General features: G+C 38.9%; 1 protein-coding gene across 3 annotated transcripts; it reads left to right on the forward strand.

Annotated features, from left to right (window-relative positions):
• Positions 1-15,992: 15,992 nt before the first annotated feature.
• Positions 15,993-115,339, forward strand: PLOD2 (procollagen-lysine,2-oxoglutarate 5-dioxygenase 2). 3 transcript variants are annotated; one of them, XM_008266286.4, is made up of 20 exons: positions 15,993-16,357; positions 58,721-58,812; positions 61,353-61,489; positions 74,238-74,401; positions 78,781-78,893; positions 82,041-82,104; positions 84,150-84,247; positions 89,983-90,084; positions 93,408-93,533; positions 95,406-95,527; positions 96,992-97,096; positions 101,808-101,933; positions 104,859-105,000; positions 106,695-106,757; positions 107,688-107,801; positions 111,029-111,094; positions 112,036-112,140; positions 113,360-113,506; positions 113,606-113,731; positions 113,898-115,339. In XM_008266286.4, the coding sequence occupies exons 1-20, from the start codon at positions 16,237-16,239 to the stop codon at positions 114,051-114,053; spliced, it is 2,289 nt and encodes a 762-aa protein (XP_008264508.1). In that variant the 5' UTR covers positions 15,993-16,236; the 3' UTR covers positions 114,054-115,339. The 3 variants fall into 3 exon arrangements, with proteins under 3 accessions (XP_008264508.1, XP_008264509.1, XP_051674632.1); XM_051818672.2 differs by lacking the exon at positions 15,993-16,357 and adding an exon at positions 54,619-54,731; XM_008266287.4 differs by lacking the exon at positions 106,695-106,757 and having other exon boundaries at positions 16,067-16,357.
• Positions 115,340-144,179: the final 28,840 nt, after the last annotated feature.

Below are 144,179 nucleotides of genomic sequence, written 5' to 3' on the forward strand. Positions count from 1 at the left end.
ACCCCTCACAAGACCAGCGAATGAACAATGCTACCATGCAGAGTCCTATGGTTCTCATTGTGTGGAGAATGGGAAGGCAAACTTACATATCATTAACAGCCCTTGAACTATAATAGCCCTTAATATTAACTGGAATTTATAGAATATGGAAGTTCCATATTATTGTTTTATGATGAGTTATTGAAAAGAGTGAAACATTTTGTAATTAAGCCTTGAAATTTTACTTATACAAATCTTAAATTTAAATATTATTAAAAAGCACTCCTAACAAGGCTATCATTTCACCTATAATCTTTCTGTTTAAATTTTAAATGTGTGTAAATTCTTATTAGTTGTACTGAAGCCACAAAATTTTCTGTTTCTAATGAGGTAAGGGGAGTTTTACATAATGAATGCTCTGCATGGCTTTATTGTCTATAAATCTTCTTGGTATTAAGTCCACAAATTAGTATAAACATAAATAGAAAAATATTTTTGTTGTAAAACCCATTTTAGTAAGGCAGTTCTTACAAAATTAAATAAATAGAAAATGCTTTCCAATTCAACAATTAAGGAATCAGTGCCTCCATGTGAAGTTCACATTAAAAACAAACGCAATGTTATATTTTCTAAGTTGGATGCATCAATATATTATTCTTAATAAGTTTTTAAACATTACAAATAAAAATTGATCCACAATATTTATACCAATACTTAATCCTCGACAATTATGATAATGGAAGCCTGAAGAAAGTTATATAATTATATTTATGCAATTAAATAGCTGTTTCTGAATGTATTTAGACAACATGCACTAAACTTCTGCCCAGCATGGAGTGTGAAAGTTATTTCCATTCCCTGTTGTAACTTCCTTTCTGTGATGGTTGATTATAAGAACTATAAGAAGAAAAAAAGCCAATTCTCAAAAATATTACCTACTATAATGAAAGCAAACACTTTTTTTTTTAAAAGATTTTATTTATTTATTTGAGAGGTAGAGTTATAGACAGAGATAGGGAGAACAGATCTTCCATCTGCTGGTTCACTCCCAAATGTCTGGGTCAGAGCTGGGCCCGTCTGAAGCCTGGAGCCAGGAGTTTCTTCCAAGTTTCCAATGCAGGTACAAGGGCCCAAATGCTTGGATCATCTTCTACTGCTTTCCCAGGTCATTGCAGAAAGATGGATTGGAAAAGGAGAAGCAGGGACTAGAACCAGCGCCCATATGGGATGCTGCAAGTGGAGGATCAACCTACTACACCACTGCATCAGCCCCCTGTTTTATTTTAATACTACTGACTTTTTTTTTTTAAGATTTATTTTTTTATTTGAAAGTTAGAGCTACACAGAGAGAGAGGAGAGGGAGAGAGAGAGAGAGAGAGAGAGAGAGATTGGTCTTTCATCTGCTGGTTCACTCCCCAGATGGCAGCAACAGCCGGAGCTGTGCCCATCCAAACCCAGGAGCCAGGAGATTCTTCCAGGTCTCCCACATGGGTGCAGGGGCCTAAGGACTTGGGCCATCTTCTACTGCTTTCCCAGGCCATAGCAGTGAGCTGGACAGGAAGTGGAGCAGCTGGGTTTCAAACTGGCACCCGTATGGGATGCCAGCACTTCAGGCCATGCATTAACCCACTGCACCATAGCGCCGGCCCCAGTACTGACTTTTATGGAAGGAAATAAAAGATTTGTGTTATCCTTGGACCATATCCAAAAGGTAGTATCTCCTCCAATTTCTTACCTACCTAGCAATTGGAATGATAAATTTCAATAGCAAATCTGATTATGCCTCTCTTCTAATAGGAACTCTTCAATGACTTTCAGTTGACATTGATACAAAGGCCACGTCTCCTTCACCAGTCGCACAGTCTCCACCCGTGTCTTGTAGTCCCATCTCTCACACACACACCTTTGCCCTCTGTGGTCAGCAACTGGTATGTGTTCCTTTCTTAAGACTGCCCCATCCCTGGAGGACCCTCTCCCTAATTCTTCCTTCATCATGTAAATCTTGCCTTTCAAGTCTTTGTTTAAGTATTTTCTTATCAAAGCCTTCCCTGACTAGATAGATAGCTGTCCATGCCTGCCTACCTCTAAGGACTTTGTGCTTCTTACTCTATCGCATTTATCATGTTTGAAATTCACCTTTGTCCTCTCTGATAGATTGGAGGTTCCAGGAAGACTGAAACTGCTTTTGCTTAGTGTAATGCACTCTATGCCAGTACTAAGGATACACTCAGTACAGACGGCTTTGCAAATACAGTCACACAAAAACACTTGGCATTTAATAAGGCATCAAGATGGTTTAATAAAATATACTTTCTTCCTGGCCCTGCTGATGTAAAACCACTTTAGCACATTTTATTTCTTCAAAAAGCACCATGAATAAAGCAGGGTAATTTAGTTGGAACACAAATCAGTCCTTATTAACAGATAAAACAAACATGGACTATCTAGTAGACTTCTCAGAAAAGCATTTTCTCCAGATTACCTCACTCTCATTGATCATTTTAAATTCTATTGCAATGTTTTTAAAAATATAAAAATGATTATCACCTTAAAAATTATTTTAAATACTTCTTATTCCTGCAAACTTCATGTGATATACTTTACTCACTTTAAAAGATTTCTAATTCCCTCAGTGCAATCACGTCTATTATCACATATAATGTGATTGTTAGAAGCACACCAAGAATGGCTTATCTACACAATAAGAAGATAAGCAAGTGTTTCAGCATGTTCCAGCTACCCCAAATCACTTTTTATTTAGTCCATCAAAACACACAATCTATTGTCCTTAAAATTTTAAACTGAATATCCTGGAGAAGTGACAAACACCTTGTGATAAGCAGTGGATAGAAAATGAATGCTTTGGGTGCTGGTGCTGTGGTGCAGCAGGTTAACCCCCTGGCTTGAAGTGCCGGCATCCCTTATGGGTGCTAGTTGGAGACCTGGCTGCTCTACTTCTGATCCAGGTTTCTGTTATGGCCTGGGAAAGCATATGAAGATGGCCCAAGTCCTTGGGTCCCTACGCCTGCATGGGAGATCTGGAAGAAGCTCCTGGCTCCTGGCTTCGGATTGGCACAGCTCTGGCCATTGCAGCCATCTGGGGAGTGAACCATCAGAGAGAAGACCTCTCTCTCTCTCTCTGCCTCTCCTCTCTCTGTGTAACTCTGACTTTCAAGTAAATAAATAAATCTTTTAAAAAAAAGAAAATGAATGCTTTCACAGGAAATTGACATGATATCATGTTCTTAGTGATGCTTAGTCAGGATTGATTTTACACAGTACTCATATGCAGTTTCTTAGAAAAGAAAATGTCTTATAAACCAGTTATAATTTTGTGAGATATCCTGTAAAGTAAATTACAAAGAGCATATCCTCTTGTTTTCCTATTGATTTCTATTATAAATGAAGGATTTGCTCCCATAGAAAACATTTTGATTCTCATTATATATTATTATTTTTAATTTGATGGTACCTCAAATTTATTTTTGAGTAATAAATTTTAAGTGCCAGTTTCTGATTAACTTGGGTAATATTTACAGTAAGTCACAATATAATACTGTGGAGGGTCATTATAATTCAGTTACAGTGAAATTGTAGAATTTCTCAGGGAAAAAATTATGACAGAACTGAACATGTCTCACAGGACTGGAAAGGTGTGCTGTCTGGTAGTCACTCTTCCCGTCTGATACCACATGGAGGCAGGCAATATTTTGTTAACTTATGTAACACCAGTTTCCTAGCCTATGAAGCAGAAGAAAGTTGAGAAGTAGAAATTTATATGCAATGATACAAAAGAGAAGAACAACTGAAAATGCATAATACAATTATAACAATTTTTAAATTGAGGATTGGGAATTTAAAATTATTTAAGGAAAGTTAAAACCCTGTTTTATTAATCCCAGTATAGTAAGTAAAGTAAGTATATACGAATCACTGAAACTCTTGTTAGGGGAAAAAGAAAAAAAAAGTGAATTGAGTCTTTATATGTGCCAGCAGAAGGAAAAAAAGTAAATGAACTCATTCATTCATCAGGTGGTTATTACATGCCTGCAATTCTCAGGGCACCCTGCCAAGACGTTGGGGGAATACAAACATGAATTAGGCACAGCCCTGCCTGAACCAGGAATCCATGCCTTATGTGAGGAACTAAGCACACTCTGAGATATCAAGTGCCACGTAGGGATGTGAATGAAATGCCAGGCAGGGCTGAGAGGGAGGGAGCTTGCAGCAGCCAGGATTAGGGAAGCCCAGTGGTGACAAATTTATTAATTGCTTCCTTTTTGTTACAGAATATTGATACCACCAGACAGGTTCTTTAGTGATCAGTTCGTCGTGATGCTACGATTTTAAAAGAACCTCTGTTTATTGTGTTGACCACTCAGATCCTTTGTACAGTTTCAGAAAGATGAAATTTGAATGCTTGCAGATGATAATTCTGAAGAGAAGTAAAGAAATTCTTGCTAGGGATGATATTTGGAGCTACCAAATACCTGGGAATGTGAGACAAAATGACACGGCCAAAAGCAAAAGCATTGGTTTGAACTTTGTACAGGGAAATGTAGGCCTCAGATTCCTAGTCCCACTGGGATTGGCAAGAAACCTTCTATTCCTCTGAATCCAGCTCCCAATTCCAGGGAGATTTATTCTCCGCAGAATATGGAACAGAAGAGTGTAAACACAGGGGCCCACAAGAGATGAGTATAATATAAAGCAACTCATAGAAAATATGACAGGGAGGTGGATCTCTACACACGGTACAGTAACACACACACATTAATGTGTTGCATCCTATGTCACTGGAAAGCTAGCGACACTGGTGAAACAGGGAAGGTAGTGAGAAAGAGAAAGAATAGATTATAAATTCAATATTGGCTGACACTTTGCGATAATGGAACAATCAATCCAAAATTTTGGAAAGAAATGACATCCAGCCTAAACCAACATTTAAGACATGGGAGTGGACTGAAGGGCTTTTAGGCATGTAAGTTTCAAAATACTTAACTCTCATGCACTTTTTCTCAGTTTTCTGGAGGGTGTGCTCCATCCAACCCATGAAATTAACCAGGAGACAGGGGATCTAGTACAGGAGATAGGGTTAGGGACTCCATGGACTGTGGTGGAGAGATTCCATGCGAATAGAAAGCAACTCAACCAGCCTAGATAGGAGAAGAATAGATGTTTGTTAAAGTAGAGGCATCTACTGCTTGATGTGATTGACCACATTAGTTGAAGTTTTATAGCATATCACAGAAAGTAGTTTTGGCATATAGAAAACTAAGGAACTGAATAAGGAATCTAGTGATGATTCATTGAATACTAACGAAGGAAAAATATTTTTTTAAAGCAGAAACCATACAAGAAAGGACATTAGGGGCTGATGCTGTGGTACAGTGGGTTAAGCCACCATTTGTGATGCTAAGCGCCCTGATCAGAATGCGGATTTGAGTTCTGGCTGCTCTACTTCAGATCCAGCTTACTGCTGATGTACCTAGGAAGGCAAAGGATGATGGTCCCTGAAACACACATGGGAGACCTGGATGGAGTTCTTGGCTCCTGGCTTCAATGTGACCCAAATCTGGCTGTTGTGGTCATTTAAAATGCCAACTTGTGGATGGAGAATCTGTGTGTGTGTGTGTGTGTGTCTGTGTGTGTGTTTCTCCCTCTCTCTGCCCTTCAAAAACATTTTTAAAGAAAGAACATTAAATCAGTACAAATTACTTAGCTGAATAATGAATATTCCTTGAACAGCCATAATCTTATGAGCCCTAGTTATTAATGCAACTGAAATCATGACACACATTGGGGGAATTGGAGACAGTGTGTGTGTGTGTGTGTGTGTGTGGGTGGGTGGGTGAGTTGGAGATGGTAAGAATACTGAATCCTCAACTTTCTTGGTTAAGTAATTGAAAAATATATAATGTACTATATTACACATTCTTTGTAATGGTCCTATATTTTGCTTATCTTCCGAAACTCTTTCCCATGTGATTCAGAGAATGGCGACCCCATCCTCAGTCCAGGGATAGATCTTGATGCACTAAGCATGAGTGCCAATTGCTGTTACCTGGTATGATTGGTTTAGTAATCACCATTAGCCCTAATTTAGCCCAGTGCAGTGACAAGTTTCTGGACAAAATGGAAATAAAGGCATTCTATTTTTTTTTTCTGGATAACTTCTTGTCAACATAATGCCCAGAACTAATGTAGACATGTTGCAGTTCAAGAATCACAGGAGAGGCCTGCGCAGTGGCTCGCTTGGTTAATCCTCTGCCTGTGGCGCTGGCATCCCATATGGGCGCCGGGTTCTAGTCCTGGTTGCTCTTCTTCCAGTCCAGCTCTCTGCTGTGGCCCAGGAAGGCAGTGGAGGATGGCCCAGGTGCTCGGGCTTCTGCACCCATGTGGGAGACCAGGAGGAAGCGCCTGGCTCCTGGCTTCGGAACAGCGCAGCGCGCCAGCCTTAGTGACCATTTGGGGGTGAACCAGCGGAAGGAAGACCTTTCTCTCTGTCTCTCTCTTTCTCACTGTCTAACTCTGCCTGTCAAAAAAAAAAAAAAAAAAAAAAAAAGAATCACAGGAGAATAGAGTGAAGAGCATCAGAGAGAAACACACAACTATCGCAGTATACCTGGGAACTTTCCTATCTCTGGACACTTTGTATGTGCAATAATAAATTTCATTTAATCTCAACCAGATAAAGACACTAAAAAATGAGCGTGGGGGTACTCACAGCATCAGGAAACCAGGTTGGCCTGAGTCATAGATCTGAAGTATGCATAATGTTACATTGTCATTGCTGAATTAACTTCAGGACATCCTTTTAAAAATGGAAATCAACTTTGTGACAGAGAAAGAAATTAAAGCATATGAAAGTTGGGTGAGGGGCCAGTGCTGTGGCATAGCCAGTAAAGCTACCGCCTGCAGTGCCAGCATCCCATATGTGTGCTGATTCCAGTCCCGGCTGCTCCACTTCTGATCAAGTTATCTGCTATGGCCTGGGAAAGCAGCAGAGGATGGTCCAAGTTCTTGGGCCCCTGTACCTGGTGGGAGACCTGAAAGAAGCTCCTGGCTCCTGGCTTCAGATTGGCACAGCTCTGGCCATTGCAGCCATCTGCGGAGTGAATCAGTGGATGGAAGACCTCTATCTCTTTGCCTCTGCCTTTGCCTCTCTGTAACTCTGCCTTTTAAATAAATAAAAAATATTTTTTAAAAACAAAGTTGGATGATATGCCCTAATGATCAACAGTAAAGATTACAAAAAACTCCAGTAACTATTTTTGTTATTTTATTCTTGCAAGAAAATATTAATTGTTTATTACTAATTGGTTGCTGCTTTTTTTAGGTAGCTAATATATCAAAATTGATTATTTCCTTGGTTTGTAGCACACTTTTTTTTTTTTTTTTTTTGACAGGCAGAGTAGACAGTGAGAGAGAGATAGAGAGAAAGGTCTTCCTTTGCCATTGGTTCACCCTCCAATGGCCGACCCAGCCAGCGTGCTGCGGCCAGCGCACTGCGCTGATCTGATGGCAGGAGCCAGGTACTTACCCTGGTCTCCCATGGGGTGCAGGGCCCAAGTACTTAGGCCATCCTCCACTGCACTCCTTGGCCACAACAGAGGGCTGGCCTGGAAGAGAGGCAACCGGGACAGAATCCGGCGCCCTGACTGGGACTAGAACCCGGTGTGCAGGCGCCGCAGCTTACTAGGGTAATCCTCCACCTTGCGGCGCCGGCTTGTAGCACACTTTCTAAAAATGTCTGATACTGAGAATTGGCATGAAGAAAAAAATTACAGAAAAGCACATAAATTACATAATTTTTGTCATTTGATTAACAATATCAAATACACTTTACAATTAGAACTACCACATGATAACAAAATATTAGAAATATAATTTGAATTATTATTGTATTTAAAACACAGAACCTTTATTTTTTCTTTAATACATTTTAATTTAGATATAGTGTAGACTAAAGAAACTTGTAACATGATTTAATCTATTATTTAGCACACGATTTACTGATTCATATAGGTATTCCAAAAGAAAGAAATGTATATGGTGCCTTTGGGTAAAACTGAGGGTATAACCAAATGTACACTTACTTTAAGAAAACCACAAAACAAATGAAGAGTAAAAGAGATTCCCCATATAAATAGTGTATTTTGGCCTATTTTGATGTATGGATACTAGTAGTAACCTGTATTTGTTTTGTGCTAGGCAATATGTTATAATCATTGAGAAACCAAATATTTCAAATGTAGCATCAAAGTAATTAATTTGATGATATTGCTTATTTTCAAAGCTTTAAAATTTTTCAAGAAAAACATTCTTGTTTAAAAAACTGTTCTTTAAATGATCATTTGCCTGTTACAGTCTGTGCCTAAAACTTTTCTGCTTGTTTGGTAAATAATGGTAATTCTTTGTACATCAAGAGTGTTTTTACTTCGGGATAAATTAGTATTATTGTGATTTTTAAGAATCACAATAACAGCTGGGAAAAAAAAAGAGTTCCCACACACATTAAAAGAGTAACACTACATCAACAATTAAGAAAAATACCATGATTGAAGTAAAAGGTAGATTAGAGGGTAGTCACCAAATGACTGCGTTTTGATACCAGAGTGGTATGATGATCATGCAGAGCACTTTACAAAATATGGTGCCTACAAGAAGTCCACTGAACACTTCAGATACAGTCAGCAAATGCACTCTGTGATTGTTAACTGTAATCTTCAAAAAGTATGAAGGGGCTCTGTGCATAGTGATATGTGCCTATAATGTAGAAAATTATACCTGATGTAAACCATCCCTTTTGGAGACATGTAATGGGAAATACTACAAAGAAGACATTAAAGAAGGCATTAAAACTGGGAATGGCATGGTTTGTAATGGTCAATGTCAAGCTTTTTCTCTATTTGAACACCTTTAGAAGTAAATTCTCATTTCAATCTTATTGCAAAAATATTTCTTCCATTGTTTGCCACAGAACGCACATTCTAGATTTTATCTCTGTCTCTCTCTCTCACTGTCTACATCTCTACCTGTCAAATAAATAAATTAAAAAAAAAAGAATAGTGTTTGCATTTTTATGGCATGCTTCTGGTTAACAGTCATTCTCCTAAGACCAAAGCTTCTTAATTTTACATTATGTAATCTTTCCTTTTTATACTTATTCCACTAGAGTTTCTTGAATCTGTTTTTATTACAGATTTTGTGTATTTTCTCAGGTAGGCTGTGCTTCATTTCAAGTTAGCATTCATTGAGAGCTAACCAAGTGGCACTATAATTACAATTTTCAACTGAAAAGTATTCTAGTTGAATCAGATACTTGGAATCAATATATTTTAAGTTCACAACTGCCATGGCCAGCTCTGCCAGCATCAGGATGATCAGAACCAGAAATTATGAGTCCTGTGGCAGCGTCTGCATAAGACATCCAACAGTAGGTGGGAAGGTAGTGCAGGCAGGAGAGAGCTCAGTCTCAGTTCAATGCAGCTATCAGACAGGATCCATGACAGGGACTAAAATGCTTGAGCCAAGGTGCATAAGGAAGCACTTAGTCTAAAGGCAATAAAGTAACAAAACAATAGAAATTGGGTGTAGCATATAATAAGACCTGACTGAGGAAGGTCCAGTTCCATGCTGGGTCCAGGAATTATTGATCATAAACTCTTGATATTTTCAACACTTATGGAATGACTTGGTTGGAGATTCTAGGAGTAGACAAGGAGCCAATCAAATTTTAATGGGAGTTTAAAACTTGTTTATTCTAGATCTTTTTGAAAAAAGATTCTAAGAGTTACAAATATTAAATGTGATAGAGAAGTGAGTACTTACTTAGGATAAGAAAAGAAACCTAACAATCACTGGATTCCTGGAGCTCAGGCCCTTTTCCCCCCCTGAAATTTCCATAGGCAGTCTCTGGGAAATTTTTTCTTAGTGATTGTTCCTGATTACAAATTGGCTTTCTTCCCAACTTCTGCTATTGTACAATGCCCAGCCACTCCTAACACTCACAGGGACCCTTAAACGTGAGGATCACTAACACTTTGGCTTCATTAGCTTCAGGGAAAATGTGCCTCTGGGAAGACTGATTCCAGAGCAAGGAGTTAAATGGTCTGGAGATGCAGGAGAGTGAGGGACTATACGAGCAGAGAGCCTCAAAAGAATCACAGAAACTGCCGTAGAACGAGAAAATGTGACAGTCTGTTGTGGTTAATCACCATAAATGCCATTCTGGTGCTACCTTTGTCAACAGATATATCATAGCACAGGACTTTGGTAAAACATGCTTGGAAGTCTGAATGCAGACACCACAGACGTCTGTTGCTGGCCCTGCAAGCTGGTGACTCATGGCCTAGACAGCTCTGGCCCCATCTTTTCGACCACTCACAAAACATCTGTTAAGATCATCTTCAGACTATGTGTGTGCTCCCTGGCTCTCTATGCTGTTCTGGCTTTCTCTTCTGACTTTGAACTTGGCTGAGTTTTGGTTTACATCTGACATCATTTTGCTAGGTACAAGGGCTTCACAGCTCATATCTTCCTAGGGAAGATTCCATAGAAGCATGCAAAGATGACTAAAACATACAGCAGGGTTTAAGAAATGGTATGTTGCCTCAAAGTGTTGAATGAGAACCAGGATTTATAACTAAAGTTTTCTTATCCTTTCCTGTAGAAGGATAAGAAGTCAGGGAGTTAAAAAACAAATTCAAAACTGCAGAAGGTAGCATGCTCCTTCCTCACACAGTAAATAACTGGTTTTGTTGTTGAAGAATGCTATTTTGCATACTGTGTGTTAAGCTGGTTATTTTTTTCTTACAGCTTCTTGTTCGAGAGGATATACAACTGCAAAAGTCACCTGGTAGGCCATACCCTTCCAATTATAGTTTAAAGAATTTAAACAGGACCTCAGCCCATAGAGTGTACTTCAAGCCTCTCTTATATAAATGACAGCTTCCCAATTGTGGCAGCCTGATCACCCTGAAATTAGCAAGATCCTGCTGACAGCTGCAGGAGAGGCCAGAGTTAGATTGAAGGGGGACAGCAAGGAAGGTCTACTTCCAGTGCTGTCCATGCCTCATCTTAATGCACTGTGGTTTCTGCTGCTTTCTAATGTTTCTACCTTAAACTTGTGTCCCCATCCTAAAATCCATGGTCTTCTCTCTGCTTTCCTCCTATTTCCCAGGTCTCTCTTTTGTACATTTATTTCCCATTTGTCTGGCTCTACCAGTCTCCTTTGTCAAACTCCATTTTCTTTCCCTCCCAGGGTTCCATCTTCACCGAGTTTCAGCTCTTCACTGGTTGTCTTCCTTTTCATCAGTTTCATTTAACTTCCCCCTACTGCTGCTTTCTCCTAATCATTACATGTGTTCCCAAAGCTTTACTTCTCATTCACTCAACAAATATTCATTGAATAAATATTCTCTGACTCCTTTATTTTTCCTCCTACACCCACATTCAAGCCATCACATTTTGTTGGCTGTGCAATTACAACATATCTTGACACAACTGACTCTTGTTAATTGCTACCAATCTGATGGAAGCCATAATCATCTGTCTTCTGGATCACTGTGTCAGCCCCCATATTTATCTCCAGGTCTTGCATTTCATTTTCCCCACAACCCTCCTATCTAACCTAGCAGCTAGACTGTGATCCTTTTAATACCCTACTTCAGATCATGCCCCTGCTCTGATTACAACCGTCCACAGGGCTTTTTAGTTCATGCAGAGCAGAATAAAGGACCAGGCTGTTAGCAGGCTCTATACTTGCCACCCCATCTTCTTACCTGCTTGTCTCTGTCCTGCTTGTGACTGCTCAGGCTTCATCTCCTGCTATTCTTATTCATAATCACTGAACGTTCAGGGCCTCTTTTTTTTTTTTTTTTTTTTAAGATTTATTTTATTCTAAACTGAAGGCAGAGCCACAGAGATAAAGAGATCTTCCATCTGTTGCTTCACTTTCTAATGGTTGCAAAAGCCAGGGTAGACCAGAATGAAATGAGGAGACAGGCACTCTGCCCAGGTCTCCCATGTGGGTAACAGGGGCCCAAATGTTTGGGTAATCTTCAACTGCTTTCCCAGGGGCATTAGCAGGAAGCTGGATCAGAAGTAGAATAGACTCGAACAGGAACTCTGGTATGTGATGCCAAGGGTCCCAAGTGGCAGCTTAATTCCCTGCACCACAACAATACCCTACATTTCCTTTGCACAATACTCCAGATATATTCTGGCCTCAGGATCTTTGCACTTACTGTCTCTTCTGTTTAGAACACAGTTTCCCCACAGCGCAGCTCATTTGTTCTTTTATCACTTTCAGGTTTTTGCCTAAGTGTTATCTTTCCAGTGATCCCTTCAAGAATCCACTAAAGGTTTATCATACCACTTTCTTCCTGGGCTGTCCTAGATACCTTTCCAGATTTACTTTTTCTATACCACTTATTCCTCATATGTTTGTCATCTCATCCAGTACCTGAGAGTAAAATTCCATAAAAATTGAGGATTTTGCTTTGTTTCCATTTATATATTTGCTTTTACCAATGTCTAGAATAGTTCCCAAGATATACAGCCACAAAGTCCATGTTTTTCAATGAGCAAATGAGAGAAACATACTAGGATGCACCAGTTACTTAGAATACAAAATGAGGCCGGCGCCGCGGCTCACTAGGCTAATCCTCCGCCTAGCGGCGCCGGCACACCGGGTTCTAGTCCCGGTCGGGGCGCCGGATTCTGTCCCGGTTGCCCCTCTTCCAGGCCAGCCCTCTGCTGTGGCCCGGGAGTGCAGTGGAGGATGGCCCAGGTGCTTGGGCCCTGCACCCCATGGGAGACCAGGAAAAGCACCTGGTTCCTGGCTCCTGCCACCGGATCGGCGCGGTGCGCCGGCCGCAGCGCGCCGGCCGCGGCGGCCATTGGAGGGTGAACCAACGGCAAAGGAAGACCTTTCTCTCTGTCTCTCTCTCTCACTGTCCACTCTGCCTGTCAAAAAAAAAAAAAAAAAAAAAAAAAAAAAGAATACAAAATGAGAAAGAACTGTATCCTGCCATCCATAAGCAAACTGCATAATGAGAACTGTCACAAAGGGGAGAGATTTGCGTAAGGAGTAAGAGCATGACATAGACACACAATCTGGCTCAAAGTAGGTCAAGATACTCAGGTTAGACCTCCTGTAGGAAGTAGCATCCAAGCTACTTAGAAGGACAGGATTGTCAGCTCATTTCAGACCGAGGGGTAACATGAACACAGGACTGGCCGCATGGCAAATGGTGCTGGTGCACCTGTCCTTTCTGTTTCTGAGCATGCCTGGCTTCTCATGGTCAAGACCTGAGTCATCATTGAAGGGGTGCTATGCCTTTGAGCATAGCAGATGGGGGAATGCCTTGGAATGGAGTGGCCCTCAGCCCTTAAATCAATAAATGTTCTCTGACTCCTTTATTTACAAATCCCAAGTTTTCTTGCACCTTGCCAGGATATTTCTGAGGGCTGTATTGTGCATCAGATTTGTGATGCATCACCCATTGTAGTGGATTTACATATGCACCTGTTGTTGGCTGTATTCCCTTTTCTGTGTTGCTTCCACTCATCTACCTTGTTTCCTTGAAAATCCCCACAAACAGCTGGTCATGGAGTCTTGCCTCATTGTTGGCTTCTGGAGGAACTCAAGTGAAGACAATGACTTCTAGTCACATTCTAGAGAATAAATATGATAAAGAATTTGGTATGTTTTGGGAGATAATAAAGCAAACCACATTTGTTGGTATAGGATTGGGAGAGTTTAGTTTCATCACAGAGGATTTTGCATTCTAGTTCAGGGAATTTGGATTGTTATTTATGAGGTCTTTGAGTTTTGGGATGAAGCAATTAAAAGGCATGAGTATGATGAATCTAGCTGTGGTAGATATTAGTACTGTCCTGTCAGCATCGAAAGTCTACAGGGAACATGGCCAGGAGGCTAACAATTACCATAGTGCCATTAGAGTACATTCAGCATTGCCCAAGTTAGTGAAAGGACAGCGAGAAGAGGAAGTAGTAGCTGGAGACACAATGTGAAAGGAAAAAATGACAAGATTTGGAATCTCGGTGAGGTGGTAGGTGTGTGGGCAGCGGCGGGGGAATAAATGTCTGCAGTCATGAGTTAGGGACCTGCAGTATCACTAACAAAGATGAGGAAGTTCTGAATGGGATAAGCAGTCGATGAGTTAGACATGCTGAGTTTATGCCAGTGGAACATCCAAGTAGAAATGTTCAGCAGATGGCTGGAAATACAAGGTGGCAGGAAGGACTTGGTTTCAGAACTGGAGAACTTTAGTCTGCAGCACAAGTGTCTATTTTGAAAATTCCAGATGCAGTTTATATAAGCCTCACCATCCTGACCTTGTGACTCTAAGCAGAGGATGAAGGCTATCAAAGCAACCAGCAATTACTGGTGGATTTTGCAATCTGAGCACCTACCCTTTCAGTGTGCACAAGGGGCAAGAGGGTGCATGGGGAGACACAAATCTGGGTTTTAGCCATGCAAATTCTGGAAAGTACTGGAGAACCCGAGAAACAAGAAGTCCAGTTCAAAGAGTCTGGCAGAATGAGGTTGGGAATTCTGAGATTTGGCCAAAGGTCCAGCCATTCCTAGCAGAGTCCTCAGACTCCGAGCATCCATGCTGTTTGCTTTTTGCCCAGCTGTATGGAGCTGAGCTAGTCACCCATTCAAGGATGTTATATAAGAATCCATCCTTTCACTTATTCTTCTTTAGACTAACGAATCTTATTTCATTCTTTACACAGGTCATACTTTCCGGTTCTTTAATTATTTGTTATTCTTCTTTGAACTTTCTCCAGTTTTCCTTCTCAAAAAACTGGAACCAAACTTTCAAAACACAACAGTTTTGGACTCAGAAAATAACTCCTTTCCTAAAATGTCACACCCTAGACAAATATTTGTTGTTTTCCTGTTACTACCTGCTAGTGCTCTTCCAATCTTGATTCAGCATGATAATTTCAGACAAAATGCGATCATAATGGAATCTATCTTTTTCAATAATTTTCTTGTTTAAATTCAAAGACTCAGACTTAACAGGGCTTTTGGCTCATCGAATTTTCCCTCCTCCCATTTGAGGCAAAAGATTCCAGAATACTCCCAGGCTGATTATCTTTCTCCCATAAAGTAGTTCAAGTCATGGCATGCATGAGGCAAAACTGTTAAACTTTTGCCTTAATTTCTGTTTTGTTTGTTCTGCCCCTGCTCGCTTCAACACTTTAAACGCTGGGCTAGCTAAAATGTGAGAAGTAACACAGAAAGGAATTTGCTTAGACCTTAAGTCAAAACTGGAAGGAGAGAGGGAGCCGCCAAGGAGCCCCGGAGATGGCCCAGACTACATCCCTGGGAGTACTTTTCCATGTGGACTGCAGGGAGATCTTGTAAGGCACAGGCCCAGGTTACAGACGCTGGGCTCGGCTTCTGCAGGGTTTACACGCCTCATTACTGGAAAGAGTCTCGGGCTCTCCTGGCACTAGCGGCGGGGGAAGAAATGTTCATTGGACAATAAAAACTTCGAGCTTACAGAGTGGGATAAAAACATGGCCTTGCTTTTACAGGGCGATAAAACCCTCTCCCCCCTCCCCGCCACTGAAATAAGAGGGCGCGACACAGTTCCATGGCCCGGAGCGGCGTGGCCGCACCCAGCCAGGGGGTTGTTGCGGATCTGCAGGCACTCTGGGTTGGAGGCGCCTGGGACGCCACGTCCAGAGAGGAGCAAGTTCTCACCCTCCTAGGCTGCTGTGGGAGCTGCGGAGAGAACTCAGACTCGCGGCGACTCCTCCTCCCACTCCCAGGCCCACTCCCAAACCCAAGTACAGCCTGCTCTGTTCCACCCAGGGGCGCTGCGTGAGCCTCCACACGTAGCCGCAGACAGCTCCTTAAATAGGATCGGAGGTGCGCAAACAACCCCAGACTTGGGGCCCAGGGCGGCGAGCGCGGGCGACCGCACGGGAGCACGCAGCGGCGGGTCAGCCCGCGGCCAATAGCCAGGGCGCGGCCCGCCCCGTCGCCTCCCCTTTCGGGGAGCCTATAAGTCACCCCCCGGCGCCCGGGCGCCCGCCGCTCCGCGCCTCCGCCTGCAGCTGCGGGTTCGGCTCGCACCTCGCCTGTCCGCTCCCGCCCTGCAGGCGCCTGCCCCGGGCGGATCAGGGGGTTCCTGCGCTCTCGCGAGAAGTGCTCCGCCGCTGGCGGTGGGGATCCCGAAGCCGGCGCCGGCCCTCAAGGGGGCGAAGATGGGGTGTGACTCGCGGAAGCCCCTGCTGCTGCTGCCGCTGCTGCCGCTGGCGCTCGTCCTCCAGCCGTGGAGTGCCCGCGGGAGGGCGAGCGCGGAGGAGCCCTCTAGCATCTCCCCAGGTGAGCAGCCCTGCGGCCGGGGCGGCGCGATTCATTCATCCGCTGGCCCTTGGCGGGGCGCTGCCCGCAGAGCCGGAGGGGACCGGTCTGCTCCCAGGACTGCGGGGGCCTCCCCCGGCGCTGCGCTCGCTCGGACTCGGCTACGAGCGGGCGTGCCCGCCTTCCTGGGCCCCGGAGCCCGTCTTTTAAACAGCGCGCCCGAATCTCCCTTGCAGAGCAGGTTGGGGTTTCCTTTTGGTCTTGCAGGTTCCTGGGCTCTCTCGGTTCCTCTCCTTTTCGGGAATTGGCACGGTTTATCCGCACCAGTGCTCGCTCTGTGACCTAAACACGGGGCTCAGTGTTTGCTGATTGATGGTGACACATTCCTCCCTCCCAGCGCCCCAGGAAGCAGCCTTAACACCGACCTCAGGCCAAGAACAACCCTCGGAGACCTGGCTTGTTTTCACGAAGGCTCCCGGCTACCCAGTCCGTCCGGGCGGCACTTTACGCCCCCGGGGGTCTCGTCCACTGCTCCCCGCCCTGAGCCACCCTTTTCCTGAGCCTGGCTCTCAGAAGCCGGAACTGCACACATGGTTTAGTCAAGTTCGTGTAAAACAAACTTCTTACATTTAGCCAGATTAAAGGGAGTCTCACCACATGTTTTCCAAACATACTTTGTTGCCAGTTGTTGCACACGAGAAATCCCTGGAGTTCTGTGCTTTTGTGTTTTGTGCGTAATTCTGAAATTGGATCTTGCATTTAAATCACCACTGATGTAGCTCTCTCTCCCTGTCTCCCTTCCTCCCTCCCTCCCCTCTCCCTCTCCCTTTCTCCTCCCTCCCTCTCTCCCCCCTCCCTGCATTTTCCCCTCCTTTCTCCCTCCTTCCTCCTCTCTGTTCTCTGTCTGCTCCTCTCTCTTTTTTCAGTGGTGCCTTTTCTTTCGTTAGAATCATTTTGGCATTTTTTAAATTCTATAAATTAACAGAATGCTTCTCTTCTTGAACTTTAGTTAAGCAGAATGTTACTTAAGAACAGAAGGTTCTATCGGAAAATTACATTCAGAAGATGATAGAATCCAGGTAGTCCATGTCATACTGGTTTTGGACTTAAGTGTTTGAGAAAACTTGAACGGGACAAGCTGCCCATCTTTTGCACGTTTCTGCCAAACAGTGCTTGCTTTGTTTGAGACTCCTCCACACACAGATGGGTTTCTGTCAGTTACACGATGCTTTTCTTTCTTTCAGGTACATTTGACGGTTTAAAAATGGATTTCTGAGCCCGTATGATTCTCTAAATTTGAGTTAAAGTTTTTTATCCTTTAAAAATATTTCCTGTAGCATATCATCTAGAAAATAGACAAGTAAATGCCTTCAGCAAACTTGGAAATGTAGACCTTTTAAAAAGTGTTTCTCCAGAAAGTGTTTTTGTTGAAATACCCAAGGAAACTTTTACTGGAAATAAAGTAACTAAGGGCTTCGTTATTTTTAGAAGTGTCTCTTTAACCTGTGTGTGTTTTATTCTTGATTCCCAACTCCCCTTACTTTTTATAGAAGTCATCGCTTGCAGATGCCTTGAAGTTTATAGTCAAAATTAGCTTCCTTTCCCTCTCTGACTTTTACATTTCTTGGAGCTGGTCAGTAAACTTTTAATGAATTGTAAATCAGAAAAAGGGACTTTCAGATATGAATGCTTTCTTCAGAAACAGAGCACATTAAACCCACTTTTGAAATCTGAGGACACTTTTGGTAGGTGGGCGTGGGGAATTCCCAAATGTGGGCCTGTATTAGTTTGTGATAGGTGTAGGTGTAGGTGGATGTTCTTATAGCTTGTGTGATAAGCTACCTGATGTAAAAGGCACGCTGAGTGACAGCATGGCCAGAATCAGGGACTGTGATCCGTGTCAGCCCCTACATGTGAGGATACTTCAGCAATCTCATGGGAAAATGGAATTAAATTATAGCGTACATTTCCACGAACTTTTTGAGAACATGTGTTACAATGGAAAATTTTTATTTGAAGTTGTTTTATTTATATAAATAGGATGTTCTTTTGGACTCTAAGTTGTCTAATATAATAGGAGTTTTTTTTTTTTTTTTGAGTTTGCTTATCATTTCTATCCTCTGTATTTATCAGCCTGTTCCTGCCAGCTACAAAGAAATGGGTTAGATTAGAAGTTCTCTGCACTATTGACATTTTATTTCTTTGCTGTTGGGGGCTGTTCTGTGCATGGGGGTGGTGGTGGTGGTGTTTAGCAGTACCACTGACCTCCAGATGGGAGAATGAGAAAGTCTGGCAATGGAAAGTGGCCAAATGTGCCCGTGGGGTGAAATGGCCCATTGTTGAGAATCACTGGATTAGTCAAATCTATGTACATATTTGAAACAGTGTGGTATTATATAAGGGTACTTCAAAGTTTTGGGAAAATACAAATAAAAGTTAAGTTTGATTTGGTGCTAAAGTTTTTGAAATATGTGCATGGTTTTTCCATATTGCACATTTTCTGTGACCTTTTTGAAGATCTCAAAATAGTGATTTTGGAATAACAACTCTTGAAAGCAAATATTTATAGTGATTTTCCATTTTACCCTGTAATAGGGAATGTGCTGTTTGAATCATATTCATGGAATTTGGGAGTATAGTTTCTCTTAGCTTGGATGCTATGTGTTGACCAGAGCTGAGCCCACTGCTTTTTGTTATATTGACTGAGAGTTCTGCTATCATGCTATGTTGATTTCTTTCTGGTTGCTACTTTATTCTTAGCATGCAAATAAACTACCAGAATTTTAGTTAAAAAAACAAATTTCTCCTAGAATCACACATAGTAATTGAAAATTATATCTTTATGGGAGCTTTTACAGACAGAACCCTGCTAATCGGTGTCATTAAATCATATTCATACCCTGATTTATCTTTCTTTGTAGATGAGAGTAGAAGGGGTGGCTGTGTGTATTCCTGCCAATTTGTAACCAAGGCTTCAGACCTGGATCAACATGATATGTATGTTCTGAGATACCTTGACTATTTTGTGATCTAAACTGAGCAGAAACCCAGTTTTGGGCAAAAATGAAGGCAATGGTTTCAGATGTTTCTGTCAAGACTAGTATTTTTCAACCATGTTCATTTATAAACTCTTTAATTTACTGTGGTGCATTCAAGGAGGAAAGGAAAGGTTTGTCCTCGTCTCCTGGTGCAAACCAGCAATTTACAGGGTGGAGAAGGAAAGAGCAAGACCCTAGAAAAACCACTGCAAGAGAGTAAGAGAGGCTTATTCTCTGGATTTTCTGTGTCTTGGGTCCAGCCACACTGGACTATGTATTGATCTTCAACAGAGTACACGTGAAAATGGACATCAAAACAACTCTAGACACTATGGGGACAAAGAATGAAAATTGATTTGAGCGTCCCTTCTTTCTATAATGTGGGACAAAACATTTAAGCATCAGATTCTGATTATATCAAAGAGTATGAGGATGAGACCTCTCAAACTGTGCTGGGAGCGCTATGTCTTTGGAGAACAATGTAGTAGTAATGCCTAGTGGAAGTCTATTCATTGTGTAAGGCCAGGTCCTAAGAGTGTCTTCCCTTTATTGTCTTTTATTTGGCTTTCTAACTTCTTAATGCAGTTGCTTTATGCAAATTATACTTGCTTTGTTTAATAAATTATAAATCATTTGAAGTGAAGGGCTAAGCTTTATTTTTATGTTCTTTTTTTTTTGTTTGTGCATTTAAGATTTATTTGAAAGGCAGAATGACGGAAGAGATGGAGAGATAAAGAGATCCTCCATCCCCTGGTTTTCTCCCTAAATGGCCACAGCAGGCTGAAGCCAGCAGCCAGAGTGGTCTCCATCCTGGTCTTCCACAAGGGTGGCAGGAGCCCCAGGACTTGGTCCATGCCCTGCTGCCCTCCTAGACCCATGAGAAGGAAGCTGGATCAGAAGCACAGTAGCTGGCTTGAACCAGCACTCTGATAATGGGATGCCGGTGTCCCAAGCAGCGGCTTAACCTTCTATTCCACGATGCGAGTCCATAACACCGTTATTTTCCACAAAGAGATTCTGAGCTTATGTTGAATTTCTGTCCTACTCTAAATGTTACGAAAATTGGTGTGCAATTAGATTACCAGTTGTTCTTTTTTTCCAGGGCTTTGGATAAATTCCTTGAGCTTCCTTTCTTTAGTTAGGGAAGCGTACACAGCTGTGACTTGGTGCCTTATTAATGAAATGTCAGTAAATCTTTGCGAACTTTACTTGACAGCTGTTCTCCACAGGTGATATTTCCCCCTCTACTGACTTGGCTGGCATAAAGTGACCCCTTCACTATTACTTTCAGGTGATTGTGTGCCATGATCGTTTTCCTGTAGGCGGTAAAATGGAGATTTTAAAAGTTACGTAACTTGCACAGAATCACAGAGCTGGAAAGCAATAGTTGGAGGGATGTGTACCTTGTCTTCAACTATTCTCTATATTTTTCCTGACCTCATTATTGTACTGTTGGATTTTGAGACCTGTGTGAAAGAAACAGAGACTGAGCTTCAATGACTTAGAGAAGCAAGGTATTGCCTTGCTAAAACAGAAAGAACATAGTTGTAGGCTTATGTAAATGAAAGGGAATGGGATAGTCAGAGTGAAGGAAAGCTGGGCCCAAGGCTAAGGTTACAGGCTATGACCCTCTGACAAACAAAGCAGGCCAAAGCTAACTACCTGTTTTTGTATGATCTGTGAGCTAACAAAGTTTTCTACATTTTTCAGTGGTTGAAATTTAATGTGTGTGTTTTGATATTCATGAATATTCTGTGAAATTAAAAGGTTTATTGGCTCACAGCTGCAATCATTCATTTATGTATTACTGTGGCTACTTCGATGCTACAAGGCAGAACTGAGTAGTTCCTATGTCCTGTAAAGCCTAAGATGTTACTCTCTGGCCTGGTACAGAAAAAGTGTTGCTCCTTGCCTTAGGAGTTCATGTTCCGACTTAAGCTGTGGCTGATACAAATCTGCTGGAAAGAGCCAGATTTTGGACAGTAGCAGCTGGCTCTGGGCATTTCAGAGGCCTGTTTCTCATTTTAGATTTTGTCAATGACTCCTATGCTATTCTGAAGTCAAACTTAGAGTTTCTCTGTTACCTCTTTTTGCACACAGCATTTGAAGCTAACTAGGCATGTTCCTTGGTATAATAGTCTTCTCAGCATCAGAAGTGATTGGAACTCTCTGAAAGGAGCTGCCTGTTTCCTCTTCAGAGCTTATGTAGCAAAGGCACTAATTAAGTTTATGAAAATAGAATTTAAAAACAGTTCATTTTAGTGCAAATAAATTTTGAAATCTATGCATAATTTTTCATAATAATCATTTTCCTTTAATCTTTGAAGACCCCTTGTATTACAGAAATTTGAATATGAATTTGTGACTTAGTTCTTGGGAGAAATAATTATTCCCTTTATCAGTTCATATTTTTATTCATCTTTAATGTTTTAAATTATTCTAAACTGAAAAACTGGTGGCTTTTAAGCAACACATTTTTTAAAAATATATTATTTTATTTGTGAAAAAGGAGGGAAAGAGGGAGAGAGAGAGAGTGTGTGTGTGAGAAAGAAAGTGAGCAAGTTCTCCCATCCACTAGCTAGGACTGAGCTGGGCCTGGACTAGGCTGAAGCAGGGAGTTGGAAACTCAATCCAGTTCTCCATGTGGGTGGCAGGAACACAATTACTTGAGCCATCATTAAGGCCTCCAAATTCTACATTAGCACTGAGATGTAGTCAGAATCTGAAACCTGGGCAGTCTAGTGTGTGCTGTTGTCCTAAATTCCTCTTTATTGCTAGGCTGAATGTATTTTTTTTTTCATTATATTTTAGTAGTTTGCATTTGCTTTGAAATGCTTGTCTCACTAAACTAAACTTAACAAAGCTGTTTGTCAAAGCTATTCAAATTGTAGTTAGCCAAGAAATAGTTATTAAAAGTAGAACTAAAGATGGTTTTTTAATTTTTTTCGTACTGTGTTTGCTACGGTAAGGCCTGTATCTGTTGCAGTCTGTATTTGATAATGAACCTTTAGCAGATGATGTTGCAGTCCAGAACAGATTTCTACCCTCACTGTGTCATGAGGATGCCTCTTCTAAAAATATTCTTTATTATTTCAAAGAATAGTACCTTCAAGTAAGCTTTAATGTTTTTCACTTGGGGTAAATAAAAAAAGTTGAAGAGCAAAGGTGTATTATTTTTATACAGAGAAGAAAGAATTTGATGACTTTTTTTTGTTAAAAGAGGGAATTCTACTTTGTTAATTTTCATTTAATTTTTTTAAAAAGTCTCTTATGATTGATTCAGATATTTGATTCCTTTAGTAGCATTTTGTGGCAGTTTGGGGAAGACAGTTCTTGTTTTTGTATTCCTACTGATGTGTGGATATATTGCCTCTTCTTGAATTTAGTGATTGAGAAGATGCTTAGTTTCTCATTGTGGAAATACACTTCACATTTACCACATTTACCACGTTTTTAGTTTAAAATTTAGTTTGTAGAGGTTTAGAGTTCAACCTTTGTCCAGCCAGGGAGAAGTGTTTGTTACAGCTGGGCAGTCTTGTCTTTGTCATTTGAAGCACAATCCACACTGAAATCTTTGTTCCTTTAGTGCTCTGTTTGATCGTTCCTGTTCTCACTGGAGAATGTCTGCACCTAAGCAAGTTTCTGAGTAACAGGGACACTCCCCCACCTTGTCAACACAGGCGGACTGGACTGGGTCCTCTACTTCCGCGGGTCCTCTCCCTCTGGGCTGAGCACTTCTATTTCTGAAGAACTGTGTCTATAATCAAAATCTTCACTAGAAATGAAAAAAAAAATTAAAATTATAATAGAGTTGAAAGAATAGTATTATTACTCTGTTTAATAACACTTGTATACAAATAAGAGTTTCGGTGAATGTGCAGCTAAAATGAAGGGCTAAAAGATGTGAGATGGACGGGAAAAATGAACGAGAATTACAATTAAATCTTATTTGTTGTATTGACTGTTTATTGATTTTGGTGTTTCTTTCACTGTTTTGAATTCACAAGTCATCTAAATGTTTTATTATGTTAACTTATCACCTTTTCATTTTATTTAGGGTTATAGTCTCAATTTTTTTAAAAACGAAATGAAAAATTCTAGCTACTGCTAACTCGTTTTTGAGTTTGCAGAGGGTAGTAGAGATAGCACTTTTTTTCTCTGATATAAATGCTGTGATTATGTGGTCCACAATGTGCTGTGGACAAATATTCTTTTAATCTTTATTTTTATTTCATTTTATTCAAAAAAGAGACAGACACACAGAGGGAGAGACAGAGAGAGAGACACACACAGAGAGATCTTCTATCTCTTGGTTCACTCCCTAAATGTTTACAACAGCCAGAATTGAGCAAGGCTGAAGCCAGGAGCCAGGAACTCAATTCAGATTGCCCACATGGATGGCAGGAATCCAAGTACTTGGGCTATTATCTACTGCCCCCCACCCCCAGTACATATTAGCAGGCAGCTAGATTGAAAGTGAGGAGCTGGGACTTGAATCCAGTACTCTGAAGTGGGATGCAGGCATCTCAAGCAGAGTTAACCACCGCACTGAACACCGACTTGCACATTCAGTTTTATTGTCCTCATTGGTACTGTTGGTTAGCTCCAGACACTCAAGTGCACAGAGTGGATATTTAATATGCATCTTGCTGCACAGCTTGGCCCTCCGACATGCACAGTAGCAAGTAGAAGGGGTATGGAGATCCTGCCAGTCTTGGCTTCCTGATACAGGGCATTGTTCTGACCTGGAAGAGGAAAAGTCCTAAAGCTGTATTGCGTTCCAGCCCGAGTGGACAGTGTCCCATTGACAAAACTCAGTCATTGGTGAGTATGCTTCGACTGGTTTGAAGCCACAACTTTTATGGGGCCTTAGAGTGCTAATTACTTGTTGGTGCTACACACACTGTTAATAAGGGAGCCAGTTACTTTTGGAAACTTGAAGAACATTTTTAAAATTTTTTCCTTTTTGGTTTTGCAGCATATTAAACATCAACAGCTATTTTGATTGAAAAAACTGCATAAATAGAATTTAAATCATTTCTTTAAAAGGAAGAGAGAGAGGGAAGGAGGAGGGTAGAGAAAGGAAGGAAGGAAGGAAAGAATGAAGGAGGGAAGGAAAGAATGAATGGACTGGCTACCAGCTCCTCAGGCAAACTTAAAACCACCACCCCAGTTCCATCACCCGGGGTGTTTTACAGAGTGGTTATGCAGATTTCTTTGATGGGATTTTCCAGTCCTGTCTAAGGCAGCACTGGGCCCCTTGTCTTCACAGGTCCCCTTCTCTGCTCTAACCCTGCTGGGTTTTCTCTGGCCTCCAGCTGGCAGCACCACTGTGACCAGAATGCGCTGTTCCTCCAGCCTCTCCGAATTCCTGTTGGCCACATCTAGCGGAGGACAGTTCTCCTTTTCTTCTTGGTTTGGTTTAGACAAGGCTGGGATTTTTTAAGCAGTGACTTTACTAGGTAACCAAGGACAAAACAAAACACAACTCCCAACTGGAAAATCACCAAAGCAAATAAATGAACAGACATACAAAGTAGACTCAGAGTTCTTACTCTATTTTGACTTGAGTATAGTTAGATTCCCAAACACCTGGTGCTTCCTTGGAGGTTTATAATTCTGTGTCCTTGCTTAGCTTTTCCTTTCATTTTTGTTTTGTCCAGAAACATTTTTATTTACTATAGTAATTTACATGGTTATATAATTGTACATATTATATGTGTAATACAGCATACAGATTTACATATTACATATAAAATTCAATATTTGCATGCAGTGTGAAATGACCAAATTAGGATAATTAGCATTTCTGCCTTCTTAAACATTGATCATTTCTTTGTGCTTGGAAACCTCAAACTCCCCTCTTGTACTTTATAAAACATATACTAATTGTTGTTAGCTATAGTCACTGTAATGTGCTATAGGACACTAGAACTTACTTCTTCCATCTAACTGTATTTTGGGCTTCTTGTCTTTCATTCTTCTTTCTCTCATTTCCTCTACCTTTCCTTACTTCTAATGACCACTATTCTGTTTTCTGCTCTTATGGAATTGACTCTTTTAGCTTCTACAAATGAACAAGAACATGTGGTACTGATTTCTATGCCTAGCTGTATCAGTAAGCATAATATCCTCCATTTCCATCCTGTTGCCACATTCTTTTTTATGAACGAATAATATTCCATTGTTGTCTACATATTTTTATCCATTCATTCATTAATAGATACTTCGGTTGATTCCATGTCTTGGCTGTTGTGAATAGTATTGCAGTGGACATGGGGATGCAGATATCTCTTTGACATACTGATTTCTTTTCCTTTGGATACATACCCAAAAGTGGAATAATTGAATCATATAATTGTTCTATTTTTATTTTTTGAAGAACCTCTGTACTGTTTTCCACAACAGTGGTCCTAATTTACATGCCCTCCAAAATGTGCACACGTTTCCCTTTCGCTGAATCCTTGCCAGCATGGCTTTTTTTTTTTTTTTTCCATCTTTTTAATGAAAACCATCCTAACTTGGGTTAGATGGTATCTCAGCACAGTTTTGATTTCCATTTCTCTGAAGATTAATGATATTGGGCATTTTTTCAAACTTGTTTTTGCCCATGTTCTTTCTCCACTCTTCACTTCTTCCTACCACTTTCTTTTATGCAATTACTACTTCCCAGTGGTTGGAGTCCTTGAAGTCCATGAGTAATTGATAGCTGGTAAGATGGCATAGGTATGTGTAGTTTTAAAAACATTTTAATTGATTTATTTGAAAGGTAGAAAGGTAGGGAGAAACAGAGCAACAGAGATCTTCTGTCTGCTGGTTCAGTCCCCAAATGCCTGCAACTGCTGGTGCTAGGTCAGGCCAAAGCCGGGAGCCCAGTGCTCAGTTCAGGTCTCCTATACAGGTAGCAAGACCTCAAGTACTTGAACCATCACTTGTTACATCCAAAAGTGGATATTAGCAGGCAGCTGGATCAGAAGTGGAATCAGGAGGCCAGCTCTGTGGCACAGTGGATTAAAGCCCTGGCCTGCTGGCCTGAAGTCCCGGCATCCCATATGGGTACCAGTTTGAGTCCCGGCTGCTCCACTTCCATTCCAGCACCCAGCTGATGAACCTGGAAGAGCAGCAGAAGATGGCCCAAGTACTTGGGCCTCTGCACCCACATGGGAGACCCAGAGGAAGCTCCTGGCTCCTGACTTTGGATCCCCTTAGCTCCTGCCATTGCGGCCATTTGGGAGTGAACCAGTGGATGGAAGACCTCTCTCTCTACCTCTCTCTGTAACTCTGTCTTTCAAATAAATAAAATAAAATAAATCTTAAAAAAAAAAGTGGAGCCAGAATTTGCTCCCAGGCACTTCAATATGGGATTCAGGATCTTAACCAAGCCTGCTCCTATTTGTGGTTTCTTGGAAACATATTACCTTGACCCTTAGCTGTAGGTGAAAATTCTTATGTTTCTGTTCATATTCTGTTCATAACTTTTTTTGTATTGCCTTCATTCTTTTCAGTTTTTTTTTTTAAATATTTGTTTGTTTATTTGAAAGTCAGTGACACAGAGAGGGGGAAAGAAAGAGAGATTTTCTATCCACTGGTTCACTCCCCAAATGGCCTCAATGATCAGGGCTGGGAAGGCCAAAGCCAGGAGCCAGGAGCTTCTTTCAGATCTCCCGCATGTGTTTCAGGGGTCCAAGTACTTGGGCCACCTTCCACTGTTTTTCCCAGGCCTTAGCAGGGTGCTGAATTAGAAGTGGAATAGCTGGGACTTAAACCAGTGCCACATGGAATGCTGCCTTTGCAGGTGGCAGCGTCACCCCCTGTGCCAAAATCCTGGATCTCATTCTTGGTTTTGAGTAGTAATTTGCATTTGATTTTATTAATCCATGTAATTTAATACATCTACATTTAATTAACTAACCTTCAAATTTTTTTTTTGTAATACACTTTCTCTGGTGGTATTAACCAGAATATAACTTCATAGACGTAAATGTATGCCAAGAATAATTCTCATTGTGTAATATTCTGCAATGTGACAGTGTTTCAATATATCATGTATTTATTGAGTGACTAGTCTTTGCTCTGTTGCCTTGTGTGGAGGAAAAATAGAAACAGAGAACAAGATGAATAACCCAGAAACATATTCCGCAGTGAAGTTCTCAGATCCTAACGGGGTAAATGATACATAGGTAAAAGTGAAGAAATCAAAGTGCTAATGGTGAAGCAATTGGACTACAGGGAAACGCACAGACGTCTGGCACCAGGAAGTCTGCATCTGAGGCCCAATTAATCTACCCAACAACCCTGAGCCAATTAGTGAGCCTTTTTAGACTTTTAAGATCTTTATAGCTCTGTTATTTGATACTTTTTGGGTTCTAAGTATCATGGGTAAGTGGGCAAGATAGTGCTGGAGGAATCAGAATAAATGACCTCAAAGAAACTTAGCATTTGTATGTTAGGCTGAAGGAAGCATAAATACCAGATAATTTGTAATTTGATTTCTAATGTCACTTCTAGTTCTTGTATCAGGAACTGACCTTGACCAGAACTTGATACTGCTTTTTGCCTAATTCGCTTTTGATTTGGAAGTAAGAAAGTAAGGCCAAGAATAATTAGAATTAAATTTCCATTTAAAAATATTCCATTTTTTGAATATGAAAGGAGTAAACAAATCTGATGTTTATATGAAACTATTTTCTGTCTTCTGAGGAATAATATTCTCTTCAGAACATTTTAAATAATGTAAGCAGTTTTAAAAATAAATTTATGTTCCTCTGCTTGCTACTTTTTTTTTTTAAAGTTTATTTGACAGGCAGAGCAACAGAGAGAGGGAGAGAGATATAGATAGAAAGACAGACGGACAGGTAGATAAATGTCTTCCATTTTCTACTTTACTCTCCAATGCCTGCAATAGCCAGGGCCCAGCCAGGCCAAAACTAGGAGGCTGGATCTTAGTCTGGGTCTGCCATGTGAGTGGCAGTGTCCCAAGCACTTTGGGTCATCACCCTCTGCTTCCCAAGCCCGTTAGCAGGTAGCTACTTTGGAAGTTGAGGCAAGACTTCATCACAGACACTGGAGTGTGGGATTTTATGTCCCAAGGAGACACAGTGCTTGCCCCTTTGTTTCCTTCTTGACTCCTGGAGTCATATAGATTAACAGAAATATTTCTGATAACTCTGGAAGTTTTTTTTTAAACTTTTAAGATACATTCTTACTTAAAAGTTACTATCTTATAAATTATTAATAAAATAATTATCAAATAATCTGGATTTACCTAAATTAAATATCTTTAAAATGATTTATTTTATTTATTTGAAATTCAGAGTTATAGGAGAGAGAGTGGGGAGTCGAGAGAGAGAGAGAGAGAGAGAGAGAGAGACAGAGCTTCCATCTGCTGGTTCACTTCCCAAATGGCTGCAACAATTGGGACTGGGCCAGGCTGAAGCTGGGAACCAGAAACTCCATCCAGGTTTCCCACAGGAGTGCAGGGGCCCAAGCACTTGGACCATCTTCCGCTGCATTCCCAGGTGTGTCAGCAGGGAGCTGGATGTGAAATGGAGCAGCTGGAAAATGAACCAGCGCCCATGTGGGATGCAGGTGTTACAGGTAGCAGTTTAACCTGTTGTGCCACAACACCGGTCCCATCCATAATCTAAATACTGTAATTATACTCAACAATGATTCTTTAATGTCATCTAATACCTATCTAAATTCACTTTTACCTTCTTTTCTCAAGGATGCCTTTTTGTGATTGGTTGATTTGATGCAGATCATGAATTTCTCTTAAATACTCCACTGAGCTGCCCTGGTCTAGGTGTTAGGACTCTGGCAGCCTGATAGACAAATCCAGCCTTATGTTGTGTTTCAAAAATCTCAACCTCAGTGCTATGCTTTTACGATAAGGAAATTTGGCATGAAAATCAATGTTTCCTTGGATGAACCAAAAAAAAAAAAAAAAAAAAAGAAAGGAAAGTCTGGCAGTCCTTAATTTGCTTCCCACATGGCAGCAACAGCTGGCTGACTGGTGTTGCTTGTGCATTCCTGGTCACCATAGCTCCCACCTTGCCTCTTCACTGGTGAACGTTTGCAACCCAGGCCATGGCATGTACCAAATGAGATAATTAGTTCTTGAGTTATTTCTCTTGTTTCATCTTTCTTGAGTGGTAGATGCTACTGGCATCCTGAGTAGAGGTCAGGGATGCTGCTCAAACACCCTCCAGTGCACAGCATGCCCCCTACAAGGACGAGTGATCTGGCCTGGCCCCAGGGCAAATTTGCTGAGATTGGGAGCCAGCTCCTGTCTGAATAGACATTTCTAATTTTACTTCCCTCCTTCCAGTGCCTCCCCCATTTCCAAGTGTGTCTATAATTATTTTCATGTTTAATATTCACATCAAATATATGTGTATATATATATATATATATTTATTTATTTATCCTAAGCTACATATAAGGCAGTTATCCTCCCTTTTTGGTAATAGTTCCAAGTCTTTGACTGTCAAAATCCTACTTACCATTTTCAAGGCCCCCTTTAAGCCCACTTATGAGACCATTCTTTTTTTTTAAAGATTTATTTTATTTATTTCAAAGATAAAGTTACAGAGAGAGAGAGAGAGAGAGAGGTCTTCCACCCTCTGGTTCACTCCCCAAATGTCTGCAACAGCTGGAGCTTGGCAGATCTGAAGCCAGGAGCCAGGAGCTCCCACATGGATGCCGGGGCCCAAGAACTTGGGCCATCCTCCGCTGCTTTCCCAGAGGCATTAACAGGGAGCTGGATCTGAAGTGGAGCTGCCAGGACTCAAACTGGTACCCATATGGGATGCTGGTGCTGCAGGCAGTGACTTAACCTGCTGCGCCGGAGCACTGGCCTTGTGAAACCATTTTTGATGCTACGTGATCATATAGTATTTTTCAAGAGCCATTTTATTAGAACTTGAAATTTTCTTTAAGATCTATTTTACCGTTTTTCTTCATTGCACTCCCTGCTTCTCCAACCCAAGACAGAAAGATTCAAGCTTTCTCCTCATCTCTTGTTCTCCCCTCCCTGCTGAACCCCTGCAGCGTCTTGTGGTCATATGTAATCTGTGATTTCCTGAGGGATGTAGTCGGATCTTTCAGTCTTTTCTGTGAATTAGCTTCCTGCTTTTGGCTGGATTTTTAGCCTGGAAGAGGGCAGAGCCAGCATCTCTTACTGTCGGTTAAGAAGCCTGTGAAGTGCTGTGCTTTAGGGAAGCTTCTGGAAGCTTCACTCAGGTCACCCAAGTCACATAATGAGAGGTATGGACACCTGTACGGGTCAGGGTTCCATTTAGGAAAAAGAATCCACGTTAGATAGGTTGAGCAGAAGGGGATTTAATAAAAGTGATCACAAGCTCACACAGGTATTGAGAAGGCTGGAAGAGTGGGCTTTCGGCTGGGCCTCTGGCAGGGACTTAACACAACAGCTGGGAGGGCGGTCCAAACAAGGAGGGTACAGTGTCTGGCCCTGGTGTGGGGAAGCAGATCAGGAGACACCGTTAGAACCACTGAACTCACTAAGAGGTATAATCCAAGGATCAAGAGGCTTCGCCCACTGACTCCTTACACCCATGGGCTGTTGACTGGACTCTAGAGCTCAGAATTCAACAGCTGCCTCTCATATGTGTTTATCTATGTTTCCCTCTCTTGCACCCTGTCTCTTCCCCTTCCCTTTTCCTCAACACTCACAAAAGGAGACACTGACCCTGAATATGCTTATCAATAGAAATGACCATAAATGGGTATGGGTGGCAGTGGGTAGGGTCCTCTATCTTTCGCATCTCACAGGAGTACCTCTGAAAGGAGGAGCACAGATGAGGCTCCAAAGGAGCTGGAGAAAAACAACTTTATGACTTTTTCAGTAATTGTTCTTCTTGAAGCTTGACAAATCATTCAGTGATTTTAGAATTTTATGGATAAGTCTTTTTGACAATTAGGGGCCTAGGTATGGGCTCACTATTACACAGAATGCATCTTCTACTTAGTAACGTGGGCCCAAATTATAAGGTTCTAAGATTATTGAATGTTTTGTCAAGTTTTGAGAAGAAGCGTTGTTGAAGAAAGTAATGGGAAAAATCAAGTGAAACTGTAGAACAGAGGAGAACTATAGGAATTTCTGTCTCCTCACTCCATTTTTAGGCTCACAGGTCATAACTTATGTGGGTGACAGTGTGTGCAGATTATCCCTAATTACAATTTTATGGTGTTTTGACTTTCCACTATTCATTTTATTATTATCTAATGCTTTCATCTAATACAGTATCCTGTTAGCTTTCAGTAAATTCTCAGCTGGCTGAAGTCGCTTTTCTGAGATGAAGCAACTGGAGCTTTCTCTAGGCTTCTGGAATTTGAAAAAGTCAAAAGATAACAGGAGAAACCAGGCTCATGCATGAAGGAAGGATTTCATATGACTCAGCCTCTTAAACATTCATGAAAGCAGAAGTACAAAGGAATAAGTGGTGAAATATCATAACTGTACTTTGTGATAATAAATTAATTTCTAGTGATTTTTTAATTGAAAATTTGCTTTTGATGCAACTGATTTTTACATGTGTGGTTTCTTTGTTCAAGCAACTATCAATAAGCTTGCAGCTGAAACTCCTGCTGAACAATTCTATAGAGGAGTGTCTTGCATTAGAATTATAGTGTTTGTCGTCCTCACAGTGTTTGGGGTTGGCACTTGCAATGATTATTTTATTTTACGTGGACTTTCTGGCTTTCTGCAGTTCACTACACATGGCATGTATTTATTTTAAAGTTTCGTTTGTTTTACTTTTATTTGTGAACAGTTCCAGGTGATAAGCAGACATATATACCTCAGTGTTAAAATGAACAAAGAGAACTAGTTTGGGAAGGATACATTAGATGAATAAATTCATATATGGATTTAATATGCTGCCCTGGACATTTTAGGTGTGTGTGTGTGTGTTTACAGTAGACATCTGAAAAATGTTTACTTTCATATTGATGAAGATGAAAATAGATGTTTGATGAATCTGGATTTATTTTGATAGCATGTGCCTGGTACAGCAACATGTGTCCTGTGTACAGTCAGTTTCACCCATTCTAATGTTTTCACATGTAAATCATTCTGAAAGCTCTAGTAATAAATGACAGATCTCTTGTAAGAAATGTTGAAGTGAAAGTAGGAGTTAGTAAGAACTAGGATATATCAGATTTAATAAAGATAGTGTAACTTCATTTAAAAATTAAAATTTTTGATTATAATGAAACCAGTGCTTATAAGTAAATAAGTACTGTTAAGAATAAATTAAATTTGTCTATGATCCCACTCTCAACAGTAAACCATGTAAAACTTGGTGATATTCTTCCTTTTTCTGTTTTTATACTTTCATATATCTTCAATATAAAATAGGGACATAAATACTATTAACAGTCATAAAGAGGCAACTTTGTATTCTTCCTTATTTACAAAGCACTATGTTGTGATCATTTGCCCCGGTATTGAATACTCCTCATGTAATTTTAAAGTAGTATCTTGAGATCTGCTGAGGGATTATACTGTAATTTGTAAGTCATTACTTGACTGCTGGATATTACTTTACACTAATGGAAATAGTGTAAGGATATTATTGAAACTAGACTTTGATTTCTGTTTTTACTTATTTTAATAGGATATATTGAAGAAACAAAATAGTTAATTCAAAAATATGAACTCTTTAATATCTCTTCTTAATTATTATTGTGTTGTTTCCAGAAGGTGGTATGGGTGTTCCTTCTACCAGCAGTGTACAAGATGATCTGTTGTATGAAATTACTTTTTAATTGTCTCTTTTCTAGTTTTCAGGGAGAATGATATCTTCTTTTTAATCCTCCTCTATATTTCTTAAATCCACAGTGTTTTATTTCTTTACTTGCTAAAATAAAAGCTCTTCTTACCCTCCTCTCATTTCACCTCTGCTATTTCCTCTGCAAGTTGCATGTTTGTATCAATGGATTGTACATTCTAGTGGAGTGAGAAAGAATGAGGCAGATATTTTGGGTGGCCACAAATCCTAGGAAGAAAAATAAAATGAGATTGGAGCAGGAGTGATGAGATTGGGGAATGCCATTTTCAGTATAGTGGTTCCCCCTTATCTGTGGTTTCTTTTTCCAAGTTTTCAGTCACTGGCCCTGAACCACAGTCCAAAGTTGTTAAATGGAAAATTCCAGCAGTAAATATTCATAAGTTTAAAGCTCTGCGCCCTTAGTAGCATGATGAACTCTCACAGCGTCCAGCTGGGACACGAATCACCCCTTTGTCCAGCATATCTGCACTCTATATGTTAGTCATTCTCTTGGATTTTGGATCAACTCTAATGTTGTGCTTGCATTCAAGTCACCCTTTTTTTACTTAGTAATGGTCCTAAAATGAATGAGTAGTGATGCTGGAAATTCTGATATGTAAAAGAGAAGGTATAAAATGCCTCCTTTACATGAAAAGGTGAAAGTTCTCAGTAGGGAAAGAAAAAAATTCTATACTGAGTTTCCTAAAATTTACAGTAAGAATGAGTCATCTATCCATGAAATTGTGCAAGACAAAAGAAATTTGTGCCAGCTTTGCTGTTGATTGTAAATTGCAAAAGTTGTGGCCACAGTGTGTGAGATGTGCTTATTTGCTCATCCCCCTGCATCTCATCACACAGGCCTTGTCTCATGTCATCACAAGTCTGATATGATACAGTAAGACATTTGAAGAGAGACCGTGTTCATTTAAAACACTTATTGTTTAAATTATTATTTTAGTTTTATTTAAAACACATAATTGTTTTGTTTTATGATTGTTAAATTAAACTATCATATATATATATATATATATATATGCAAAAATCTTACCAAGGTTAGATACTATCTAGGGTTCCGGGCTTCCACCAGGGGTCTTGGAATGTATCCTGGTGGATAAGGGAGCGGGAGGAAGGGATGATCCAACTTTCACATCTGGTCATATAAATATATTTTTAAGATATATTTTTAATTTATTTGAAAGACAGAGCTACAGAGATAGGTAGGGACAGAGAGAGAGAGAGAGAGAGAGAGAGAGAGCGGTCTTCCATCTGCTGGTTCACTACCCAAATGGCTGCAATGGTTGGAGCTGAGCTGATCTGAAGCCAGGAGCAAGGGGCTTCTTCCATGTCTCCCACATGGGTGCAAGGGCCCGAGGACTTGAGTCATTCTCTACTGCTTTCCCAGGTGCATTAGCAGGGAGTTGGATTGGAAGTGGAGCAGCCAGGACTTGAACCAGTGCCTAAATGAGATGCTGGCACTGCAGGCTGGGGTTTCAACCCAATGCGTTCAGCACCAGCCCCTTTATTTTTATTTTTTTTTAAGATTTATTTTCATAGACTTAAAAAAGATAGAGAGGTAGGGACACAGAGTATTTGGTTATTTTTCAATAGGACTTGAAGGAGAGGTTGCTTCTGGGAGAGAAGGGTTATAGGCAACAGAAACCACACTTACAAAGACTCTGAGCCACTGAGGTGCTTGGTGTATCTGCAGTGCAACCAGAAGTTCAGTGTGCCTGGAATGAGGTCACGGAGTAGACAGGGGCTGGAGAGATCTGACTGGCATTCAGGACCAGGTTACTTAGAGACTGTGGTAATGAGTGTGGATTTTGTTGAAGACGAGGGAAACCATTGGAAAAGTTTAAGGAGAAAAGAGACAAGATCTGTTTTGCTTCTGAGTTAGAATAAGTTACTTTCTCTCTACATATGGTTGGTGAACATAGTTCAGGCTGGATTTGAGCCTCATCCTGCTCCCTAATGGGTGGGCCTGTGCAGTATAATTGCCCAACTATACATTGTGTCCCCGAGTTGGCATGGGTGTAGCCATCCCAGTCTTGCAGCACTGTGAAGAACAGATCGGAGACGGCAGGGGTGAATGCAAGGAGGTCCTGTAGGACAGGATTTCAGTAGTCCAGGCAAGAAAGGGTGGCTTTGATTTTAAAGGTTAATTTATTTCTTTGAAAGGCAGAGTTACAGAGAGGGAGAGAGCTTCCATTTGGTGGTTCATTCCCCTGAAGAGCTGTAACAACTGGGGCTGTGCCTCCTGAAGCCAGGAGCCGGGAGCTCCATCTGGATCTCCCATGTGGATGGCAGGGGCCCAAACAGTTGGGCCATCTCCCTCTGCTTTCCCAGCGCAATAGCTAGGTGCTAATGTGGAGCAGCCAGGAATCAAACTGGCGCTCATATGAGTTGCTGGTATTGCAGGCAGCAGGTTAGTTCTATGCCACAAAACCAGACTCCGGTACCCAGGTTTAAGCCACACAAAAAAATGGTCAGGAGAGGCTAGATCCTGCAATTCTAATAAAATTTCCAGACAGATTGGATGAGGAATGTGGGAGGAACATAGGTGTTACGAAGGACTCTGAGATTTGTTCATGCCATTTTGCATGTTATGAGTTCACACCGGTTAGGTGTATACTACACTCGCCGTTCTGTAGATTCTCGCTCATTGCAATTGATCACAACTTCTTTGAGGGACTTTGGTGAATATTTTACATACTTCGTTAATCAGCGTTATTACATTTACAGTCTGTTTTGTGTCTCTGATGTGATCCAAGTGAAAAACAGGCCCCTGAAGCAGAAATTTTGCAAAGGAGGTTGCAGCATGAAATCCCAGGAAGAAGGCCAGAACAGCTGCTGTGATTCATTGAGCTGTGAATTTGGGAGAGCGCACTCTGCAAAGCATTAGTTAGTGCACTGAAAAATTACAGAGCAGCTTGACGCAGATTTTAAAGTTTACCAGAAATTGACATAAAATCAAGGCAAGGAAGATGGGGACAAATGGAGGAAAGTGTCTGGCTGCAGGCCTGTGAGGTCAGTGCTGCTGGAGAGGCCCTGAGTCAGCTGCGGTTGGTACCTGGGCATCAAGTATATTTGATCTGACAGGAGGTTGGAATGTGCTGATGATGTCCCTTCTTAAATAATCTGATGCAGTATATTAATTTAAAAGCTTTATTTTATCTTTTGTCGATGTTTATTATGCTTAAGTTGTGTTTAAAGTAAAGCACTGTGAGATTTATGTGGAAAACACTCCTTTCTCACCCCACTTTCCATTTAGTTCAGTGGGAACACTCAGCCTGCAGTCCAGGAGGTTTGAGTGTCGCGGTATTTTACTGACCTCTTTCACATAAAATCGCAGCTACGCTGTGGTTGGAAAAGGGTCCCTGATGCTTTTGATAAGTGCCCTCCTGAGTTTTCAGAAGCGGATGAAGGAACAAAAGCTAGAAAAGAGTCTTAGAATGAATAGTCTAAGAGATGACAAAAAGGGAGAGAAACAGATCCGTGCAGCTGAGAATATGGCACTCTATTTTATTTTGCTTACTTAAACAAGGAAATTTGTTGGATTACATAATTTTCTGTTTACTAAACAAAGCACATTGATTTAGGCAATATTTTTCATTTTTTATTTATTTATGTTTTAATTTTTTGACAGGCAGAGTGGACAGTGAGAGAGAGACAGAGAGAAAGGTCTTCCTTTGCCGTTGGTTCACCCTCCAATGGCTGCCGCGGCTGGCGCACTGCGGCCAGCGCACCGCGCTGATCCGATGGCAGGAGCCAGGTGCTTATCCTGGTCTCCCATGGGGTGCAGGGCCCAAGCACTTAGGCCATCCCTCACTGCACTCCTGGGCCACAGCAGAGAGCTGGCCTGGAAGAGGGGCAACCGGGACAGAATCCGGTGCCCCGACCGGGACTAGAACCTGGTGTGCCGGCGCCGCAAGGCGGAGGATTAGCCTAGTGAGCCGCGGCGCTGGCCAGCAATATTTTTCTTGGTGACAAAAATCTGCATAGAAAAAAAAATTAGTGACTTTTAAAAGAACCTTAATAGTGATTTCATTTTTCTTTTTTTTAGAGATCGTTTCTTCATCATCTTTGTGAAAATAAGGGATGGTGTTAAATTATAACTTGGAGTTTTCTTCTCTGACTTGACTATCTGGTCAGTCATATTATTTCCAGTCCTGTATCCTCTAGGGATAGAAATGGGAAACTCCAGAATGTATGGCAAAGTCGGGGTGGGGGGAGTCCTGAGACATCTGTGTTTCTGGCTTATTGTAACTCTCATCCTCCTACACACATTGCTTCATTTGGTGAGCTCATATCTTTCCCTAAGCCTTAGTTTTACTGTAAATTTTTCAGAATTCTTTCTGAACCTTCCCAGTTGAAAACAGCTTCCTCTTGAAATCCCTCATCTCATTCTTGTTTTCAAATTTGTTTTTAGCAGTTTCCACTTCTACTTGTTTGTGGAGTTATTTGCTTGCCGTGTGCCAGTCCCAGTATGCTGTAAGGTCTGTGAAAGTAGGGACTGACCATTTCAAAAGTGTTTGCTGAGTGCCTCCTGTGTGTGTGGGATGTACTAGAAGTTTTATCCCGTATCACAAGGCCTGGTTCATGTCCTGGCTGCTTCACCCTGCCAATCCTGATTCCTGCTAATGTGTGTGTGGGAGGCAGCAGTTGATGGCTTAAGTACTTGGATTCCTGTCCCCAGAAGTTCCTGGATCCTTACTTTACAGCCTGGCCTAATCCTGGTTCTAAAGCCACCATTGTGAGTGTGGGCATTTGGAGTGAAGCAACATACAAGGTTTATCTTGCTCCTCACCCTGCTGGTCAAGTACATACATACATATACAAACTTCATATTCTCCTAAAATCTAATGCTTGCTTTGTTTACCATTACATGTAGCGTAGTCCTGAATCACAGTGAACATCAGTATTTATTCAAAGAATGAAGATGAAAGATGTTTGGGCATTATTTCTACAGCTTAAAGATGGAGCAGAATCAGAAGTTAAATCTGGGCCGGCGCCCTGGCGTAGTGGGTAGAGCTACTGCCTGCAGTGCTGGCATCCCATAAGGGCACTGGTTCAAGTTTGACTGCTCCACTTCTGATCTAGCTCCTTGCTATGGCCTGAGAAAGCAGCAGAAGATGGCCCAAGTGCTTGGGCCCCTGCACTTGCATGGGAGACCCCAAAGAAGCTCCTGGCTCCTGGCTCCTGGCTTCAGGTGGGCCTAGCTTCAGCCGCTGTGGCTATTTGGGAAGTGAACCAGGGATGGAAGACTTCTCTCTCTGCCTGTGCCTCTGCATCTCTGTAACTCTGGCTTTCAAATAAGTATGTAAATCTTAAAAAGAAAGAGAAATTAAATCTGTACATGAAGAACACAAACTTCTCCCTGAGGGGGGGGGCACTCTTCTAGCACAGGCTGACACTTCCAAGCCTCCCTGCTCCCGGGGCATCCCTAGTATGTGAGTTTCTGTGTGATCACAGTGGTCTTCCTTTCTGAAAAGAAAAATAAGTTTATCTCAGAGATTCTGAATTGATGAGCGATGAGTCCTGGGCTTCAACAGTGAAAACAATTTCTGTGTTTGTGTTACACATTCAGGGTTCAGAATTGCAGACTAGAGGAAGAAGAGTGTGCAGTTTATGTGTAGAGTCTTCTCTTCTTAAATGCTACTTGTTTTATTTTGGCCAAGGAATTTATAGGTACAGCGTAAGTATAGAAGTGTTTTGGTTTCCCCAGAAGTTTTGAATTTTTTCCATGCCATTCTAATTATTATCAATGTAGCATCATTTTTCACCAGATACCATGGACGGCTGAGATATTTTTCACTGCTTCTGCCTGGAAGTGTTTTAAGTTAGCTTGACTTTGATTTTTCAGCAAGAACTGGAACTTCTCTAATGTTAGAAACATTTTATAAGTTGAATTTGGGAAGTGTATGAAATATTGCTGAACATTTGTGGAAAACAGTGATCAATTTTAGTTTAATTTCCTACTTTCTTAACCATAGTCAATCTACACATCCAGCTGTTTTGTATTTTACTTGTGATTAAAAATGGGAAAGGCAAGAATTAACTTTATTTAATAACACTGTATGAATAAGTGAGTTTACCTCTCAATACATATTATATTACAGAAACTGTAAGGGAGCAGGGAATGAAGAAACATGCAGTGTTGTTGATGGAAGCAGGTGGGCTGACACTCAACATTGAAATAGAATCAAAGCCGGTGCCGCGGCTCACTAGGCTAATCCTCCACCCGCAGCGCTGGTACCCCGGGTTCTAGTCCCGGTCGGGGTGCCAGATTCTGTTCCAGTTGCTCTTCTTCCATTCCAGCTCTCTGCTGTGGCCCAGGAGTGCAGTGGAGGATGGCCCAGGTTCTTGGGCCCTGCACCCGCATGGGAGACCAGGAGAAGCACCTGGCTCTTGGCTTTGGAAGGGCGCAGTGCGCTGGCTGCAAGGCGCCGGCCATAGCGGCCTTTTGGGGGGTGAACCAACAGAAAAGGGAAGACCTTTCTCTGTCTCTCTATCTCACTGTCTAACTCTGCCTGTCAAAAAAAATAGAATCAAGAAATTAAAAATCTGAGGCAGCATGTGAAAAACATTCTGTTTGGGGCTACTTTTAGAGATAAACAGTTCTGTGTAATTGGATGCATTCCAGGGTATTTCTGTATCACTGGAAAGTGCAGGAAGCAGTGATCATGAGTCCTCAAGAAGAGGTTATATTGGTGCCTTGACTTTAATTACAGTGCTTTACAGAATGATTTCTATTAAATAGCGTTTAGAGATAGATCAAAGGCACTGTAGCTTACCTGAAATATTGTATGACTAAAAATGCAGAATTTGAGAGTTTGAGAAACCTTTTCTATTCTCATTTTAAGTCATGTTGGATATTTGTGAAGTAAACACATATAGTATAGTTTAATTTAGAATCTTTGAGCTTTAAGTTTTTAATGACATACTAGTTTATGAAGTTATTGTGAGTTTCCTTCTACTTTGAGAGATTCTGAAATTAGTAGTGTGAGAAGAGGGTTGGGAGAGGTCATTGATGCTGAGAAAATCCTAAATATTTACTCCTGCTTCTAGGTCATGGTGAAATCAGACTCCGCTGGGGAGCAGTTACATAATGAGTCATGTCCTGACCGCTTTCAGCAGTGGGACTGTCTTCTTGTTCGGCTTTGTAGTGTATAGGCATCTTGAGAGCTTGGATTTTTAGGGTTCCTCAAAGGAACTGACCCCGCTGTGGAATTGTTTGAGCTTTCCAATAAGGGAATCCTTATTTCTTGCTACACAAGCTCTCTGAATAGCTGCTCTTTCAGATACAGCCTGACCCAATATATGGGAGCATCTTGCCCTTTGTGGGTTTATACTGCTGAGATTAGATTGCATTCAAAAGAGCTATTTTATGAACAGCTGCTTTAAATGAGTGTCTTGGTTATGACCAATTAATGCCTTGCTTTGTTTTTGTGGAGTTGTCATAAGTGTTGAAGAACCAGTTGCTGATCCATTCATTTCTAATGTGTTGCAAGTAGGAATTAATTGAATACGAGTGTACAAGTCACAGGGAAAGAAAAAGGGCAGGAGCTAGAGAAGAGTGAGTAAAAGCAAGGTCCGCTTTTTCACAGAGACTTGATAACAGTGCTGTTAGCCTGATAACAGCTAATATTTCTTTCCCACAGTTGATTTTTAATGTAGACATTCTAATCTTTGTAACAGATTTTTTACTAGTGACTTAAAGTAATGGCATTTATACAGAAATGTGCTATAGCTTATTCTATAAATTGTATAAAAAAGAGAAAAACTAATGTGTAATGATTTCTTCTTAACTCCAGTGAAAAACCTAAATAAAATGTTGTGAAATGTAGAAAAACTTCACATAATAGGGTGACCTCAATCATTGTTCCTCTTTTAGATATTATAATAAAATCTTTAATATCACATTTAGTTTATCTGCTAGTTGATGTCCACAACTTTGTCAACAGAGAATGAATATCAATATAAGAGAAGCTGTAGGGACTGTGTTCCCTTCAGAATTGAGTCACAATAATTATTTTTAATGTAAGCATTTACTTATCCAAATTTTACACATATAGCAGACTTGTCTTTTAAGATGAACCATTTTAGAAGACTTCTTTACTCCTCTTTTTGCAATTCCATTTAGTCTGTCAATCTTGTTTATTCTGCCTTTGAAACAAAGCCAAACTGCTGACTTTTAACTTCCTTCACTGCTACTCTGTAGCCCAGCATATTGTTACAAATACTCTTGTTAATTTTGCCTTAGACTTCTTTCAGTGATAGCAAGCAGCGTAATCGTGTCCCACATGCAGTTATGAGATAAACAGCAGTCAGGCCCACCCACTCTACAGCTGGGCTGTCTATTTGCAAATCTGGGCCCTACAGTGAAAATATATTTAATTGTAGACACCTTATTTAAGTAGAAAATTAAATGAGCAGTGGTACTTGGATTGAACATTTCTCTGGAAGATGTTATTTTCTGCAGCTATTCTTTGTTTCAAATTCTGTCATAGTTTCCTATTGCACTTGGAGCAGAAGCCACAGTCTGCAATGATGTTCTAGCCCAGCACAGTCCATTCACTGTGACTTCTGCACTCATCTTGCTTTCTCTTGTTGAGCCGCATCTGGCACTCTGGATGCCTCTTCTATCCACCCCTCTCTCTCCTGCCAATACATGAAGCCTGAGACTTACCACATTCTTTGTATTTGCTGTTTCCTCATACTGGAAGTCTTTCCCTCAGATATCTGCATAGCTCACTTCTCTGCTTCCAGGCCACACTCTCAGCAAATCTTGGTTAGGAGAGCCAAAATTTCAACACAATTTCAAGACTACCTGTGTTTCTCTGTCTCTCTCCAGCCCTGAAAGATTGAAAGAGAGACTAAAATATTTTGTTTAGCTTTTATTCCCCAGTGTTAGAATATAAATTCCATGGTAGTAGAAACTAACTTTGTTTCTTTTATTCACTCGGAAACACTGAGCCTAGATCATTGTCACATAGTAGTTGTACAATAAATATTGAAAAATGAGTGAAATTATAGCACCTTAAGGATGTTAATTTTCTACTCGAACCTCATGTGGCAGCATCTTTCCCTTACAGATCCTACTGGTTAGTTCTCTTTTATATGGTCTCTGTGGTTTGTGTGTCCATGGCTTTTAGCCACTCCCTCACAATTTTTTTTTAAAGATTTATTTATTTGTTTGAAAGGCAGATTTGCAGAGAGGCAGAGGCAGAGGCAGAGAGAGAGAGAGAGATCTTCCATCTGCTGGTTCACTCCCCAGAGGCCTCAGTGGCTGGAGCTGTGCCGATCTGAAGCCAGGAGCCAGGAGCTTCCTCCTGGTCTCCCATGCAGGTGCAGGGGCCCAAAGACTTGGATGATCTTCTACTGCTTTCCCAGGCCACAGCAGAGAGCTGGATCAGAAGTGGAGCAGTCAAACTTAAACCAGTGCCCATATGGGATGCCAGCACTGCAGGCAGAGGCTTTACCCGTTGTGCCACAGCACTGGCCCCCACTCCCTCACAATTTTAAATGGTGATGAAATTAACCACTTCTTGTCTTTCTGAATCCTGAGAACACCATTGTTTCCATTTCATTGCTAAGTAGCCACATCTTATTATTTGGGATCCACTTGAAATTTTTTTTTCTTTTGTGATACTACCCAAATAATGACACTTTTCTTTCTAATTTGAATTATTGTTGTGCTTTACTGTTTACCCTCTTCATTGATCTGTAATCTAGAATCAGAGATACCTAGTTGTGTATATTCATTGGCTTACCTGGGATGATAATTCTTATAAGGTGATCACTGTCCAGCATCATCAGTGTCTCCTGGCACTGATGTCTAACGCTGAGAAGTCTCTGTTCCAGAAGTTGCCCATGCATATGGCATCAGAAATTCTGGGGATGTGATCCAGCAATCCGTTTTAACAAGGCTTTGGGTGGTTCTGGTACACAGCAGTGTTAGAGAGCTGCTGGGTAAGGGTATTGGTATGATGGACTAGCCTTCTGAGATTGAGAGTCCAGTTGAATCTTCAGGGTTCAGTAATTCTAAGGGTTGGCAGGAAGTAAAGTAGGAGTAGGGAGCCAACCCTAGAATGTTCCATGAAGGAATGAACGAAAACATTTCTGCGAAATTTATCACACACTGGGAGTCTGCCTACAGGGTAGGGGATAGTGAAATGGAAATCTGTTAGTTAATGCTCAAATTATGATTCAGATTTACTTCTTCTGAATATACTTTGAACAGCAGATGGTTAATGGAGGTCTGGGAAGCTGTGAGGATTAGCACTGAAAATGTTGAGGATGGTGAGTCTTGGGAAAGCTAAAGCACTATGTATGTCCTACTGTGGGTAGTGAGTGAGTGGGGCACTGGCTCTAAGACTCTAATTAAACTGTGAAGGAGAAGGTGCAAAATCTGAATCTTGTCATTTGTTGAAAGACTGTGTCGTCAAAGAATCTAAGTGCTTCTGGAGAAAAAGGAGAGGAAAGGATGCACAGTCAGTAAATGAAGGTGTACATCTCTGTAGAACAGCCTGAAATTGGAAGAACCCAAATTCTGGGAACGGGGTTAGTGTGTTGTTCTGAATAAGATTAAATGACATCAGGTGTGGTGATTAGAAGCACAAAAAGGGTAGGTTGTCACATAAATCATTAAAAGGCACAACCAAAGTGTCATTTTGATCAAATGTTTTACTGGAAGACAGGTTATCTACCCATTACAGACTTCTCTCTTTGGTACCTAAATGATCATAGATTAAAATATACTGCTTTAAAAATATTTATTTATTTGAAAGTCAGGGTTATAAAGAGAGAGAGAGAGAGGGAGAGAGAGAAAGAGATATCTTCCATTCACTGGTTCACTCCCTAGGAGCTTCATTTGGTCTTCCACATGGGTGCAAGGGCCCAAACAGTTGGTCCATCTTCCACTGTTTTCCCAGGCACATCAGCAGGGAGCTGGACCGGAAGTAGAGCAGCCGGGACAGGAACCAGTGCCCATGTGGGATGCCAGTGCTGCAGATGCTGCCCAACTGTTTGTGCCACAGTAGTGGCCCCCAAATCCAACACTTTAATAATAACTTGCTGTTTATAAGTAATCATTTGATTTCTCTCTCTGCGTATACCAAGTGTTACCAACCTCCTTGATGTTTGCCCCCTTAATTTTGGATTTGGGTAAAGCTGTACTTCACACACTCTCCTGCTGGACCTCAAGCCTTCTGACTCCTTTGTTGAGGTGCAGCCTTACTCAGGCCACTCCATCTCCATCTCATGGAATTGGCTTAGATCTGGGAGTCTGTTCCAGCCATGCCTGGGGTGACTGAGGCTGTGGTGGGGCATGGTTTTCTCAAAGTCCATAGGTTAATCAGACACAGGACAGGCTTGCTTAGCAATGACTTGTCCGAAAGGATGACTCATGTGGGTCTTTTTAACATGTGACTTTATTTGGATCAAGGGAGTCAGTATTGCAAAGTGAGGAAGGAAATAGGAATGGAGGAAAATCGGGCATTTGAGTCGGGGGTCATTATTTCTCGGAAGTTAGAGTTGTTTGTTTAATCAGAATAGTGCTATATAACATCAGTTAATTAAGGGGAAGAACAAATGGGATTGTATTATCTTCCTGTTATTTTTTTAGTGTATTTAGAATTTGTATACTTTTAGATATCTAAAATACATTTTGGTTAATTTTTTTAATCAGTCATCTTCAAATTAATTGAAATAAATAAAATTTCTCATTAAAATGTTAACATGTGAGTATGTAATTCTGAGTAAAACATAAGGACTTCATTGCTTGGGATAATACAGGCAAAGCTTCAGCATATTCAGCATTTCATTTCTTCAACATCACATGATAAAAGAATCCACTGTTTAAAAATGGAGCTATCACAGTACTAAGAGAAAATAAAGCAGGATCATTTCACAACTAGAGCATGTGGAAATTCTAAAGTATGAGGCACAATACCAAGAAGAAGAATGAATGGCTGATAAAAACAATGCCATCACTTAGTCAAAAAATTAAATCATAAAGAAGGAAAAATAAGTTTTGTGTATGAATCTATATTTTTAAACTTTATCGTGGCACACCAAATGCTAGGATGTTTCTTATGTTTTCTGGGAATTACTCCAAAAGAAGATAAGATATCGTACATGAAGATGAGTGCTTACGACATTTGCAATAGAAGTAAGTCATGCTTTGATGTCTGTAATAACTCATAGGAGATTGCATTTGTAGTTGACTCCATCAAATCATATACATTTAATTTCATGTCCAAAAAAGTATCTAATAAAGCAGATTCAATTTTCTCCTAATATCTTATGGCAACTTCCATTTATTGAATAGTGTGAAGAGCTAGCAAGTTTTTGGGGAGGATTCTGAGCTGCCAAAATAGATGCCATCGGAACTTTAAGGCTGTGTGAGGATGGACTGCCATTCAGTTTAATATACTCATTTTTGCACAGTGTAGATGGAAAATACCCCTATTACAATATTATAATATGTTCATGGCAATGTGGGGTAGAAGAAGCAGATGTTTCATTGTAATTGAAAATGACAGTTGAAAGTTTTAACTTTTCTTTCATTCCCATTTCAGTCATACTCACTTTATCAGGTCTGCTTTTAATTTTCTATCCTAGATCCATTTATTTTCATTCGTTTAGGTTAGGCAGTCTGGGACAAAAAATTTTTTCTTTTCTTCATTGTGGAGAAGTAAAGGTTATCTTTGTTCAGGTAATGTGGCTTGCTTAACCACAGATCTCACTCAATGTGGCCTTTGCCCAAGGGGGACTTTGTTTTTATTTATCTGAAAGGCAGAATGAGGGGAAAGTGAGAGACAAAGAGAAAGCAATTTTTCCATCTGCTGATTCACTTCCCTAATGGCCCCAACAAGCCTCTGGTGGGCCAGGCTGAAGCCAGGAGCCAGGAACTCCATCCAGGACTCTCACGTGGGACTTGGGGCCATCTTCTGTAGCTTTCCTCGGAATATTAGCAGGGACCTGGATGGAAAGTGGAGCAACCTGGATTTGAATTTGTGCTCATATGGGATGCCTGCATCACAGCCAAAGCTTAACCCAGATTTTTTTCTTATTTGCATGAATTAGTAGAAATATATTATTTCAACCTTTGCAGTTTTGTCCTGGTTCCTAACTTTACTGTTGATGCTATTTGCATCAACAACATAAGTCTAGAGAGTATTTTTAGTATTATGAAAAATAGAGGATAAACAGTAACAGATCAAATATGTTTCAACAAACTTTACAATCTTGCTACCAGATTTCTGGCAGGCAGTTCGTAGTCTCTGATACAGTATTTGGCCAGCAGATTGGTTATCCCATCCCATTAAAAGGAGGTTTTCATTATGTCTACATCTTTCTGTTTTAGAAGTTGTTGAAATCTTTGAATCTTTGGAATTCAACAGATTGATGTCCATTTTGTGAAGGGGACACATATTTTCCTTTTTGACATTAAAATTGTATTAATGTATAAATTTCATGACATTTGAGCAGAGTAAATTTGCTTTCCAAGTCATACATTCATGAAAATGTTATCATTCTCTTTGCTTTGACATTTATAAACATAGGAAACCCAATTGGCTTTCCAAGATAGTCCTTTCATTTTGGATATATTTGCTTGTACTTTGCATAAAATCTGTGAGTCTCAATTAATTTTTCTCATCTTACCCAGCCAGAAATAATATAGATGCATCTAATTTTTTTCTATCCAAATGTGATGAGTGTGTTAGTACTGAATTGTTTTTTTCAGGTGGGAAAAACAATTGTTCAGCCTTTTATATTCAATATATTCATATTCAGTATGTGAACTAATTGTCTGACCATGGGTTGACTCCACGATTGTCTAAATTCATATGTTATGCCAAGTGTCTCATAATTTTTCCACACAGATTACAGTGGGGTCCTCACTTCTCTTGTTAAGATTGTGTTGGCCAGCTGGCTCATATATTGGCTCATTGTGAGCTTATATTCAGGTATGGTGCAGAGCACACTTTGTTTCTTACAGTAATTTTAAGTCAAGTTTTACTTTTACCTTACTTGATCGCAGTGCCTGATGGCATGGTCTGTCTTTCATGTGTGGATTTACTTTCCCCTTCTGAACTCTGGAAAATATTTGCTGGAACTCAGTGTATAGTTCTTGGCTGCCGTCCAGTTCTTGCATTTTTGTCTCCATTTTTTGGGGAGGGAATTGGCATGGATGTGGAGGAGTGAGTCCCCTTTGTTTTCTTTTTATTTCTTACTATATTTTGGTTGAATTCTTAACACTTAGATCATAGGTAGTTGTTGAGAGGTAGAAATGGGGATGTGTACAGCTGGTGAGGAAGAGAGGGGTGCTACTGAAGATAGTTTGCAAAGGGGTTCTGAACAAAGCAGTTTTTCTATTTTGAATAAATTATATGGTTCATATTATATAATTTTCTTTTTTAAAAAGATTCCTTCATTTATTTGAAAGGCAGAGTTACACAGAGAGAGGGTGAGGGTGAAAGAGAGACACAGAGAGTGAAAGATCTTTCATCTGCTGGTTCACTCTCTGAATGGCAGCAATGGCTGGGACTGGTCCAGGCCAAATCGAGGAGCCAGAAGCTTCCTCTGGGTCTCCCACATGGCCCATCTTCCACTGTCTTTCCAGACACATTAGCAGGGAGCTGGGTTGGAAGTGGAGCAGCCAGGACCTGAAGCGGTACTGATATGGGATGCCAGCACTGCAGGCAGTGCGTAACCCACATAAGCCACAGTGCTGCCCTGATATATTAATTTTCTAAACTGTATGGACACTGCTGAGATAAGGAGTATATAATTTAAATGTGTCATTGTATCAAGGTTTTCTCATTATAGTTTTCTTGATCAGTGGTTGCTATACTTATGGTTGTGAAATGGTCCACAATATTTTATATTAAAAATTACACCTCATAGTAGGAAAGTTGAGTTTGTTTTAAAATTTAATTTTTGCCTAATAAGTTTTATTGACTATAAATACACTAATTTTGCTATTTATTGCAATATGATGATTTATTTCTCTCTTTGTGTGTGTGTATTTGTTTGTGTTTAATGCCTTTACACTATTATAACACTGAAAGCAGTTAGCTACCAGAAGTTCTCAATCATAGGATTAGTATCCTTTTTGTATTTGTCTTGAAATTTGTCTTCATTCAATATTAGGTTACTTAATAGAAGAACTAAATGTGTGTATGCGACAAAAAGGGAACCCTAATGAAAGAAATCTTTAAAACATTATTGATTTTACCATGTGTACACTTTTTATTTGGAAAAAAACATTTATAAAGCATAGAGAAGGTCATAGGAACTGCATATTATAAAAATCTATGTATGTATTTAAAATATTTGGTACCACAATATTCAAAATTCAATTTTCCACAATTTTGTTAAATTCCCCTGGTGTTATGATTTGAAGTATTTGTGAAGATGGTCTCAGTGTACCTTACCTTGATCTTTTAGGTATCTATCACCTTTGAGAGTCTTTATCTGATCCTGCTTTACTTGCCGTCTGGTATTGACCTTTTGGTTCTAGAAGAGTCTATCTTAATGGTTCCTTGTCATCAGCCTTTTTTTTTTTTTTTTGACAGGCAGAATGGACAGTGAAGTGAGAGAGAGACAGAGAGAAAGGTCTTCCTTTGCTGTTGGTTCACCCTCCAATGGCCGCCGCGGCTGGCGCGCTGCGGCCGGCGCACCGTGCTGATCCAAAGGCAGGAGCCAGGTACTTCTCCTGGTCTCCCATGGGGTGCAGGGCCCAAGCACTTGGGCCATCCTCCACTGCACTCCCTGGCCACAGCAGAGAGCTGGCCTGGAAGAGGGGCAACCGGGACAGAATCCGGCGCCCTGACCGGGACTAGCCAGGTACTTCTCCTGGTCTCCCATGGGGTGCAGGGCCCAAGCGCTTGGGCCATCCTCCACTGCACTCCCTGGCCACAGCAGAGAGCTGGCCTGGAAGAGGGGCAACCGGGACAGAATCCGGCGCCCTGACCGGGACTAGAATCCGGTGTGCTGGCGCCGCTAGGCGGAGGATTAGCCTAGTGAGCCGCGGCGCCGGCCCGTCATCAGCCTTTCTTTAAATAACCAAGACACTCACCACCTCCAGTCCTGCTGCACATACTGCGATGGTGACCAAATCCTTCTGGTTTGACCAGGACTTTCCTAGCTTCACAGCTGAAACCCCAGTGTTGTCAGAACCTCAGCCCTGGGCACACTGGGAATGGTTGATCACCCTACATACCATCGTTTATCCACCCAGCTTACCTCTGCATTTGCTATTTGGCTGTACATTGTCCAGGGTGGGCCCATGCTTCCACTGGAATGCTAACATCTGTTAATATGCCTAGTATGTAGCACATGTGGTTGGAAGTTATCTTTTTTTTTTAATCATTCCCTTTTCTCCTCCTTTTCCTTAAAAAAAAAAAAAGAGCTAGAGCATCCCCAATGTCTCTTTGACACATCCTTTTTAGGTTTTCTTCCTTGTTGAAATTGTGATGTGGCTTCCTCTTGAGCAATTTTTGTCTTGAATTTCTTTCAGTAATTTCACAAAATATAACTTGTTTCCTTGCCACCTAGACTCTGTGATTTCAGTTTGTCAGAGTGTTTGGGTGACTCACCTCTTAACAAAGCAACAAAATTGCACTAGGGAAACCAAGTTTTCTGGTGATTGTAAATCATGAAATGATCCTAGATTGGTTGTTACCTAGCTTGCTGCAGGATCCTGGAGAATTCTTGTTTTCTCTGTAGATCTTGGTTTCCTCCTTTATGGAAGAAGTGGGCTTTGCTAGACTATCTCTGGGGTCATACTTCACAGTACAATGAGATGATTCTCACTCAGTGGAGGAGCAGGGTGTGATTCACCTATGTACCACTGTATTCTTTCTCTTCTGGAATCTTTTTTTTTTTTTTTTTTTTTTTTTTTTTTTTTTTTTTTTTTGACAGGCAGAGTGGACAGTGAGAGAGAGAGAGACAGAGAGAGAAAGGTCTTCCTTTTGCCGTTGGTTCACCCTCCAATGGCCGCCGCTGCAGCCGGCGCACCGCGCTGATCCTGGCAGGAGCCAGGAGCCAGGTGCTTTTCCTGGTCTCCCATGGGGTGCAGGGCCCAAGCACCTGGGCCATCCTCCACTGCACTCCCTGGCCATAGCAGAGAGCTGGCCTGGAAGAGGGGCAACCGGGACAGAATCCGGCGCCCCAACCGGGACTAGAACCCGGTGTGCCGGCGCCGCAAGGTGGAGGATTAGCCTATTGAGCCACGGCGCCGGCTTTCTCTTCTGGAATCTACTAGGGAATTTTTCTGCATCTTTCAAGCCTCACTCCTAGCTCAGAATCTATACCCAGTCCTATGTCACACACAAGGCCATTTAATCCATGAGTGCCTCTTTCAAATAAAAACTTGCTGCTTAGAGCTAGAGGCATAATATTTCAAGCATCCTCAAGATCATATCCAGGTTCAGTGATTCACTAGAACTGGCAGGATTTAGCATATAGTTGTATTCATGGCTACTACAACAAAACAGTATGAAGAAAAATTAATGGAAGAAGGACACATGAATGAAGTCTGGGAAGATGAGGCACAGCCTTCTAGTGGGCCTTTCCTGGTAGGATCATATATATTGCTTAATTCCCCCCCAGAAATTGGTTGTGACAACATTGTGAATTTTTCTCTATCAGGGAAGCTCATTCAGGACTCAGTGTCCACAGTTTTTATTGTGGACCCATCACATAGGCAGCCTGTGTACCAAACTTCTGGACTTCCAGAAAAAAAGCAGGTGGTTGACATAAACTACATCGTCCAATTTAGGCACAGTGAGCAATCCTTACCATGGAGTGCTGGGAACTTTTCTTATTGGAAAACCATCTGGAAGCCATCTGGAAGTCCACTTTCCAGAAGATGGCCGAGGACCAGCCCTGCAATCAGGTCTTTCTGAGGATGGAGGTTTGGGCTTGCTGTGTCTTTTCTGATACCTAGTATAACTCAGCATTTGCTTCTAGACCCTTGACCTGTTGCCACCAAGTGAGCCCACAATGAGATATTGGAAAAAAAAATAGACTTTGAGGATTAGCTATGAAATTCCACTCTTGGCTCTGCTGGTAACTTATTAGTTGATTTCACTAAGTTGTTTAAAAGATTTAAATTTTACTTTCTTCATCAGTGAATTTTAGATAATGATTCTGACTATATAGAGATTTTGTTGAAGAATTATTTTGTACATGCATATACACTTGACATAGATTATTACTTGTCCCTGAATCCACTCATTTGAAAATGTTTATTAAGAACCTACTATATTCTGAATGCTGTGAAAACCCTGGTATTCTAATGCTGAACAAAACAATGCCCCACCTTTCTGGAATTTATGGTCTAATTTGGGAGAGAGACTTTAATCTCAAATAGTAACTGTGCAAATTAATATATAGTTACAGTTGATGGTAAGTGCTCTGAAAGAGAAGTAGAGAGTTTAGTGAAAATATATAGTGGGTACTGAACCTATTCTAGTAGGTCAGAGAGTGACTCCTTGAAGATATGACATGTGTAACACTCAGCTTTATGTAGGCAGTGGCTAGATCAGGAGATCAGGGAGGGGTGTTAGATTATGGTCTTGCATAGGCTTATCTCTTTGGGTGATAGGAAGCAGGCGTTGTTGGAAAACTGAAACAAAACAAACAAAACAAACCAGTGAAGCAGAGTTTCAAGGAAAGAGATATTATCAAGGAACATATTGTGGTAGTAGAATTTGGCCACTATCCTATGAGCAGTGGAAAGCCATTTAAGGGTAGTTGTAATGGGGTGACAGGATCAGATAGATAAGTGTTTTGGAAAGATTTCTCTGGCTGCCCTGTAAAAATATGAATGGAGTGGGCAGAGTGAATTTAGGAGGCTATTTATTGCAGAAACATGTGTCAGTGATTATTTGAACTTGAGTTAGCACTCTAACTTGCTTGGAGAATTAGATACAAAGATTTGAGAAGACCATTTACAATTATGTGCTAAATTATTTCAATAAACAGGTTCAACACCATGTGTACAGTTTTTTAGTCCCAAATTCATATGAAATTACAGAAGACCCTGACAGGCCAAAACAATGTTAAGTAAAAAGAACCAGTGAGAGTCTTCACAATACCTGAGCTACAAAGCTATATTAACCAAAACAATATGCCCCTGGCATAAAAGCAAATATACCCCAATGAAACAGAGTAGAGAACCCAGAAATAAATCCATGCATTTGTAACAAACTGATCTTCAAGCAAGGCACCAAAAATGTACACCAGAGAAAGGGCAATTACTTCAATAATTGGTTCTGGGAAAACTGCATATCCATGTGCAAAAGATTGAAACCAGATGCTATCTCACCATATACAAAAAAGCAGCTCAAAATGGATTAAAAGCCTAACTAAATGTAAAGCTTGAAATTATTAGACTAGAAAAAAACATAGAAGAAACATGTCAAGACACTGGCTTAGGAAGTGATGTTTTAATAATACCCACAGGCACCAAAAGCAAAACCCGACAAATGGAATTACATCAATCAACAGAGTGAAGACATCCTGAAGAACGGGTTTAAATATTTGCAATGTATTTATTTAACAAGGTAAAAGTATTTGGATTATGAAAAGAATTCTCACATTCAGCAGAAATGGAACAGGTAATTCCCTCTGATTTGTATAGAGGCAGAGGGAATGGAATGCAGGCACTTTATACTGCTGACCAGCAGTATATAAAAAAAACAGCTAGGTTTTTCGGGGAGACTATTTTAGGGTGTTTACAGAAGTTTGTTTCTATTTTTTGTCACAGAGTGATTTTCATTTGATAAGTAGTTATTGAAATCTACCACACTATGTAGTGTATTATGTATCTCTTATTCATGTTAAACATTATTCATCTGTTTTCTAATAGAATGACTGGGTGGCAATAACTGTTACATTTGATTGCAGTTAAGTCTGTTTGTTCTTTGACATCACCTTGCTAGATAATCTTGCTGTAACTCAGAAGATAATGAAATAGCCATTGCTATTATAGATTGGTTCTGGAGGTGGCTGGTAGGTGCCTATTATTGTAGCCCTCTCCCTCAGTCATCTCATGTCATTGTGTTTCTGAAGAGTGGATTGGGTAAGGTTTTAATTAGTTATTTAAGTCACAATGCTTGTTAAAAAAAAGGCTGCATTTCTTTCCTTTTACTTAAATGATTCAAATATTAAGATAACTATATTCATTAATTTTGTATGATTTCTTTGTTTGCAAGTTTAGGGATTTCCACAAAATTGAACTCTGTCTTTTTTATTACGAGAGTTTTCAAGCAGGTAGAAAATTAATCTAGTTTCAGCAGCCATCACATGCTCTTATGGCCAGTCCTGTTTAATCTTCATCTTCCTCCTCCATTGTTCCCATCTACCACAAATAGCTTTGGAACAGTTCGCAGATCGTCTACCATTTCACTGGGTGAATACTTCAATAATGTGTCCCTAGATTATAAGGAGTCTTTTTAAAAAACATCTAAGTGCCATTAGCATGTAAAATCCAATTAGAGTTCACATTCCCCATTTTCTCATAAAATTTTTTTAAAGATCTTATTTATTTACTTGAAAGTCAGAGAGTTACACAGAGAGAAGAAAGGCAGAGAGAGAGGGAGAGAGATCTTCCATCCGCTGGTTCACTCCCAATTGGCTGCAACGGCCGGAGCTGTGCCAATCTGAAGCCAGGAGCCAGGAGCTTCCTGTGGGTCTCCCATGCGGGTGCAGGGGTCCAAGGACTTGGGCCATCTTCTACTGCTTTCCTAGGCCATAGTAGAGAGCTGGAATGGAAGAGAAGCAGCCGGAACTAGAACCAGCGCCCATATGGGATGCGGGTGCTTCAGGTCAGGGTGTTAACCTGCTGTGCCATAGCGCTGGCCCTCATAATTTTTTTTTTTTTTTTTGACAGGCAGAGTGGACAGTGAAGTGAGAGAGAGACAGAGAGAAAGGTCTTCCTTTGCAATTGGTTCACCCTCCAATGGCCACCGTGGCGGGCGCACTGCAGTCGGCGCACCGCGCTGATCTGATGGCAGGAGCCAGGTACTTCTCCTGGTCTCCCATGGGGTGCAGGGCCCAAGCACTTGGGCCATCCTCCACTGCCTTCCCGGGCCACAGCAGAGAGCTGGCCTGGAAGAGGGGCAACCGGGACAGAATCCGGCGCCCCGACCGGGACTAGAACCCGGTGTGCTGGCGCCGCAAGGCGGAGGATTAGCCCAGTGAGCCGCGGTGCCGGCTATAAATGGTTTTTTACAATTAGTTTTTTTCAAATCAAGACCCACCTACAGCCCAGGACTGGTATTGGGCTGAAATGTCTGTTAATTATATTATAGGACCTGCATTGTGATGCAGTGAGTTAAGCTGCCACTTGTGATGCTGCATCTCAGATTGCTGGTTCTCACCCCACCTACTCCACTTCTGATCCAGCTCCCTACTAATATGCCTGGGAAAGCAACAGATGATGGCCCAAGTGTTGAGCCTCTGCCATGCGTGTGGGAGAGCCAGATAGAGTTCCAATCTTGTGGCTGTGACCTGGCCCAACCCCAGCTTCTTTGGCCTTGTGGGGTAAGAAACAGCAGATGGAAGATTCTCTCTCTGTCAGTCTGGCTTTCAAATAAGTAATAAATAAATCGCTAAAAATAATATTAATGTTCTGTAACTTTCCTTCCTTTTTTAAAAACTTTTCCCATCGATTCTGTAGGTTATTTGTCCTGTAGAATTTCCCTGTATGGATTTTATTGATATGTCTTTCTGTCACTTACATTCTTTTAGCTCACTATGGCCTGCTTTCCCAGGCCATAGCAGAGAACTGGATCAGATGGGATGCTGACACTGCAGGTGGCAGCTTTACTTGCTATAACACAGCACCAGCCCCACTTTCATTATTTTGATTCCTTATTTCTAGTATTTGTAGAATAAGTTGTAGTGAAATCTGAAGTGTTTATCAAATTTAGGTTAAATTTTTTTGAGATGGATACCTTATAATCGTAAGAAAGCTGGATTCTTGAATTGGTGATAAAAGGTTGTTTAGTGGTATATGTTGGCAATTTCTTCTTTCACTTTCTCTAAGCTTTGTTGCTCATCATAATGATGATAGTGAATAGTAGGTAATAATGAATAGCTGTTTTTACACCACGTTCCTGAGCATACATTTCAACACAATGCGTTTTCAGATTTGTTTGTTCTGTTCTAGTATTAGCAACCATACTGAAACAACAAGAGTCCTTATTTGGCATAGGATTGCTAGACATTGTCAGACTACACATTTTTTTAAGCTTTGGTTACTGAGTCATTGGATTCAGTAACATTTTTGTCAACCGAAAGGCCTGGCCAACATTACTTTTCCTATTAAGGATGATGAAATCTTGTCTGTTAATTTTATACTGAAATTGGTAAATGTACATCCATGCAGTCCAAATCCAAACCTGTAGTTATTCTTATAATTTATGTAGGAAAATTATGTCAGAAAGTTATCTTTAAATAGTCATGTTATAACAGAGAAAAGATTTTAGAAAGTGTACTCTTTTATATGGTAAAATCTAGTAGTACTTACTTTGGAATTTGTTATGAAAGTTGAACATTTTCTTAGTTAAGTCCTATTTGAAACTGTAACAAATATTTTTTCTTTTTAAAAAAAACAGTTAACTTAAAAATATTTAACAAATATTATTTACTTGAGCCTTGACAGCTTTAATGAAAATGGCTTTATTTTTCCTGAAATAATTTTCCCTAAATTTATGATTTCTAAAATGATTTCTTACATAATTTTTGAAGAAATTCTTAAAAAAGATTTATAAGGATATTAATATTTATCTTCATAGAAATGTTTTATTGCTTGACCAATGAGTTTTCATTTATTGTTTCTTTAAGCATAGGGCACTTATTTAAGCTTTATTGTTTTAATTATTTTAAAAATTTGTGGGAGAGTTGGTTCATAAGAAATTATTATTATTATGTTTTTTATTTGACAGGTAGAGTTATAGACAGTGAGAGAGAGAGAGGACAGAGAGAAAGGTATTCCTTCCATTGGTTCACCCCCAAAATGGCCGCCGTGGCTGGCACTGCGCTAATCCGAAGCCAGGAGCCTGGTGCTTCCTCCTGGCCTCCCATGCGGGTGCAGGGCCCAAGCCCCTGGGCCGTCCTCCACTGCCCTCCCGGGCCACAGCAGAGAGCTGGCCTGGAAGAGGAGCAACCGGGACTAGAACCTGGCACCCATATGGGATGCTGGCGCCACAGGCAGAGGATTAACCAAGTGAGCCACGGCGCTGGTCCCTATGAGAAATTATTTTTAACTGATTGTCCTATTGTATTGAGGCTGTGTCCCTTAACTATTAGATTTGGGGACGCTTTACACCTTCTGAATTTTTTCTTATTAATAATGGTGAGATGAGGACCAAGTGACTGAGTGTGCCTCAGTAAGTTTGTGGAAAAAATTGAGATAAATTTATTTTGATGCACAGAAATTTTGAAATCCATGCAGTATTTTTTAAATGTTGTTTATTTCCCATTTTTTTAATTTAATATTTATGCATTTGAAAGTCAGAATAGACAGACAGGAAGTGTGAGCGGGAAAGCAAGAGAAAAAAGGAGAGAGACAAAGAGATCTTCCATCTACTGTTTCAGTCCCCATATGGCCTTAATAGCCAGGCCAAAACCAGGAGCCAAGAGTTTCATCTCTGTCTCCTGCTTGGCCTAAACACTTGGGCCATCTTCTGCTGCTTTTTCCAGACCATTAGCAGGGAGTGGATTGGAAGTGGAGCAGCCGAACATGAACTGGCACCCTTATGGGAGGCTGGCCTTGCAGGCAGCAGCTTTACCCTCTATGCTACGATGCTGGCCCCTCTCATAGCTTTTTGAAGAACCCTTGTATGCATGTGTATAATATCCTCATATAACTCAATGCTCAGAATGTTGAAAATATTTGAGTCAAAAAAAAAAAAAAAAGGTCCTAGCCCTATGTCATTTGCTGGTGCACTTGTTTCATTTATTAAACTTCTGAAGTGCCTTTTCCTGAGAATCATTATCCCTCATAGCTTCTCTAGGTAATTTAAGATAAATCTAAGTCTACCAGCTTCTATCCACAGAGACATTATATTGTATTAAAAACAATAATTCACCCTAAACTGGTAACTAAAATCTGTTTTCCTATTAGGGCAGTGTTGATTTTGATTCCATTCTTCTTTAAAGTGAGATGAAAGAATACATAAGTGATATAAATACCAGTGGTCTTCAAAAGTTCATGGAAATGCATATTATTAAAAACTTATGCATGCATTTGAAAAATTTTTTGCACCATAATATGCTTAACATTTAATGCTATCTTTCCATGAAATTTAAAGTACCCTCCTATTATAGTTTTTAAGTTTTCATATTTGGGGCTGGCGGTGTTGCACAGCGGATAAAGCTGCTGCCTGTAGTGCTGGCATCCCATATGGGAACCGGTTTGAGTACTGGCTGCTCCACTTCCAATCCAGCTCTCTGCTATGGCCTGGAAAAGCAGTAGAAGATGGCCCAAGTCCTTGGGTCCCTGCACCCACGTGGGAGGCCCGGAAGATGGTCCTGGCTCTTGGCTTCGGATTGGTGCAGCTCCAGCCATTGCGGCCAACTGGGGGTGTGAACCAGCGGATGGAAGACCTCTCTCTCTGTGTCTCTCCTTCTCTCTCTATGTAACTCTGACTTTCAAGTAAATAAATAAAACTTTTTTTAAAAAAAGTGGTTCCATATGAAAATTTTTGAATTGGAGGTAAACACTAAGATTTCACTCTACATATTTGATTCAAAAGAGTCTTCCCTTTTTTTCCAGTATATTTAAATATGTATATATACTTGAAGGAGAGAAAGAGAAAGAGAGAGAGAGAGATTGATTTCCTGGTTCACTCTTCAAATACATGCTGCAGTCAGGGCTGGGCCAGGCCCAGGCCACAAGCCCAAAACTTAATCCAGATCTATCAAGTGGATGTCAGGGCTGCAACTATTTGAGCTATCACCTGCTGTCTCCCAAGATGTACATTGGTAGGAAATTAGAATTGGAAGCAGAGGCAGGACTTGAACCCAGACACCCTGATAGGGGATGCAGGCATCCCAGCTGGCTACGTAACCAGTGCACCAAATGCCCACCCCAATCTGATAAATGCAGTATACTGTACAACCTCACTCATGTGTATCATAAACCAAGGATGATTTAAAGGTGACAGTGAACTTGGTTAGTTAGACGATATCTAGGAGAGTCTTAATCTTTACAGCTTAAAAATGTGCATTTTATTAAAGCTTTTTTATTTATAAAATTGAAATACTCCAGGAGAACATGCTTTTTTTCTTAGAAATTAATGGATTTATTTTAAACTGGTCATTTGTTGGATTCACAATTTTGAAGCAATCAATTTTAAGTGCTTGGTTTTTTCAACAGCTCTTTTTTAAAAAATTATTATATAGATAAACAAACCAGAACATTCCTATGGATTTAATGTGGTATCTGGTCACTATACTGAATTGTAAGTTGTTAGCATTTAATCTCTTGGTAAGTCTTCTTATGTTATTTCTTTCTATCTTTGCAGATAAGTTATTAGTCATAACTGTAGCAACCAAAGAAAATGATGGATTCCATCGATTTATGCAGTCTGCCAAATATTTCAATTATACTGTGAAGGTATGGTATACTCTTTAATCTATGGAGATGTTAGAGATATTAGATTATGTGCCTAAATACGATTTTTATAATAGAGACAGCATCATAGCCTGTAATCCTTATGGTTTTATTAGTTTTAATGCTTAGTTTTAAAGCTAAATTTTGGCTATAGTAAGACTGTTATTCAGGTAGTAATTTTTTAATATTTGCTAAGGGCCTTATACTCTCAGTATAGCTGATGTTCAGTAGTAAACTTTTGTGAGTAATTTTTCATCATGGATTTGTATGCCATAATGTTCCTTTGCTTACAGAAAGTTGTAAGTATGACTGCATGACTGTGAAGGTCCCTTACTGAGAGTTGCTTTTCCTGTTTTCTGTTAGTTTTAGAGGAATTTGTAAAGCTATGAAAGGGCTTTAGAAGAGTTAGCTGCAGGGGACATCTTGCTGATAAATCAGCAGAGGAAACTGAGACACCTGTTAAACTGAGCTGTGGGAGGCCTGCCATCATTACTTACTTTTTTTTTTTTTTTTTTTTTTTTGATAGAAAAAGGATCTGTCAGACAATCCTTAGTAAAAATAAGAGAATGAGGAGGCATTTAGGTAGGAAATTAAAAAAAAAAAACTTAAAGTAGGAAAAAGTATTGCTTCCTGCTTGCGGAAAAAATTGGATTGTTCTGGTATGTTATGTAGAAAAAAGGTAGGATTCATTACATAACCACTGGAATGCTAGGTACAGATGTTACCATAGGGCAGCTAATAAAGAGGCTAAATTTTGCTGGCTAAGAGATCTAATAGTAACAACTAGCTGTTTAACATGGGACAAATGAAAAATATGTTGGGACTATGTTAGGATAGGTAATAAACATAATAGCATGTACTGATTGGAGATGCTATAGAAGTAATAGACACATTAGGATAAAGTAATGCTGAAACCTTTAGGGAGGATTTTTAGGATTCAGACCCAAGAGACAGGGACTATTTCTTAGAAACAGCCACTTGGTTAGGAACTTTAGATGTGGTGTGCAGTTGATTCATTAACCATGGAGGGTAGATAATACTTTGTTTATGGGTGAGGAAAATTTGTCCCGGGGTCATAGTGAGGAAGTGTCAGATCTTGGACCCCAAGCACCAGCACCATTTTACTGACCCTAGATTTTAGGAACCTCCTGCTGTCTTCCCACTGTTTAATGTAGTGGTTTCTGAAGTGTGGAATCAAAATCACCAATATCTGCATCTCCTGGGAAGTAGAAAGGAGAATGCTCAGACCCCACCTCAGACCAAGTGAAGCACAAATTCAGGATGTGGCACCAGACGTGTGTTTTCAAAAGCCTTTGATGTGTTTCTGATGCATACTGAACTCTGACAACCACTGGTGCGGTGTAGAGAACAGAGTGATGGTTGATGTAGTGCACTGCACAGAGTAGTCAGTCTCTCATACGTGCTTCGGGGACAGTACACTTGCAGAACTGGAGAGTCTAGAAGGGTTCTGGCACAAAACTCAGAGCCAGAGGATACCACATTTTAGGGCAAAAAGGATTCATTCAACCAGAGGAGCCCCAATTTAATCTCCAAAACAGCCTCTGTTCTCTTGGATCACATTTATCTTACAACTTTCAGGATAGCTGTCCATGAAGCCAAGACAGGAGATTGCAGGCTGGGAGCCCCACAGACCTTGCCAGATAGATTTGTATTTGGCTCAGTGTGAAATGAAATTGGAACTAATAGTATTTATTCTCTAAATGGATTTTATCCTTTTCTTTTGCATTTGCTTTTAATTTCATTCCTTCTCTTTCCATACTGTTTTGCTGAAACCAAGATAAACATTGTGTGTGAGGAGGCATGGCATGTATTATAGGTACTTCCTGCTCCCTCAGAGGCAGGTGTGTCAACAGTGTTAGGAGGCATCTGCTGAGCTAAGGCAAATAAAACTATGAGGACACAAGGGCACAGGCTTAGTTCTCACTGATGATGTATGAACAATTTCTTGCATTGATAAATTCTTATTAAGATTTTGAGGATTGTGTAAGTTTAAGATTTCAAATCTAAAGAAAATAATTTTTGGATTTTTCACTTGCTGCCCTTTGTATGGCCCTGAACAATTCAAATTTGCTTCAGGGCCCAATTCAAGAGTCACCGAGATTCCAGAGATTTCAGTGCTCATCATACAGATTTCCTGCCAGATTGAAAAAAAAAAACAAAAACAAAAACAAAAAAAAACATGATATTGAAGGTCTCTTCATTTTCTTGTTCATTTTAGTCTTCACAAATAGGAATAAGATAATAAAGTATGATAAATACCTCTGAGTCCATCTACATTGATTAAACTCAACTTTTGAAATAATAAAATAGAAAATTTTTGAGATGGATAACATTGAAGATTTATGACTTGACCTAGGTCTCTACATTTTTTTTCTTTCTAGCATAATGATTTGATGAAACGTTGAAGTACATTAAAGAGTGGTTAGGATGCAGTGCTCTTCAAGTTGCTGATGACTTTCTGTGTTTTATGGTACTATTAATTTGAGTTTTGCTCAGGGATAAAATGTTGATCTCATTTACAGGTACTTGGTCAAGGAGAGGAGTGGCGAGGTGGTGGTGGAATTAATAGTATTGGAGGTGGCCAAAAAGTGAGATTAATGAAAGAAGTCATGGAACATTATGGCAATCAAGATGATCTGGTTATCTTGTTTACAGAGTGGTAAGAAAAATATATGATGGTCTTCTAAATTTATATTAATTTTTTTAAGATTTATGTACTTATTGTGTTATTAAGAAAGAAGAACCTTTCTAATGTGTAAATATCTTTTTGTACACTGTTTCACTCTCCTCATTACTTTGAAGTATCTGCTATTGTTCTTGACCATCGTTTTACATTTTAATGTTAATATCAAGTTGTTCTGAATTGTGATTTATCACTTCTTTTCTTCCATTCTTTGTCTTTTCTATTTTTTTCTCTTCTCTTCTCTTCTCTTCTCTTCTCTTCTCTTCTCTTCTCTTCTCTTCTCTTCTCTTCTCTTCTCTTCTCTTCTCTTCTCTTCTCTTCTCTTCTCTTCTCTCTTTTCTTTCTGCCCTCCCCCTTTGCCATTGGTTGCTTATTTCAGAAGCCATTGAATTTTCCCCTCTACCTTATAACAGGATCCATAATACATACACCTTTAGAATTCTTTTGGTGTTTCCTAGACAAAGATACTAAGTTACACTTGTTCTTGCAAGATGAGGTGTGTGGGGCTTGCATACTGTGGATTTTCATATATTATTTGTTACTGTGTATTTTTTTTTTATATTAGGAAGTTTGTCATAATAACTGCTTAGGGTAAGCTACTATACTGAGTATGTATTTGTTTAAAATTACCACGGATTTCAGCAATCACATTAGTCAACCTGAACTCGCCACATGTGTATTTTGACTTTGATTCTGGAGCACATTCAGTTTTAAAAAGTAAACCACATATGTGCCAATAATGATTTTAGATTCTCAAACCTCCTTTTGGGTTTTAGGAAGAACTGCTTTTCTCCACTCTTACTCTTCCATCCCCTGCCGTTTCCCCTCAGTGTTTGATTTAGTCTTGCAGGAACTGGTATATGAGAGGCCTGTCTGTAATGAGAAAGCTGTAGATACTGTGAGATATCTGGAAGTTTTAATGGAAGGTCTAGCGTCCTCCAGGCACTATGAGTGTCTGAATATATTAGCGACAACATTTTGTTTCAGATTTATTTATTTATTTTAAAGATTTTTTAATTTATTTATTTGAAAGGTAGGGTTACAGACATGAGAGGGAGAGGCAGAGAGAAAGGTCTTCCTTCCGTTGGTTCACTCCCCAGATGGCTGCAATGGCCAGAGCTGCACCCATCTGAAGTCAGGAGCCAGGTGCTTCTTCCTGGTCTCCCATGTGGGTGCAGGGCCCAAGCACTTCATCTTCTACTGCTTTCCCAGACTATAGCAGAGGGCTGGATTGGAAGAGGGGCAACCAGGACTAGAACTGGCGCCCATATGGGATGTCAGCGCCACAGACAGAGGATGAACCTACTGTGCTACAGAGCCGGCCCCTAAGATTTATTTTTATTTATGTGAAAGGAAGAGTGACACTGAGAGAGGAAGAGACAGAGAAAGGGATCTTCCATCCACTGGTTCACTCCACAAATGGCTGCAATGATTGGGGTTGGGCTGGGCTGAAGCCAGGAGCCTGGAACTTCATCTGGGATCCCACACGGGTAACAAGGGCTCAAGCACTTGGTCCATCTTCTGCTGTTTTCCCAGAAACATTAGCAGGGAGCTGGATTGGAAGTGGAGCTCTGGGGCTCTAGTGCTCAGATAAGGGATGCTGGTGTATCACGTGGAAACTTAACCTGCTGAGTTAAAATGCCAGCCCTAGTGACAGCTTTTCTGACTGTTCCTCCTGTTAGAAGAGCCAAGTCATTGTTCTGTAGGAAGTCATTCAGATTTTCTTCATGGTCACCCACAATGTCTGTTCTTGGCAAAAACTTTGGGATCGTGAGAATGTAAAAGGGGTAAGCAGTTGGTGCCAACTGGAACTTTTTTCTTTTATTGTATTTTTAAAGGTAACACTCTTCTCCTTTTTTTGTGTGTGTGTGTTATCTTAGGGAGTGAAATTTTGTTGAAAATCATAGGTAACCTAAGGCCTAGGGCAAATGAATTAGGCTGGTCATAAATTATTTTAATGTAATGCCCATTTTATAATAAAATTGCTAGGTATGCTAATTAAATTTACCTCTGGCCAAGGACCGGATTTCCGAATGCATTCATTTTAATAAAGCAAACAAATTACTATTTAACTGTAATAATTAGTTCTGTTGATGCATAAGTCACTATGGTAAATCACCTTACACAATTTTATGTACATACTACTTTAGATAGGCTGTTTAAAAAAATCTTTATTGAAGTAAAATTTACATAATATGGCATACTTAAAGTATAAAATTTAATAATTTTTATTAAGTTATACTGAGTTGCATGTCATCACCACTGTTCAGTTTTAGAACATTTCCAATATCCCATAATGATCCCTTGTGTCCACTTAGACAGTCTTTTGTGAATTAATTGAAACAATTTTATAACATTGCTTCCATGGGAATATATATTCCAAATTGACTTCTGGAACATTTAAAGTTAAAGACTGGATGCTTATAAATATACTTTTTAGGGTAAAATTGATCATATTTGATGTATATAAAAATAAATGATTGCCATGGTTTTGGATTTTTTTCAAAACAAAATGGAATTGAATATCTACATATGGGAAGGTGCCTTTTTCAACTATTTTATACAATTGTGAGTGCATGGACATGTGTATGTCTGTGTGTGTTTCCTTTTAATTAGTATGACTTGTAAAGCTTCATAGTCTCCTATTGATTAGAACAACTATCAATAAATATGATTAATTTTATGAGTAGCAGATGGGTTCTTTTGAAATAAGCTAATGACAATTTGGGGACAAATATTTTAAGTCGGTGATGGTAGATTTCCTTATGGAGCAAAATGATTCTATGATGCTTTTACAATACACTTCAATCAAAGTGAATGAGCATTTTGAGTTTTATATTAAGATAACTTTTCATACTTTTGGAATTATAGTATAAAGCAAGCATTTATTTTACTGTAATAAGTTGAAGACAGATGGTCACACATAATTATTATTTGTTGACCTTTGGTTTTTTTTGGTTGTTGTTGTTTCTTTTTGCTCTTTTTCTTTTTTTTTTTTTAAAGGATAATATATAAACCACAAGGAAACAAGCAATGATTCTGTTCTTTGGAGTGAACTTGATGCATACTGAATATCTCCACATAATTTGCTGTGCTGGATAGAGTGAAATATAAACCAGGCCCTAAAGCACATGGTAGAATAATTTTTCCAGATTTTGGAATATCAGATAAAGTCATCTAATAAAAATTTTGGCTGTTTTTTTCTTTTCTCTTAGACTTAAGAAAACTATTTAGAAGGAAGCTATTTAGAAGTAAAGTCAGAATCATTGAGCTTGGGACAGAGAAGAAATGTACAGTAACAGTGACAGCACTGTGTATGATTTGATTAATTAGAATACAGGTGTGCAACATCATAAAGACTTGCAGTTTATATAGTAATTCAAAGATAGATTTGGTGGTGGTTATTGTCCCTACAAAGAAGGAATACAGATGTTCCCTGACTGAATGATGATCTGACTTAGACTTTTTTGACTTTACAAAAGTGTAAATGTGATACACATTCAGTAGAAAGTTTTGAAATTTGTTTTTTTCTGCACTGGTGATGTGCAGTACCTTACTCATGAGACTGGGCGGCAGCAGCCAGCAGCAGCTATCAGTCAACTCCATAGTAACCATGAACTGTTACTCTACAGTCGACTGTGTTGCTAAGTCATGGTGTTTAATATTGCATGCATTTCCAGTTTATGATAACTACAATTTAGGATGGATTTTTTCAGGAGGCAATCCCAGTATTAATCAAGGAGCACCTGCATTTTTAAATGAATATATTTACTGAAATATTTTGGTATATAGAAACTATCTAATGTGTTAAGGAATTTATTTAAAAATGATTACAACTTTGAGGGTAAGATGAAGGAATTGGCTGTTGTCATCAAAAGATAACAGTAAGGAAAAGTAAGCTTAACCAAAACCAGAATGGTATTCATTGGCTCCCTGCAAAACTTGGTAGACATAATTCAAATGATATAAAGGGAAATCTTTTTTCAGCAGTTTTCCAGGTTGTTGTAGTCTTTGATGTTAGTCCAAGATTAGTAAATACTGGCAAAATTAATAAATGGAGGAATTGTCTCATCACACACATCTCTGCTATTTGCTTGTGTGCCTGGTCAGATTGGTTTTATCTGGCTAGCTTCTCTTCAGCTATTTTGCTGAATGGAATTGTGTGTCTCACACAGTGGAGCTGAGTCTGTGCCTGACTTAACTTACGTTCGAGGTACAATAACAAGAGGGAAAATCATAGTGAATGGTTTGAAATTACTTTTCAAACTTATTTTTCTTTGTTCATTGGGAGAGAAAGTGACTTCTAAAGGCAGGAAAATATCTAATTGTTTTGAATTTCAAAACCTTGAAATTACCTGAAAGTTGAATTTTGGTTAGAAACTATGAATATGATACTATTCCATTTGACCTTTCATGTATCAGCAAATGTTTGTTTCTTTTGGCTTCTGCTAGAACATTATTTTGCTGAAAAGTAAGATCAGGGGGCAGGTTTTTCACTGTTTTCAGTGTGCATTTATTGAGCACAAAATGTGTTGCAGGCATTGAACTTAACACTATAGAAAGAGAGAGAAACATCCTGCCCTCAAGGATTTCTAGTTTATATCACAGTGATTCTGCAAACAAAAAACTGAACTAATGTGAACTAATGTGGAAGAGGAATGCACATCTTCCGAAAAACTTGAGTGTTGGGCGTAATTTCTTCTGAACAATGTGCCTTCAGAAAATTACGAAAAGGCATGTTTTATTGGGTCACATAGCAAGTAATTTGTGACAATACTTTTTTCTGATTTCGTTGTTATTGTTGAGGAAGTGTTATTTGCTTTTCTAAAGATGAATAGATCCTACCTTGTGTTCCATGAAATAAGCATTTTACATCTCTCAGAACTCACATTACATACCCAGTATTCTTGCCTTTTATATTGTCATACATAGTTTTACAGAAACCAGAGTAAAAATTTCCTGAAAGCAAAGCTTTTCAAATATGACATCTATAATTTTACCTAACACTGGCAGGTTTATTTGATGATCTCCTCCTTCCTGGTGCTGATGGCAGTTTGAGTGGGCAGACACAAAGAACATTAACAACAGGCAACATTTCACTATTTTAGGATGAAGGAAAGCCAAAACACATCATGGTTCCAAGCTTCCATGGCATTTCTTTCTTTCTTTTTTGAAGGAAAGATTGAACTCATTAGCTGTCACTTAAATATATTGCTGTGCCTTCTGACTCATCTAAAATAATGCATAATGTGTATAGGAATTAAGTTCAAAACGAGTGATTTTTTTTTCAAATTGTTCACATTTTATTGTTAGTATTTACTGAATGTTGACGGAGTTTATTATTAGGAATGCTGGAAGGAAGGTGAAGAAGGTGATACACAAAGGAAGCACTGGGTATTCATACAAGTCAGTGTCCAGATTGGTTGTCTGCAGGTGCTGCACTGTGTGATTACTTGGCTGACTTTCGTGTGTCTGTCTGAATGTGTGTATTCATTCCCAAGTCAGCTTGTCTGCTCCTGCGCCTTACTCTTTTTTCTGTGAACATATCTTAAGTATCTGTTATGTGCAAAGTTTGGTACTAGTTGCTGTGGTTTGGGAGCTGATTAGGACAGAAACCTTGTACTCTGGATACATTTCTCTTTCAACAGCTTTGCATGTTTTATTTGTCACAGTGTACCTATATCATAAGAAACGCTAGAGTTTTTTTTTTTTAACTTTATTTCTTCGTTACTTAAATGAATACTTGTACAAAACTGTGTGAGAGTTGACAGATCACATGTTACAGAGATATACTTAACTGTCATTTTAAAATTAGACATATAGGGGCCCGCGCTGTGGCATAGCGGGTAAAGCCCCTGCCTCCAGTGCTGGCATCCCACAGGGATGCCTGTTCAAGTTACGGCTGCTCCACTTCTGATCCAGCTCTCTGCTGTGGCCTGGGAAAGCAGTGGAAGATGGCCCAAGTCCTTGGGCCCCTGCACCGGCGTGGGAGACCCAGAAGAAGCCCCTGGCTCCTGGCTTCGGATAGGTGCAGCTCCAGCCATTGCGGCCAGTTGGGGAGTGAACCAGAGGAGGAAGACCTCTCCCTCTCTCTCTGTCTTTCCTTCTCTCTCTGTGTAACTCTGACATTCAAATAAATAATAAATCTTAAAAAAAACTAGGCATACATTTTTATTTAATTTATCAGATCATTTCATAAATAAAGAGACTGACCCTCCGAGAAAGAAGTGCCAGTGGTTAGCTGACGGCTTGTGCAGCTTGCCCTCCATCTCTGCCTTTTGCTCTCTCCTGCTATACTAGTGTTCTAATGTTTAGGCTACTGTCAGAAAATGGTCTTGAGGAAATTACCCTATAGCTGGACAGTGTCCTCATTGACTCCCACCTCTACCCACAGTGAAATGAAATTATATATCACTTACAGAGAAAAATCTCTCAAGTAATATTTAGTTCTTAAAATAGTGCCTACATTCGCCAGATTCTGTCCCGGTTGCCCCTCTTCCAGGCCAGCTCTCTGCTGTGGCCAGGGAGTGCAGTGGAGGATGGCCCAAGTGCTTGGGCCCTGCACCCCATGGGAGACCAGGAGAAGTACCTGGCTCCTGCCATCGGATCAGCGCAGTGCGCCGGCCGCAGCATGCCGGCCGCGGCGGCTGTTGGAGGGTGAACCAACGGCAAAGGAAGACCTTTCTCTCTGTCTCTCTCTCTCTCACTGTCCACTCTGCCTGTCAAAAAAAAAAAAAAAAAATAGTGCCTGCATTATAACAGTGAACTCCTCCCCCCACCAAATCCCTAAAATAAATTTGGTCATTTCTTCAGTGATGCTCTTATAATTTATTCTGCAAGATAAACTGAGTGGGTGGGCATTTGAAGTTTTGTTTCTTCTTTGTTTTGTTTTTGCTTTTTTTGATTGTTTCCTAAGGTAAGATGTGTTACTTTTGCCTGGAAATATGTATGTGTATTGAGGTGGAGATGTGATGAATGAATAATTAGCTTCAGTTTCATTGACTTTTCTCAGGCTTTCAGAAACTAGCTAATAGTTTGGATGCTCATAGGTTTTTACTCAAGTTTTTGCCTGTGATGAAGAAAGTAGTGGATGGGGGAAGAATAACAAAGTTAGGGAACACTGGAGCGGCTTTCCTCCTGCTACTCAGTAGCTTTTGCATCATGTTGAGATGATTCATTCACTCATTGATTCACTCATTTGTTGAGCACATAATTATTGATTATCTTCAGCATAAAAAGATGAATAATTGACACTCTTAGCAAGAAGAACAGCCAATGAAATGCTCATTGAAAGGGAAGAGGAGAAGAGCTGTGGGAACTAAGAGGAAGAAAATGACCTTTTTCAGTTGTGCTGATCAGCCAGAGGTTTGTAGAGGAGGAGGTGTTGGCAGTGGGCCTTGGAGACGAATGGTTTGGAACTGATTGGGAAAAGATGTGCTAAGCAGGAATGACTTCATGACTGAAGAAGGCATAGATGGCAGACCAAATAATCCATTTTGGCATTAGACCATGCTATTTAATGGAAGCTTATTAATGTCAGGTTGATTCATTTAAGCTTTATTTTACAGGACTGGGGTCAGTAACTATGGCCCAGCCCACCGTCTGTTTCTTGGTAAAAAGTTTTATAGGAACTCAGCTCTGTTCACTTGTTTACATATTGTCTGTAGCTGCTTATGCACCACAGTGGCAGAGTGGAATCCCTCAAAGCCTCAAACTTGCTTTAGAAGGGCTGAGAGTAAATATTGTTGACTTCTGCTTTAGAAAACCCAGAGATTCAGTCTGGGGACTGCCATAGAGTGGTTTTCAGGGGCGTTTGTCAGACGGTCCCAATTAGAGGAGGGGTGGAGATGAGTAAAGCGGAGGCCTGTAGGCCCCTAGGGTTTTTGAATGAATCTATGCCAGGGACTTCTAGTGAGACTGGAGAGACTGGAAAAGACGTGAATGCTAAATAGATTAAGTAGATGGAATCAATAGAATTTGACAAAATATTTGATGAGAGAGGAGATGGAACGAGAAGAGTAGAAGCTGAATGAAAGATTTTAAACCTGGGTGACTATTCGGTCAATGGTGCCACAGAAGCAGAAAACACAGAAGGACAAACACTTGTAAAAATCTCGATGACCTGTTGGAGATAGAACACTGACATGTCTGGTAGAGACCTCAATATGACCACATAGGGTGGAATCTTATGGTTTTTGCAGGGCCCAGGAAAATTCACGAGTTAAGTGTGGAAATTTTTATTTTATACTTAGCATTTAAAGGTACTGAATTCCTGTGAGAATTATTTTTATGACCTTTGTGCATTCTCTCTTTTTCAAATTGACTATTAGAATTTTTATAGCCAAAATAATTTTAAGTATAAAAACTTGCTTGCCCTTTGAGAACTTTTAAATAAGTTCAAAAGAATTTTCTAAAGTACTTAAACATAGATTTAAGAATGCTACCAGAATGAAATGGGAAACATTTCAGTAACCTTAAGATTTTATTCAATGTCAAATTCTTTTTTATTTTTAGGTTTATGTACTTATGTGAAAGCGTTTCAGAGAGAGAGGGAGAGTTAGAAAGAAATTTTCTATCCGCTGGTTCACTCCCCAAATAGTCACAATGGCCGGGGCTGGGCCAGGCTGAAGCCGGGAGCCAGGAGGCTTCATCTGGGTCTTGCATGTGGGTGGCAGGGACCCAAGCACTTGGAGCATCTTCTGCTTCTTTTCCCAGGCCATTAGAAGGGAGCTGGATCAGAAGTGGGCCAATCAGGACATGATTCCGTGCCTATATGGGATTCCAGTACACCGGTGGTGGCTTAACCCACTTGCTCTACAACACAGGGCCTTTAAAGTCAAATTCTTACTGAATTATGCAAATATAATGTTTCCCTTCACCATCTGCCTTAAAATAAATTCATTTTGTTTATAAATGTAATGCATATGCTTGTGAAATAGTAAATTCTCAATGTAAAAGTTGATACAGCTTTTCTTTTTCAAGCTGCTGACTTATTTATTAATTGTTCAAGACATACCAAGTATATATCAGTATCCTTCACTCAGATAGAAAACAAACTGCATAGCTTTGGGATATATGAAGCTTCCTGCAAACTTTCTGAATCATGTCAGCTTCTGTTTCTGTCACGTGATTCTCTGACATTAAAATGATATCTTCCCCACCTCTAGACAGTATATAGGGGTTCCTCTGTAGCTGGCATGACAATCTCTCTCTGAGGGTTTGGTTTATTTACCTGACCTCTCATGGCTTTATTTCCTATTATTTAACATTAAATAAATTATCAATAACTACTAGCTGGAGGAAAAATGCTTCTTGGAAAAAAATAATATTGAAGAATTTAGTTGTACTTAGAAGAAAAGGAGAAATTTGTTAATGTTTTGTGTTATCAGATTAATGGAGTTTTTAAAATAGAAGAGAAGAAGTTGGCTTGAGATTTTAGTTGGAACAATTTTATTCTGTCTTAAAGGGCTTTTTTAAAAATAATTTCTCTGGCTAAAAATAAAATTATTTTAGCTTACATTTCGGTAAAACTTAATAGTGAGTTATTCTCCATATCTCTCTTCCTAGCTGTCCTTTACCTCTAGTTAATAATAATCTTAGTTTTTGTTAACTTTGTTGAGTGCTGAGAATGTGCTTTGTGTTATTAATTTTTAATTTTTATAATAACTTGATATATTTTGTTTTTCATTTTGTAAAGAAACTGAAACACATAGAGGTTAAATAACTTGTCTCAGATTATTCTGATAGGAGCTGGCAGAATTGGGTAAGACACCAATTTGGCAAACTTCAGATTGTGTGCTGTGAATGACTTGAAGATTATGTTACGGTTTTTTGCGATTTATTGTGAAAGGGGGAAAAAAAAGCTAAGTAGCAACATTGTCTACATACTAGATATAGATTTATGTTTATGTTTTAACTTTGAAATAGTCTTTTTAATAACTGAAAACAGATTATGAAGTTTAAATCCCTAGAGAAATGTGAAATAAAAAAGTCTATATCTCTCTGATTCCAGACCTATTTTTTAGCATAGTTAAAAAAAAGTTGTTTAATTACAAAATTTAGCTGCATGTTGTCAACATTGTAACATTTTATTTTTTTTAAAAAAAGATTTATTTGTTTGAAAGGCAGAGTTAGAGGAAAACACACACACACATACACAGATATCTTCCATTTTCTGGATCGCTTCTCAAATGGCCACTATAGCCAGGGATGGGCCAGGCAGGATCCAGGAGCCTGGAACTTCATCCCAGTTTCCCAGGTAGGTGGCAAGGTCCAATTTTCCTGTGTTTTCCTTGGTGCATTAGTGGGGAGCTGGATCAGAAGTAGAGTATATGAGATTTGAACTAGTATACATAAGGGACACCAGTGTCACACACAGGCAATGGCTTAACCTGCTGCTCCACAACACTGGCCCCACCCAGTCCTCTTGTTTCTCTCTCTCTCTCTCTCTCTGTCTCTCTCTCTCCCTCCCTCTCCCTCTCTCTCTCTCTCTCTCTCTGTGTGTGTGTGTGTGTAACTTGAAGTGTCTTATATGGTGAGGGTATAAATTGTGATTCATGATGAAGCGGACAAAGAGAGAAGGAAGAAGCAGAGAACAGAAAATTTCCCTTTTGAAGGTCAGGTTCTGGAGGTTAAATACACTTTGTGTTACTCACATTCTGTTAGGCAGAGCCAATTGTGTCACACCTCAAGCTTCAGAGTAGCTTCTTCTTCTTCTTCTTCTTCTTTTTTTTTTTTTTTTTTTTTTTTGACAGGCAGAGTGGATAGTGAGAGAGAGAGAGACAGAGAAAGGTCTTCCTTTGCCGTTGGTTCACCCTCCAATGGCCGCTGCTGCCAGCACGCTGTGGCCAGCACACCGTGCTGATCCGAAGGCAGGAGCCAGGTGCTTCTCCTGATCTCCCATGGGGTGCAGGGCCCAAGCACTTGGGCCATCCTCCACTGCACTCCCTGGGCCACAGCAGAGAGCTGGCCTGGAAGAGGGGCAACCGGGACAGAATCCGGTGCCCCAACCAGGACTAGAACCCAGTGTGCTGGCGCCATAGGTGGAGGATTAGCCTAGTGAGCCTCGGTGCTGGCCCAGCGTAGCTTCTAAGTAGTAGAGCCCAGCTAACAATGGAGCAATACATTATTAAAGTAAAGAAATGGGAAGATGTAGGGGATCAGTTGGCATCTCTGCTGCAAGTCCAAATAGTAACAGTATTCTTGTTAAAGTAAAGTTAAAAAAAAAATCTGTGGGCTTTTTACCAACATAAGAGATGAGCAATAGGGGCTGGCGCCATAGCATAGTTAGTGAAACCTCTGCTTGTGGTGCCAGCATCATGTATGAACGCAGGTACTATTTCCTGCTGCTCCACTTCTGATCCAGCTCCCTACTGATAGCCTGGGAAAGAAGCTGAAGATGGCCCGAGCACTTGGGCCACTGCACCCACGTGGACACTGGAAGAAGCTCCTGGCTCTTGGCTTAAGATTGGCCCAGCTCTGGGCAATGTGGCCACTTGTGGAGTGAACCAGCAGATGGAAGACTCTCTCTGGCTCTCCTTCTGTCTGTAACTTTGCCTCTCAAATAAATAGATATTTAAAAGGTGATTAGTGGTGGGTTTTGTTTTGATAAAATAATTCATATAAAGAAATTTAATGAATCTTGCCTGGTGTTTAGTCACTGGCCTGGCTTGCTACTACTTCCTTGAGAGCGAATTTAGGAAAAAAGGCACCTGGTGCAGCTTACTTACTTCTCTGGTCAGAGATCACAGCAGTGACTCCAGTTTCGACTATAGGAAGATCTAAGGGCTCAATTCAGGAACATTAATTATTTACCATCTGAGATGGTTAGTCACTAAATTATTTTCTATGTAAACCTTGGCCTTGAGGTACACAGAAGTGAACAGAAAAATGTTGAAGAATATGTGTTTGTAATAAACAGAGAACTTATTACCAGTTGGAAACATTTTAGATGGTGGCTTTGACACTTCATATTTTGTTAAGTGATTATAAATTTATGAATGAACTTTGAGGAATACAGTCTGTGGAATCAGTGACACTGTAAACATTAAGTTAGTGCTAATTGTTACTTTTTTTAATTAATTGAGCTTTAAAAAAACATACTGATCTGAACACATTAATGTTGTTAGGCTAAATAGTGATTCATATATTGAATGTATATTGATGACACTTAGTGGCTAACCACATTTTGTCAGAGATAATGAAATCTTCAGACCTTATAATGGATTGACACAAATTGAATTGAAATATTAGGCAGTTTTGATGGCAACTTCTGTAAATGACTGTGTCTGTATTATTAAATTGTATTGGCAATGCTTCATCTTGTATAAACTATATTGGCTACATTACTACCACTGCACAGTATTATTGAATGACTGTGTCTGTATTATTAAATTGTATAGCAAGTAATTAAATTTCTAATACTTAAATATTGCTTAAGAATTTGATTTTGGGGATAAATGATTATTGAAAAAAGTTAAAATTGAAACTAAAAAGCATTCTTTTATTTGGATTTCATTTGCTAATATAATATAAACATTAATAACTCAATATAACCCATATAATTTAAATGAAGAAAAATATTTGATGTATTCTATATATAATGTTATTAATCTGGTGGTGGATTCTAAATTCTGAGCTTTATTATAGTCCTTTTCTTATTTTATATGCCTGAATTCTGATGAGTGTATTTTAAAACTTCTTTTGATTTCCCTGCATTAAACAGCTTTCACGTCATTTTTGCTGGTGGTCCTGAAGAAGTTTTAAAAAAGTTCCAAAAGACAAACCACAAAGTGGTCTTTGCAGCAGATGGACTTCTATGGCCAGATAAAAGATTAGCAGAAAAATATCCCATTGTGCACAGTGGGAAACCCTACCTGAATTCTGGAGGTGGGTAAGATTCTGACTAAGAAGTTAAAGTCACAGTAAATGATGAATATTCTTGTAATAGTCTTTCTTTGCATATGTTAAAAAAACCTGTAGACTTGAAGTTGTATGTCACTATTACTTTATTATTACTATTGAAATTAACATCCGTTTAAAATCCACAGTGTGTAGTACAGATGTCAAAGCATTTTCCCATGCATTATTTCATTTAATATTCCTAACAACACTAGGCAATGTAGATGCTGTTTTTTTTTCTATATTGGAAGTGTGGAAATTCATGTTCCAGATTTAGGTGACTTTGGAAATTTAGTTGTACAGGACAAACATGATTCAAATATTACATGATTGTATACATGTCAAATACATGGTACCCAATGAATATATACAATTTTCATGTATCAGTTTAAAAAAAAACCCATGGACCAAGGTCTGCTGAGTGTGGTTTCATTGATCCTGTTGTATGTAGCTTCAGGATAATAGATTTAGTAAGTATCCTTATGTGAAAAAAGTTAATTCTCAATCTATAACCATGTAATGTTTAAACATAAAATTTCATCCAATTTTGAAATAGAGTACATAAATGCTTTGTCTTGGAATCTGCAATCAAAAAGATTCAACATTGAGCATCTGGATTTACTTGAAATGTTGCATTATCTATGTCACCAGGGATTCAAGTAGCAAACTATCATATACCATCCCCTCCCTTAAAAATAAAATTTTTTGAATATTTTTATTTATTTGGAAATCCAGCGTTACAGAAAGTGAAAAGATAGGGAAAGATAGACAGACAGATCATCCATCTGCTGGTTCACTCCCCAAATGGCCACAACAGCTGGAACCTGGAACACCATCCAAGTGGAGCCTGGAACTCCATCCAAGTCTCCCACAAGATGGCAGAGGCCCAAACTCTTGGACCATCTTCTGCTGTTTTCCTAGGCACATTAGCAGATCAGAAGTGGAGCAGCTGGGACTTGAGCCCCTCATATGGGATGCTGGTATTGCAGGCATCAGCTTAACCCACTGCAATGATGCTGACCCCAGTAAAAGATAAAATAAAATCTGATGTTGACATAATTATGACTCCAAAATATGTTTTTCTTATGCTAAGATTAACATAAACATAATACCAAAACAGATAACCAAAGATGGGAGACATGTTAGAGACAGAAGTTGGGTACAAATGGATCTTTTTGAGTTACTCATGTGTATGTAATCTGTTTAAGACAGTTAAGATAAGTGCTGCTTGAGGTAGCATCATATCTGAGTTCTAGGGTTTCGTCAGCATGAAACTTTTAACAGATAATTTTATTTCTCTCTGATGCCTCAATTCCAGCTCTTTTCACCTGCACTTTATTTTTAGCAATGTATTCCCATTAGTTGTACCTTGGAACTTGGTCAACTCGGACAGATACTATACTTCTGAAACCTTAAATTCCATTTTGTATTGCCTTAGTTGGCTCTGTTTTTCTCTCCATCTCAATACATCTGTAGTTCATAGCATTTGGGATCTCTTGGCCATTTTATTTTCTCCCAATCTACCTACCACTTTACTGTGCTGGTCACTGTTCTTGCCATAGCAGTGGTTCTCCCTTGGATGTCTGTTTCAAATGCTGTCAACCTTTCTCAGTGATAAGTGCCCACTCTCACTTCTTTGCTTGTGCGCTAGGCTTATGGCTAGGTTTACTTCTTTGTTGTAGCTTCCAAGCTGTCAAGCTTTCAGTGACACATGGCTGGTCTTTTAACTTGACCCCAAATCTTACATGGTTTAAATACTACTTGTTTTGTTTTGTTTTGTTTTTGTTTTTGACAGTCATAGTTAGACAGTGAGAGGGAGAGACAGACAGAAAGGTCTTCCTTCCATTGGTTCACTCCCCAAGTAGCCGCTACGGCCGGTGCGCTGCGCCGATCCCAAGCCAGGAGCCAGGTGCTTCCTCCTGGTCTCCCATGCGGGTGCAGGGCCCAAGCACTTGGGCCATCCTCCACTGCCTTCCCGGGTCACAGCAGGAGTTGGACTAGAAGAGGAGCAACCGGGACAGAATTCAGCGCCCTAATCGGGACTAGAACCTGATGTGCTGGCGCCGCAGGCGGAAGATTAACCTAGTGAGCCACGGCGCCAGCCTAAATACCACTTTTTAAAAGGAAGTATTGGGTCCAGTGCTGTGGCATAGTGGGCAAAGGCCCACTACTGGCATCCCATACTGGCACCAGTTGGAGTCCTGGCTGCTCCACTTCCAATCTAGCTCTCTGCTATGGCCTGGGAAAGCAGTAGAAGATGGCCAAGTCCCTGGGCCCCTGCATCTGCATGGGAAACCCAGAAGAAGCTCCTGGCTCCTGGCTCCTGGCTTTGGATCAGCACAGCTCTGGCCGTAGAGGCCAAATGGGGAGTGAACCAGAAGATGGGAAACTTCTCTCTCTCCTCTGCCTCTGCAGCTGCCTCTCTGTAACTCTACCTTTATAATAAATAAATCTTTGAAAAAAAAAAGGAAGTATTCAGCAGTGGAACTCTAGAATAGGTTTTATTTTATACTTATTAAAATTTTTCTGAAGATAACATGCGTAGTGAAGTTTCATATATGAATTTATCTAGAGAGTGGCTAAATTTCAGACAGACTTACATTGTTGGGGCAGCAGCAAAAAAATGAGGAAGTAAATCCTATTGTAAATCAGTCTAATGAAAGAGAAGGTATTAATAAGTGAGAAAGTCATTGTAAAAAAAAATCAAAGCATGGTCCTTAGGTTTTCTGTAGTACAAGTAAGTAGAGCAATGGCAGAAAATATAAATTTGTTCCATAAAACTTTATTTGATTTCATGGATGATGCATTGAGAGTTATTTAAATAATTATATTTATGGTATGTAGTTTAGTTTTAAAAAATAATGTTAATAGAAAAACAAATAATGTATCATATACTATGAAAGTAGATACAATTCCTTTTCATTTATTTGAGGAAATTTTGGGCTTACTAAAGGATATGGAAACATAAGTTTTGAAAAACAGTCAAATGAACCATTGGGAAATGTTACTTGTCACTTGGTATGTTCTTCACAGAAGATTGATCACAGGAATTAAATATATATTAACTTTCAGTGTGTTAGGTTTTTTTAATTTGGTAAGAATAACAAAAAGTGAGCAACTAGTGACTGCTTTTTGTTATATTTTCATTTTGTCTTCTTAGATTCTTGAGCCTGCTTCTTTTATTTCTTTTAATTCTGCTCCTATGAGGAAATTTTAATTTTCCTTTCAATTCACAGGAGTAACATTGGTCCCCTTTTAAAAGTATTGTATGTCAATGAAACATTGTAGATTGGCTGGGTTTGTGAAATTCAGAGGACGACTCAAACAGGAAAAGTGATCCTGCTGTCTGCCTCCTTTATAGAGCAGTGTTATTGGCAGATTTAATGCTTATGCTGTAAGCCAAAGGGAACACTCCAATTTTAGACTTCCTTTTTCCAGACTATGACACATAAAACCTAGCCAGAAAATGGTTTAGCAGGCACAATAATGACTGGTTCAAGTAATGGAAAAATTCCCAAAATGTCCTGGTTATAAAATTTCTTTGGGATGTTTGCAGACAGTGACAAATCCAACATTCCTTTGATTACATTAGCATCTCTGGCATTGATGTTAATACCACAGTTGTAGAGATTTTTTTTTCTTTCAGAAATAGTGAATCCCCTGCACAAGATACAAAAAGAGCATTTTAGAAGGTCAGAGGGAAAATTCCTGTGTTTTACTTTATTTTTTAACTAGTAAATCTTTTTTTTTCTCTTAGGAACATTGGAAAGAGTAAGTTCCTCTTTTGTGTCAATTTTAGGGATATGTTTATTTAAAAAGACTCTCTGAATATTTTCTGTTTTCCAAATTGTAGCGATATAGAAAATTAAGGGGGCCAACACTGTGGCATAGCAGGTGAGGTTGCTGCCTGCGGTGCCCACATCCTTCTAGTCTAGGCTGCTCCATTTCCAGTCCAGCTCTCTGCTGTTGCCTGGGAAGGGCGGTGGAAGATGGTCTAAGACCTTAGGTCCCTGCACCTATGTGGGAAACCTAGAGGAGGTTCCTGGCTCCTGGCTCCTGGTTTCAGATCGGCCCAGGTCCAGCCATTGTGGCCATTTTGAGGGTGATCCAGCAGATGGAAGATGTCTCTCTTTCTCTCTGTCTCTGTCTCTGCCTCTGCCTTTCAAATAGATAATAAATCCTAAAAAAAAAAAAAAAAAACAAAGGGCACTCAATAACATATTTCTTTCACAATGAGCTGTGAAATTGCAATCTGAGAATAAGGTCTCTTAGCTTCACAATGCTGTGCTGTTGGTCAGTGGAATTAACTTAGACGCAGACCTTGGTCTATGAATGCTAAATTCATTTCTCTTTTTGCTGTGTTGCAGGCTTTATCGGGTATGCTCCATATATCAATCGTATAGTACAACAGTGGACTCTCCAAGATAATGATGACGACCAGCTCTTCTACACTAAAATATACATTGATCCATTGAAAAGGGTAATAGTCCATACTTTCTCATTGTTTTATTGTTTTGGCTGCTTTGTTTTTATATTTTGTTAATGTGGACAGGTTAAAAACAGAGGATTTCAGTTACAAATTGGCAAATGGAAAACTTAACTTCAAAATGTTCTCATCTGTGGTGTATTTTAAAATAATATGAGTCAGTGAAACAAACGGCGAGTAGGTGAGACTGGTTTTTATGTGTCTTTGTGCCTCCTCTTTGTTGGCCAAGTTAGCAGCATTGCCAAATTTGGGTGGGTCAGGAAGAAGGAGAGGTATAAAGATGCAGGGCCTTACCACTTGTGCTTAGTTATACTGAAAGCACCGGATACAGAATGTCTGCCCTCAGCCCAGTGTTCCAGCCCCACCTCCGCTGCATACCCACTTCCATGCTGACCTCTTAGTAACCGAATCAGTTACAGCATCGAAAAGTTTTTGCTGGGAGGTGAAAAGACAATAATGAAATCCTGAAGACTCTAGAGAATGATATCTGCTAAAATCTTGGAGAGCTGTCACTTAGTAAGTCACAACAGAATAGAAATATGCCTTCTTGTGTTCACTCTGTCTTGTGTCTGTAATGATATTTTTTTCACAAAAGCTACTCCAAAGCTATTTGACACAAGTTTTTTTTTTTTATTTATTTAAAAAGTGAAGTGTGTTCTCACTTGTAGTCCTTTAACCTTGTTAAAGCCCTTTGTGCTTTTATGAGATTCTTTATTCCTAGACAGGTGACAAGCCAGACCCTCTATACTCACTTAGCCATTAGAGTAACAGGCCACACGTTCAGTCAGAAGCATTGTAGAGGCTGGATCCTCAGTTCTCTGAAAACCCACAGCAAGACTTAACCTCTGTTTCACATGGTGCTCACATCAACCTCTTGTTAGTTAAATTTAATTACAATCTTCTCATTTTAGAAAACACTTTGGAATAGCATGTGAGTAAGGAAACTCCAAGAAGTTGGTTTTTCGTTTTGTTTCATTTTAAAAGGCCTGTGATGCCACTGAACCTAGATACCTCCCTGTGAGATCATGGATACTGGGGAGAGTGTCCAGAGTGTGTAGAGCCTGTGGATGTAGTAGATTGGGTATGACCCTTTGATGGAATCTTGTAGTGCGTTACAGCCAGTTAGAGCACTTGGGATATTTGATTGCATGGATCCTGCAGTAAAGAGATTATAATTAAATCCCAAAAAGATTTGAGCTGGAGGATCCATAGGGTAGTGGAATTGGCAGACTCTGACGCCTTTATTACCAAGAATATGGCAGCTGTCATGTAGAACAACTCAAATTGAGTGACCTAAATAAAATCGGTATTTTATTTATGTATTTTTTCCTCTATTACATTAAAAGAACCCTAAAAGGTAGAGAGCACAAGGTTGCTATGGTAGCTTTATGGTGTCAAAATGTTAGTTCTTTTTTTCTTTACCATTTTCCATGTAAACTCCTTGTTCAAGATGATGCTCTAGCCATTGACATAGCTAAAAGGTAGAATCATAAACAAAACAGACCATCAGTGTAGTCAGCTTTCTATAAGTAGCTTTTCTAGAAATCTCATAATACTTTATCATACATTTTTGAGCACAACGTATTTATTTATTTATTTATTTATTTTTTTTTTTGACAGGCAGAGTGGACAGTGAGAGAGAGACAGAGAGAGAAAGGTCTTCCTTTGCCGTTGGTTCACCCTCCAATGGCCGCCGCTGCAGCCGGCGCACCGCGCTGATCCTGGCAGGAGCCAGGAGCCAGGTGCTTTTCCTGGTCTCCCATGGGGTGCAGGGCCCAAGCACCTGGGCCATCCTCCACTGCACTCCCTGGCCATAGCAGAGAGCTGGCCTGGAAGAGGGGCAACCGGGACAGAATCCGGCGCCCCAACCGGGACTAGAACCCGGTGTGCCGGCGCCGCAAGGTGGAGGATTAGCCTATTGAGCCACGGCGCCGGCTCGAGCACAACGTATTTATGACACTACATACAATATACAAAGATTATTTTGTATTTTATTTTATTTATTTTTTTGACAGACAGAGTTAGACAGTGAGAGAAAGGGAGACGGAGAGAAAGGTCTTCCTTTTTCCGTTGGTTCACCCCCAAAATGGCCGCTACAGCCAGCGTGCTGGCTGATCCGAAGCCAGGAGCCAGGTGCTTCCTCCTGGTCTCCCATGTGGATGCAGGGCCCAAGCACTTGGGCCATCCTCCACTGCCTTCCCGGGCCACAGCAGAGAGCTGGCCTGGAAGAAGTGCAACTGGGACAGAATCCGGCACCCCAACCGGGAATAGAACCCGGAGTGCTGGTGCCACAGGGGAGGATTAGCCTAGTGAGCTGCGGTGCTGGCCTTGTTTTTTATTTTAACTACACAATAGGATAGTATTGAGAATCTGAGTTCTTTTATTAAGAGGGAGAAGACTGGAGACAGTAATCCATTTGTAACAGGTTCTAATGAGCACATTCCTGAAATTGATTCAAGCAGATCTTTGGGGAAAAGTGAAACAAAATTTTCTAATTTAATTTTTTAAAGATTTAGTTATTTATTTGAGAGGCAGAGTTATATAGAGAGGGAGAGACTGAGAGAGAAGTCTTCCATCCACTAATTCTTTCCCAGCATGGCCGTAATGGCCAGAGCTGGGCCTATCCAAATCCAGGAGCCAGGAGCTTCTTCTGGGTCTCCCACATGGGTACAGGGGCCCAAGCACTTGGGCCATGTTCCACTGCCTTCCCAGGCCATTAGCAGAGAGCTGGATCAGAAGAGGAGCAACCAGGACTTGGAACCAGCACCCATATGAGATCTTGGCTCTGCAGGAAGAGGCTTAACCTACTATGTGATAGTACCAGCCCCCAATGGTGTTTTTATTTGTGTTTCATAAATTTACCGTGTATAACAGATATAGCTCTAAAATTTTCTAAATTACGTATTTTGTTTGTTGTGTTTAGGAACCATAAGATTTTTAAAGTATGGTTTACAGTGCTTTGAACTCCACTATTTCTGTGTCTCACATAAATACCTCAATCTTGCAACTATTTTCTTTAGATACTTAAAAATTTTAAACTTTAAATTCCTTGAAAGAACAAACTGTATTAATATAATAGTGGTATTTGCTGCTGCTGTTGTTGTTGTCATTTTCAACATTATCTCTATTCTTATTTTTTAGGAAGCTTTTAACATCACATTGGATCACAAATGTAAAATTTTTCAAACCTTAAATGGAGCTGTAGGTATGTGTCCTCGGTATATGGGTTGCTCATGTCTACAAATGAATATCTATGCTTCTAGCTGTCTTTCTTTTGTTATATACATTTTGTGGCTGTGGTAAGATTATAGTGTAGATATTGCAACCTTTAAAATAATATTGAACCTGAGGTTAACATAATAATGTTCAGTACATTCAGTTATCATTATTATCTAATAAGCCTAGTGTGGAAATTATATGCTTCTGGCCTTAGGTTCCTTAATATCTAGTGTTTTCATCATCTGGGGATTGTGGAAAATATTTATGTGTTACACGAAATTAATACATATTTTTCAGTGTGAGTTCCCTGTATTGAGAATTACCCAGGAGTATTAGAGTAGATCCTTTTGACCCAGTTGAAAGGCGGGAACGGTGCAGAGAGCTAGTGCTGCCTGGCAACCAAGTTCTCATCTTTGCTGCAAGAAAGAATTCATGAGCAAGTCTGGGAACAGTGTATAACATGTAGCACACATTTCATGGAGAAAATGAAAGAATACACTCCCAAGTTAGAGTACAGGCTCACCTGCAGTGAATTGGACATTACATGGGTTGTTTAATGAATGGGGAAGTACATTCTAAGAAGGGGGAGGGGTATTCCTAGTTTTTCTGGGAAGTAGGTGGAGATTTCCCAGAATGTAGCTACTGTCCTGTTTTTGTCCTCATTGTCATGATGGCTGGGAGATATGCCACTAAGCATACAGATGTATTATGAGCATATAATGAGCTGTAGGTCAGTATAGGTCACTTTCGTGTCCCTAAACTGCTATGAACCTGTCTATGCAGGGGGTCTGATTATCTTCAGAGCAGCAGGAGGAACCAAACCCATATCTTGCTGGCCTTGAGATAACAGGAAAACCCCTGGTGACTCAGTGGCTCCCTGTCTCAGTAACACTAGACAGATAGACTTTGGAAGTGTGTATGTGTGTATGCATTTGTGTGTTTGTGTAGGTGTGCCTGTGTGTGTTCTCTCAGAGATACACCTATCTTGATAAAACAAATTAATACATTAAAGTAATTAATACATCACAAATCAGAATACATTAATTCATTAATGCCTTAAAAACTAAAAAATACCTTATAATTCAATACAGTACTTCAAGTCAGTTCATACAGTAAAATGAGTCTCTGAATGGAAAATTTAATTGCGTGCTCAAAAAGTATGAAGAAAGAAGCCTGAAAAGAAAAAAAAAATTCTGCTCCCCTCTGAATTCTCTATTTCTGGATTATTGTATAGTGTCTAACTTTTTAAAAAGATTTATTTATTTATTTGAAAGGTAGAATTACAGAGAGAGAGAGAAAAAGAGGGAAAGAGAGAGAGATTTTCCCTCTGCTAGATCACTCCCAAATGGCTGCAGTGGTCAGGGCTAGGCAGACAGGATCCAGGAGCCTCTTCCAGGTCTTCCACAAAAGCATAGAGGCCCAGGCAACTTGGGCCATCTTTTACTGCTTTCCCAGGTGCATTAATAGGGAGCTAGATGCAAAGTGGAGAAGCCGGACTTGCACCAGCACCAATATACAGGCATCAGCGTAACCCACTGCACCACAGTGCCAGTCCCAACAGAACTGGAAAAAGCTATCAGTTGTAGCCAATTGTGAGAACTTTGCTTATAGCAAGCAGTGTCCTATTTGTCATATATACATTGCTCATATCTTCATAATAACCCTGCAAAGTAGGCACAAGATTCCTTTTTACAGATGAGTAAATTGAGACAATAATTTAATGTTGTGAGGATCAAATCAGTCAAGGAGCAGAAGCAGGATTTCAAAGATGCTTTCCTTCCACCAGACAGTGCAGTGGCTTAGAACATCCGTTGTTTTGCTGACGCCAGGTGGGAGTGTGTGCATGAGGCAGGCTCGAATCAGCTTCTGTGTCTGTGGCAATTTCCCTTCATTTCATTTCTGCTGACTTAGAGAAGGCAAAATTCCCCAAACACAGGAAGAGTTTTTTGTATCCAATAGAAATTTTATTACAACACACTTACACATACACACGTTTTAAATTATTAAAACTTTTTTCTGTTTTTGACCCAGATGAAGTTGTTTTAAAATTTGAAAACAACAAAACACGAGTTAAGAATACATTTTATGAAACATTGCCTGTGGTAATTAATGGAAATGGACCCACCAAGGTGAGTCATGTTGACTTTTACCTGGCCATGCATTACTTAGCAATAGGCTATGGAGAATGTTGTCTTCTTTATTATTTTTTCAAAATTGTTTTATAATACCATATGTTGTGCCAGCAATTTAATACTCTATTTTATACATTATACCATCTGTTTTCATATTTATTAATCAAACTTGGTGACTTTTCCTTACTAGAGTATGTCACACATTTCATGTTAGTGATTTATTTAATAATAGCTGCTAAATTGAGTCATGTTTCCCATATATATGATATCCTCTCTGAATATGACTTGTTCAAGCCGTTAAGGGATCATTTTAGATGTTTTTTGTTTCCTAAATACCTGTTGGCTGTCTACCTATTTATCTGTCTGTCTGTCTATCTGTCTGCGGTTGAGCTTGATTAAAGTGTTGCTGGCAAAATTTATAGAGGAAGAGTTTTCCTATATTGCTCAAGTCTCCTGTGTGCTTTCATAGTTTGTAGTGTTTCTTCATTGTGGTCCATACCACATACGAGACAGAGATGACGTTTACTTGCTTTCCTGTCTGTCTTACTTATCAGGCCTTTAGGCTAGAAATGACAAATCAGTCTGTCTCATTCACTGTTCACAGTCTAGCACGTATGTAACTGTGAATCTTAACTGAATGTCACAGTCTATAACAATCTAGTAACCTAGCATTATTCTTGGGAGAGGTAAGGCAATTCTTTTTTCCTGACAAGGCAAAATAATCATAAAATTACTGAGAGTTACAGTAACTGTTTATAGATAAATCTGATGAATGGATGCATTTTGTCTATGAAGCTCTTCACTGTCTGTGTAGTTTTTTTTCTTTTTAAAAGATTTATTTATTTATTTGAAAGAGTTACACAGAGAGAGAAGGAGAGGCAGAGAGAGAGAGGGAAGAAAGAGAGAGGTCCTCCATCCACTGGTTCACTCACCAATTGGCCACAATGGCCAGAGGCTGTGCCAATCCAAAGCCAGGAGCCAGGACCCTCCTCCGGGTCTCCCACGCAGGTGCAGGGGCCCAAGGATTTGGGCCATCTTCTGCTGCTTTCCCAGGCTATAGCAGAGAGCTGGATTGGAAGTGAAACAGCCGGGTCTAGAACCAGCGCCCATATGGGATGCTGGCACTGCAGGCCAAGGCTTAACCCGCTGTGCCACAGTGCTGGCCCCTGCAGCGCCCATCCCTGTGTAGTTTCTGATTTAGTTTTGTCTATGACATCTCAGTGCCATTGAGGCAAGGGATGCTGCATCCCAGCACGTCCTCTAGCTAACTAGTGTGCTATTGTTCCTTGGGAAACTAATAGTTGAATCTAATTTAAATGTGTGTTAAGGGAAGCTTGGTACTGAGAGTATGTATAAAGTCATAAAGACCCGATGATAAGTGATATCAGTGTGATCATCAGATCCTTCAAAATTTACAGGATGATGTTGACTGGATCTTTAAATTAGTAATTAACAAGATTATCAAAAGAAAGGGAGCCGTAATCTTGAATAATTTAGAAAAGTCTATGTCTGCCAAGAAATTTTAATTTGAGGAAATATTTTTAGTTTGAACTATCACTATTTCTGGCATTTCAGGCTATGATAATCCCATTTAACCCCCAAACCAATGACATGATCCTGTCTAGTCCATTTTTTTATAAGTGTATTTTATAAAAAAAAGCAAGTTTCATTTCAAACATTGTATTTGGTATATATATAATCTGTGAAAAAATTACACAAATAAGCGTTCAACTAATACTGTTTTATAGTAATATGTTAAAAATAGTAGATTTTCATGAGTATATCATGTATTCGTCTTGTCCAAGCTGATGAGGAAAAAAAGCAGATTACTGCAGCCTTTATTTTTTTAGCTTTTATAAAATATAAAAGGACTTCATTATATGAATTTTTATAAGTTAGTTTCAATTATTTTGGTTAAGAGAGATGATTATGTCAGTGGATTTGAGCTGTCATATTGCATAAATGATAATATTTAAGCCATTTTTATTTTAAAAAATAATCTATAAATTATAAATTATATAGTGTGATTATAGTATCAAAGGACATCAAATGAGTTTACTTCTTACATTCCCTAAATCTGTGTTTTTCAAAATAAAGTTATAAATAAATTTTAAGACAATTTATAATCCAGTTTCCATATGGTTTACATTCATAGTTCTGCATATCTATGAGCAGTTACAGTTTTCCTTTGTTTATAGAATTGTGTATAATTGATTTTGTATTTTTATTAGCATTTCTTGTAATATACTACTTCATATATTCTAAATTATTATTTTCATACTTTTCTAAATATATTCTAAGATGAATAAGTTTTTAGGTTGAAGCTGTGAATTCTAATTTGATGATTTATTTTTTATTCTTGAAGTTTATTTATTAGTAGTAGTATATCATTAGATGCTTATTTTAAAAATGGCCATTTTTTAAAGTAATAGATATTATACATCATTATAAATTGGTCTTCATTTTTTACGAGATAATCAAAAACTTTGTAGAAAATGGAATGAAAAGATTAGGTTATAGGGTGCAAAATAATTTTGAAAACCATGCATAGTTTTCTTATAGTATGTATTTTTTGTAAATTTTTGATGATGCCCTCCTATGCAATAAGCTTTAGAATTTTTCCTCCAAAGTAAACTTATCTTTTAATTCTATTTCCCATGAACTTTTTGAAGTACCCTCACATAAAGTATAGTTAATCAGGGAAAGATTAAGTCATCCAATTTGCACATGAAAATGTCATTTCTGCCACTAATTTGATTTGTAATGAAAATCATGACCTTAGTTTTGTGCATAAGAACCCCAGTACTTAGGTCACCATGACCTTGAAAATTTGGATGCTTTTTAAAAAGGAAGAAAGAAAGCAAAGATTTAGTTGGAAAGTTTCTCTGCCAGTGAAAGTGGCATCATACTTGGAAACATTTGATGTTGTGAAAGAAGAATCAGGAAAATACTACCACCTAGTAGCTGGGGAGCGTGCAGAGCAGCCTAACGACCTAAACAGCTTTCTGCACCTTCTAATGTTGCCAGCAGAGATGTCTGCAGGTTTTATGAAGAAAACAGATGTGCACGGAAGGCGGAGGTGGTGGATAATCTCTGTCTGTGTGCAGAGGTATCCCACAATGGAGGTTTCCAGTCAAAAGCAATGTTCTGAAAATCTTAATTACCTATGAAACAAATTGAGGTGAAAAGAAGAAAGTAGGAAAGTTGCGAAGTCAAATTTTAATCCTGATAATTGACACTAATGCCTTTGTTTGCACTGATGTTTTAAAACTGTTGATTATTTTCATATTCATGTAGGGATTTTAGAGGCTAATCAATTATTCATAAAATAATTATTAAATATTTTATGAGCTTTCTGAAATGGGAAAACTTGTATATATGATGAGGATTTTATATGTGGTTGGCTACTTAGGATATTTTTCCCTTCCCTTAAAAAAAATCTTTCCCTGGATATTTTAAACAAAACTGCATTTCATGCTTGCTCTTTAAAAAATATTGCTTAGGATAAGGAGCCTTTCTTCATAGAAATCTTTTTTTTCTTCAAAACCCTATATTTTACAGATCATGAATGATTAAGTTAACATTTATGTTTTTCATTTCACGATTATAAATTTTTTGTTTTCATTCAAGAGGCGTATTAAAATGGTCACGTTGACTCTTGAAATGTCATTAATGAATGTCATGACTATGTATTATAGCTTGTGATCTGAATTACCACATAACCCTGTAGAAATGTGGATCAGTTACTTGTCTGTGTTTTCTAATTTTACTGTGGAGACTAAGTTACCTATGTAACATAAATACCTTCCTATTTTAATTAATAGCATGCTTGTTTCAGAAATTCAGGACAAGAGAAATATTTGGAAGGAGACTCATAAAATGGTACTGGACTAGCAAGCTCATCTGTTCTACACTTTAAGATCTCTTTTAGGGCTTTAGGAAGGTAAAAACATCTAGTTTGCATTGCTGGATATTTTTTGACATCCATATTTAATACATATATATGTTTTCTTTGGATTTTTAACTTATCTTTCTAGTGAAAAATTAACAATTATATAATCATATTGAGGAGGTTAGGTACTTCCTTTTAACTGTAATGTGAAATCACAGCCAAAGCTGTGTTACAGCTTCACTTTCATGAGGTCAAATTATAGTTTGTTGAAATAATAATAATTAAAATATTCACATTACTACTAGGGAGCATTGCAGAAAGTATAGTAACTTTTTATTTTTTAAAATATTATTTACTTGTAAAGCACAACAACAGAAAGAGAGAGGGAGGTAGAGAAAGAGAGAGAGATCTCTTCCATCCTCGGTTTCACTGCCCAGATGTCCACAACATCTTGGTCTGGGCCAGGCTGGAGCCAGGAGCCAAGAATTCCATCCTGGGTTCCTGTGTCGGTGCAGGTATTCAGATTCTTGGGCCATCCTCTGCCACCTTCTCAGGCTCATCAGGGAGGGAGCTGGAATGGAAGTGAAGCAGCCGTGACTCAAATCAGCATTGTAGGCAGCAGCTTACCTGCTATGCCACGACCCTGACCCCTTATTTTGTACTTGCCAACAGAATTTTCTCTAAAACTTTCAAGTTCTGGAGTAAAGTGTTTTTTGAGTGCTCAGAGGAAATCTTAATGTGTTTACCTGTGTTCCCCATCATCTTCCCTCACTGATGTTACCCCCAAGCACAGAGTGGAACATAGACAGAATGAATGTCTCTAGCTGCTCGAGAGGGTGTGATAAGTTATAAAGCAGATCTTCTGAGAGACCTAAAAAGCAAGGTGGGGGAAGCAATGTTGTCCTTTAGCTCATTGCTTTTATTGTTAGTATTATTTTCATTTTTTGCTTGAAAGGCAGAGAGAGATCTTCCATCCACTGGTTTACTCCCCAAATTCCCATAACACTGAGGGCCATGCCAATACAAGGCGGGAGCCAGGAGAACCAGCTAGGTCTCCCATGTGTGTGGCAGGGAACCAAGTACTTGAGCCATCATTGCTGCCAGTCATAGTGCACTTTCAGGAGGCTGTGTGGAAAGGGGAGGTGGAACTCAAGCCAGACGCTCCGAGGGGTGTGGCTTTTCCAGGCAGGGTCTTAACTACTGTGCCAAATGCTTGCCCCAGATTAGTGTTGGTAGGGTTTGTGGGGTGACTGTAATTAGGAGCTGCAGAACATCTTGATTCAGTGCCCCTGAATCGCTGCCCAGAAGTCTTGTTTATAGTAGCATAGTTGTCTGGGAGAACGTAGTGCCTTTTGATGATAAACTTTACTCAGCACTTGGTGTGGTGATGAGATTCTAAGAGGTTACATTGTCACTGTCCCATTTCTGTTGGTGTTTGTGCTAGGCCTTTAAACGTACTTATTGCCCCATTACTATTCACCTGACATTAATGCGAATCTTCCGTTTTTGTTAATAAATTTCATTTGTTCATTTAAAATTGTGTTTCATTGACATATTTCTTGCTGTCTTTTCCAGTATCATTTCTTACGAGAGAAAATGAAATGTGACCTTTATGATTTGTAAGACCTGTTTTGGCATTTCTAGACATAATTTACCCAGCTCTTTGATATAAAGTCTGGAGAAAACTTTTTTTCTGTGTATATCTCTATGTGAAAATATTAGAATTACTAAAGGAATGCGTCTAACACAGAAAACTCGCTTTAAAGTTGGATGATCTTAGAGTAAAAGCACACTAGTGGAAGAGGTGTCTTTTTGTTCATACTGTTTTCTCCTTTACTAGATTGTCCTGAATTATTTTGGAAACTACGTACCTAATTTGTGGACACAGAATAATGGCTGCTTGCTGTGTGAATTTGATACAATTGACTTGTCTGCAGTAGATGTAAGTAGAATTGACTGTGAAATGGGGTGATAAAAAGTCCATCGTCATGAAATGCAGTGATTTATAGTGAACAACATGTCAGATTATTTTATAGCTTTGATTGCAAATAATGAATTTACAGTGTTAAAACATGATGACTCAGAAAATTGTTAGATTTGTCTATTTCTGAACTGTTTTTGAATGCAAAACTAACTAATAATTGAGCCCAATGAAAGAGACTTGGTTATTAGTATTTAATAGCTTGCTGTCTGTTGACCTGGCCAAACCATTGAGAAAAAAAATGCAATACAGTGCTTCAACATTTTATTGACCAATTTTGTCTGTGTTTTATTTAGTGATTAAAAATAATAATGTATGATTATATAAGTAAGAATTGTTTCATTTTCTGCAAGCACAGTAACTCATTTAAGCATGACAGTCCCTAAAGTTAGTGGCACTATTGGCTCAGTTTTACAGATGAGAAAACAAACAGAGCTATATAAGGGCTAGTAACTTCCTTAAAGATGTACAGTTTCTAAGTGTCGGAGATTTCAATTCAGGTCATGTGTTCTTAACTACTATTAATTTTACCTGAATATCGTGTTTATTCTTTGATAAATGCCAGTTATCTCTGTTTCATAGAGAGTTGTGGCTATATTTTATCATTGATACTTTGAGAGTGAGCAAGCAGTTGGAAATACTTATTATTTATCCACATAACATATTTATGGCTCTGTCTTCTGTCACCAGTAAGAGCAGATTAGGACATCCTGTGGTAACATTATTCTTCCACAAAACTAATCTAGTAACTGGGAAGAATATTATGTGCATGAACAGTTGGGTTCTGGGATTATTAAGTACCTGTAGCACACCAGAGAAGTAGAAGCACATAGGCAGAAATAAAACTCCCAGGAAGATAGTTTGGGTAACTTCTGGACTCATGCAAATGGAAAATACTTTCAGTGTTGTACACCCAAGCTTCTGAATTAAATAGTTTCTCTTCTTATCACTGTGTAAGAGGAGAATAAAGAGGAACTTGTATACATTTAAGAACTTCTGAATAGAGCCCTTTTTTACTTGAAAGTGATACTTTTTGGCCAGTCTCTCAAATAACAAACAATGTTTCTTATCTGGAAAGAATGCCAGAATATTTCTGAGTGAAGCAGCATCATGAAGATCTTTAAAAATTCATCAGGATCTTTTTTGCATAGAGAGAGTAGTGTTGTATCCTGGAGGGAGAGTTAATTATTTTATCTTCTTTGTTTCCTTTTTTATAAACTTTCTGGTGCAAGGATAGAAAAATATTTACATTAATTTTTTGCATGTAAATCACTTAGCTCTTAAGCTGTTTTGTCTTACAGCCTATTAAAATGTGCTAGAAGAGAAAATTATTCATCCCTACATGTAAAATAAAATCTACCTTCTATTTGTAGGGATTATGCAATAGAGATATGAAAATTAAAATTCTGTAGGTAATTGAGATACCAGCTCTACCATATTTTTAGATGTGGACCTTAGCAGTTTCTTTGTATGTAAAAGCAATAACGACCATTTAGAGGGTTTTTTTAAATGCAATATTTCACACACATGTGTATGAGGAATAAATATGAGGAACATATAAAATGATGTCATATTTCTAAATTTTATATTTACACATTTATGAAGTGTTCAACCTTTAATGTATGTCAACTGTTTATTTTTATCTGTTATTATAAAGTTGGATTACACATGGAGATGTTGCAAGTTGAAGCATAGCTTTTTACCTACTAGTTTAGATTCTGAGTCACTTAGCTTCTCCAGCTCCATTTTCCTCATGTGTAAATTTGAGGTTATAAGTAAATTCAAAGGCAATTATGAAATTTAAATGAAATACATCCTCACGTTTGATAAGGGAGAATTGTAATCTACTTTTTTCTTACTTCTTTTATTAAATTTAGAACTCCTAAACAGCAGGTATTTTAGTTCTTTGCATTTGTTTATTCCTTTAATGATAAATGTTTGTGGGCGGAGGTTGTCATTTTGGCCCTGTGAGTTAAGCTTTAGGTGGAGAAGCCTATATCTCATATCTGAGTGCCTGGCTCCAGTCCCAGCTACTTTGCTTCCCATCAGCTTCCTGCTAATGCACCTTGCAGGCAGCAGATGATAGCTAAAGTACTTGAGTCCCTGCCACCCATGTAGGAAACCCAAATAGAGTTTCTGGCTTCAGCCTGCCCAGCCCCAGAAATTATGGGCATTTGGGAAGTGAATCAATATATGGAAGACTTTTCTCTCGGTCTGTCCTCTTTCTATCATTCTGCCTTTTAAATTCATAAATCTTTAATACATGAATAAATATTCAGATGAATGAATTAATAGACTAATATAGTACCACAGTGTACAAGGTTGCATCAAAGCAAAAACATTGTTATAATATATACAGTGAAGGAATGTGTGAAGTACCATGTGTGAAATGATGGGAAGAGGTATCTGATTCTGCATTTAACATATTTTAAAACATTAGCGTCTAAAAAAATCTGTAGCCCGTAAATTCAGGATATTCTAAAGAAGTCTTCCATCTATTTCTGGTAATTACTTTTTTTTTTTTTTTTTACAAGGAGTTTACTTAATGTTTCTATCTCATCCAATTGAAAGTTTTTCAAACCAGGAACTTTCATTCCCTTTCCTAAATGTTGCTCATCAAAAGGACTGGCATGTATAATGACTATTTCAGGCGTTTTCATGCTTTTAATGCAAAACTATGTACTAAAACATACCCAAAGAGAGTTAAGGAAAATACTTAAAAATAGGAGCAATATATTAAGGAAAGAATGTTAGTGAAAGAAAATAACATATATGAGTGAAAATAAATGCTAGCAGTAAAATGAAATTAAAGGGATTATTCAAGTATAAAGACAAAGCCATCATGCTTGCTTTAACTGGGCTACATAGTAAATGCTGAGTGTCAAGCCATTAAAAATAAAGAAGGAAATACAATTACCATTCTGGTTTCTTGGATGATGCTTTCAAAATAGCATTCAGATCTGAAATTTTTTTAAGGGCTATTGCAAAGGAAATATTTCACTGCAGAGGTGGCAAAATTCTTAATTGCATCCTTATAATTTGATGTGATAGTGAATTTCCTCTGTAAGTTATAATGTCAAGATGTGATTTAGTAAAAGCCTTTGATGTCAACTGAAACTTACTTCAAGTGCTAGAGAACTTCCATAGGGCAGTTCAAACCTAGCAAATGGTATTGAGTTGAGATTTTTTTTTTTTTAAATTTTATACTGGTTAATATTTGAATAAAATTGAAAATAAAGGTGATATTAAGCATAATTTGTTTTTATGTCTCATATAATACAAAGGTCCATCCAAATGTAACAATAGGTGTTTTCATTGAGCAACCCACACCTTTCCTACCTCGATTTCTGGACATACTGTTGACACTGGATTACCCTAAAGAAGCACTTAAACTCTTTATTCATAACAAAGTAAGTATTTGAGAAATGAATATTTTATGTGGAAACTTTTTTTATTGGTGGTGATGGGGACTGTTTGTTATTTCTGACTAAAAAATTCATTGAGCTAAATTCAGTAGATGGTTTTTGTAGTAACCACTGCACTGCCTTTTTAGGACCTAATGATTTTAGATTCTGGAGTGTAGCATCATAATATGTGGATAAATCACATAAAACTGCCAAATTTTGTAAATAAAAAATGGTTGAGTAAGCAGCCATTTTCATGTGGCTCAACTTCATATCAGACGGTCTTACATTCCTGCCTTTGTGTTAGTCTGGGACCTTCTTTCATGGAACTAACTGTCCAGTAAATTGTTCGCGACTTGGGATAATGCGATAAGCTCAAAAGTTGAACAGCTTCCAGATATGGTATTGTGATTAATCACTTACGATATGCTCTTTCCCAAAGGATGTTGATACTTTCATATCCTTGAGAAATACTTGGAGTGTCCAAAACACCTCCTACATACAATCTAAGTTAAAGTCGTTTTTTCATCATTGTATTGGTATTTGATGTGATTTAGAATTCAATAGTTGTGAAGTATTCCATTTTTTCTCTTCAATCCTAACACTTTGTCCTCACGTACATTTCAGCTAATAGTTCACTTTTTCCAGGTAATATTTCTAATTGGCAGAACAACTTAATTTTAAGAGTGAAACATTGGCTGGCGCTGCGGCTCACTAGGCTAATCCTCCGCCTGTGGCGCTGGCACCCCAGGGTTCTAGTCCCTCTTGGGGCACCAGTTATATCCCGGTTGCTCCTCTTCCTAGTCCAGCTCTCTGCTGTGGCCCGGGAAGTCAGTGGAGGATGGCCCAAGTGCTTGGGCCCTGCACCCTATGGGAGACCAGGAGGAAGCACCTGGCTCTTGGCTTTGGATTGGCACAGTGCACTGGCTGTAGCAGCCATTTTGGGGTTGAAACAACGGAAGGAAGACCTTTCTCTCTGTCTCTCTCACCGTCTAACTCTGCCTGTCAAAAAAAAAAAAAAAAAAAAAAAGAGTGAAACATTGAATATTTGGTTTGTAAAATGTGTTGTAATATATGCACCTGTGAATATTTTTAATTTTTATGTATTGTGTTTTTATGTTTTCCCTGCTTTCATAGGGCCTCAAGCTCCTTGATAGTAGTTTTTATCTTGCGTTTAATATCAACTCTGCATAGTGTTTATGTGATAAGTGATTTTAACAAGCTGTGGTAAGCATTAGCTTTTCAGGACAGGCATTGAAGTTGGATACATGCAGTGCTCCCCAGTGCTCCAGAGATGGCAATGATCTTATCTGAATTTTAGCAAAGTTGAATCTAGCTAAATTGACAGTGTTCATGTTGATGATTTTATCATTAAGTTTGTTTCAATAAAATAAAATTCTCTTTTTCTAAGAACAAAATTTTATATGTGAACATTATTTTTCTTTTCATTTCAAAGAATATTGTTCACATTTTGTTATAAAATTGCTTATTTATAATGCACACAAACATATATATGGTTTAGTAGACATTTTTCTGGATATTTTATAACACACGTCTTAAGTTCTCAGGGGCTACATTTTTTTCCTGTATGTTAGAAATATCTTATTATAATAGCTAGATTACATATTTCTGGAAGGATCTGTAAAAATGTAAATATTTATGCAAAACCTTGTCTAGAGGTAGATGTTTAAATAATTTTGAAGTATTTTATCTTTTCATAATATGTTTGCATTTTAAGTCACATGTTTAAGATGGTTCTTATTTTATCCATTATTGAATAAATATGTGAATTGTGGGATTCAGAACTTTGAGTAGAAAGCACTTCCTTCATCTTCTTGTCTTATTTTCTCTAATTTCTGATTTTTAAATATTTTACAGGAAGTTTACCATGAAAAGGACCTCAAGGTATTTTTTGATAAAGCTAAACATGAAATCAGTACTATAAAAATAGTAGGACCCGAAGAAAATCTAAGTCAAGCCAAAGCCAGAAACATGGGAATGTATGTTTTAATAGATTCGAATTAATTAAATTATTCTACTAAAGGACTTTAAGAAAAGACATTTTGTCTGAAAATTTGTATGCTAACCTTGGGTGTTTCAGCTATTTGTGTGTGTGTGTGTGTGTGTGTGTGTGTCTACTCTTGGACTATGTCTCTGTGTGTATGCATTTACTTGTAAAAGGCCTTGTTTTAATAGCTAAGCATTGTTTTAATAGCTAGGAGTAACTATTTTAAAATAAGCAATGAATGGAACTTCACCTCAAAAAAAAAAATGGAAAATGAAGAGAATCACTGCCTTTTATCACTGACTTTTATTTTGGTTTCCTGTTGAGGTTTGTGCATGGCCAAACAAACTGTCTGTGGGGAGAAAAATGTATTCCTACTTTCCACTTGTCTACTCATCTCGCTAATGCTGCAACCCCCAGAAGAGATATTTTAGCCCTTTTCAATACTTCATACAGACTACTGAGAAAATTGTGGTCATAATTAAGAACAATCCCTCACTCAGTCATTGATAATTGAAAGTGCCGGGTAGGGTGTTAAGACACGCTGGCATGATGGTGAAGACATGGTGCCTTATCATCAGGAGAAATTCTGTGGTCCACCGGCTCTCATGCCTCAGGGTGATGATTTCTTCCTGGCATGAGAGAAAGCAGGAAAAGAGGCCCTGCGAAGCCAAACAGATGTTAGTGCTAATGTTTTCATAATGTATTCAGTGGAGACTCCCTCAGTCCATATTCAGAACTTATTTTCTCTGAATTTTTGTTGCACAAGTGTGGCAAGTTTCCCTATCTGGTGTCATTTGGCTGGAGCGTAGAAAACTGTAGTGTGTAGATCCATGGTGACAAGAACAGAAAGTGGTAACTGGGAGAATTAGGGAGCAGAGCTCGGAACTTGGACGGAGGCGAGCCCCAGATGCAGAGGGCCTAGTGGGTGGAAGCTTTCACATGACATCATAGGGTCAGGAGTGGGGCATTCCTGGGGATTCTGCTGATAACACTGCAGACACTACCATAGCCTCCTGATAAGAAGGCAGGGGAGTAAATATCTTAGAAAGAACTCCAGGAAAATGTGGTTTAGAAATATCTAAAGAGTCATGCACTTAGATCTCCAAGATTCACTTAAAACTGGCTTGTTGGAGGTTTAAGATTTGTATTGTGTATATGAGTTAAAAAGGTTTTTTTACGCAAATTTCCATTCTGACTAGATGTTTTATGCCTTAAAATATTTAGTGGATTAAAAATACATTTTGCCTAGCCTAAAATTGTGTGTAGATCTAACTGAATACCTGTGTTGATAAGTTAACCATTTGAAACTTATATTCAAAAGGATATTGTTTTACTGGTTTGATTTGAAAGTGTGTTGGAGAAGTCTTATTTTACTTGTAAGCTTTGTGTTAACATTTTCCCACCAGTGGATAATTGATTTATCTAATTCTTATTTCATTTTCTTTTTTGATGTCAGGGATTTTTGTCGCCAGGATGAAAAATGTGATTATTACTTTAGTTTGGATGCAGATGTTGTTTTGACAAACCCAAGGACTTTAAAAATATTGATTGAACAAAACAGGTACTATGATTCAGTATCAACTTATTTTTAAAATGATCATAATGTTACACATCTTCATGCATACACTGTTATCTGTGTTTAGTAAACTGAGGAAACTTGTATTATTTTCTGTAACTTTCAATTCTAATTAATTACTTTCAGTGTGTCATGAAGAAAACAACCTTAGGAGAGCTTGAACTTTGTAATGTATATAATGTTAGCTATAATTATAAATATAATGTTTGCCAATTATTCTTGGCAAATTTTTCTATTTAAAGCTAGATGAGATTATGATATATCTGATACTAGTAAAATTTAGAGTTGTTTTATTCTCTGTTGATGTTTTCTGAAGAATTTTTTAAAAATTTATTTGAGAGGTAAAGTTAGAGAGAGAGAGATAGAATGAGAGAGTTCTTTCATCCACTGGTTCACTCCTCAGATGGTCGCAACCACTGGAGCTGGGCCGTTCCAAAGCTAGGAGTCAGGAGCTTCTTCCAGGTCTCCCATGCGGATGCAGGGGTCCAAGCATTTGGGCTATCTTCTAGTGCTTTCTCAAGCCATAGCAGAGAGCTGGATAGGAAGAGGTGTAGCTGAGTCTAGAACTGGCACTCATGGTATGCTGGCGTCACAGACAGAGGCTTAGCCCAGTACACCACAGCGCCGGCCCCTCTCTTGTTTTATTTTAAAAGTAGAATTTCCCAACCTTTGTAATTTAAAATTTTATTGCGGGGGCAGGTGTTTAGCCTAGATGTTAAGATGCCAGTGAATCACATTGTAGTTCCCTGAGTTTGGTTCCCAATTCCAGCTCCTAGCTTTAGCTTCCTGCTTATGGAAACGTGGGAGAAGCATTGATGAGTCAGGTAATTGGGTTCCTTGCACACTGAGACCTGAATTGCGTTCTGACTCTTATCTCTGGCACTGGCCATTCTGGGTATTTGGGGAGTGAACCAATGGATGGGAGGTGTCTATCTGCCTCTATAATAAATTAGAAATCTAAAAAAAAAGCTTGCATACTTTTTTTAAAGATTTATTTCATTTATTTGAAAGGTAGAGCTACAGAGAGAGGTAGAGCTAGAGTTTTTTCATCTGCTGGTCTGCTCCCTGAGTGGCCGAAATGACCGGGGCTGGGCCAGATTGGAGCCAGGAGCCTCCTCCAGGTCTCCCACGTGGGTGCAGAGACCCAAAGACCTGCACCATAATTCCACTGCTTTCTTAGGCACATTAGCAGGGAGTTGCATTGGAAGTGGAGCAGCCAGGACTCAAGCCGGCACCCATATGGAATGCTGGTGCTGCCAGCCAGGGCTGTAATTCACTGTGCCACAGCACGGCCCCCTGAATACAGATTTATACTTTTTCTAATCTGAATGAAATTTTAGAGATACAAATCATTCAAAGCCAGATTTGTAGCTTTATTTACTATTGAATCAATTACCACTGAACACGGCCTATTTATGCTTAACTGAATTGAAGTGGAAAAAATACAGCATATATGTCAGCTTAGTCATATTAATCTTCATTTGTTAATATTATTGCTACTACTACTTAATGCTGTTATTACTACTCATAATATTCTACTTTTAATGAGTGCTTATTATGTTGGAGATATATTTATATGTATTAAAGAACTGTTTTTCATAATAACTATGCATGGGGAATGTATCATGCTGTATTATGTTATCCTGATATATAACTAGAAATGGTTGAATTTGAGAATTCAGTTTTTACTTCAAGATACTGGACCTCTCAATAGCACTCTGTAGTTTAGCCTCTTTATATAACTTTCAACAGATACTTAACCTATCTCTGTTGACAGTAAATTGCAGGTGATTTTCCAAGGCACATGAATAAGACTTGGCAAGGAAAATCAGTTTGGATGATGTGGAGATAGGTGACAGAATAGAATTTGTTGTTCTTAAAACCTGGTGAAGTTCAGTATTAGTTTCCTGAATTTCCATTGCTGATTTCCTCTTAATTTGAAATGCACCAATGTGAAGTGCACATCTGCTTTTAATATTTAACATTTTTTATTTTATGACATTTTGGTAAGGTATTGATTAATTCTTGTCTTTATAAAATATGTAATGAATTCATGCTATGTGTTTAATAATATCCCCTCCTTAAAATTAATTCAATGTCTTAAACCTTCTGAAAATAAAATTTCCTTCTTAAGGAACTCAGCTGTCTTCTTGGTCCCTTGCCCTTTGAAGAGTGAGTAAAATGCAGGTGATATCTCTAATTCCACATATTTCTGATGATTATCAAAGGTTTAGTTCATGTGATACCTTAGAGTTCTTACCTCAAATCCACGCATGCTGTTTCCATGAGAAATTTAGTGGACTTGACTGAAGGGTAGACGGAGAGAGAATGAGATGCATCTTGGGCATGTGGCTTCCAGTATGTCTTTTATTCCCACATCTCTTCCCATCTCTATTATTTCTGCCTTGCTCCAAATTTTACTCCTTCAATTATTGTACAATTCATTCTCTTCCTGTTGGACTTACATTTCCAATCTCAAAATATAGAGGCATATATCAGATGGATTTTGATTTTCTAGCTTTCTTGGTCCAAACTTGTTAAGGAGGCACCGAGTTTACAAATTTCTAGATTTTTTTCTATTAAATATTTGATCTTGGATGTTATTGACATTGATTAATACATTCCTAAATTAATGTATACATGTTTATTCTAATTAAAGCTATTTCTAAAATTGTAGCCATTCTAAATCAAGCTAAATTTGTGTTTCTGGGTTAATGTCTTATTTTAAAAGAGATGGGAAAATGAATCCAAATCACTGTTCTGCATGTTGTGAATTTATCTGTTTTATTTAACTTTTGTGTATGTAAGAGAAAAAGCCATCTGGTCTTCATAAGACTGAGATATTGTGAAACAGTTTTTTTTTTTTTTTTGAGACTACTTGATCCATAACCTCTTGCAGGAATTGGCTGAAACTTTTGTAGGGAAATGGGTGGCACTGCTGGATTTAGAATTCTACAGGAACCTCAGATTTTGTTATCTCATTTGGAAAATATTGAAATTATAAATTACATTTCCCTGAAGAGAAATCTGGATGTTTTAAATTTGTAACATGTGTTGTCTCAAAGGAGCCCTTGTTTTCCTGATCCTAATGAGACGAACACTAAGGCAGTGGCTTAATCTGCTTTCTGTTGCTATAACTGAAAACCGCACATCGTGTCAACTGTCATCAATAGACGTTTATTTGGCTTATGGTCCTGGAGTTTGGGGAGTCCAAGATCGAGAGGCTACATCTGAGGAAGGGCGTCTTTCTGTGTCTTAACCCGTTCTTAAGATAGCCCTTCATCCATTCACGATGTATGATGCTGCTCCTGTGGCATGATTGCCTCTTTTTTATTTTTTTATTGTTTTTAAAAGTTTATTTATTTATTTGAAAGTCAGAGTTATACAGAGAGAGGAGAGGCAACGGCCGGAGCTGCGCCGATCTGAAGCCAGGAACCAGGAGCTTCTTCCGGGTCTCTCACACGGGTACAGGAGCCCAAGCGCTTGGGCCGTCCTCCAGGTGCTTTCCCAGGCCACAGCAGAGAGCTGGATTGAAAGTGGAGCAGCCGGGTCTTGAACTGTTGCCCATAGGGGATGCCAGCACTGCAGGCCAGGGTGTTAACCCACTGCACCACTGTGCCATAGAACAGGCCCCTCCTCTTTTTTATTTTTTTTTTAAAGATTTATTTATTTTATTTGAAAGGCAAAGTTACAGAGAGGCAGAGAGAGAGAAAAGAGAGGGGTCTTTCACCCTCTGGTTCACTCCCCACGTGGCCTCAATGGCTGGGAGCTGTGCTGATCCAAAGCCAGGAGCCAGGAGCTTCTTCTGGGTCTCCCACATCATTGCAGGGGCCCAAGCACTTGAGACATCTTCGACTATTTTCCTAGGCCATAGCAGAGAATTGGATTGGAAGTGGAGCAGCCTGGACTTGAGCTGGCGCCCATATGGGTTGCCAGCACTGCAGGCGGCAGCTTAACCCATTAAGCCACAGTGCCAGCCCTGTGATTGCCTCTTAAAACGTCCCTCCTGTCAGTACCATCACAATGGCAATTACATTTCAACCTGAGTTTTAGAGGAGACATTCAAGCCACGAAGCAGACAGTTATCTTCTAGTTTGTTTAAAGAACCAGAAGTGTTCAGTGTTGCTAGGGCTTAATTATTATAACTACAACCCATTTTAAACGTTTAAAAAAAAAACAGAAAAAAAAGGAAACATACTTTAAAATAATTTCTGAATTAATTTTAGGAAAACTGACCTACTTACCAAAGACCCAGCCTATTTCATTCATTGTGTTTCCATTCAGCAAACATTTATTGGATTCTTTAACGCACCAGAGGCTGTTCTGTCTGCTCATTGACTATGAAAGTATTTGATTTCACTTAGCATAATTTCTGAAATACTTGAATTGACACAAAAATAAGTAATTTAGGCAGTTTCACTCTCTTAGATGTAAGCGAGGAGCCTTTAAAAGTCATTTTTATATTTTATTAGCATTTTCAATAGTTTTTTCCTTTTTGTTACTCTTATTAGGAAAATGATTGAAAATTAGTGTGTGCTCATTTAAGAAAAGATGCTAGAAATAAATTTTTCTTCTTTTGGATTGACTTCATATATGTTAAATGAGCTTTATTATTTTATCTGTTATGCTAAACCCAAAGCACATGATTCTTTGCTAATTTTAAAATAAGTAATTACACCATTTTTTCTCTCTTTAGGAAGATCATTGCTCCTCTTGTAACTCGGCATGGAAAGCTCTGGTCCAACTTCTGGGGCGCATTGAGTCCTGATGGCTATTATGCTAGATCTGAAGATTATGTGGACATTGTGCAGGGGAAAAGAGTGTAGGTTACTTGATTTAACTTTTTGATGTAAAATACCATAATCTAAAGATGCAGCCTTACTAATAATACTTGCAATTTTGTTGCTATTTAGGTCTTTTGTGTTTAATGGAAATTTAACATATATTTGAATTCCTGAAATATTGGTCTCAAAATTGAGTTCCTGAAATCCTGGTATAAAACTAAAAAAAATGCTTTTGAAGTTCTAAATCTTTAAAGGAACAGATTCATTGTGGGAAATACTGAGAGATAATAATTGTATACTTTGGGGCACTCAACTCATGATTCATAGAAAAGTAATGTTCTTTAGTTAACAGTTTGAAAAGCACATGTATTTCAGCTAATTTATTTAACAGCCTCGATTAAGGGTTGTTTTGAAAGCTTTTAAAATTTATAAATAAGTAAACAATAGTAGCACCAATAACCAAAACTTTCTAGCCTTCATTGTTATGTGAGCTTTTTATGTGAACCAGCTAATAATCTGCTTTAAAGATAGGTTTCTTCACCAATTTCTTTTTTTTTTATCTTTTATTTAATGAATATAAATTTCCAAAGTACGACTCATGTGTTACCATGGCTTCCCCCCCCATACCGTCCCTCCCACCCACAACCCTCCCCTTTCCCACTCCCTCTCCCCTTCCATTCACATCAAGATTCATTTTCGATTATCTTAATATACAGAAGATCAGCTTAGTATACCTTAAGTAAGTATTTCAACAGTTTGCTCCCACACAGAAACATAAAGTGAAAAATAATAGATGATTTTTTTTTAAAATGATGATGAAATCAGATCAGACCTATTGTCATGTTTAATCCCAGTGAGAGTCAAGTTGGGAATTGATAATTTCTTTCTTTCTTTTTTTTTTTTTTTTTTTTTTACAGAAGATCAGTTTAGTGTACATTAAGTAAAGATTTCAGTCGTTTGCACCCCCATAGAAACACAAAGTGAAATATACTGTTTGAGTACTCGTTATAGCATTAAGCCTCAGTGTACAGCACGTTAAGGACAGAGATCCCACATGAGGAGTAAGTGCACAGTGACTCCTGTTGTTGACTTTACCAATTGACACTCCTGTTTATGGCATCAGTAATCTCCCTATGCACCAGTTATGAGTTTCCAAGGCTATGGAAGCCCCTTGAGTTCTCCGACTCTTATCTTGTTTAGACACAGTCATAGTCAAAGTGGAGGTTCTCTCCTCCCTTCAGAGAAAGGCACCTCCCTCTTTCTTCACCAATTTCTGATTTTCATTTTTAGAGATTACAGAGATTGTGCATGCTACAAAGAGTGTGCATGGTTAATGCTTATTTCAAAGCCCACAGTGGGTGCTTTTTGAACAGAAACGTAATCACAATTGAAATGATTTTGCTAAGATATTAACAGGAAGGAACTTCATTCTCTTTTTAAACTTGATAATGGACTGAAGTGATTGAGTCTCCAAGTGCTTCGCCTTCATTCTACAGCATGTCAGCCCAGTTAAATAGGAAAAGAATATTCTCATAACTTAAAAGATGTACCCTTATACTTAGAAAAATCAACCAGATTTTCTTTGTACAGTTGGGTGATGAAAATCTACTTTGCTTGGAAAATGTTGATTGTTTGGGAAAACTTAAAAGTGGAGTGATGTAAATATGCTAAAGGCTTTTGTTGGCTGCAGTTAAAAAGCTTGATGGTGCAGAAAACACTGTTGAGATCCTGTTCTGTTGTTCATAGTCTTTTTTTCTATTATTATTTCAGGATGATTTGTATAGGCTGTATGCCTGATAGTATGTTTAGGTATGGCAGAAATGAGTCTCACAAAAGTGCAATAGAGAATGTATCTTTCACTTTTTCTCGGGCACTGGTGATTTCTTTCTTTCTTTATTTTTGTTCACTCTCAGTGTTGTCTAATGTGTACGGAAAGTATTGTATATGGTAGAGGTTTTTACTCTAGCTTCGATCCAAAAGCCACAAAAAGGAATGATAACTTACGATGTGTGCATGTTTGTGTGTGTGTATTTTCCGTTCAAAATTGAAGCACTGCACACTTCACCAGTGATTAGTTTCTGAGTTCACCTCATACCTTGGGTACTTAAGATATTTTCTTTAAAGCTGGTATTGTAAAACAAAATGATACCATATTCCTTTTAATACCCAGCTACATTTTCTTGGTCAAGATCTTCCCTTTCTGTTCTCTAAAAGAAACAGGCACAGCCCTTCAAGCAATTTTCTTATTCTGTTCTGAGGAAATGAGTCATTTTCAGAGTAAGGAGGTAGGTGTGGGAAAGAATGAAGGACAGAGTCTCCAAATGCTTTTACTTTTCTAGCTGTACTTCTTCTTTTCTTCCCTTTCCATAGAAGATTTCAGGTGACTTAATGAATTTCAAGACAGTATGATTTAGGATAATTTTAGGCTTTATCCATCAATGGTGTCCTGGTAAATGTCTAACAACTGGCTCTATGCCCTCATTTATAGTGTTTGCCAATTTCTGTGGTATAAATACCTCTACCCTGGCTGATAGCAAGTTTCCAGTGTGAAGTCACTGCACATGGACTTGACACTAACAGCTCTGGGCAGCCTTATGAGTCAGCGGTAATGTGCCACTGTTGGTTACTATTTTTTCTATCAAACTTTTAATGTTAATTGGAAACACATTCTGTGCAGTGGAATAGTATGCTGTAACAGCAATATAATTAAGAGATGACAGCCAAAAACACTAAAGAAATACCAACTCTAAACTCAGGTTTGTCTAGATTGAGAGTGGCTTGTCTCCTAAATGTCATAAAAATATTGTAGATACCAAGAAATCTCACATAATGTCAAATATTAAAGGCGATGTTGGTCCCTTAGTTTATATAATTAAAAAACACAAGTGTTTATTTTAAAAATAGAGTAAAACTTAAAATTTCTGTGTGTGTGGTATTTTGGGATGTCTTCTGTTTGCTTTCAGAGGAATATGGAATGTCCCCTACATAGCTAATGTGTACTTAATTAAAGGAAAGACTCTCCGCTCAGAGATGAATGAAAGAAACTACTTTGTTCGTGATAAATTGGATCCAGATATGGCTCTTTGCCGAAACGCTAGAGAAATGGTAAGAGAAGCAGTGATGGCAGGCTTGAATGTTGCCGTGGAGATGGCTTGCTTTACCAGTGCAGTGGTTGTGTCATTGTGTTTTTTGCCCTTTTTCTTTCTAATTTGTAAGTACTAGCCAATTTTTTTGATTGTATATTGAAAACTTGAGAACAATTTTGGAGAATAATTTGTCAACATTTACCTTAGAAACAATTTCAGAAAGATTGGATTAGATGGTCAGGCTGGCATTCTTTTTTTTTTTAGAATTTTTTTTTTTTTTTAATTTATTTGACATGTAGAGTTATAGACAGTGAGAGAGAGACAGAGAGAAAGGGCTTCCCTCCGGTAGTTCACTCCCCAAATGGCCGCTATGGCCGGCGCTTCTTTGATCCAAAGCCAGGAGCCAGGTACTTCCTTCTGGTCTCCCATGCAGGTGCAGGGGTCAAAGCACTTGGGCCATCCTCCACTGCCCTCCCAGGCCACAGCAGAGAGCTGGCCTGGAAGAGGGGTAACCGGGACTAGAACTCGATGCCCATATAAGATGCCGGCACCGCAGGCGGAGGATTAACCAAGTGAGCCATGGCGCTGACCCAGGCGGGCTTTTAAGTAACCCAGTAGATTCAGGTAACAAAGATGGAATTGTTACAAATGAGCTTTGCTTTTAGGAATACATCTTTTCTGCCATATGAAATTCTGTATGGAATATTCAACCTAATTAAAATCAATTAGACTAAGCCTGGGTGAAATAATCATTTTATGTTTAACCCATTAAGATACCAAGTTTTCAATTCTGAAAATATTTCAGTGATACAATATTTATTTCAAAGTTACCATGCGGTATATTTATTGCTCAATTAAAATTTTATATATAGGATGATGGGACCTAATGGATTAAGAACGCATTTTTGTTTTGAAACCAGTGTCCGTATTGTCTGTAACTTGGTTTACTTTATATCATCATTACACACCAATTCTGAAAAAGCAGTTTCTTTACTACTAAATTGAGAGAAGGATTGAGATACATAGTATATTCCATCTGTGAGAAAAACTAGTGATGCATTGCTGTTCTACAAATATACATTCATTATAAAATGCAACTGACTGAAGGAAACATTTCTTTAAATGTATAAATATGTTGTAAGACATATTTATATGATTTTCTGTTTTAGAAATGATTGGGTTATTTTATTTCCAAATTTTTGTGGGCAATTGTGGCTTCAAGAAAAATCAGAAAAGTTGGCGAGTATTTTTTTTTCTTAGTTTAACAAGGCATGTGTTGTTTGGATGTTTGTTTTCCTACAAATCTATATCCATTATTATTATTGAACATCCTCCATACCTTTGACTGTATTTTGTGCTCATCTTTGGCTGATTTGAGTCAACAGCGCATCCTGGAATGGCCTTTCTCACTCATGTTTTCTTTGTCTTAATTATGTGTCTAATGAAAGTTCTACTAAGGAATGAGCTTGGATGTATATGTGATCCCCCACCCAACACACATCCCCGCAAAAAAAAAAAAAAAAAAAGGAAATAAAGGGCTGAAAAGGCTGAGGGTTTTGTTTGTACGCGCTATAAGCTTTGCTTGTTCTGCATGTTGATATGAAGGACATTTCAGAATGTCAGCTTTTGTTCAAGAGCTGCTGTTTTCACTTGCCAAAGAATACCTGAGAGAGTATTACAGGTCGACTTACCCAATGCTTCTCTTCATTTTAGACCCTACAAAGGGAAAAAGACTCCCCTACTCCGGAAACATTCCAAATGCTCAGCCCCCCAAAGGTGTTATTTTTATTTATTTTTTATTTAATTAATGATAGATTTGGTATATTACCTAGGAGTAAACTTTATTTAAGAGCCTTCTTTGGTTTAGCTTGGTAAAATGTTTAGTATTCATGGATTAGCCATCTGCAATGTGTGTTGTGTGATTGAGTGGGTGACCTTGTGTGATTGTCAATGCATGGTTCTTTGAGGTGATTGACAGGTCAACCATAAAATGTCCTTTGTACTTGATTTTCTAGGTATCTTCTCTTTTTAAAGGGGGAGATGAGTTAGGAATAGGTATGATATAAAATACATCTTGATTAAAATGAAGTTTGAGTACTCTTCATCATTTTTTTTAATTAATCACTAACTTGTTTTTATCATTAAAACAGGTGCAAAATAGAAACCACTTGTCCTCAGTGCTGTTTGCCACACTGATTTGATTTAGGGCAAGGATATGAAACTGGTTTTCTGTAGATGCTTTTATAGTATGTGATTAATTTCTGTGTTCAGTCTTTATAAATATTAGAACAATAACATAATTAAGTAGATTGATGAAATAATATTGATTCTTGTTAAAAATGTGATATTGTCTTCTCTGGAGTGAAAAGAAGCCAAAAGAAGGACAATTCATTTCACTTTGGTGTATCAAAAGTATTTCTGCTTTCAAACAGGAATTTTTTCTAGGTTCAATGAGAAAGGCACAAAAACAATCCATTCCTTTTTTCAGTTGTACATCAGTGCTACTATAAATTAGTCTTGTGTGGTGACCAAGTTCACAATCAAAATTTTCTTTTATCTTGTCATGCATGTTTTACTTGAAAAAGAAAGACTTATATTCTGAATGAAATGTAAAAGTTGAAATTAACATCTGTATACTTTTTCTAAGGTTACTTTTATTCTTTGTATTTTTCTCTAAGCTTAATATTATTATTTCTTGACATATAGGGTATGTTTATGTACATTTCTAACAGACATGAATTTGGAAGGATATTATCAACTGCAAATTACAATATATCCCATTATAACAATGACCTCTGGCAAATATTTGAAAATCCTGTGGTATGTATTTCATATCCAGCTTTATAGCTTTTCTAGTTTTCCTATAATGGGTAATAATAGGAAAATTAGGTAAGAGAATGTTTAAAAAGTGAAATAATATATTTCATGATCTATAGAGTACATCTAAACTGAAATAAATAAAGACATATATTAGGTTTAGGGAAGGGAATTATATTTTTTTTAATTTCTCTCAGTATTGGCTTTATACGTTTAAAAACAGTACCCAAATTTTTAATTGAAATTTCAGAAGGATTTTACAAATAGCTCATATATAATGATAATTGATTTTTAGGAAGAAAATTTAAGAGGGTAGTTTGGGAAAATACTTGCTATCTTATCATTTTGTTATTTTGTTCTTGAAAAGTTGTTTTTTTTTTTTTAATTTTTTTATTTATGTGACAGGTAGAGTTACAGACAGTGAGAGAGAGAGAGACAGAGAGAAAGGTCTTCCTTCCGTTGGTTCACTCCCCAAATGGCCACCACAGCTGGCGCTGCGCCGATCCAAAGCCAGGAGCCAGGTGCTTCCTCCTGGTCTTCTATGCGGGTACAGGGGCCCAAGCATTTGGGCCATCCTCCACTGCCCTCCCGGGCCACAGCAGAGAGCTGGACTAGAAGAGGAGCAACCGGGACAGAATCCGGTGCTGCAGATGGAGGATTAACCAAGTGAGCCATGGCGCTGGCCCCAAGTTTTTTATAACAAAGAGCCACAGGAAAATTACAGAGCAAGCTGATTCAGCATATGCAGAGGGCTTGCACTTGAGGACACGGCTTCCTTTAAGTCTAAAAGTTTTTCTCTTTCTTTCCTTTCTTTTTAATCAGATTTGAGTGATAGGAGAGCTTTGAAAACTCATGGAAAGTGCTTTTTATGAAAAAGCTAGATTTCAAAATTTTTAACTCAAAATATACTTACTCTTTTATTCCATTTTCCCCATGAAGTATTTCAAGTTCCTCATACAATAATTAGGGCTTTTTTTGTTTTGTTTTTCAGGGACATCTTTTCTTATATTGGCACATTTATTCAAGGGAAAACACTCTTCTAAATTACTGTTGCCAATAATGAAAACTTTAAATTAGTGAGACTAAATCTACCTGACAAGAATTGCCCTTTATTTTGTAGGAATAGTTGAGACCTGGAAGTAATAAACCTAATGGCCTCTAAATACTCTGTTCAATAGTAAAAAAGATTATCTTTTGACATTTTAGTGTTTTGAAAGTACTTTTTTTTCCATTTTAGCTGAATCTCTTCACTTTTCATACTAGTAGAATTGAAAAGAGGTTTGTTTTTATAGTGCAGGTGAAATTCCATATTTTGCTTTGGCATTGACTTTCTTGGTATTTAAGAACAAGGATTATTTGGTTTTGTTTAGATAATATTAGCTTCCAGGTAAGATGTACTAAATCATATCCTGAATTGTGAACATTTATGTAAGAATTCAGTCTTTGGAGAGTATTAGATGAAATGGCAGAATTGAATAGAAACGAATTTACTTTTCATTACTTTCTTTGTTCTTTGCTAAATTAGCTTAATCAATATGCTGAGGGATAAAATACTTATTATCCTATTATCAGATTCCTAGGAAATTAGTGGAGTCACTTGTGCTCACAGTTTAAAATATGGTCTGAAATGAGAATTTAGTGTGAATGCCTTAATGTAAAATTTCGGGAGCTTTATCTATAACTTCCAAAAAATCAATAATGACATATAGGAAATAATAATGTAGCTCCTTACATGCAATGCTCACTTTTCATTTTCTTGCATATTTTAGAATCAAAACACTAATAAATTTTAGAGGAAATAATGAGATAACTTGATCCTTCAAATTATATACTATGTATGTATCAAAATCAGTTAAAGAATTTAAAGAGAGTTTTGGTTCCTCCACATCAGAAATATCTGAGTTATATGTAAAAAGATATACAACGCTAACAATGGCAAAAATTCCTAGTAAAAAATTAGCCCCTCTGAAACCTAGCCTTAAAACTATTTTATTTTTTATTTTTAAATTGTTTTTCCTTAAAGGTGTATTTTTAGACAATATTTTTGGAAGCATATTTTGATTGTGATTATTATGTCTATGCTTCAGTTTTTCGTAAATGGCTCCTTATTTCTGTACTTTGTAAAGAGAAAGTTCAGAATTTTGTTAAACAGCCTACATTATGGAAGAGATTATTTTTAGGTTTTTTTTTTTTAAGATCCATTTTATTTATTTGAAAGGCAAAATGGCAGAAGGAGAAAGATTTTCCATCTGCTGGCTCATTCCCTAAATGGCCCTACTGGCCAGGGCTGGGCCAGGCTGAAGCCAGGGATGTGGAATTCAATTTGGATTTCCCACCTGGGTGGAAGGAGCGCAGGTACTTGGGTCATTCTGCCTTCTCAGGCACATTAGCAGGGAGCTGCACTGGCACTGGAGCAGCTGGGACTTGAACTGTTGATCCAGTATAGGATGCCAGCAGCATCACAAATAGCAGCTTACCACTCTGTGCCATAATGCAGGTCACTTGTTGTTTTTTGTTTTGTTTTGTTTAGTTTTGTTCTAATTTTAAATCACTCATGTTTTAATATATGCCAACTAAATACTGAATTTTAAAATGACCCAGGGAAACAACTTTTTAGCTAATACTTGAAAACCAAATCGAGATAGCATGGGTTCTGGTTTATGTGTCAGAGATGAGTCAAATAAGAAAATCAAGTTCATGCTAATAAAGAGGAATAATTTTTTAGCATAAGGCCTTATGTCTTACTTTTGTTAATTAAAAGAAGTTAAAGTGTTAGTTACCCCATAATCATTCTTTGAAAATATTAAAAACCAAAGTGAAGGCAGTAATATTAAATTCATTTAAAAATAAAAATAGAATTTACCATAGAGGTATAAATAAGGCCAGAAAATGTATTAATTATTTTTTTCTGTTATTTGTTGGTAGGATTTTCTTATTCACTTCTAATCATATATGCTAAATATGTACATATTTAGAGTAAAAATCTAGTCACTGTAAGATTACTCAGTTTTAATTATCTTGAGGTATAATACTGCATAAATAAAAATTTTATGTTTCATAAGATGATGTGAGCATACAAAAAATCAGGAAAAGATTAAAATGTTAACATTTGTGAAATTTTGTTTTGTCCAATACACACATTATTTACAATTTGTTTAACCTCTATGATTATATTTGCCAGTCAAGTATTTAGAAAAAGGCCTTAATGCAAATACTTATTTTTTTGGTAGGACTGGAAGGAAAAGTATATAAACCGTGATTATTCCAAGATTTTCACTGACAATATAGTTGAACAGGTTTGTATTAAAATTATTATGTTATATATATATTACATATATATATATAAGCCATTTTGTTGTGTTTTCCAGAAGGCAATATTATTAATATTGGAACATAATGGAAAATGTGAAACTGGAGAAATATCCTTTAGGTTAAATTTATATGGTTTAATTAGTAATTACCAACTATATAGTCCTAAGAATCATATTGTTGTAAAAATGTAGACTGTGGCGTTTAACAGTTAGTTTAAGATCATGCCTTTTGTTTTTAAAATTTTTTTCCTGCAGTATATTTATTTGAGAATCAGAGACAGTGAAAGGCAGGACAGAAGACTCGACTCTATTGGTTCACCCCTCAGATGTCTGCAACATCAGAGATGGGGCCTTACTCTGAGCCAAGAGTCAGAAACAATTCAGGCCTCCCACTGGAAAGCAGCAACACGATTATGTGAGCCCTTGCTGCTGCTCCCATGTCCTGCATGGTAGGAAGCTAAGGTCTGTAATAAAGCCAGGCAAGCCAGTGTGGGATGCTGGGGTCCTAACTGCTGGACGAAATGTTGACTCCACATCAGTTTTTTTTTTTTTTTAATCCTGTCAAGTATTGTGGCTTTCTGAAACTGCTAAAAATAAGGAATCATTGACATATCTCTGGTATACAACTCTATCAATGAAAGTTTGAAAGAAATTGGATTCGTTTCTCAGGTATTTTAAAATGTGAACCATAGTTTAGTGTCGTCCTCAAGAGTATTGGTAAGGTCTTATTTTCAAGGATATAAGGTATCATCAATTCTGAGATGCACCATTGTTTTATGCACCTTAAGAAAAAAAGTTCTACCAATTAAACCATGGCACAATGTGTTTTCATCATTTAGAATGTTTATGCATACTGGAAGGAGTATTTTAGACTTACTAAGACACAGATGTAGTGAACCTTCTCATGAGGATGTTGTGTTTTATAGCCTTGTCCAGATGTCTTTTGGTTCCCCATATTTTCTGAAAAAGCCTGTGATGAACTGGTACAGGAAATGGAGCATTACGGCCAGTGGTCTGGGGGAAAACATCACGTAAGTTGAAACTTCACATGAAGAACTGAAATGTCTTCTGTGGTTCAGAGGGTAAATAATCAGAGGGTTCAGGGGGGATATGTCCTCGTTTTTATATTTCGCTGAGTCCTTGACCTAAATGAACTGCATGGGCAAGGGTTTCCAGAGAACTCTAGTTTTAGTCTAATTTTACTCCTAGCTGATTATTAAACTCTGATGAAGTCGTTTAGTCTGTCTGGGTCCTGGGTTCTCATTTATGCACCTGATGATACCGAATGGTCTGAGAGGGTCCTTGTCCTGAGGCTGCAGATGGCCAGAGGATGTGTGTCCTCACTGGGTAATGCTGTTCTTTTCCAAGGCCACTTTGTGGACCTTGCATTTTCACAGTGAGCTGTAGTGATGATGTTGAGATAAACTCTTCGGTTTACTGTCAGAACTGTTTTTCTGTATTAATGCAAGAAAGAGGCATGCATTTGAATGCCTTTGGTGTGAATCAGTTTTGCACGTGAATTCACTGACAAAGACTTGGCAAGAAATATGACTGGAGGTGGCTCAGTGTGTTTCTTTTCCTGTGAAAACTCACCGATGCCGGTTGTTTAACAGTGCAAAGGCGTCTTAATACAATACTCGGAATATTACTGCATTTGCTCAGTTCTGTCTCCCCACTAGTTAACAGATCAGGGAGGAAAATTCAAAGTATGAGGAAGAATTTGAAGTCAGTAGTTTGTGGAATAATGAAAAGCAGTTGTTGTAAGACTTTGGGGTCACGTATAGGAGTGAGGCACGTTAGCAGGGAAAGCTTATTTTCAATGGTTGGTGGACCATAGGGTAGTGAGTAGGAACTACCCATCCATCAGCTAAGGCTGCCGCAGGGGCCATATAAAAAAAAAAAAAAAACAAAATTAAAGCACTCTCCTTTTCAGGGGAAATATGAAAACTTAGGAAGTTAATTCAGCGAATTTATTGTTTGTACCTCATATATTCATTTAATAAAATATGAAAGGAGGCTGCTGCCACTGCAATACTTTGCTTCATCATTGGTATATTTGCAAAGCCATGATATCTAGGTTATTTCAAAAGTTTTACAATTAAAGCAGATGGTATGTCATAATTGAACAACTGTTAACTTTTATTGTCCATTATGACAATGGACAATAATGACCGTGGTTGAAAAAAATACTAAGATAATGTGAATTGCGTGTGGGGTTACACTTTATGTTGTCACTGATGCTGTTTCTAGGATAGTCGTATATCTGGTGGTTATGAAAATGTCCCGACTGATGATATCCACATGAAGCAAATTGGTCTGGAAAATGTATGGCTTCACTTTATCCGAGAGTTTATTGCACCGGTTACATTGAAGGTCTTTGCAGGATATTATACAAAGGTAGTAATTCTTCAACCACTCCTGCCTACTCTTTACCAGTTTTTAGTTTTTTCTTGTTTTTATCGCTAAGCAAATCCACTGGATTATTTTGCTTTTTAGGGTTTTGCATTACTGAATTTTGTAGTAAAGTATTCCCCTGAAAGACAGCGTTCTCTCCGTCCTCACCATGACGCTTCTACCTTTACCATCAACATTGCACTCAATAACGTGGGAGAAGATTTTCAGGTAATTATGACTTTTATTTTAGATTTTTCAAAAGCTGTCATTATGAAAAAAGGCTTTCCCTTAGCTTCTTATTTAGATTCTCTTCAGACAGCATGATTTGAATTCTGTTGCTGATTAAAAATTAAAAATAGTTATCTGATATATTTATCTGTTTTAACTTTTGTAGGGAGGTGGATGCAAATTTCTAAGGTACAATTGCTCTATTGAATCACCAAGAAAAGGCTGGAGCTTCATGCATCCTGGGAGACTTACACATTTGCATGAAGGACTTCCTGTTAAAAATGGAACAAGATACATTGCAGTGTCATTTATAGATCCCTAAGTTATTTACTTTTCATGGAATTGGATTTTTTGCAATGGATGATTGGCATGAACATGTCTTTGAAGTTGTGCTTGAGAAGATGAGAGGAATATTTAAATAACTTCAACAGAACAACTTCACTTTGGGCCAAACATTTGAAAAACTTTTTATAAAAAAAATGTTTGATGTTTCTTAATGTCTGCTCTGAGCCTCGAAATACAGGTTAAAGAAGAAAAGAAAGAAAAAAAAAGTAAAAGTAAATATTTATTTCTATGCTTTACTCTCTCTGAGAATGATGACGAGTTTCTGAATTTGTTTTTCAAGTTGATAAAATATTCAGGTACAAATGGTCAAGTGACAAATAATATTTTCTTATTTAAGACAAGTCTGGGGAGAATGTTATTTATCAATATGTAGGGGAAATGTAGACACAATGGATATAAATGAAAATTAGCAAGTTTTGAAACCTTAGAAATTTGATTTTGACTAAATTTGTATGCAGTTATTTAATTACACTTTTGACCACCTATCCAGACAGATCTTTTACAATAATTACTATGGGAACACACAAGAAATATTGCAGTGTTTTTCCTCAAGAAAATGCAAACACAACCAAGAAGCATATCCATTGAAAACATTGTTGAGATTTTATAGACAAATTATCTTACATTTGTATTAGAAATCAAATCTTATGTTCCAGCAGATGGATCCTCCCAAAAGGTTTCTTGTAAGTAGATGTTGGATTTAGGAAAGCGTTCAGGCCTTTCCTTAAAGTATATCAGGTATCAAGATCAGCAAGTGTCCTTAGGTCAAAACAGCTTTTTTTTAAAGTTTTGTTTCCTTTTTCATTCTAGAAAAGAGTGAGAAAAAAGAAAAAATCATTGAGATAAACAGTGCATTTTATGATATTTTTAAGTACTTGAATTTTGTATCAGGAAAATAAAATCATTGAGCCTTGCTTTTTCCCTCTTGCCCTTGTCCTCTCTCAGTTTTTTCTGCAGAGGGGCAGGGTGGGAGGGAGAGAAGGGTTATTTGCTGTTTTCTCTTCCAGGCATAATCTGTTTTACCCATTGAAGTTTTTATTTTCTTCCCTCTATCTCACTTTAAAAAAATTATCCAGCAAAAATATTTGTTGACTTGATTTTTTTTTTTGCCATTTCTCTGAGTGAGGTTTAAATATCCTTATTGTAGCTACTGTTTTTAATTTAAAGGTTAAACTTGAAATAAGTTCTTAATCATGGTGCCAAAATTCATTTTTCTAACACTGTGTGTTGGAAAATTATGAAAAATAAAATAATTTAAAATGAGTGTTTGTTCTGCTTATTTTTGGTGACGTCTTTAGAAGTCGATGCATGCTGGAATAGTCTGAAAGGGCACTAGGTGTAAAGGCTATGGTTTTTTTCATTTTGCTGGGAGGATTTAATAATATCTAACTTGCAAAATCCCTCTGATTTAATTATAAATTGAATTGCAAAACCTTCAGCTTTAGAGTGAATAGGGATTTGGTCTAACTCATTTTACAAATGGGGAAACAGAGATCAAATGTTTATTCAACATATGTTAAGTTAGTGGTGTATTTTGAGTCTCTACCATAGGCCAGTTGCTGTTCCCAACACTGAGCAAATAGTGATGAACAAGACATTACAATTACTAGGAGATGGACTTAGGAAATAAAGAACTTGTGTTCTACTGTTGTTCTTTTCTTTGGTGACACTTAACACTAAAATAAATTCCTATCCATCATCTAGGGTGAGAAAGAATTTTAGTAATGACTTTGAATTACATTACTGTGCTTCAGGGATTATATTCAAAGTCCTTAACAATTGGTATAGAGTAGATGCCACTCACTCAAAACAGACTGGTTTATAAACCTGTGCAAGCCAGTTTAACGTCCCCTATTTGCAGTTCCTTTTACCTGTGATGTCTATGAGAGGTCAGCTATTGTGACTCTTCATCTTATGCTATGTTTCCAGAAGTTGGATCAAGGCAGTTGACCAAACATATTTTTTCATCTTTGTTATTCACATTCCATAAAAGAATATAAAGTGTACTTTTAGAAAAAATGATTCATAATTAGTGGAGGAAAATAAGAAAACTGCTCATGATTGGATCAGAAAATTTTGAAAGATAGAAAGCAAGTGGGTTTGATAGACAGAGAAAGCTGCAACTTGAAGCATACTCATCGGAAGACTGATTCATTCATTGTATTAAATACCATGTAGTCTTTCTAAAGAATTATATGCATTCATCTACATATATACAGAATATATAGCAATCATATATCTCTAAGAGATAAATCTGTAATGGTTGTCTCACACACACCATTTAGAATATGATATCATATAAATTAAAAACAAAATTACATGTTGTTATATATTAATGTTTGTTAGCTGTCACAAAACACACCAAACACCAGAGTGAGGGAAAGGGTTTATTGGGGAACACCCAACAGACAGGAGTGAAGGGGTGGCGAAGGGAAAGAGAGAGAAAGAGTATAAGAGAGAGAGAGAGAGGAGAGGAGCTAGCAAGGAGAGAAGAGAGAGAAGAGAGATGAGAGGAGCTGAGAGAGAGAGCCAAGAGACCAGAGGAGGAGGCTAGAGAGAGGAACCAAGAGAGTGCAGAGGAAAGGGCCAAGAGAGCACGTGTTCAGGAACAGGCCCTTTTAAAACTTCACCTGAGGGCTGGCAGGGAAGCAGGAGCAGCGAATCCTATTAGGATGGGGGTGGAGCTTGACCACAGAGGTTGGGCCATGTGGCCACCTGGCTAAAACTGCGCCAGTTTCCTAACACATCTGTGTATAGAATTTTCTGGAAAATATTCAAGACGGGAATACACTCTAGACACTAAGTAAATGAGACTTATACCTTTTACATTTTCTACCTTCGCTACTATAATCCTGTGGAAATTATTTGTGGATAAATTGTTTAATAGAAAAATAGTAAGCAAAGGATAATATTCTTATAACTAATTTAATTTGAGTTAAGGGAAGTATATTGATGTCAGTAGTAACTATTCGTATGTGTGTGTGCATACATTACCAAGGAACTTTGCCTATCACGGTGGCATTTTTTCTAGTTTATTATGAATGCAGGAATCAATATGAATAATTTTCTCTAATACAGATATTTCAGCAGTAATCTAGCCTATTAATCATCCTCATTCTGCTTTATTTTTGAAAAATGCTACTAATTTACTTGTCACATACCCTACAGAATAAAAATATGTAAAGTAATAAAAATATGAATTGGGTGGTCCATCCTGGTGACAGAATACCTTTATATAGTCCCTCACTCCTATTTTCCTGTCAGTTTTATGGACTTCTTAATTGCTGTGCTTGCTAAGCCTTAAAGCCCATCTTACATGAGATTTGTTGGATCTGTCATTCACTTAGAGTATGAAGTGGTTTATTCCACAGAAAAGCATAGTAGAATTTTTAGTCACAATTGAATCAGTCTACAAATAACTCTTTGTACTTTTGGAAAATTTGTTTCTTAAGACTTCACGAGAGTGACTTTGTTAAGCAGCAATTTTTCTGTAGCCTTTTAGAATAACAAGCTATGTGTTGTGTGTTGTTTTTTAGAATAATTATTAAAAAGAAAACCATTGGGGAGAAAAATAGGGTGACATATATAAAGCTCTTTGATGAAAGCAGTGACAAAAACTTTCCAATTTATTTTCACTGGAGTGAAAGATTCTGTCCAATGATTCACGCCCTTAATACTTGCTACAGCCAGGGATGGGCCAGACCAAAACCAGGAGCCTGCAGCTCAGTCTGGGTGTCAGACAGGGAGCAGGAACCCAAGTACTGAAGCCATCATTTGCTGCCTTACGGTATGCACTTGAATGAGACACTGGATTGAAAGCAGAATCGAAACTCCACGTGAGATGCCGGCATCCCAAGCAGTTTCTAATCACTGTGGAAGTCACCCCATGGAAGTCGTGGAGTTTCGAGTAAGAATTGGGAAAAGTATAGTAACTAGTAATGAATATTTTAAAATTGTACATGTTGACCTACTTTAAAATGGAAAAATTGTTAAATTGTTTTGATAAAGAAAATAGAAAAATTGAAAAGGTGAACAGGTAGGCTTTGTGGAATCATAAGCATTTTTTTATTTGTTTTAAAATATACTTTTGTTTCTTTCTTGGTATATTAAAATGGTTTGAAAAGTATTTTTTAGAAGAGTGCCTCCATTGCTAACATGTTATTGACAAAGTGCTGATGTTTATTTGATAAATCAAGAAACAGTGATTAGTTTGGATACTGTTGTCACCACTGACAAGTCATTGATTAAAAATCTGAATATTTGTACTGCTTTGGGAATTAGAAAGGAATTTCTACCTATTAACAATACAAAGCACATAAATAATCAACTTAAAGAATAATGTTAGCAGATGAAAAAGATAATGCATACCAAAAACATTGTTTTTCAAATTGTCCTTAAGTAAATACTAGACTACAAAATATAATTAAAAGAGAAGGAGGAAAAAAAGTAATTTTATAGTCCTGGGTAATGCTTAATTACAAAATAATTTTTGAAGATATTCTTAGTGCTCTTTTAGAATGGGAATGTGCTATGGTAGAAACAACCCCTACTAAGGACACTTAGATTTGACAAAACTCACTAACGCAGAACCAGATAAGTTAAAGCATATTTTCTTCTAATTAGCATTAAGATTAGGTAATTGACTGATTGAAAACAGTGCAGATTTGAAGAAGAGATTGTCGTGTTAAACTTTGTTTTACTCATCTGTGTTTATATGGTGTATAAATCTTGCCAAATTGTGACATCACAGCCCCACCTTGTGGTGAGAATAGATAAAAGCAAAATACAAGAGCTTTAAATGTTTGTTAGTTTAAACTATTTTATAAAAAATTTAGATTGGGAACTGCCATTGTGGTGGAGCAGAAAAGCTGCCACCTGCGACTCCGGCATCCCATATGGGCATTGGTTTATGTGTCTGGGCTGTTCATTATTGGTCCAGCTCTCTGCTAATGACCTGGGAACTCAATGGAGGATGGCCCAAGTTCTTGGGCCCGTGGCACCCACCTGGGAGACCTGGATGAAGTTCCTGGATCTTGGCTTCAGTCTGGCCCAACCCTGGCCATTGTGGCCATTTGGAGAATGAACCAGCAGATGGAAGGTTGATCTCTCTCTCTCTCTGTAACTCTTTCAAATAAATAAATAAATAAATCTTTTTAAATTAACATGTAATACTTGTCCATCTTTATGAGGTACAGTGCAGTATTTCAGCACATGTAAAAATCCCAACAGGAAATTTGTCTGCCAATTTTCTCATCTTTCTAAATCATGCTTTAAAATTTTTGCTCAATGCCTTACACAAATTAAAATTATAAAAATTACATGATTTTTTCAGGAATTTTTTTAAACCTCTGTGTTCTGATACAATGACAATTTGTAAAAGGAGGGAGTGTGATATTCTGAAATAAGAGAAGTTACATTTCCATTTAGCACTGTTGAAGTGACTTGTTTTCTAATATACTTTTTAAACTGCTATTCTATTTTCAATATGGAATATGTGCCTGAATTAATAATGAGGTTGGTATAGAAACAGTTTGATCGATTACAACTGGAAAAGCAATTTATTTGGAATAACGTAACTGACATAATCTTACAAGAGCTGTTCCTTAGGACCTTACTGAAAAATAATGTTATTTGAAAATCTTTATTTTTTTTTGCCTTTGTAATTGTCACATGACTGGTAAGTGCAATCATGGGGGCAAGACTCCAGTGGCACAACAATTGGGGTGATTCAGACACAGGACGTTATCTCTTCTGGCTTTATGAAGATTAATTGTATTTGGTCCTGCTGTAGCTGTTGAAGGGAGGTGCCCTAAGGTGGTTCTGATTCATACCAGTTCCTGCATATTCTGATGTTAATCACACATCCTTCTTGATCACCCTTAGCATCCATTGGGTCACCTTGTGCCCTGGCTGCTGGACTGAATGGAGGGGGATCCTCAACTAACTCTATAGTGGTATCATTAATTTTCATACTATGCCACAACACTTTCCTCATTGCTCTTCTTTTTTTTTATTTTATTTTTGACAGGCAGAGTGGACAGTGAGAGAGAGACAGAGAGAAAGGTCTTCCTTTTGCCGTTGGTTCACTGCGCTGATCCGATGGCAGGAGCCAGGTGCTTCTCCTGGTCTCCCATGGGGTGCAGGGCCCAATTACTTGGGCCATCCTCCACTGCACTCCCGGGCCATAGCAGAGAGCTGGCCTGGAAGAGGGGCAACCGGGACTAGAACCCGGTGCCAGTGTGCCAGTGCCGCAAGGCGGAGGATTAGCCTATTGAGCCACGGCGCCAGCCTCTTATTGTTCTTCTAAGAGCTAAGAGGAGAGAGAATAAAAATAAAATGTATGTAGTCTCACACTGGCTTTGTAGCGCAGTGGGTTAAACTCTGCCTTTGACACTGGCATCCCATATGAGCAGCAGTTTAAGTCCTGGGTGTTCCTCTTCCAGTCTAGCTACCTGCCATTGTGCTTGGGAAGGCAGTGGAAGATAGCCTGAGTACATGGGCCCTTGTCATCCATGTGGGAGATCTGGATGGAGTTCCAGGTTCCTGGTTTTGACCTGGCCCATGCCCTGCCATTGTGGCCATTTGGGGAGTGAGCCAGTGGATGATCTCTTTCTCTGTCTCTCCCTCCCTCTTTCTGTCTTTGTAAATCTGCCTTCCAAATAAAATAAATCTTAAAAAAAAATGTTAACATTGACATGATTTTGTGCTTGGGACATGAAGTTTCCAAAGACTTTCCTCAATGAGCCGTGCCTCTAGAGCTTATATCCTTGTATATTCATCTCACAGCCTCGCCGTGTTGAATCCAGGTGAATCTTCTGTGACTAATAGAATGAAATAATGACTGAAAAACGTCCAAATAAAGTTATGAGAAGCCTGTGGCTTTGATTTTGTGGAATGTCTGAAGCCACTCCCTCTAAAATCCAGGTGCCGCGCTAGGGAAAGCCTGTGCCACAGGGCAGGGCAATTAGCAAGTCCTCAGATAGAACAGCTCAGCTCCCTGTGCAGATTTCACCATGCACAAGAATGATTTAGGCATCAGTCCTAGCGAAGCCTCAGATTAAAATGCGCCCTGTCAACATCTGCCTATAACCACGTGAGACTCCAGGAAAACCATCCGTGTGGTCTCAGTCAATCCACTGAGCTATGCGAGAATGATGACTTACTGTTTCAAGTCATTTAAGTTTGTACATGGTTTGTTACAAAGTTATAGATAACAGAAGCGGGAATAGTTGCCTATAGTGCATTTCTCCTAGACTGTCCTCTGAGCAAGGGAGTGGGTTGTTCACTTACCTTTTGTTCTCAGCCATGACTTCTGAGGGCAAGAACTGATTTTTACTCAGTCCTCACTTCTGGAGCCTTGCAGACAGTCTGCCACACAGTAGGCTCTTGCCTAATGATGGGTAGTTGGGAGTTTGTTTTATGTCTGACATTTTATTATATTTGAATCAAAACGATCTCTGGGGAGGGGGGAGAGGAGAAACTAATTTAACATGTAGACAAAAGTAGAAATATGTCTATGTTTACTTTAGATATAATGTATGAAGTGAAGGCTTGGGAAAGATTGTGTGGTTTGTTCCCAAACAAAGCTATGTGGGGGGCCTTGATTTGGGAAAAGTGATAGACTAGTACATTATGAAGAAGGAACTGCTCACTGTGGTCCTCGGCGTTCTGGGCCAAAGCATGGGACAGGGAGTGATCAGGTTAGTCGTAAGGTCTTAGTAACTACACATACTAGACTTTCAACAGTTATTTGGAGTTGAATGAATTTGGTTTTACACATCTTTTTAAAAAAGGTTTATTTGAAAGATACACGTGGATAGATGGATAGAGATCTTCCATCTGCTTGTTCACTTCCCATATGGCTTTAACAGTTGGGGCTGGGCAGGGAGGGACAAAGCCAGGAGGCCGGAACCCAATCCAGTCATCCAGGTGGGTGATAAGGTTCCCAGTAGCATCACCTGATGCCTAGCAGGGTACGTATTAGAAGGAGACTGGATGGCCGGCGCCATGGCTTTCTTGGCTAATCCTCCGCCTGTGGTGCTGGCACCCCGGGTTCTAGTCCCGATTGGGGTGCCAGATTCTGTCCCGGTTGCTCCTCTTCCAGTCCAGCTCTCTGCTGTGGCCCGGGAGTGCAGTGGAGGATGGCCCAGGTGCTTGGGCCCCTCACCTGCATGGGAGACCAGGAGGAAGCACCTGGCTCCCGGCTTCAAATCGGTGCAGTGCACCGGCCGTAGTGGCAATTTGGGGGGGAGAACCAATGGAAGGAAGACCTTTCTCTCTGTCTCTCTCTCTCACTGTCTAACTCTGCCTGTCAAAAAAAAAAAGGAGACTGGAATTGGGAATGGAGCCTGGACTGAACCCCAGGCACTCCAATATGTAACGCAGGCCTTCAAATCAGAGTTTTAACCATTGCACCAAGAGCCCAGCTGAGTGCTTTTAAAAGCATTATGTTTATACTAAAAAATCCATACTAACTTTAGGCTGAAAAATAGACCTAAATTAGTCTGCAAGTGAAGAGAGTGGGTTTTCAAATGACAGGGAGAGTGTAGTCTTGATGTTTGGTTGTCCTGAAACTACTGTTGTTAGCTTGGTTACAGATTGCATTGCTACCCCATGTGGCCTTTTTGTTTTGACCAAACATCACTTTAACTACATTTACTCTGGTCTTAGTAATGTAATAGTAATAAAAATAAAGCTTTATAATTTTTAAAGTAATCAGCCTACATAAATCTGTTCCATAATTAATTACTTAAAAGAATTGGATGGGATTGGTGTCAGAAAAATAGAACTTAGAAACTTTTTGTCTGCTTGTAAATGGTAGTTTGAAGGAAAAACAGACTCGGGAAGTAATGTTTTTAAATAAACATTGAGGTATTTTCAAGTTTTTTAAATTGGTGAATGAATTGGTGAATCTAACATATTAAAAAAGTAACAAATGTGAGTTAAGTGTGCAAAGTACTAAGGAAGACTTGAGAAAGGTGAACGAATTAAGTGGATATAAATCCACATCTAACTTGCCACTGGTTAGAAGACTTGTATCTACTAGCCAGGGACAGTTGTTTGGTGTTAAGATGTCAGGCCTGGAGCCGGCGCCCCGGCTCACTAGGCTAATCCTCTGCCTACGGCGCCAGCACACCGGTTCTAGTTCCGGTCGGGGCGCCAGATTCTGTCCCGGTTGCCCCTCTTCCAGGCCAGCTCTCTGCTGTGGCCCGGGAAGGCAGTGGAGGATGGCCCAAGTGCTTGGGCCCTGCACCCCATAGGAGACCAGGATAAGCACCTGGCTCCTACCTTTGGATCAGCGCGGTGTGCCAGCCGCAGCGGCCATTGGGGGTAAACCAACGGTAAAGGAAGACCTTTCTCTCTGTCTCTCTCTCACTGTCCACTCTGCCTGTGGGGTAAAAAAAAAAAAAAAAAAAAATGTCAGGCCTGGGGCCAGTACTGTGGTGTAATGGGTAAAGCCATAGCCTGAGACGCTGGCATTCTATAAGGGCGCCAGTTCTAGTCCCTGCTACTCTCCTTTCAATCCAGCTTGCTGCTAATGGCCTGGGAAAGCAGTGGAAGATGGCCTAAGTGCTTGGGCCCCTGCACCCATATGGGAGATCCCAAGCAAGCTCCTGACTCCTGGCTTTGGCCTGACCCAGCCCTGGCTGTTGCAGCCATTTGGGGACTGAACCACTTTTTTTTTTTTTTTTTTTTTTTGACAGGCAGAGTGGACAGTGAGAGAGAGAGACAGAGAGAAAGGTCTTCCTTTGCCGTTGGTTCACCCTCCAACGGCCGGCGCGGCCGGCGCGCTGCGGCTGGCGCACCCAGCTGATTTGAAGCCAGGAGCCAGGTGCTTCTCCTGGTCTTCCATGGGGTGCAGGGCCCAAGCACTTGGGCCATCCTCCACTGCCTTCCCGGGCCACAGCAGAGAGCTGGCCTGGAAGAGGGGCAACCGGGACAGAATCTGGCGCCCCGACCGGGACTAGAACCCGGTGCCAGTGTGCCAGCGCCGCAAGGCGGAGGATTAGCCTATTGAGCCACGGCACTGGCCCTGAACCACTTCTGTCTTTGTCTCTGCTTTTCCTTCTCTGTAACTCTGACTTTCAAATAAATAAATAAATATTTAGCAAAAAATGTTAGCGGGTAGGTTAAAAAAAAAGATGTCAGGCTTCACCCAATGCTGACTATTGCAGCCATCTGGGAAGTGAACCAGTGAATGCAAGATCTCTGTTTCTCTTCTTCTGTCTCTCTCTCTCTCTCTCTGTATCTGTAGCTCTGAGTTTCAAATAAATAAGCAAACTTTTTAAAACAGACTTAAAAGATTTCATATTATTACATTGTTTTTGGACAGTATGGTATTTGCCATGTATTTCAAATAGTTTCATCCTCCAACAGACTCTACTGCAAATATTTAGCTATAGATTATAGTATGTTTTAAGGCCTAAAATGACAACAGAACAAGAATTACCAAACATGTACTTGTCTGTGTGGCTGCCCTCTGCTCGTAGCCCTGAATCTTACTCTTCACTGTAGCTTTCTCTTGGGGCAGTAGATGGACTGCTCACTGCATACACATGTGCTCTCTAGAGTCGCTTGCCACTTACAGTTCATGGGGTCATACTGTTGCTTTTGGCCAGTGTCCAATGGACAGAAATGATGTGGCTTGCTCCCAAAGTTGAGCATTAGAGCTCTTATTTACTTATTTATGTATTAAGATGAAGAGAGAGAAGAGGAAAGACAGAACAACCTTCCATCTTGAGATTTATTTCCCAAATGCCCACATCAGCTAGGACTGAGCCAGACTGACGCTGGGAGCCAGTTTCTCAGTTCAGGTCTTCCTTCTTGGTGGCAGGGACCCAAATACTTGAGCTATTACTTGCTGCCTCCCAGCATGCTCACAAGCAGAAAGCTGGAATCTGGAGCTGAGCCAGGACTTGAACCCAGATACTCCAATATGGGATGTGGGTGTTCCAAGCAGTATCTTAACCACTGTGCCAAACATCTGTCTTCAAGAATCCATGTCAGAGACTTTGAAGTATATATGCTTGGACTGAGATGCCTGGAATCAGTTTGAGGGGAGTTGTCCTGAAGAGTTGCCAGGCCACAACAGCTTTATGTGAGAGAGATATTTCTCTCAGTTTATATGTTAAGCCACTGAAATTTCTAAGTCTGCAAGACACCTAACTTTAACCTAATACAAAAACACAAGTATGAGGAAAGATAAGAGGATACTTTCAAAAGTTGTGGAAAACGGGAATTGAATTTATTTTGGTGCAGAACTGTTTTTGATATCCATTTCCACATACTAATGAAAATAAATTGCAACAAAGTAAACAGATTATTATTTTTATTTGAGAGGTGAGGGTGGGGGAAGAAACAGACAGGGAGAGAGAGTGAATTGCTATCTGCTGGTTCTGAGATCAGCAGGCTAAAGCTGGGGTCTGAGAACTAATTAGTCTCCCACATGGGTGGGCAGACTGATGCCTCACAGGGTGCACATTAGCAGGAAATCAACCGGGAGCCAGAGCTGGACATCAAACCCAAACTTGGATGTGGGACCTGGGTGCCCTAAAACCAACAGCTTACCCATTGGACCAAGAGCCTACCTTAAAACCCATAGTTTTAATTCTATTTATCCATGAAATTTTTGAAGTACTCCCATAATACTTTATTTGGAAAAGGTAGTTTTCAGTTTGTGTTTATTTTCTTTTTATTTTATTTTATTTTTATTTTTTGACAGGCAGAGTGGACAGTGAGAGAGAGAGAGACAGAGAGAAAGGTCTTCCTTTGCCGTTGGTTCACCCTCCAATGGCCGCCGCGGCTGGCGCACCACACTGATCCAATGGCAGGAGCCAGGTACTTATCCTGGTCTCCCATGGGGTGCAGGGCCCAAGCACTTGGGCCATCCTCCACTGCACTCCCAGGCCACAGCAGAGAGCTGGCCTGGAAGAGGGGCAACTGGGACAGAATCTGGCACCCCGACCGGGACTAGAACCTGGTGTGCCGGCGCCGCAAGGCGGAGGATTAGCCTAGTGAGCTGCGGCGCCGGCCAGTTTGTGTTTATTTTCAAATAAGAATTATCAGAGTGTTGTGATTTAATTTGTGGCAATTAATAGTAGGATCCAAGGATAGATATTCCAAGCTATTTCTTCTTATCCCCACTATAAACAAATTGCTGTTCAAACTTTCGTGGTTATTAGGCATTCAGACTCACTTGAAGACTTCATTGAGGGGCCCAGTGTTGTACTGCAGTGTGTCAAGCCACCACTTGTGATGTGGGCATCCTAGGATGGAGCTCCAGTTCAGGTCTGGGCTGCTGCATTTTTGATTCAGCTCCCTGCTGCTGTGCCAGGGAAGGCAGCAGAAGATGGCCCAAAAGCTGGGGCCCCTGCCGCCCATGTGGGAGACCCATATGAAGTTTCTGGATCCTGGCTTTTGTGGCCATTTGGGGAGTGAACCCGTGGATCAAAGGTTTTCTCTTGCGCTCTTTCTCTCTCTCTCCTTCTCCTTTTGTCTGTCAACCTGCCTGTCGAATAAAAACATATACAAATAAATATTTTATAAAGTAAACTTCAGTTAGTGACTGTTTATTAAGTATCAGTTACATGCCCATCAGTGCATATGAAATTATGAATGTGGCCTAAACATCATTGCAATCCACTACAGGCAATTCAATCCATTCTGATACAGAATTGCAAAGTGCTTTCAAACTATGTGGAAGTGTTTTTGCAGTTTATACTTCAAATTCATATTTGTGCCCATGGGAATGATATGAAGAAAATACATTTTGATGTTGGTTTATTAGGTATTCATCCACAGTAATCACAAGCGTTCCTCTACGGCATTGTCGTTCTTCACTGGTTGTCGTATGACCACCTTTGGAAGCTCCTGCCCTTGAAGGTGGCATGCTGGACTCCGTGTTAATGTCTGTTGAGGCACACTCTTCTCCCCTTGGAATCATTTGCCTGTATGAACATGGAAACGTGACGGGCAGATCTGAATTCAATATGCTATATCTATGTATAGAAACGAAGAGAAGAGTTATTCATCTTTCACATTTTGTTAACACAGTTTAGTATCCAATTACTTTTGGTGGGGCGTCGCAACTGTTCTTACATTATGGTACTAGCAGTGTGTAGTCAGGTAAAATTGTGTTTTCCTTCACATTATAAGCTGTTGTGCCCTGACTTGTTCTCTTGCTTTTGTTAAGTCAACTGTAGAATGCTATTAAATTAAATTAGGGGCTGGCGTCCTGCCACAGCGGGTTAAAGCCCTGGCCTGCAGTGCCGGCATCCCATTTGGGCGCTGCTTTGAGTCCCAGCTGCTTCACTTCTAATCCAGCTCCCTGCTCATGCGCTTGGGAAATCAGCGGAGTATGGCCCATGTTGTTGGGCCCCTGCACCCATGTCAGGGACCCGGAAGAAACTCCTGGCTCCTGGCTTCAGATCAGCTCAGCTCTGGCCATTGCGACCACTTAAGGAGTGAGCTAGTGGATGGAAGACTCTCTCTCTCTCTCTCTCTCTGCCTCTCTTCTCTGTGTAACTCTTTCAAATAAATAAAATTTAAAAAATTAGACTTTATTTTTATTGGTTTAAAATTACGATTTTAGTGTCTTGGAATCTTTGTGAAAGCTGATTCTTTCTTTCAACAGAATTTTACATTTTTCTCTAAGCTCACGTCACCCAAAAAGATGGGTAAGCCAATAACTACATCTTGGTAATTTATGAAACTGTTCAGAAAGACGAAGCGAGATTGGAATTGCTTCCTGTATTCTTCTAAACTTTCGATTTAGAGTGCTGATTATGACTAAGTTTTTTTTGTGTGTGTGTGTGTGTGTGTGTGTGTGATGGTGAAAGTGTCATTTCAAACCAATTTATTTTTATGAGAAAGAGCTTTCTAACAAGCAGTGTAGCCAGCATACAGTCACAATGCTGAAGCACATTGACTAAGCATAAGCACAGGTGAAGGATGGGATGATGCGCTGTTGAAACTAGCAAGTAGAGTGCAGCACGGTAGGAGTAGAGTCTAGTTCCCACAGTGGGGATATCCTCCCCCTAAAGGAATACACTTATTTGCAGTTAAATGAAAATAAAATACTGAGCCTTGAAGTCTTCGAAAGTTAACTTAGAATTAAGAGTTTAGTGACTCTTAGCCATGCCCTTCTATTAGAATCACCTGGTAGGGGCTGGTATTGTGGCATAGTGGGTAGAGTCGGCATCCGTGATGCTTGCCTCCATGTGGCCCCAGTTCAAATCCCAGCTGCTCCACTGCTGATCCTGCTCCCTGCTAATGGTCTGGGAAAGCAGTAGAGAATGGCTCAAGTGTTTAGTCCCCTGCCACCTGTGTGAGAGACTTGGAGGAAGCTCCAATTTCATGATTTCATCCTAGCCCAGTGCTGGCTGTTGCAGGCATCTGGAGAGTGAACCAGTGGATGGATGATCTCTCTCTGCTCTCTCTTTCTCTCTGCTCTCTCTCTCTTTCTGACTTTTAAATAAGTGAATACATTTTTTTAAGAATTAGCTGTGAAAAATTTTATAGCATTTAATACTGTGAATTCTAACCTGGACCTATTAAATTCCATTCTTTGGCGATACCACAGGGCCATCAGCTATTGAAAAACTACCCAAATGCTTGCTTGCTTGCTTTCTTTTTTTTCTTTTTTTTTTTGACAGGCAGAGTGGATAGTGAGAGAGAGAGACAGAGAGAAAGGTCTTCCTTTGCCGTTGGTTCACCCTCCAATGGCCGTCATGGCTGGTGCGCTGCGCCAGCGCACCACACTGATCCGAAGGCAGGAGCCAGGTGCTTCTCCTGGTCTCCTATGGGGTGCAGGGCCCAAGCACTTGGGCCATCCTCCACTGCCTTCCCAGGCCACAGCAGAGAGCTGAACTGGAAGAGGGGCAACCGGGAAAGAATCCGGTGCCCTGACCGGGACTAGAACCTGGTGTGCCGGCGCCGCTAGGTGGAGGATTAGCCTATTGAGCCGTGGCGCTGGCCCCCAAATGCTTCTAATATGCAGTAAAGCTTGGCAGGATCTGACCTAACTTAACTCTCAAAGGTCCATGATTACTTCTATTACTGCATAATACTCCTTGCCTACACTGAGCTTACTGTTTGAGAGTTTCCAGCTAATTAGTTGATCATGCTAAAGGAAAAATATCTGATCCGTCAGTTGCTAAATAACAATCAAAGTGAAATGTATATTTCTATTTTGAAAGAGAAAACAAAGCAGAACAAATAAAAACCCCATCCACTTCTCCCTGAAGGTATGCTGCTTCCAGAGACTTGACCAGTGCTGAGGACGTCATGTTAGATCTAGTGAAATCACACAAGAGAAAACCAGCTTTCCCATAACAACCTTGATTCCACCAAATAATCCGAGTTCCTTCAGGCATGGACTTTTTCTGTTTTAGTTCCAAAAACTCCAGTTTGATAAACTTCATGAAGCTTAAAGATATTCTCTTACAATATTAGTACAATGAGAAAGAAGATGTCATTTCATTTGGTTCCACCTCTTTGCCATGTCTATGGACCCTGCCTGGACATTTTGTAGACTGTTCATCTGTGGTTGAAAAGCTCTTGTTATCAGAATGCATTTCAGTGTATCAAGCAGATATCTGTTGCCCTGCTAACTTCTTCCCATTCACTTTAATTCTGCCTCCTGGAGAAACCCAGAGTAAGTTTCTCTATGTTAGCAATAGATCGTGATTTTCCTAAGTCTGTGCCTTAAGGTAAACATTTCAGGATTCCACAATCATATCATCAGTTTGTCCCTTGTGATTCCCTGCTTCTATCTCCTTTTCAACCTCACAGTTCAAAGTGACTAGCCTAGAATTGAAGATAGAACCATTTGGCCCTGATTATCTCCTTGGATATCACCACACTTCTGGAAATGAAGCCTATGATTTTATCTTCTTTTTTCTGGAACACACCACATTGACTTAAAAGATAAGTGGTTCTCAACAAAATACTAGAAAACAATCTAACAGCACATTAAAAATATTGTTCACCCTGATTAAGTGGGATTCATTCTAAGTGTGCAAGGATTATTCAACATACATAAATCAATAAACGTGATATACTACATCACCAGAATGAAGGACGAAAGCCATTTGATCATCTTGATAGATACTGAAAGCACATATGGTCAAATTCAACATTGCTTCATGATAAAAATTCTGAACAAATTTAGGGTAGAAAGAATCTACTTCAACACAACAAAGGCCACAAATAAGCTCCACAGCTAACATCCTGCAGAATCGGAGAAAGGTACTGGCTTTCTCTCCAAGATCTGGAGCAAAGCAAGAATGCCCACTTTCACCACTTTTTTCTTCAATGTAGAATTGAAAATCCAAGCAAGAGGAATCAGGCAAGAGAAAGAAATAAAGCACATCCAAATTGCAACGGAAGGAGTAAAACTGTCATTGTTTGCAGATGACACAATCTGAATATAGAAAACCCCAAAGACCACCAAAAAGAACCTATTAAAAATAATAAATAAATACAAAAAAGTTGCAGTATAGCAAATCAACGTGCAAGAATTAGTAGCATTGCTTAAAATAATAGCAACTTATCTGAAAAACAAATCAATGAGGCAAGTCCATTTATAATGGACAGAGAACACACAAACACATACACACACACAATATCTAGGAATAAATTTAATCAAAAAGGTGAATGTTCTCTACAATGAGAAATACAAAATATTGACAGAAACAATAGAAGTGGGCATAAATAAATGTACAGTCATATCAGGTTCATGAATTAGAAGAATCAATGTTGTTAAAATTACCATACTAAAAAAAAATTACCATACTACTCAAAGCAATGCACAGATTCAATGTTATCAAACATCAATGACATTCTTTGCAGAAATAAAAAAATTAATCATTAAATTCATATGGAGAGGCAAAAAAAAAAAAAAAAACAACCCTGGTTAGGCAAAAAAATCTTGAGCAAGAGCATAACACCCTAAAACAAAAGACAAAGAAAGAGGCATTATGGTGCCACATTTCAAAATATACTGCAAAGTTATAGAAATTAAAACAGCATAGTATTGGCATAAAAACAGATAGGCCAGTGCCGTGGCTCACTAGGCTAATCCTCTGCTGGCAGTGCCAGCACACTGGGTTCTAGTCCAGGTTTGGGTGCCGGTTCTGTCCTGGTTGCTCCTTTCCAGTCCAGCTCTCTGCTGTGGCCCGGGAGTGCAGTGGAGGATGGCCCAAGTGCTTGGGCCCTGTACCTGCATAGCGAGGACAGGAGGAAGCACCTGGTTCCTGGCTTTGGATCGGCGCAGTGGGCCAGCTGTAGCGGCCATTTGGGGGGTGAACCAACGGAAGGAAGTCCTTTCTCTCTGTCTCTCTCTTTCACTGTCTAACTCTGCCTGTCAAGGAAAAAAAAAAAACCAGACATAGTGAAGGCATCTGGCATAGTAGTTAAGATGCTGCTTAGGATGCCCACATCTCATGTCTACGTGCCTTGGTTTGAAGTCTTGGCTCTGCTCTTAATTTCAACTTCCTATTAATGCACAACCTAGGAAGAAACAGGTGATGGCTCAAGTAGTTGGGTCCTTGAGGTTGATTTACAAGTTCCTGGCTTCATCCTGGCCCAATCCCAGCTATTGCAGGTATGTGTGAAGTGAACCAGCAGATGAGAGTCAGTCTCTCTCTCTCTCTCTCTCTCTGTCTCAGTAAATTTTTTAAAATGATATGGAATATTGGAAAAGAATGGAAAATCTAGGTGTGAACTTGAAACTGACACTATTAGAGGAAAACATAGGGGAAATATTTCAACTTAGAACATAGAAATAGGAAAGGATTTTTTGTTTGTTTCTTTAGATAAGGTCCCAAAAGCACAGGAAACAAAAGTAAAAACAGACACAGCAAAGTAAACAATAGAGTGTAGAGGTAACCTGTGGAATGGGAGAAACTATTTGCAAAATATATAGGTCTGAAAAGGTTTCAATATCCAGAATATAGAAGGATCTCAAGTCAATGGTAAAAAATAGAATAGCTGAAATAAAATGGGTAATAAATCTAAATAGACATTCTCATAGGAAGACACACAAATGGCCGATGGATATACAGAGATACTCAAACTCATTAATCATCAGGAAAATATAAATCAAAACTGCAATGAAATGTCCCCCGATTCTTGTTAAAATGACTGTTTCCACAAAGAAAAAATAATAGGTACCAGCTAGGATTTAGAGGAAAAAGAAACACTTAATGCAGTATTAGTGGAAATGTAAACTAATAGAACCTTAGTGGGAGAAGCCTCTGGGTTCCTCAGAATATTAAAACTAGAACTACCTCGTGATCCAGTAATCCAACTATTGGCTCTATATTTCCAAGGTAATTAAATCACTCTGTTGAAGAGATTCCCATGCGTTTATTGTAGCACCATTCACAATAGCCAAGAGATAGAAACAACCTAAGTGCCCATTAACTGATATATGGAAAATAGAAAATATGGTACACATACACAGTGAAATGCCATGATAGTTGATTCTCATTTTATTGAAAACATGGAGTTTTAGGCCATAATTGAAATAAAATACTTTTAATTCTTTTGGCTTTTGATATCTTTCAGCTGTTAAAATAAGTGTTGTTTTAGCAAGTTTGGCAGAAAACTTTGTCACATCTAAAATTAATCACTGTATTGCATAAGAATTAATTAGAACAACTGCAACGATTTAAAGTTCAGTCCCTGGGTCATTTGGCAAAGTCGTCTTCTTTTTTTTCAAAGTTGTTAACATTGCCTTAGTATTACTGCCTAGGGAATAGAGTTTTATAAAAATCACTGTTAATAGCCCTTTGCTTAAAAAGCAAAGAGCAACCCCCATGTAGTATTCCCCATTATTATTAGAATGTTGAGTTCACTGTTGATGATGACCATGATGTACAATTTTTATTGACATATAATAATTGTATGTATTTATTGAGTAAACAGTGACAATTCATTATGTGTATAAAATGTGTGACGATCAAATCATGGTAATTAGTACTTTTCATATCCTTAAGCAGTTATCCTTTCTTTGTGTTTGGAATCTTCAAATTCCTTCTTCTAGTTCTTTTTAAAATATATAATAAATTGCTATGAGCTATAGTAACCTTACTGTGCTGTATACCACTAGAACTTAATCATCCTGTAACATTTATTTTGGTCCTCATAGTCCAAGCTCCTTCTATCCCCTTTTGCCTATGCTTTCTAAGCTCTGTTTACTCACTATGTTACTTTCTTCTTCCATGAAATCGGTATTTTAGCTTACATATGAGTTGGGATACATGGTTTGTCTTTCTGTGCCTGCCTTATGTCAACTTATACAATGATCTCCAGTTCCATATATGTGGTTGCAAATGATAGGATTTTTTTCATTGTATGGTTTAATAATATTACATTACATTGTGTTTTTATCATACTTCATCCATTCATCCACTGATGGACAGCTGAGCTGATTCTATATTTTGCCTCTTTTGAGCAGTGCCGCAATTAACAGGAGAGTTCAGACACCTCTTTGATACACTGATTTCATTTTCTTTGATTATATACTCCATAGTGAGATAGCTGAGTCACGTGATACTTTTATTTTTAGGTTGTTAAGTAAACTTCTTACTGTTTTCCATAATAGCTGTACTAATTTACATTCCCACCAACAGTGAAGAAAGTTGCCATATCTATGCCAGCATTTGTTGTTTTTTGTCTTTTGACTAAGGCCATTTTAACTGGGGTGAGATGAGATCTCATTATGCTTTGATTTGGATTTCCCTGATGGTTAGGGATGCTGAGCATTTGTTATATCCTTGTTTGGCCCCTTGGATATTTTTTGATAACAGTCTATTCAGAGCAGTTCGCCATTTTAAAATTGTATTAGAGGGATCACTTCAAGACATCAATTTAGGTAATGTTATTTTGGGTGTGACCTCAAAAACACAGGAACCTAAAGCACAAATAGACACATGTGATTATATAAAACTGAGAAACTTCTATATAGCAAACAATAAACAGTGAAAAGACTACCTGTATGATGGGAAAAATATTTGCCAATTATTCATCCAGCAAAGGATACATATCCAAAATATACAAGGAACTCAGGAAACTCCACAGCATGATGTCCAGCTTTGAAGACACTAGTTCATGGATAAAATTATTCAATTCATAGCATCTGTCATACCCACTTAAGATGAATTAGATTGTCCAAAGGGATAATGTTAATACTATGAAACAGGAGTTAAGAAAGGACAGAAAACATGTAGAGCAAGCAGTGAGAGAGGCTTGTTGTAATTGCATACAAAACTTATCATTAAGCTCTCTTGACAGCCAACCCAAAAGTAACACTGTGGTTATCTACAGAGAGAACTCTTTACTTGCTGCCAAGCTATTCCTCTCTCCCTGTCTATCCATCATCTTTTTCTAGATCTGTATACAGTAGTCCTTTACTTATAGATTTAGTCTTGCTTTCGACTCTGAGTTCTAATTCTGTCTGTGCTTAAAGACCCAAGTAAGTTAAATATGGTGACAGCATGGATATTTGTTTTTATTTAACTTTGTCCCTTCATATCTGCCAACCAAGGTATATTTTGAACCTATAGGTAAGCCATACAGCCTACCTTCAACAACTGGGTTTGTTTTGTTCCTTTCAGCTGAACATTTTACTAGGAATCTTGATTCTCATGGCTGTCATCCTACTATGGGGGATACTATTATGGACTACAGTCAAGTATATGCTTCTTGAAGATAGCAGTTAACCTTTTCCACGTGCAAAAATAGAACATAATAAGCCACCTCCAATACACAGAGCCTTAAGATTCTAATAATTTAATCTCACAGGTTGAATAAACTTTGCTTAGTGAGATTCTTCTCTGCTATATAACTTTCATCTCTCTACTATTTATTTATGCATTAATTATGCACACACACATACACACACAGAGAAAGAGAAAGAGAAAGAGAGAGAGAGAGAGAGAGAGAGAGAGAGAGAATTTCTGCTGGTTCATCTCTAAAATGGCCATGAAGGCTGGAGCTGGGCCAGACTGAAGCCAGGAGCCGGGAGCTTCTTCCAAATCTCCCATGTGGGTACAGGGGTCCAAGCACCAGGGCCATACTCCACTGCCTTTCTAGACTCATTAGCAGGGAGCTGTACAGAAAGCAAAGGAGCTGAAACTGGAACTGGCATGCACATAGGATGCTGGCATTGCAGGTAGAGGCCCAACCCACTACACCACAATGCTGTTCCCTACCCCCAACCCCACCAGAAATGTTTTCTTCATGGCCGTACTAGAGGTAGAAGATGGCAAATGAGAACATACAAGGCTTCTTAGTGTCCAGGCTTTGAACTGGCAGATGACCACCTACACTTTATTCTTTTTCCTAGGCAAATCATAAGCTGAATCCAGATTAAAGAATGGAGAAATATACTTAGAACGTTTAGTAGGAGGAACAAAAAATATCATATGGCGGTAAGTTTTGAAGCAGCAAATGTTGTGGAAAGGCATAAAGTCTTTTAGTTACACTAAAAATTATGACTGCAAGTTCAGAGTTAATTAATGCATAACTAAATTAGTATTGTGACATATGTGCTAGTAAGGTGATTTTTTAATTTAGGAATCCATATCATTCAGGAGATGTTTGAAGGCCCTATCAGAAAAAGATTTGTCTTTTTTTCTAACATATTACATGAAAATCACATGATCTTGTGCAATCTATTTAAGCTTTTCTTTAAAAAAAACTTCATTTTGGGGTACAATTTTATAACTTTTAACAAACATATAGACTCATGTAAAAACCAACATAATCAGAATATACTACAGCCAAATAATATTAAACAATTCCTTTATGTTGCCCTTTTGTAGCTTAAGCTCCCTTCTATTCCTAACTGCTAGCAGCAACATCTTTTCTTCTTCCATAGATTTTTGCCTTTTTAAATATTGATGCATAGGGACCAGTGCTGTGGCATAGTGGGCTAAGCCTCCACCTGCAGTGCTAGCATCACATATGGAAGCTGGTTCTAGTCCCAGCTGCACCTCTTCTGATCCAGCTCTCTGCTATGGCCTGGGAAAGCAGCGGAGGATGACCTAAGTGTTTGGGCCCCTGCTAATACATGGGAGACCCAGAAGAAGCTCCTAGCTTCAGATTGGCCCAACTCTAGCCATCTCGATCATTTGGGGAGTAAACCAGCGGGTGGAAGACCTTTCTCTCTGTCTCTCTCTCTCCCCGTCTGTAACTCTACCTCTCAAATAAATAAATATAATTAAAAAAAATTAAATTGATGTATAAATGGAATCAATCACTGTGTAACATTTTGAGATTTCTTCTTCGTGTATACCTTTGGGATTCATCAATGCTGTTGTATGTAGAAATCATTTCATTTAATTGCTAAGTAATCCATTTACAGTACATGTTTATTGAAGGACATTTGGGTTGTTTCTAGTTTTGAGTAATCATGAATAAATCTGTTTAGATTCATGTTTTGTGTGGCATATGTTTCCTTTACTTTTGTGTGCATAGTTAAGAGTAGTAGTGCCTTTTAATTTTTTTAATGTTTTCTGAGAGTCAAAGAAACAGAAAGTGAGAGCTCCCAATCTGGTGGTTCACTCCACCACATACTTGCAGTAGTCGTGGATGGGGGAGAAGCCAGGAGACCAGAACTCAATCCAGGTCCCCCAAGTGGGCGGCTGGAACCAAACAGCTTGACCTAACACTACTGTCTTCTAGGGTCTGCATGGAGTCAGGAGCTAGAGATGATATGGAACCCAGGTGCTCCAATGTGATATGTGGGCATCTTAGACATTAGGCTGTATGTCCACCATTACCTTTCACTGTCTGTGTATTCTTTTGGATTATTTAACTCAATTGTGTATTCCATATGTGGCTTGTTTATATTATTTAAATCAATTGGGTATTCCATTGTGGTTTATCTGTTAGGTTTTTGAATAGGTATTTTGTCTAAATATCCTTCCAGGGGTTGCTGGAAAGTTTACGATATATACATTTATATATATAAATATACATAAATATATATATATATTACAAAATTTATGAGGAAAATGTTATGCAAATGTTTTCCATTTGTGTTTCTTCTGTTTTATTCCTGAAGTTCCAAATTTCCCTTTGATACCTTTTTCCTTCTTTTTGAAATTCTTTCATAGCAGATTTGCTGGTGGTAGATTTGAAAATGTCTTTATTTCTTTTTTTTTAAGATTTATTTATTTATTTGAAAGTCAGAGTTACACACAGAGAGGAGAGGCAGACAGAGAGAGAGCTCTTCCATATGCTGGTTCACTCCCCAATTGGCCACAACGGCCAGAGCTGAGTCGATTTGAAGCCAGGAGTCAGGAGTTGGGGCCCAAGGACTTGGGACATCTTTCACTGCTTTCTCAGGCCATGGCAGAGAGTGGGATTGGAATGGAGCAGCCAGGACTCAAACCGGTGCCCATATGGCATGCTGGCATTGCAGGAGGCGGCTTTACCTGCCATGCAACAAGGTCGGCCCAAGAATGTCTTTATTTCATCTTCATTTGTGAATACAAGTTGCTTTTACTAGATAAGAATGCTGGGTTGATAGTTCCTGGCTTTCAGTATAGCAAAATTTTTGCTCCACTGCCATTCTTCTTATGAAAAATCAACAATCATTTGAGTAACGATTCTCCTGCATGTAATACATTATTTTTCTCTGCTTGTTTTCAAGATTTTTTTTTCTGTATATCTTGCCCTCATCAGTTTGCTGATTATATATGTGGGAATGAATTCCTTTGAATTTATCCTTTTTAGGATTGGATGAACTTCTTGAATACGTAAGTTTATATCTTTATCCAAATTTGCAAAGTTTATGGGTTTTTTTTTCTTTTTTTTTAACTTTTATTTAATGAATATAAATTTCCAAAGTACAGAATATGGATTACAATGGCTTCCCCCCCATAACGTCCCTCCAACCTGCAACCCTCCCCTTATCCACTCCCTCTCCCCTTCCATTCACATCAAGATTCATTTTCGATTCTCTTTATATACAGAAGATCAGTTTGGCATACATTAAGTAAAGATTTCAAGTTTGCTCCCACACAGAAACATAAAGTGAAAAATACTGTTTGAGTACTAGTTATAGCATTAAATCTCAATGTACAGCACACTAAGGGCAAAGATCCTACATGAGGAGTAAGTGCATAGTGACTCCTGTTGTTGACTTAACAAATTGACACTCTTGTTTATGGCCTCAGTAATCACCCTAGGCTCTTGTCATGAGCTGCCAAGGCTATGGAAGCCCCCTGAGTTCACTGACTCTGATCATATTTAGACAAGGCCATAGTCAAAGTGGAAGTTCTCTCCTCCCTTCAGAGAAAGGTACCCCCTTCTTTGATGACCCACTCTTTCCACTGGGATCTCACTCGTGGGGATCTTTCATTTAGGTTTTTTTTTCCCCCAGAGTGTCTTGGCTTTCCATGCCTGAAATACTCTCATGGGCATTTCAGCCGGATCCGCATGCCTTAAGGGCTGATTCTGAGGCCAGAGTGCTGTTAGGACATTTGCCATTCTATGGGTCTGCTGTGTATCTCACTTCCCATGTTGGATCATTCTCTCCCTTTTTGATTCTATCCGCTAGTATTTGCAGACACTATTCTTGTTTATGTGATCCCTTTGGTTCTTAGTCCTAACATTATGATCAATTGTGAACAGAAATTGATCACTGGGACTAGTGAGATGGCATTGGTACATGCCACCTCGATGGGATTGAATTTGAATCCCCTGGTATGTTTCTAACTCTACCGTTTGAGGTAAGTCAGCTTGAGCATGTCCCGAATTGCACATCTCTTCCCTCTCTTATTCCCACTCTTACATTTAACAGAGATCACTTTTCAGTTAAGTTTCAGCACTTAAGAAGAATTGTGTATTGATTACAGTATTCAACCAAAAGTATTAAGTAGAACAAACAAAAAAATACTAAGAGGGATAACATATTAAGCAGCTCATCAACAGTCAGGGTGAGGGCTGATCAAGTCACCGTTTCTCATAGTGTTCATTTCACTTTAACAGGTTTCCTTATTGGTGCTCAGTTAGTTGTCACCTACCAAGGAGAACAAGTGGTATTTGTCCCTTTGTGATTGGCTTATTTCACTCAACATAATGTTTTCCAAATTCCTAACAGGGATCACTTTTCAGTTAAAATTTAAACACCTAAGAATAATTGTGTGTTAATTACAGAGTTCAACCACTGGTACTAGAACAAAAAAAACCCACTAAAATGGATAAAGTATTACATTGTACATCAACAGTCAGGACAAGAGCTGATCAAGTCGCTGTTTCTCATAGTGTCCATTTCACTTCAACAAGTTTCCCCTTTGGTGCTCAGTTAGTTGTCGCCGATCAGGGAGAACATATGATATTTGTCCCTTTGGGACTGGTTTAATTCACTCAGCATGATGTTTTCCAAATTCCTCCATCTTGTTGCAAATGACTGGGTTTCGTTGTTTTTGACTGCTGTATAGTATTCTATAGAGTATATGTCCCATAATTTCTTTATCCAATCTACTGTGGATGGGCATTTGTGTTGGTTCCAGGTCTTAGCTATTGTGAATTGAGCTGCAATAAACATTAATGTGCAGACTGCTTTTTTGTTTGCCAATTTCATTTCCTTTGGGTAAATTCCAAGGAGTGGGACTGCTGGGTTGTATGGTAGGGTTATATTCAGGTTTCTGAGGAATCTCCAGACTGACTTCCATAGTGGCTTGACCAGTTTGCATTCCCACCAACAGTGGGTTAGTGTCCCTTTTTCCCCACATCCTTGCCAGCATCTATTGTTGGTAGATTTCTGAATGTGAGCCATTCTAACTGGGGTGAGGTAGAACCTCATTGTCGTTTTGATTTGCATTTCCCTGATTGCTAGTGATCTTGAACATTTTTTTCATGTGTCTGTTGGCCATTTGGATTTCCTCTTTTGAAACATGTCTATTGAGGTCCTTGGTCCATCTCTTAAGTGGGTTGTTTGTTTCGATCTTGTGGAGTATCTTGATTTCTTTGTAGATTCTGGTTATCAACCCTTTATCAGTTGCATAGTTTGCAAATATTTTTTCCCATTCTGTCGGTTGTCTCTTCACTCTCCTGACTGTTTCTTTTGCAGTACAGAAACTTCTCAATTTGATGCAATCCCAATAGTTGATTTTGGCTTTGACTGCCTGTGCTTCTGGGGTGTTTTCCAAGAAGTCATTGCCGGTACCTATATCTTGCAGGGTTTTTCCAATGCTGTCTAATAATTTGATGGTGTCAGGTCATAGATTTAAGTCTTTAATCCATGTTGAGTGGATTTTTGTGTAAGGTGAAAGGTAGGGGTCTTGCTTCATGATTCTGCACGTGGAAATCCAATTTTCCCAGCACCATTTATTGAATAGACTGTCCTTACTCCAGGGATTGGTTTTGGATCCTTGATCAAATATGAGTTGGCTGTAGATGTTTGGGTTGATTTCTGGTGTTTCAATTCTGTTCCATTGGTCTATCCATCTGTTTCTGTACCAGTACCATGCTGTTTTGATTACAACTGCCCTGTAGTATGTCCTGAAATCTGGTATTGTGATGCCTCCGGCTTTGTTTTTGTTGTACAAGATTGCTTTAGCTATTCCAGGTCTCTTGTGCCTCCATATAAATTTCAGCACCATTTTTTCCAGATCTGAGAAGAAGGTCTTCAGTATCTTGATTGGTATTGCATTGAATCTATAAATTGCTTTTGGGAGAATGGACATTTTGATGATGTTGATTCTTCCAATCCATGAGCATGGAAGATTTTTCCATTTCTTGGTATCCTCTTCTATTTCTTTCTTTAAGGTTTTGTAATTTTCATCATAGAGATCTTTAACGTCCTTGGTTAAGTTTATTCCAAGGTATTTGATTGTTTTTGTAGCTGTTGTGAATGGGATTGATCTTAGAAGTTCTTCCTCAGCCATGGCATTGTCTGTGTATACAAAGGCTGTTGATTTTTGTGCATTGATTTTATACCCTGCCAAAATCTTCTATGAGTTCCAATAGTCTCTTCGTAGAGTTCTTTGGGTCCCCTATATAAAGAATCATATCATCTGCAAAGAGGGATAGTTTGAATTCTTCCTTCCCAATTTGTATCCCTTTAATTTCTTTCTCTTGCCTAATAGCTCTGGCTAGAACTTCCAGAACTATATTGAATAGCAGTGGTGAGAGTGGGCATCCCGGTCTGGTACCAGATCTCAGTGGAAATGCTTCCAACTTTTCCCCATTCAATAAGATGTTGGCTGTGGGTTTTTCATAAATTGCCTTGATTGTATTGAGGAATGTTCCTTCCAAACCCAGTTTGCTTAGAGTTTTCATCATAAAGGGGTGTTGTATTTTATCAAATACTTTCTCGGCATCTATTGAGATAATCATATGGTTTTTCTTCTGCAGTCTGTTAATGTGGTGTATCACATTGATTGTTTTGCGCACATTAAACCATCCCTGCATACCAGGGATGAATCCCACTTGGTCTGGGTGGATGATCTTTCTGATGTGTTGTTGCATTCTATTGGCGAGAATTTTATTGAGGATTTTTGCATCTATGTTCATCAGGGATATTGGTCTGTAATTCTCTTTCAATGCTGCATCTTTCTTCGGCTTAGGAATTAAGGTGATGCTGGCTTCATAGAAAGAATTTGGGAGGATTCCCTCTTTTTCGATTGTTCTGAAGAGTTTGAGAAGAATTGGAGTCAGTTCTTCTTTAAATGTCTGTTAGAATTCAGCAGTGAATCCATCTGGTCCTGGGCTTTTCTTTGTTGGGAGGACCTTTATTACTGTTTCAATTTCTGTCTCAGTTATGGGTCTGTTTAGGTTTTCTATGTCTTCCTGGTTCAATTTAGGTAGGTTGCATGTGTCCAGGAATCTATCTATTTCTGATAGGTTTCCCTGTTTGCTGGCATACAAGTCCTTGTAGTAATTTCTGATGATTCTTTTTATTTCTGTGGTGTCTGTTGTTACGTTTCCTTTTTCATCTCTGATTTTATTGATTTGGGTCTTTTCTCTTCTTTTTTTAGTTAGTTGGGCCAATGGGGTGTCAATTTTGTTTATTTTTTCAAAAAACCAGCTCCTCGTTTGGCTGATTTTTTGTAATGTTTTTTTTTTTGATTCAATCCTGTTGATTTCTTCTCTGATTTTAATTATTTCTCTTCTCCTACTAGATTTGGGTCTGGTTTGCTGTAGGTTTTCTAGATCCTTGAGGTGAATTGAAAGCTCATCTATTTGGTGCCTTTCCAATTTCTTGATGTAGGCACCTATTGATATAAACTTTCCTCTTAACACTGCTTTTGCTGCGTCCCATAAGTTTTGGTATGTTGTGCTGTTATCCTCATTTACTTCCAGAAAATTTTTGATTTCTCTTTTAATTTCTTCTATGACCCATTGTTCATTCAGGAACATGTTGTTCAATCTCCATGTGTTTCTGTATGCTCTAGGGATTCCTGAGTTGCTAATTTCCAACTTCATTCCTTTATGGTCTGAGAAGCTGCATGGTATGATTCTAATTCTTTTAAATTTGCTGAGACTTGCTTTATGGCCTAGTATGTGGTCAATCCTAGAGAAGGTTCCATGTACTGCTGAGAAGAATGTAAAATCTTTAGCTGTAGGATTGAAAGTTCTGTATATATCTGTTAGATCCATTTGGGCTATAGTGTCGTTTAAATCTACTGTATCCTTGTTGATCTTCTGTCCTATTGATCTGTCTATTTCTGAGAGTGGAGTATTGAAGTCCCCCAGTACTATTGTATTGGGGTCTAAGTCTCCCTTTAAGTCCCTTAACAAATCTTTTAGATAAACCAGTGCCCTGTAGTTAGGTGCATATACATTGATAATTGTTATATCTTCTTGTTGTATTGATCCCTTAATCATTATATAGTGCCCCTCTTTGTCTCTCTTAACAGTTTTTGTGGTAAAGTTTATGTTGTCCGATATTTAGATGGCTACGCCCGCTCTTTTTTCATTTCTGTTGGCATGGTATATCTTTTTCCAGCCTTTCACTTTCAGTCTGTATGGATCTTTGTTGGAAAGATGTGTTTCTTGTAAGCAGCAAATAGATGGGTTTTGTTCCTTAACCCAATCAGCCAATCTGTATCTTTTAACTGGACAGTTCAGGCCATTCACGTTCAATGTGACTAATGATAAGTGGTAACTTTGCCTTGCCATTTGCCAAAGATAAGTTCTAATATATGCTTTGAATTCCCTGTGATCTTTTGCTGTGAGGTTTCCTTCCTTTACCTTCTTTCATATTGATGACCGTGTTTCTGTGTTTCTGTGTGTAACACATCTTTAAGCATCTTTTGCAGGGCTGGACGAGTGGTGACAAATTCTTTCAATTTCTGTTTGCTATGAAAAGTCTTTATTTCACCTTCATTCACAAATGATAGCTTTGCAGGATATAATATTCTGGGCTGGCAGTTGTTCTCTCTTAGTACCTGGGCTATATCTTGCCATTCCCTCCTAGCTTGTAGGGTTTCTGATGAGAAGTCAGCTGTGAGTCTGATTGGAGATCCTCTGAGAGTAATCTGACATTTCTCTCTTGCACATTTTAGGATCTTTTCTTTATGTTTCACTGTGGAGAGTTTAATTACAATGTGTCGTGGTGAGGATCTCTTTTGGTCGTGTTTATTAGGGGTTCTGTGAGCTTCCTGTACTAGGATTTCTCTGTCCTTCTCCAAACCTGGGAAATTTTCTGCTAATATCTCACTAAAAAGGCCTTCTAATCCTTTCTCCCTCTCCATGCCTTCAGGAACTCCTAGAACCCGAATGTTGGGTTTTTTAATAGTATCTTGAAGATTCCCGACAATATGTTTTAGATTTCTAATTTCCTCTTCTTTTCTTTGGTCTGACTGTATCCTTTCCTGTTCTCTGTCTTCTAAGTCCAATATTCTCTCTTCTGCTTCACCCATTCTGTTTGTAAGGCTCTCTATTGTGTTTTTCATTTGATCTATTGAATTCTTCACTTCATTATGATTTCTCGTCACTATCACAGTTTCCTGTTGTACTAGTTGTTTCGTTTCATTTTGATTCCTCCTTAATATTTCATTTTCACGAGAGAGATTTTCTATCTTGTCCATTAAGGATTTCTGTAGTTCAAGAATTTGTTTTTGAGAACTTCTTAATGTTC

The sequence above is a fragment of the Oryctolagus cuniculus genome, chromosome 4, assembly GCF_964237555.1.
Source record: "Oryctolagus cuniculus chromosome 4, mOryCun1.1, whole genome shotgun sequence".
NCBI classification, from domain to species: Eukaryota; Metazoa; Chordata; class Mammalia; order Lagomorpha; family Leporidae; genus Oryctolagus; species Oryctolagus cuniculus.

Coding starts and splice junctions, on each gene's coding strand:
- PLOD2 (XM_008266286.4), top strand. CDS start 16,237: ATGGGGTGTGACTCGCGGAAGCCCCTGCTGCTGCTGCCGCTGCTGCCG. Junction 58,813..61,352: donor ATTTCAATTATACTGTGAAG/GTATGGTATACT, acceptor TCTCATTTACAG/GTACTTGGTCAAGGAGAGGA. Junction 97,097..101,807: donor ATATTGATTGAACAAAACAG/GTACTATGATTC, acceptor TTCTCTCTTTAG/GAAGATCATTGCTCCTCTTG.